Source organism: Plectropomus leopardus, chromosome 2 (assembly GCF_026936395.1).
Source record: "Plectropomus leopardus strain MGB_pleo_1.0 chromosome 2, ASM2693639v1, whole genome shotgun sequence".
Lineage (NCBI taxonomy): Eukaryota > Metazoa > Chordata > Actinopteri > Perciformes > Serranidae > Plectropomus > Plectropomus leopardus.
The window spans coordinates 3,445,391-3,589,569 of record NC_142177.1 but is presented as its reverse complement, the minus strand read 5'-3'; the positions used below and the strand labels follow the sequence as shown (position 1 = coordinate 3,589,569).

General features: G+C 40.1%; 2 protein-coding genes across 2 annotated transcripts; both read left to right on the top strand.

Moving 5' to 3' along the window:
* The first annotated feature begins 41,123 nt into the window (after window positions 1-41,123).
* cntn2 (contactin 2) lies at window positions 41,124-125,937 on the top strand. The gene is made up of 23 exons (XM_042498568.2): window positions 41,124-41,461; window positions 73,219-73,356; window positions 81,178-81,319; window positions 81,951-82,126; window positions 82,339-82,434; window positions 83,491-83,703; window positions 84,307-84,409; window positions 84,607-84,788; window positions 85,546-85,682; window positions 93,001-93,130; window positions 93,476-93,626; window positions 98,988-99,115; window positions 101,323-101,498; window positions 105,530-105,650; window positions 106,854-107,012; window positions 107,217-107,366; window positions 107,729-107,799; window positions 108,989-109,223; window positions 110,156-110,271; window positions 111,432-111,618; window positions 114,983-115,095; window positions 117,373-117,541; window positions 120,473-125,937. Exons 2-23 carry the CDS (start codon window positions 73,296-73,298, stop codon window positions 120,577-120,579), a joined length of 3,123 nt encoding a protein of 1,040 aa, XP_042354502.1. The 5' UTR covers window positions 41,124-41,461; window positions 73,219-73,295; the 3' UTR covers window positions 120,580-125,937.
* Window positions 125,938-127,743: 1,806 nt separating this feature from the next.
* chia.1 (chitinase, acidic.1) lies at window positions 127,744-137,521 on the top strand. Its single transcript, XM_042497235.2, has 12 exons — window positions 127,744-127,871; window positions 128,227-128,287; window positions 130,184-130,213; window positions 130,313-130,517; window positions 132,213-132,269; window positions 132,397-132,562; window positions 132,710-132,834; window positions 133,528-133,651; window positions 134,313-134,495; window positions 135,667-135,783; window positions 136,767-136,893; window positions 137,089-137,521. Exons 2-12 carry the CDS (start codon window positions 128,269-128,271, stop codon window positions 137,295-137,297), a joined length of 1,362 nt encoding a protein of 453 aa, XP_042353169.2. The 5' UTR covers window positions 127,744-127,871; window positions 128,227-128,268; the 3' UTR covers window positions 137,298-137,521.
* Window positions 137,522-144,179: the final 6,658 nt, after the last annotated feature.

The window sequence follows — 144,179 nt, the reverse complement described above, 5'->3', positions numbered from 1 at the left end:
CCCTAACTTAATTCCACTATGTTTCTCCCCCTTACACACAAAATGGACATCTGGACTCTCTTTTTTAAAACCTCCTGAATTCACCTGTCTTCTTCTCCCCTCAATAACTGCAGCTAAGCTTCGCAATACCTGATTATGTTGCCATATATACCGGCCCTGGGATAAACTAATTTTGCAGCTTGACAAAATATGTCTTAAGGTTGCAGTACCTGAACACAATGGGCACAATGGGTCACCATTTACCCAGAGCTTCAAGTTCAAATTACATCACCATTGTAAATGCTAATTCACCCTGCCATAATACCTATCTCTAGCCTCTGCCAGCCTGTTGTGAAATCTGCCATACTCATACACAGTCTAATGTCCTGAAAATATGCTTTCACTAAGTTGACAACAATTCCCGGCACCCTAAGATACTCAAAAGCACTCCAAAAAAGGCTATGTGGCACTGAACCAAATGCGTTAGCTGGATCTAAAAATACTACATGCAGGTCTCTTTTCTCCCTCTTATCTGCCTGAATCTGGTGTCAGATCATGTTAGTATGATCTAAGCACCCTGCAAAACTTGGTATCCCTGCCTTCTGGAAAAATATCAGGTGGAAGACCTACACTCCTATTCTCCTATAAATCTGAATAGATCTTTCTCAAATATTCTTCAACCTCTAGCCTTGTTGCCTTAAGTTGCCCCAATTTTTCCTGATTACACAAACCTTTTCCAAATTTAAAGGGGTCCCTAAAAAAAGCTGTGTTTTCATATTCTTTCTCCGTCCTCTTTTTCCCAAGCTGCTCTGCCCTTCTAATTGCTGCTAGCCTGCCTCTCAACTCCTCTTGCAAAACACTGATTCCCTCCCTCTCTTCTCCTGTAGCCCTTTTCCACTGTTTTCTTAACTGTCTCCTTTCCCTTACTAATTTCTCTATTTCTCTTTGCTGTCTAGACTTGCCTACCTGTACTCTCATTCCCTTCTTTCTATCATGCACCCCCAAACCTCTCTGCACCATATGAGTAAATCACATCCCCAGAAGATATGGGGACCTTTATGACATTTCTAGTGGGGGAGAAGGCTACAGAAATGCTCTCAAGACATGATAGTCACAAAATGGCATCAGGTTGTAACACTGCTGGTATCGATGTATTGTATGGAGTGCAAGAGTGCCTATAGGGTGGGCAGGAGGAGCGGTGGATTGGTCTAACAAATCCTGGACTTTCATGCAGGAGTCTGGTTTTCACTTCCTGTCTTAATGTGATGTTTTTTCTCTACACCTGACCATGTGCCTTCTTTGCCCAACCCAACCACCCATTCCTTTGTTGCCTTATCCTAATCATCAGTGCAGTTTGTTAACGTTCTGATATTGGTTGCTATGTGCTTTTGTTGCCTAAACTTAACCACCTGCAGCATTACCCCCACCATGGGCTTGCATTGACCAATCAAAGTAGTGGTATCCTAGAATATCAACAGCAGGCACAGAAGGATATGTAGAGGCAAAAGTCCACTGGCAAAGCAGCGATATGAGAACGTGTTGGCTCTGCACAGCATTACTTATTTCTGCTTTGAGTATTTCAAGTAGAGGATGGTCTGCTCTATAAGAAGAAAAAAAATGGAACATAAAATTAAAAGCTTAAGCAATGTTTAGGTAGAAGGTCATTTTTATTTCTATGCCAACTACAAGAAACAAGATGGAACTCGAGGCAGAACCTCATGGTGCACATTTCGACTTCCTATGAGCTGACCTACCAACCAACACTGCAATTTTTAGGACCCACAAGAAAGTTGAAAGAAAGAGTTGTTACCCAGAAATTTTTCACAAACACAGACATCAATAACTTTGTTAAGCCCTGAAGGTCTGCATACAGAGTGGACCTACCATCTGATGTCTCCATCAGTCTTGTCTTGCTGTCCTGGGAGCAGCTCTGTGGCAGCGCACAATGTTGATGGATGAAAGTCGGTAAAAAGTAGATGCTGTGCCGTGCTGCAAAAAAACAGCAGTGTGATGACAACATAAAACATGTTTACGTTTCCAATACGGCTTTATCGTGATTTATGGATCCTCCTGTACAAACAAGCACTGTCTGTGCTTCTTTGAGGACTTTAGTTTGAAAACTCAGTAATTGGGTTTTGAAAAACAGACATCTTTCTCCTCCTCCACCTCCTCCTCCTCAGTGTGCTGGGCTGTCCATCTGTGCCTCATTTTTCCCCCTGACATCATCCCTTGTCATTTTTTAATCTGTGAAATGTTTCTATTAATCTCACAGCAGAACATTTATCTGTGTTTCATTTGCATCAGTCAGTTAGCTTGTGTCATGCATTTGTTTCAAAGTCCACTACATCTCTGTCCATCCTGGTCCGATGAGACACTCCATCAAATGTTAGGGAACTTGATTAGCAGGACTCAAGCTCTGTAGTGGTTATGAATGCATCTGCCCACCTTTCAGCCATCAATCTGTGTTATTTGTCATGTGTTGTTCATTATTCACAGGGAGAATAATAAAACGTCTTACAGCACAGCATGTAATGGCATTAATGTTCATTTGTCATTTGGTATGCTATTTAAAGGTGGTGCAGTGGCAGCCCGAGCAGGGCTTGAAAGGCACTAAGCCACCACAGGCACAATCTGTCAGGACTAAATTATTCAAGTTGGTTAAGATGTCTGGTCACAGACAGGGCAGAGAGGTGAGACAGGCCAGGCAAAAAAACCAAGTGTGTGCTGCTGATTTATACTTGCTTGAAAGGAAAACATGGATCTTATTTTCCCATGGTTTGTTTCTAAGTGACTCATGGGAACAACAAAGTTTGGAATTGGTCAGTATGGGTGAGAGGGCTGCTGCTGGCAGACGCTAAATGGGCTGCAATGTAGGTCTAATTGTTCAAGTAATAGCAAACCTTTGGGGCCAACCTAAATATTACACGCACTTGTATCGCTCTGCGTACAAAATGTACATTTCAAAATCAAGCTTTTAAAAAAAACAAAAACATTAATATTATTTTCTACTTTTACTGAGTTAATTTTTTTAACCAATATCCTAATCGTCCATATCATGTACACCCCTTAAATGTCAGGCTTTTGTCATGATGCCACTGTGTCTTTAGATGAATGCAAAAAATTTTTTTTTTTTCAATATACTACATGCAAAGTAGATTTTTTAACCATTTCAGCCTGAGATATGTCAATGATTTGCAGCAACACTGATGTGACAGTGCACCTAGTGGAAATAGCATGTATTTTTTCTAGAATCCAAATATAGTAAAAATGACGTCATCAGATGGAAAACCATAAAAATGACAAATTCCAAGGCAAAGGCCCAGAATGACACACAGAAATAATACAATGCATGTTTTTAAGCTTTGATGGATGTGGGATCAAACATTGCAATTTGAATGGGTTTCAGTGGAGCGTTGTTTTTTGCACTTAACAGTATAAATGTAACATTTTTTTTACACAGTGTATTTTAGACTATTTGTAGGAGCTGAGCAGGAAATTTCAAGATTAAACAAAAATACACAATCTTGCCAAAATTTATGCCATATGCCAAAAAAAAAAAAAAAAAAATTAAGAATGAAAAGTGCATAAAATGTGCCAAACAGTCCCTAAGGGTTAGGGTTATAGTGCTTGTTTTTGCCACTGACAGGCTCAGATTTTTAGAAGTATCTGACAGCATTATGAAAAGGACCCTGCAAAGAAATACTGTAAAACCCTTTCTGTGCCTTTTTGCTTTGACCCATTCTGTTTGTTATTGTGTCTAATCAATTGCACTCAAGAAAAATTCTGAAGTCTAGCAAGTTGTTACAGAAGGTCAATAACTAAGGGTACTTTCACACGTAGCCTTTTCTGTTTGGTTAAAACGCGCTCAAGTTCATTCGCGTGGTTAATACGGTTTGTTTGGGCTGGTGTGAAGCCTTTCAGTTGAACTCTGGTGTGGACCAAATAACTGCACCAAGACCGCCTGAAAAGGTGGGTCTTGGTCTGCTACCAAATAGACACTAAGTAGTTTGTTTGTGGTGTGAAAGAATTAGTTGCTTGCCAACAGGTGTTTACAGTCCTGACTTCTCCGTCCATCACTGTCTCTGTGTCTTTCAGCTGCCTGTTCGACCCATAGATCATAAAAAAGATGGATGACATGACATCTCCATCATCCCCTGGTGTCCGTCCCCAGTATATTTTCTAAGGCCCACCCCACCATGTTAGTGAATGGACATGAATGGACTCAAAGTTCACGCCAAATAAATGTTTTCTAAAGATGGTTTCTGTCTCTGAAAGTATTTCTCACCACCCTGATGTTTGTTAGAGTGTTTGTTTTTATGGTATGTTCACTTTTAATGAGTTATTAAATTACACAAAAAGGGGCTTTTCTGTCATGATTGACAGCTGTGACAGGCAATCCGTGCGCATACATTCAATAGAGCTGATCACGACTGGTCGGATGGGTGTTTGGGCAGGAACTACCCCACTGTGGATATTGTTACTGTGCGTATGCAGGGCTCCCAATGACATCACCCTCGCAAGATGGCAACGCTTGTATCCAGGATATTTTAACCTAACTTCAGCATAGGTAAGTGGGGGCATGTCGTCCATCTTTATATACAGTCTATGGTTCCACTAGTAGAGACCGGAGACTGAGCTCTGGTGGTGCGTGCTGTGCACTACATGCAGTAAATTTAATAAAAAGGGCAGCCCCTGTATTTTTCACAGTTTTGAAAATCATACCCTCAGGATTACTCAATACTCTGGTATACCATAATACCATGATAGTGCTCAAGCCTAACCATCATTTGTATATCAAATATCCCTTTGATATCTACTATGCAGTAATGTTATCATTCTTCTGCAACCTGCATTAAAACAAAAAAGAGCAGCATTTTTTAGAGCTGTAAGTGATGAAAAAGAGATAGAGTAACTTATGTCCCAGGTATTCTCTTTATATAAGAAGAACCTCATGGACACATTATTTGCACATTATTAACCCACTTGTTATGGATCAGACTGAAATGAGAGAGGACTGTATATACTCTCAATTCCTTCACGATTTCGTACTGTGTTAATTCATGGTCTATTTTGTATTCTTGTGTTGAATCATTGTTTCACTAATACATTTTATATCTTCATACATTCAGTTTAATTCGGTTTTATTTGTATGGCAGTCACTGTTGTATCTGCTGCTTTGCTGCAGCAGCATTTCCTACTGTGTGATGGATTAAAGTTTAATTTGCTCCAAACTGAAGCCAACCAAAGTGTAAATTAGTAGACAGAAGCAGACGAAGATGGAAGGATGAAAAAGGAAACGGAAAGAGAGAGAAGACAGAGGCATCAGTCAGACACAGAGGAAGACTGAGACATGATCTGGTTAAACATTCTGCCTCACTCCTGCAGTAAAGCTGTACTCAGTCGAACTCAGTTTAACTGGCAGTGCTGCTGCAATTGTGATTGTAATGTCAGTAGCATTCATTAGCATCTGTAATTCTGATCCCCAGCGAGTCTGCACAGTTGTTATAAGCCTGGAAAGTAATAATAGAAAAAAAACACACACAAAATGTCTTGAGCTAATTGCCTACTTCTTTTCAGCTATTAGGAGAAGCAGCCCCGTTAAAGGGATGTCTGGGTAATATAATGAAGATGTTATATTTCTGCAGGCAAACTCAGTATCATAACACATAGATGAGTCAACCAAAGTAGCCTGAATTGGTGCAGGAGACTGTAAAATGCAGTTGGTAACTTTTATGAAAATAATTTTGGCATATTTTCTGAAATTGTCACTATATTCTGTAACAGGTACATGAGACAGATCAAGTCAAAAAATCAAGTCATGGCATATGCCTGATTCAGACTGGGTCAGAAACAACCAATCAGAGTTGATGAGCAGCTAAACACAGCCGTCAATCACTCCATGGTACTGCTGTTAAACTGTCAAAGTAGGTAGCACCGATCAAATACTAACCAAAAATCTGTGGCTGCATTGCATATTTCTCTTCTCAGAAACATATTTTAGTGTACTGATAAGCTGTAAAATGAGAAAATTGTGAAGTGAAGTAATGTGTTGTGCACAGCTCTACAGTAAAATAAGATTTTACACTTTTTAAAATCCCCTGTCAAAATTTACAGTGTTTTAATGCAGTTTTGAAAAAAGGTACATAACTGTTAGAATTTGGCTGTATTTTACAGCAATTCATCACAGCGTACTGGTGGATGAATCTTGAATTTCAACTCACTTGATAACTACAGTGAGTGATCAAACTGAAAATTAAATGATTTTTCTACCCCTCACTACCCCTGTCAACTTTGTATTTCTTTATTTGAGTTTATTCTATTCATCTTTTTCTCAAAATGAAACCAACAAGAGTTAGAAAGAGATGTATTATTCCTTGGCAATGTCCAGAGGAAGGGAGATAATAGGCTTACTTTAATGTTTGGAAAACATGTCACATCTACATTAGATTTAAAGTCTGTAGTCAGACAGCCTGTCTCATTTTCGTCAAATATCACCACTTTTGCAGTGATTTCAGCATAAGATGCCAAAGCCAATTACTGTCTTCAGCGGCTGTATGATACACTCCCGGGTGGCATCAGCTGAGGAACAAACCTGACAGAACCACTGACAGTGTTATGATTCTCCACTGGATGACTGGATGATCCCTGCAATGGCAGAATGATATGCCAACGGGTGGCATCAGTTGAGAACGTGGCCAGACGGAACCTTTCATGTCTGCATGATACGCTGCTGGATAGTGTCAGGTTGACGATTACTAACGATGTACGATAAGGAGCACAATGGCTCCTATAGGGCGGGCGGGAGAGGCAGTAGATGGGTTTGAAAAAACCCAGATTTTCACCCGGGATGTCAGTGTTTGTGTCCTGTGCCAGCTGTTCTCTGTCGTAAAATACAGCCGCTTTGACAGTGCTTTCAGCATAACATCCCAAAGTCAAAAGCCACCTCTAACGTCTGCACAATACACCCCTGCACGGCATCAGCTGAGAATGCAGCCGGACAGGACCGGCTAGTGTTAATATACACCACCAGACGGCCGGACAGAAGGGCGGCGTCACTTGGCAGTGTGGCTGGACAAAACAGTCAGTGCTGTCTTTTGTTTTTTTAACTTATTCAGTATCAAGATGATACATTGATCACATACAATCAAACATTCCTTGACAACTGAGCTCATTAATCCTTTCCAGGAACAAGTACAAGTTGTGTGGAAGGAAAAGACATTATTTGAAGAACCGTACAGGGGAAGACAGAAGAGAGGGAGGGAGAGAGAGACAGAAAGAAAAAGAAAAAAAGGGAACATGGCATATGTATTTCTCTGTTCAGTCCTATTCAATTGCAACTGTGCAGTCATTTTTCCATTAAGTACACCAGTGTCAGTCTCTCATTTCAGTGTTCCACAGTGGGTGGTGGATTCTGCAACCAGGACACAGTTATAATATTCCTCGCTACTAATAGTAGTACTCTTAGAATATACAAGTCAGTGCTTTCAAGGCATGGTATGCCACAGGACGGCGCTAGGTTGAAATGCTGCCAATAACGACATAAGATAAGGGGCACAAGGGTGCCAAGAGGGCAGGTGTGAGGGCCTAACAAACCCTGGACTTTCATTTTGGAGTCCAGTGTTTTCTTCTCATCTGAATGTGATGTTTTTTATTTACACTTTACCATGTGCCTCCTTCCTCTAATCCAAACCATCTGTGCCTTTTGAAGGTAATCCTAAGCATGTGCTTTTGCACTCAGCTGTTTGTGGTGCACACATGGGTTGATGAAGATGTAGTTGAGGTAAGCCAGGTGGAAATGTGAGTTACCTCACTAAATGTAAAGCACTTCATCTCTCTGTCACCGCGAGTTCTGCACTTAACCTCTCCAACCGTGATGAGGCCCTGGTGAGACACTGTGCGTCATGAGCCGTCTTAACACTTTATTTTCGGCAGCAGGTTCCAGCTCTCTCTCATCCATCATCTTCAGCTCATCCTCTCCTCATCCATCTCTCTTTCTGCACCTCTCCCTCTGTCGCTGTCCCCACATGGCCTATCATGTTGTCCTCACATTGAAAAACATCGAGATGGATACTAAGGTCTTTCTTCTGTTGTGGCAGCGTCATCCTTCCCATTGTCCATCTGTTGTCTCTCTTTCACCCTTTATCCATGTCCCCCTCCCTCTGTCTGCTTCCTCTACATTTACATTTTCAGTCCCTAACACACTGCTGATGCATCAGACGTGCTCATTAACATACACACAGCTGAGTGAGACTGATGATTCTCTCCCAGTCTGTAACAGTCCAGATGCAGCTGGCAAACCCTTTTTTATATAATTAAAAGTTTTATTACATAACAAGAAAATCAGAAATAGAATGAAACAACAAATGTAAACAAACAAACAAACAGGCAAGGCAAGGCAGACTAACAGGTATGAACAGACATCGATAAAAAGTGCAGCTTTTTTAGGCATAAAAAAGTGTGTGCCTGGCATTGGTGCAACATGCCATTTACAAGTGCACTAAACCGCAACATTTGTGTTTCTACATGTTCAAGTTGTTCTCTCCAGACATATACCTGCTGAAACTGTCCCATTGTTCCTTACTCCTTTCAAACATAAGCTATCCAAAAATTAGAAAGAAATTTTAAAAAAATGTACGAGAAAATTACCTAAAAAACTGGTTAAAAAAAAAAAAAGATTAAATTAAAAAGCAAAAAAATGTTTTTAAAAAATCAACAAATCTTACAAAAACATTCATAAATGATATAATTATGTTACATAATTGTAAATATGTAATTATGATAATTGTAAATATTTTTTTCTTTTCTTCTTCTTCTTGCTTTTTAAAAAAGTAATTTTCTAAACTACTTCCTTGCAATATGTGGAATATATCTCATCAAGTTGATCATTGTCTTTTCCCCCATGTTTCTGAAAGAAATTACACAAATGTGCAAAGGGTTCAAAGGTTTAAATACTTGTGAAAGGTGTCCGAAAGCAGCACAAGAAAAATGATGCTCCAGTTTCAATGGGTAAAACCGGTAAAAACACAGATTAAAACAGTTTGACGCTACAAATCCATGTTTTTGTGATGCTGCTTGTTGCAGAGGAGGTACTAACTACAGCGGCTGATGCAGAAGCCCGAATGTCCATAACTAAAACCAGTGTTTGATTTGTCCATTCTGGGCCACTGTAGAAATACGGCGATGCAACATGGCGAAGTCAATAAACAAGGACCTGCTCCCTATGTAGATATAACTCTATATTCTAAGGTAACGAAAACACAACAATTCTTATTTTCAGCTGATTTTACACTAAAGAAAACAAACTGATTATACTGGGGCTTTTTTTCTTTTGCCTGTCATTTTTCCAGTTCAGTCTTCCCAGCAACTTTTCACAAGCAATAGTTTCCAGTTTGAGGCTCCTTCCAACACCTTCACAGATTATTCGGGCCATTTTTCCCCTTAGAAATCTGAGCGAATTGGCTTGATTTCTTACAAAAACAGGGATGACAGTGAGCAACATCGGAAAAAATTACTCAAAAAATTGCAAAAAGAACTTACAGAATAAGAAAAATAAGAAAAATACAAGAAATAAAACTAAAACTTAGCAAATACATAAATAAATAAAAGAACAAGAACAAACAAATGGGGAAATAATCTGAAAAAAACATGCTTAAAATAATAACTGTAAAATATTTTGAAATATACAATTAAGATGATTACAGATATAGTTTCCTATAGTTTCCTACTATGTTTTCCAAAAAGAAGGGTTTGAAAGATTCTGAATGCAGCACAAGAAAACCACAAAATTAATTAAATGCAACTAAATTTAAAGTAAACTTAATGATTAGTTGTAAAGAAAACGGAAGTTAATACTAACAGTTATATTTAATTACAAATTTCAAGGCAATTGGTTTCCAAGATTTCCAAGATCAGCTAGATTTTACACCGTAGATATTGTGAGAGGCTAACTCTGTCAAAGCTCAGAAGCCTTAAAAAATGAATATCTGAGTGTTATCAGGCCATTACATAGATGTTATCAGATTTTTGAATCAAATCAACAGAGTTTACAGTATCAGTTATAGATAATTGATTATAATGCCGCTATGAAAACGTTTTTTATGATCTCAGTGGCACAGTGCAGTCTGAACTTGTCTGGCTCTCTAGCAACATGACAAACATGAAAAACCGAAATCATTACCACCGGAAATGCGTGTATGCAGCCAAAAGGCTCTGAGACAAAAATCAATGTGTGACAGCATCCCACTGCAGAAGGAAATGGAGATAATATGTTGCTGCTGTCATCGTGGTGTGACGCCTCACGCTGCATTATACCCCTCCCTCATCCCTCTGGCTGTCTCTCGGGAGTTCCTCAGTGACTCTTTAATGAGGTGCATGTATACACAGCAGCCAGATGCCAGCGGAGAGCCATTAGCTCATATCACAGAGAGTGACCCCCCCTGAACACACCCACACATCACCCAGCTCCATTCCCGATCCCCGCTGTCTGAGTGTGTGGGTCCAAAAAAAAGGTTGCCATACTGAAGTCGCCATGAACAATGAAAAGTTTTATTTTATTCATTTAACCACAGAAAGCCCTTCAGTTACTGCAGGATCTTGTAAATCATCATAACACCTGCAGGAAAAGCTGTCTCATCTTTCACGGGCTGTTTTAAGAGTTAACATCACTATGACTGTTTTATTTCCTCACCTTGGCAAAGAATTTAGAAATTAGAATCTATGTTCATATCAAACGCAGCAAAAACATATAAAATCGATAGCCTAAAACAAACAGGTTGGAGTCAGCGAGACATTAAGTGGCCTCAGTGGACCTTCAGGGACCCTGCAGGCAATTCCTGGGGTCTGATAAATAAGTAAATAAATGATAAATAATTAAGTTTTATTATGCTTTAATTCAGAAGAAATGATCCCAGCTGGAGCGTAATGTAGGCAGTGAGGTTCAGTCTCATCGCTCCAGAGACCATGACGATATTTCTACACAATACAGTTTAACTTTTCAGATGAAACAAGTATCCGGTATGGAAAATATAAAAGTATGAGTATCCTCTGTATAAAATTTGTCAATATCCATACTTGTGATGAAGGGAATTCTTCATTCAGGTAACCATGTTCAATCACTTTGTAATCAAAAATGATGTAAAGCTCATTCCTGAGGCTGTCAGTTTTTTAATGAATAAAACACAGAAACTTCTAATCAACAAATATCAAGCTCAGGTTCAAACTAACTGAATACACTTCACTCATTTCCAATGTAAACTTCACTCACCTCAGCTTTAAATTGTGATTGCGAGTACAGATACACAGTTTTTAGTTGGTTGAACCAGCCTGTTTTTGTTACAGAAATGTAAAATAGCGCCACTTTGTCAGTGTAAGTATGAGATGCCAACAGGCACCTCTCACATGCACATAAAACACTGCTGGATGGTATCAGGAGAGAAAACTGCTGGACAAAACTGGTCATGGTGTCATTATACACGGACATTACCATCTGCGGCAGCATGATACGCGGACAGAGTGCATCACTTGAGAACACGGACGGAACCTGTCATGTGCACATGAAAGGAGGGTGTCGGGTTTAAATGCTGCCAGTAAAAACTTTACATGGGGAGCACGAGGGCGAAGGTGGAGGTAGATGGGTCCCACAAAACCCTGGACTTTCATGTGGGACTCAGCTACTCACTCCCCATATGAATGTGATGTTTTTTTCTACACCCTACTAGTGCCTCTTTGCCTAAACCTAACCAACCATTTATGCCTTTGTGGGGTTTTTTGGCGTGAGCATTGGAGACATTGGCCTTCCATCCAATATAATGGACCTAGATTGTACTTGGCTTGTGGTGCTCAATTATTTAAAAAACTCAACAGCAATGTCTCATTCAAGAAATCATGACCCAGTTACTCAAGATAATCCACAGACCTTGGTGTGAGCAATTTCATCTATCCATCTATCAGAAGTAAGAGCACAGGACTGCTCAAACACATTCTCATCCCACCTCATCACCCATCCACCTCCCCACCTGCCCGCCCTGTAAGCGCACTTGCACGCCTTTTATTATCTTGTTACCTTCAGCATTATTACCTGACAGTGTTTTTCAAATGTACTTTTTGGTGCTTTGAGCACCACAAGCCGAGTGTCATTTAGTTCCATTATTTTGGAGAGAAGGCAAACATCTCTATGGCTGATATCTCCAACACTCAGCAACTCATGCCGAACAAACAAGGGCACAAATGACTGGGGGGTTTTCAATTTTTTATTTTTTATTTTAAATTAAAAAATAAAATAAAAATAACAACAGAGATATATATTTGAGGCCACAGACAGGGTGAGGAATGGTCTGGCTTTTAAAAAGTCAAATTACTCCCCTCTGTTCACCTTAACCCCCTTTCCTCCCCCTCGCCACCCTCCAGTCCCTCCTCTCCCGCTGTCTCCTCCATCTCTGTGTGGAGCTCCTCGGTGCCGCATGGCTAGCAGAGCCTCACTGAGCAGACACCCAGCCCAAACACTGGGTCCCAGCTGGGAATTCCACTGTGTACTGGCTGTCTAGCTGGGACAGGATGGAGAGCAGGCTCAGCAGGGGGTGGAGGTTAAAACAAGCACATCTTTTATTAATTGGAGGGAGCCTTTAAGTGATCTTTATTAATCATTCACATCGTGCGTTCATTATAGCCGCTGTCACGTTAGGTTTGTTTGAATGCCAGGGGAGGGCTGAGGGGGGCACGTTAATTAACGTTCATGACTCTGACCATCAGATGCTTTGTGTGGACTTCACTTTCATATACTATATCTATCATCCCAAAAACTTACAAAACCTGTTTTATGTTTGGGGCAAATGTCACACACTTCTTACTATTTGGATAATCTTTATTATTCTTGCTCACACATGGTGGAGCAGACATAACATTCACACTGAGTACCCCTTTCTAGTCAGGTTTCCAGTAAGCCTCAAATTGCGCAAATTGAAATTGCAAATAAAAAATATGCCTCATGGAAACATGTCAATTTTGACAAAACTTCCATCTATCGCAAAAGTTTTTACACTCGCATGAGGTGGTATTCCAGGTGATACAAAAAGCCATAATTATTTAACAAAACTGCAATTGAAACCATTTTCTGGCTTTTCTAGGTCACATGCACAAGAGGTGTTATTGCATCGCAAAACTCTTCAAAAGTTGAGCCGATCATCTGGAAGTTCTGAATTAACAATTCCTTTGTGAAATCGTGGATTATCAGCTCCCAGAAATCCCTCATACGAATGAAATATAAGGCACTTGCCTTTCCATTATCGCTCCATAACACGCCTACATCACCTTGGATTGGAAATAATGACGGCTAGTGCGGTGGCTGCAATAGAAACAAAGCTGCTGATGTTTTGAACATCCATCACCATGCTTCTTGGAATGTTATCACCAGAGGAGAAGTCACAGAACATCACTCAATGAAAACACAATGATCTCACAATTGTGTTTTATCAACATTTCAAAAATATCGCTTAAGTTTAGTCTTGTAATGGAGACCCATCTATTTACAGCTTTGATATATGCAGAAAACCATAAAAACTATAAGTGCACTCGTGCTCCTTATATTTTGTTGTTACCGGCAGGGTTATTATCTAAGGCCTTAGTGTTTCATGCACATGTGACCAGTTCTATCTGGTCAAGTTTCAAAATGACGTCGCCGGCACGTTACATGTGGATGCACCTGGTGCCTTCCAGCCATCTCCCAGCATACAATAACAATGCCACTGGCTCTCATCTGACACTATCCAGCCACATTGTGATTGGACGTGGAAGGTCACTTTTGGCGTCACACTTGTATGCCGAAAGCACTGACAGAGTGGCATTTTTTGACAAATTCAGAGTGAGAACGGTCTGAGCTGCCACTTGTTTTCACACGCCTGAGGAGGACTTCAAGTTCAAATAAGTAGGCATCATTTATTAAAGGCTTTTTAACTTTTACAAAACAGTGTGCCTGTGAATATTATGGTTTTGACTTATTGACAAAAGAAATTAACATCTCCCTTCTTTTTGGTCATTTTCCAAAGATCATCTGTTTTTGGAACCTGAAGCCTTTTTCTTTTTTTATAAACCTTTAAGATATGGTTTTCATCTGCTAGATCTGCTTTGTATTAATCAGTTCCTCACAGGCTGTGTTTATTCAGTGTTCCTCCAGCAGTGGAAGCATTTTGCTGCATTATAGATCCAAACTTTGTATTCCCACTCAGAACAGCCTTCATTTATTTTTCCCTTTGACCAGAATAAATATTTGACATTTCATTCACTCTGTGGGGGGCTGATGCTGCAAAGACAAATGAAATCCAAACAAATGTAACTGCACAACTTTGACTGACACACACACACACACGCACACACACGCACACACACACACACACACACACACACACACACACACACACACACCAAATGCAGGTGTATACACACAGTGAATAAGTCTTAACACTAACAGTATTTTACCCCTTAGTAACTAAATGTTGGCTGGCAGGCCTGAGCTAAATTTGATTTATTCCTATTCCAAAATACAAATCGATGGCTTTTAGTTTATGAAGCAAGTATGAATGAAGGCGGAAACGAGCTACATCATTGGTTACTTCATTGTGATGTAAGTAAAAGAGGGAACCTTGTTGGTCAGTGTCCCCGGGGAGGAATCCTTTGCAGGGGTCAAGAGGCTAACAGGATTAGCTGCTAGTTAGGAGCTGTCATTCTGCAAATGAGTGGATGGATTGAGACACACCTGACAGCAGGCAGCTGATTGATTATGGCACTATGTATTGGTTTGCCTCTTTAATTCCCAGTGAAGATGATTAATATTGACTCCTTAAATCTTTCATGATGACTTGAAAAGAAAACAGATATACATGCTGCATCTCATCCCCGGTGAGGAAAGGGTTAACAGAATTTTTAAATAACTGAAATACCCAACATGGGCAAGATTATGTCTGTTAGAGGTTCTGAATGTTGGTATCGGTTATTTTTTGATTAATTGCCCCAAAAATATTGCTCTCATTTTTACATTTTATTACAATTTGGCCACGGGTCCGGATAGGACGAAATTTTGGTCTGAATCCAAACTGCGGTCCGTCAGTTGGTGATGCCTGTCCTATTGGATCAATAAGGCTGGAGGGAATGTTAAACTCTGGCCACTTTTTACTTGAATCCAAAGGATGGAACCAGTGTTCTCTGATGCTGCATTCCAGATGACCCCGATGTCGAGATATCCCAACCTCCTACTAGAAAAAGTACAATGGAACTCTCCTTAAAGTCAGAGTTTCTACTTGTGAACTCGTTGCAAATCCATGTACCCCAACTTCAGCAGCCTGATGTTACACAGCAATGGCAGCAACCATGGAGGCCAGGGAGACTCATTGTAAATAATAAGAAATCAACTGAATGGCAACACGATTTATATTTGCATGTATTTAATTACATCTTCTATCATATAGTAAAGCCTATTCTGCATGTAAATTTATGTCAAATTATATCACCAATGTTATTAGTTAGCTGGTTACAGTAAACAATCTCTGAACCTGATCTTCTGCATCATCATACAGGTCTGTGCTGCAAACCTATCATTCACAAGGTGAGAGGGATGTATGATGACATATAGAGTCAAGCCTCAGCAGCCCTCTCTCTTCAGGTGGAAACAGTCTTTCAGTCGGTGCATCCAGAAATGTGGGAGGTGTTCTGTTTTTTTGGCCGATAGCTGGTTTGGGCAGAGGACACTATCACTAGACTAGTTGGGTGAAGAAGAATACTGTTCTGTGCCTTGACTTTGTTGTAGGCTTTTATTATTGTACTTTCTTGATAACCTCTCTCTGTGAAACGCCTATGCATGTCTTGTGCTTTTGATACAAAGTCTTCTTCACTACTACAGTTCCTTTTCAGGCACAGGAATTCCCCATGGGGGATGTTTTTTATTATTCTCTTTGGTTGGTGGCTCCTTGCATGCAGGATGGTGTTTCTGTCTGTGGGCTTGCAAAAGATGGATGTAGCAACTTTAAGATGTCAAGAAAGTGAATCTGTGTCTTGCTGTGTTCCATAGTGAACTTCAAGATGGGTGTATGCTGTTGATGTAGTTCTTAAAAGCAAAAAGATCCTCTTCATTTCCTGTCTGCCCTTTTTGTTCTGCATTTGGGTCCTCGTCTGAACACATACCTGACAGACGTGGCGCACCCCAAAATTTTATTTATGTGGTCAAAGTTGGCTCCATCCTTTCTAAAGTGAGGAGAAACAGGTAGGCAGTGCTAGCTCAGATGAGCTCTGATATCATCTTGTGTGTTGCTTTCTCTAGTGATAGTGTCTTCTGCCCAAACCAGCTATCAGCCAAAAAAACAGAACACCTCCCACATTTCTGGATGCACTGACTGAAAGACTGTTTCCACCTGAAGAGAGAGGGCTGCTGAGGCTTGAATCTGTATGTGATCATACATCCCTCTCACCTTGTGAATGATTTAAACCACCATCTTCCTGTGCTCAGTATCATCCTGATGAAGCTATAAGCGAAACACGTTGCTCCATTAAAATCTTTATCCTCTTTTCTAAGTCCTGTCCTGAGTGCAGTATGTAGCCACAACATATGTGGTTTTTTCTTTACACGTTCATAATAGTTAGTATTCCAAGGATTCGAGCTGAACAGCTATCATATAATGCTCTCTATCAGAGGCACCTCCAACTAACAACTAGGTATAGATATAGGGAATGTAGACACCGAAAAAAACAACTGTAGAGAATTTTAAAGTACACACATATTTAAAAAAAAAACAGCTGGATGTCAAAATCCTCATTTAGATCCTTAGGGGCTAAGGTGCCCAATGTATGCATCCAAAACAGTTCTCGTTTTAGAAGCTTAGAGTTGATGTCCCACCCTCTTGTGGGTGTTTTATGGTTTCTATCCCAATATATCTGAGTGTGGATGTGTTATGTTAAAGAAATGTATAGCAACTGGGCTCAATGTAACATTGTTTCTGATAGTGCTACAATGCTCAGCAATACTAGTCTTATAGATCTTGTGGTCTTTCCAACATATGCCAATCTGCATGGGCATTTAAGCATATATATCACATTTGTAGTGGAACAGGAGATGACACCTTTAATGTTATATTATTTTCTAGTATGTGGATGGTTAAAAGAGCCAGTCTTGTACGTAAGGTGACATTCTTGGCAGTGACCACAGGGATAGTTGCCAGAGGGGATTGAACTCAGAAAGTGTGTAGGTGAAGGAGGAGGAGGGTCTGCCCTCACCAGCATATTGCGAAGGTTGGGGGGGGTCTCTCACCACGTGAGGTTGGGTTTTAAAGCAGTTTTTGTTTTTGAGGGTTGGATCGGTTTCAATAATATGCCAGTGTTTCTTGATAGCTGTCTCAATGTCACTGGCCACCGGTGAATACTGGATGGCACATATAGTCCTCTACTCTGTTTCTTTTGGTCTTGTCATGGCAAGGCATTCAGATTGTGACAAGCCGGAGAAACGCGCAGTTGCATTTTTGAACCAAGACTCTTTGTAAGCCCTTTTTCTGAAACAGTTCTCCAAATCTATGGACAGGATATGGAAGACCTCATTGGAGCTGCAAATCCGTCTGACCCGATTGAACTGGGCAGCCACAGGTTTGATTCCAGCCTTGAAGCTTTTCTGCATGTCACACTCTCTCTCTTTCTCGCTCTCTCTCTCTCTCCCCCCTTTTCAGGCTTGTAGAGTGGAGAAAAAAGTGTTTGCATTGAAGTTTTGGTGAAAAAAAAGGCTTTTTTCGAATAACCTGATATAAATAAAAATATAAAGGAGTATAAGAATTTTTTTATGATAAATGGGAGTTTTTTCAAAACGTATGTGTTTCCATCAAGTGTTTATTATATTCGCAATTTCAATTTGCGCAATTTGAAGGTTGATGGAAAGCCACTTAATGACAAGATGAAGCAATTCTTATCAGATTGTCTTGATAAGGAATAGAATGACAGCAAAAAACTGCATGGGACTAGTATTGAGTGGGCATGTCTGTAAAGAGGAGCATCATGGGAACCCACAGAACCCATTTTCATTATCTTTCATTATCTTTAGGTCAGAGGCCAAGGGACCTCTGTTAAATGGCCATGCTGTTTTTCCCATCACCAAAATTTAGCCTAACATTGGAGCGTTAATCCGCCCCCTTACTGAGAAACTAGTAATAACCTATGGTTGATACCACAGGAATTTCTTAGGTCTTCTAGATCCATATGATACCAGTTTTATCACTGTAACACTGACATTTATGTCACCATGTAAAGAAACAACTCCAGAGATACTGTATTTGTTTGATACCCCCATCTTAGATTTCAAAGTCAAGTAAGAAACTCTGAGTCTTGATAGTTTTTGCACTTGTGTTTTTCTCAAAAGTGTAAAAACTATCAAGAGACCGAGTTCTGATTTAAATTTGAGCTCTGTTTCTCCAACAGCTGCTCCACAGGGAGCTATACAGTCAAACAGGATCTGTTGATGACAATGACATATTCATTACCGGCTGTCATTGCTTCTTTAAGCTGTTCAGAGTTCAAAGAAATGTCTTCCTTTAAAGAGAAAAGAATGATCCGGTGCCACTCAGCCTCCAGTGTAAGTCTTTCCCTTTCATCACACCTCAGACCTCCCATCATAGATGACTTCTCCCCCCACTCTCTCCTCCCTTTTTCATTTCTCCAGACGATGTGTTCCCTCGGCTTTGTCTCCCTTTCATCCCCAAGAGCTCAGGATGTGGAGCTCTGAGACTTCAGCTCATTTGGGAGCAGATATATTGTACTCCATGCAGTGTGAAGTCAAGTCAGTCAGTGTGGATGAAGTTGGAGTGTGGGTGTGCATTAAAGAGTTTCACTGTTCAACTGTTTCCCAACGCAGCATCGGTAGCTGGGGTGCTGTTTCACTGCAATGTGTAGATTTAACCCCAAAACTGACTTCTTCTCCAAGTTGAAAGTTCTGTGACAGCATTTAGAGCCTCAACAGAGATCATTGTCAATGCAGTGTGATCTGACACACACATGCAGCAAACACATGCATAAATCCATGTGTTTTGCATTTAACCTAAAGCCTCCCACAGACTGGGAGATTTTTGCAAGTTTAGTGCAGCTACACTGTGTGATATGGATTGAATAAACTTGGGTAAGACATCCATCTACGCCACTGTAGTGGTGAGAGCAGCTGTAAATAAACAAATGGAGCCCTCACTGTAATGGCATTTATGTGCAGTAAAAAAAATTCTGAGGAAGAGGATGAGGAGGAGAATGTGGACGCAGTTGTGGCTGAGGAAAAGAAGCCAACTTGGCAACGAGTTTTGCAAGGAGAGCTCAAAGTATTTGCATCTATTAGCATTTAGCATTTACTAGCAGAGTCGTGCTGATCAGTGCATCATTTCATGCTGCATTTCTATCGGTTAGTTAGGAGACGTAGGTCGTAAGAGTTTTATCCCAATTTGTCTCTGATGACAACAGTCATCCTTAAACCTCTGCCACTGTGTGATGTAGGGCCACCTTTTTATAGCCACGACCAAAGATATCGCCACGATTTGTCACGATGGTTATCTTTTGTCAGCCCAAAATCCAAAGTGTATACCGGGCTTAAAACACTAAACCTAAAGTGTATGGACATCTCAACTGTATTGTTAAACGTGTCATTTGAACGCCATGGGCAACAAAGAACTGGTTTGACATTTTAAGGAAAGAGACTTTGATCAGTAATAATGACAACTACAGGGATCTTTTCAATCTAACCAAGTGGTTTTTGTGCCCAAATCAAACCAAACATTGACCATAGCATTGTGACATCATTAAACAAATTCATTTTTCAACCTGTTTTGCCCTACTACCGGTTGTCGTTTAATCTCAGCCCATTCTCATTCCAGAGTCATCAAATACTGCCTCTCTGTCAGTGATTTTGGCATCAGACACTAACGCCAAACGACACCTTTTCAGGCAGTATGACACATGCCTGGGCAGTGTTAGAGTGTAAGGCAGGCAGACAGAACCTTTCTCAGTTTTATGATACTTCACTGGTCGGCCGAACAGTACCTGGCACGGCAGTATAACGTGGACTGGCGGTGGCAGCTGATAACAGCTGGGCGGAACCTGTCGCAGCCATATGATATGCTGCTGGACAGTGTCAGGTTGAAACACTATTGGTAACAACATAATATAAGGAGCTACAGGATGTACATAAGGCAGGCAGAGGGAGTGGAGGAAGGGTCCAACACAGGGAGCCTACTGTTTGCTTCCCGTATGAATGTACAGCCAAACCATGATGTTTTTTCTAAACCTAATCATATGTTTTGTTGACATCCCGGCATTAGTTGTGGCATCCAGGAATCAACAGTAGGCACAGAAGGATGCTTGAGCATAAAGAGTCGACATGGAAGTCCAGTGAGTGTCGATTAGTGACAACTTGGGATGCAAACTTGTTATTAATGTGCATACATCACGCCCATCCTTCACTCAACCAAAGTTTTTGTTTTTTTTTTTGTTCATTGTATTAATTGTGTAATCTTCGTAAGAAGTGTATGATTATAACCCTGCTCAATTCAAGCCCAATAGCAGGAAAATGTACTAAAACTCAAGGGGCAATATTTTGAAACTGGATTGAAACTAATTTTGAATTCTTTATAAATGCTTACTATTATATACAACCTTAAAATACTAAGTTGTAAGGCTTTTGTGAATTTGGGTTTTAAGAGATGTTTTTTTTTTTTTGTTTGTTTGTTTGTTTTTTTTAGGTATTTGGTGAATGCTCGTTAAAGTAGAATACAAAGTGGAGGAGTCAGAACGGGAATGGCACAACTGGTTTTCAGCCTGGGCAGTAAACAGACTCTGAGGCTCAAATGAATTCTCAGCAAGGGGCTAATAAAGTAAGCCTAAAAATGGTGTATTGTGTGATTCCTGTGTGTTTTTGTTAACAGCAGTGTTGTGGACTGGTTGGGAATGAATTGGTTCAGACTGATGGACTGGTTTTAAAGCTGTCAAGACATGATGTGATAAAAGCATGAATGGCTTTTTCTGAAGCCTTAGTTTTCAGCCCAATAGATTGAGTAACTATACGCACTCCATCCATTTCAGTGTGTGACATCAGAAGATGTGGCCACTCTGACTGATCAATGCCTCAGCCCCTCATCCTCTATCTATCCATATAATGGGGTTTAATGGGGCTGTTCCCCTGAGAGCGCTCCAATATGAGATGTGATGGGGTGGGGGGCGATCCAGGATGGAGGGGTGTCCGCCATGTGTTAGTTTTGTGACTCTAATAATTTAATCAGCGTATTGGACAGACAGGGCCACACTGCTGTATTAATCAGAGTAAGGTTACACTGCAGACCATCTGTACAGGGACTGACAACAACTGAAGTCCACATCTCTGTCACTGCAGACAGGAAATCAATGTGCACTTTAGTCAATGGACAGACAGCCTGTCTTATGTCTCACATTAGAACATCACCACAAAACTGAAGTGGCACTGCTCATCTTAAAGTCCTAAGTTTTATTAAACGCTGTTTTAGAGTCATAACCGGTTGCATATATCATCAGAAAGGTTCATACCATATAAGGGCTATAATAACAGTATGACCTTGATCTAACTACTGACAATACAATTATTAAAAAACATAGTAATTAATTTTCAAAAACACACTTAGAAATATGAAAAAAAAACAATCAAACACCTGGGACTGAACACAATGACTCAATGCACCTCATTTGATGAAGTTCTGCGCTCTACTCAGCATATTTTCTAGTTTTCTATTTATTAACATTATTTCCTGATGTTTTAGGTTTTTGCCTTGGTATTGCTTCAGTATCTGTATCGAGATATTTAGGAAGATGTGGTACAAAAGTTATAATTTTGGTATCCTGACAACACTACATGCTAGCTTTGTGTATGTGCTACTATACTTCTCTGTTGCCATTTAATGTCAGGTCAGCCTGTTCTCATCTGAAGTTGTCAAATTCTACCACTTTGTCAGTAATTTTGGTATCAGAAACCCAAGGCCACCTTTTGCAGGATGATATGCTGCTGGGTGGCGTCAGTATATGAACAGTATGCTTGACAGAACCTTATGCAATGTTATGATAACCCACTGGTCAGCTGGACAGCACATGTTGCGGCTGTATGATGCGCCACTAAACGGTATAAGGTTGAAACGCTGCTGCTAATGATGCAATATAAGGAGCACAAAGGTCCCTATGGGGTAGGTTGGATTGGTGGTGGATGGGTCCAACAAACCCCAGACTTTCACCCGGACAGCCCTGTGTTCACTTCCCGTATGAATGTAGAGGCAAACCATGATGTTTTTCCTAAACCTTTCCACATGCCTTTGTTGCCTAATCCTTAACAAGTTGTGAAATACTGCCACTTTGTCAGTGATATTGGCATAATATACTGCCACCAACAGCCATCTTTTGTGACAGTATAATATGCCACCAGTTGGTGTCAGTTTTTAACAGCACCTGGAGCAGCAGTATGATACACTGCTGACAAAATCAGGATGAAACACTGCCAGTAATGACACAGTAATGACTTTAGGGCAGGCAAGAGGGGTAATAGATGGGTCCAACAAAACCAAGACTTTGACGCAGGAGCCCGCTTTTCACTTTCTGTATGAATTTAGAGCCAATCCATGCTGTTTTTCTAAACCTAGCTACATGCTTTTGGTGTGGATCCCCACAGCGTAATCTGTAGATGTGGAAGTCCATTGAAAAAGCGGTGATATGTAATGACTTGGAAACAGAACGTTGGTCTAACTCAGTGGTCGGCAACATACGGCCTGCGTACTAACATTGGAATAATATCTGGCCCACCAGATTATTTTGATAATCTGATTTGTTTTTTTGTTGTTTTTTTTTTTTACATCAGACTGACAGTAAATAGGCTGTAATGTTCAAATAGAGAATCTACCCCCGTCTGAAGAATGCTGATTATACTTTTATCAATGACAGACACAGTGGGCTGCACTGTAGTAGACAGCGCCTGGTGCTGAAACAGCAACATGCGATGTGTGGTATAAAAAAGGATAGCAGCAGTTCATTCAAATGTTATTTACTTATGCGACTGTGGGGCACAGTGTGTGAACAGGAACAAAGGAAATTTAGTTTAATTTTATGAAAAACACTGTTTTACCAAAAACAGCACACAAAAAAACCCTGAATCTGTAAATTACACAGTGATGCAAATATCTGACGAATAGCCCATCACTGTTAAAATACAAACTACATAGATTACCCTGAGTAATGCAATGATAAAAGCTCAGTGCGCAGCATTCAACAGCGTGTCTATGCGGCAAGTAGCGCACATGGCAGAAAGGGGCACCTGTTTCACGGAGGCAATGATACCATCCATTGACTTGCTGTCTAACATTATATTCTTTGCACGTAGCGACAGCTGCACTGCAGATAAGACACACCGGCTTTGCATTCACGAGCCAGGTAGGACGAACACACACTTGTCTCTCCATTCTTCAATGAATGCCCTATTTTCCCTGTCACCTTTCCTCTGTAGACTTTTTGATTGTGACATTTTCTCTTGCTAGCTAGCAGGTTAAATGTCTAGCTAACCTCACTCTGCACACAACGTAATATCATACCTTCAGCGCGCAAACAATTAAAACGTACCTGAGGAGTGGGATCACTGATACTAAAAAATAATTCTGAGAGTAAAACTATATCAATAATTATTAGTTAGGCTCCACTACATGGTCAGTCCAAGTGGTGATGTTTTGTGTGTAAAGAAATAGAAAGTCATTTTCTACATTAAAATGATAGGCTGCTACATATTTATTACTCACAATGTGAAAAGGGGAAATAAAACCAAGCTCATTAAGAGCATTTCATGACTCAATTACACACACACACACACACACACACATATATATATATATATATATATGATTTAATTTCATAATGGGCCTATCCATATCCTCAGTTATTTCTTGAGTTATTTTTATCCATTCTCTGCATATCCCACACATGCGTGTCTTATAAGGCTGTCTGTCGCAAATTTCAGTTGCTTTTTTTGTTTGTTTTTTTTATCAATCAATTTCTTAAATTAGACTGTGATTATGGTCTGACCTGCCATCTAATTGCTTAGAAAAAAATTGGCCCCAACTTACTTGCCAACCCCTGGTTTAGCTGATCTCCCTTGTTTGTTCATGTTTTTTTAGGTATTGGTTTTTCAATTATCAGACAGGACAGATTGGAAATAGATTATCTAAAATACCACAGAAATGTGAGGAGTTCACATATAGAGAAACAACTCAACAAAAACAACAGATACTGTATGCATCATGCAGTATACATGTCGATTAAAACAGGGTTGCTTTACATGCTAATTATTGACACCACACTTAACCTATACCTGTAGCATACAATTGGGAGGGTTATTATGATCTCCCCTTATTGAGGGATATTAAGTCATGAGGATGCAATGAGGATGGTGCACATGGGGAGGAATGCATGCTTCTCTTTAGGACTGGAGGAATTGAATCACCTAAAAACTCATTCACATTTATAAAGAAATTCAAAGGTTCATTTGTTAACTTGAAGTGGAAACATTCAGAATTAAAGCGCAGAGGAGGCTTCTTTCAGTTTCCTCCACTTGATAATTTATATCTGCCTACACTGTAAGGGGAAACATAAAGGAGGATGTTAAACGAAGGGATGATGAGTGGTTATATAGAAACCAGTGAAAAGAATGTCCTGGCCTTGTGCACTTATAAGTAAAGCACTTCAATCTGAAATATTAAGAGTTCAGGAGTTCATAAAAGTGACAGCGAGCTGTTGACCTGTTTATTGAGTCCTACAGCCTCTCTGTTAGTCACAGCATCATCATATCTGTAGAGCTGGGGTTCAAATCCATGCTAATGTGTGAAAAGATGTACATATGCAATGTCAGATCAGATCATTTGCATTTTCACTTCATTAAAGAGTTCATTCTTTGGCTACCACAGACACAAGCAGTCAGAACTGACTCCAGCAGTTTCTCTGATGCTTTGTTGAATTTGCTGATCACTGCAGAAGCCGTCTCTGGGACGAAGTAATACAGAAACATTTGCTCCAGCAGTAAGACACAGAAACAATATCCTCATTCTTGGAGAATTATACATCCATAAACCCAAATATATGAATGTGAAACCATGCTTTAATATATTTCACCTGGAGTTTGTTTCTTATGCCAAAGCCCTTAAAGTTATGAAAATAAGTAATGCACTGAAATTTGTTAACATTATAAACACAAACGAAACCAAAAAAGCCCCTTTTTTTATCTTTAACTTTTGTATATTATCTTTGTAAAGTAGATTACAGTCCTATGCTTTGCACTTTTTGTAAGCACCTGATCCTTTGTACTATTGTTAAACTAGTAATTGTTAAAAATAATTATTAAAAAAAAAAGAGGAAGACACAGAAACAAAACCAAAACAAAATAAGGCGATAAGAATTGTCCCTACCAATATTTGAGCCAACTCGTTCTCATTATGTACAGTTTTTTTGCACGAAATACCTCATATTGATTTAGTAAGAGGCAGTGCATTTTTATCTTTCCATGTGGGCTGAACACATACTATGTCTGTTCAGAAGTGCTTTCAGTTAGTTTTGGTATTCCATGTCGGATGAAGAGCAGCACACAGTCGCCTCCCTCATCTCATCCAGAGAGAGTCCCAAGCAGGGATCTGTGTCTGTCAGACTGTCTGAAGAGTAAAATACCAAATCAGCACAGCAGTAATGGATCCTGATGCACAGCAGAATATAGGGAAGGTAGATGATTTTTTTCTTGACATCTCATGACTTAATTCTCATTAAATTATGAGCTTATCCTGATAATGTCCCTACTAAGAAAAAAGTAATAGAATTTCTTTTAATTTTTGCATTTATTAATGCTTGGAGCTATAATAATAACGAAATCTATGTTTATTTTTTAATAGACCCCACAGGTTTTTAAATTAAGGGCTCTACCAAATGCTTGACATGCCGCTCATAGTAATATGTACAACAAAAAGAAAAAATCAAAATTACAAATCATTTACTGTTATAATCTTCTGTGTATCATCCATTCATTGAATTATTAAATTCTATCTGGCAAAGAAAAAGAAAAATTAAAAAAAAGAGAGAATTTCATTTATTTTTCTGTCTAAACCAAATATTTAAACATTGTTTTCACATCATCTGCTTGAAAAGAATAAAATCATATAGATAAGGAAACAAAACAAAAATAACAAGACAAATTTACGTTGGTCTTTATTTTTATTTATTTATTTTCTTATTTTCTGCCGAGTCATTCTGCTGTGGCTCTACGCCTCAGAGTGTAACATTGCTTAATTGAAGCTGATATTTTTATATTTTGATTTGTCACCTATAGCTGTAATTTTGTGTTTTTTCTTGACTAAGAAAGACATTTCTATTATAAATTAGTGCATCAAACTTAACCAAATTGCAAGAAATTAAGTATTTAATGTTGACATTTCTCTAATGTTGACATGAAACTTTCGCCTGTGAAACAGCTACTACCCAGTATTCTATTTTACCATTCAAATCTGGTTTACCATTTTTACTGACATATCAACTGTTTTGGTTTCTTGTGGTTTGTTATTCCAGTTACTGTGTATTCAGTGAAGTCCATACAGAACTCCCGTCTCGTTATCATACAAAGGATGGCAACTAAAGAGGCCGGACAAGCAAGATTAGTCTGACTTTTTAAGGCAATCCACCAACAGGCACAAACATTTTGGACATCCTGATGCCTCGCTCCAAAAACAGCCTCCACTAGAGGCACACTGATCAATCAGCTGCCTTCAAAAACAAACTTTACTTAACCAAATTATAAAGCAATGCCAAAGATGTACTTGGGGGAATGAAGGGCAGACACTAAGAGGGAAAGTGGATTACATGGTCCTCTGGCCAAAAGTAAATTCTGAATTGGCAGAAAATCTCTTTACTGTCAGGACTGGAGGTGAGACACAAAGGCTCAGGAACCATATCGAAAGTGAAAAAGGGGATCAAATAAATTTTTGCACATGAGATTGCAAAAAAGCATGTGGCCAGTGTTACATGAGTGATGATCCTCCTCAGCTTGATGTGCTACACACTCTTACCTCATTTCTAATTTTCTGTTGCTGTTATAATGTTTTCAGTGTTTTTCTCCTTGATTTTCTAATGCAGAAAAAACTGTGAAACTGTTACAGTGATAAAGAACTTAACACACACAGGTGGCTTAACATGAAATAAAGCAGCTCAGCCAGTTCTTAAAGTTACTTCAAGAAAAGAAAATCGCATAACTGGCCGCACACTTTGTCAGCACATGGCACAACATAAAAGCCATGGCATTATATAACCAGTACGCAGGATAAATGTTGATGCCAAACAAAGTGTTCCAGTCTCTCTATTAGAAGCTGGTGACCAATGCAGGTTAAAAAAAAGCTTTCTGCCTTTCATATTCATTTTTTCCATTCACAAACCCCCAAAACATGTTTTTTAGTCAACATAATGAGGAAGCATTTCTCACAATGTGTCTGCAAAAGTACTGAAAGTTCACACAAAGTTCACACTGAATACAGTGTATCTGAAAAATATTCACTGACAACCTACTTTATTTGTTTTTGGCAAAATATTGGCATGTACATTTAAGCAAAAAACATAAGTACATTTAGTTTCATACACATCCTTTCAGGATTAATCTAGTATATGAGCAGACTTTGTCATCAGGAGGGGATGGTGGATAGCGTGACACCCAAACACCTGCCTGGCTGCAGACCGTTCAGGACTAACAAATAACAACATGTTGCTGCTTTGCGTTGGACTTCCACATCTAAATATTATGCATTGGGTATCCTTCTGCCGGGACGTCAATAAATGCACATTCTGCACAAAACCATCATATTCAGACAGCAAGTACACACTGGACTCTGCATGAAATTTTGGTGTTTGTTGGATCCATCCACCGCCCCTCCAGCCCGTCCTATAGACACCCTTGCACTCCGTATATTACATCGTCGCCAGGAGCATTTCAACCTTACGTCAGTCTGTGGTGTATCATGCTTAAGCAGCAGGTTCCATCAGGCAGTCTGCAAGCGTATATTAACACCGCAACCAGTTCTGTCTGGCTGCGTTCTCATCTGATGGTGTCCGGCGATGTGGAAAAGTGTCTTTTTGACGTCGGGACTGTACACTGAAAGCACTGTTAAAGCTGTGTTATTTGATAACATCGGAATGCTTTAATTCCCTAAAATAGCTGCTCAGTGTACATAGTGCATTTGGATGGGACTATTTTTGGCTGCACAATCTAAATTTGATGCTCTAGAAAGAATTAAATTCATGGTGGGACTGAGTCAAAACATAATACAGTGTGTGTGTGTTGATGTGTGCATGTTAATGAATGAACATGTCTATTGCTATGATTTTAATAATTTCTAATAACTTAATGGCACAGAAGCAGAAGATATATCAGACCTCGGTACACACAAAGCTTTTTCGGCGTTTGTGTGAGGCATCCAGGAAAAGGAGCCAGACGATGAGGCACACAGGAACAGTTTAATGAGTTTAATCCTTAAGTGTTGATTAACTTACGGGCAGAGGCGGCAGATCCAAACAGAAGTAGCTGAGACTCCACAGGTAAACAGGGTCAGGTCAAGTTTGTTGATCAGCACAAACAACATTCAGAAGCCTCCTCTCAGCGACTCACAGTCTCACAGAGGTGACCCTCTCGTTCTCAGAGGTCAATAACATAATAAATTCACCTTCTGTTTGTTTTTACTTTGATGGAAGGAGAGGAAGAAGTGGGCCTTTGGAAAGAGATGAAACTTTTACTTAATGTACCTAATATTTGAAGTAAATCAGTTTTTGCAGCTTTGCTATAAAAAGATATACCCAGAAATGTTTGTTATTGTAACGTCACTGTGATTACAGATTGCACCCAGCTGAGTAAATTTTTTCCATTCGTCACACACCACATTGTCAACATGATACGCCGGCAGACAGCCAGAAGGCAGTTTTTGTGGTGGTATGATATGTCACTGGGCAGTGTCAGTTTAAAATTGCCCAGTAACACAGTAATAAGGAGCCTGAAAGTCCCTATAGTTCAGGTAGTGAGGGCAGTGGTGACTGGGTCCAACAAAACCCTGACTTACACCCGGGAGCCCGGTGTTCCCTTCCTGTATGAATGTTGAGCCAAATCATGTTTTTATCTATCTAACTATGTTACAAAAAAGTTATTATTCTGATTATTATCATGATTGATAATAATAATAATAATAATAATAATAATAATAATAATAACAACAACTTTTCAACACCTCCATATATAGTGTTTTCACTATTTTAATAGAATTTCCTGTGATTTATTTATTTATTTATTTGGTTTACATGTCTACATCTTCATGACCTTACTGATAACAAAAGGGATGTTTGAATGACTCAAATTAAGATCCTCTCTTATCCTGTTGGAGTTTGATTAAAATTATTCACCAGCAGATTCTTTCATATCTCTCTTTTACACTTCATTTACACACAACAAATGGTTTACAAAAATAAAACACTTTTGAATACAGAAAGATAACCCTTTCCAATACAAATAATAGTGAATCAAATGAAAAAAAAAAAAGACTAAATGAAAATAGATGCTCAGGAAAATGGCTGACACCTTCAAGCACCTCAAATGGGTGGGTGGGGTTAACAGGACCGGAGGACACAACTCGTCTAAATGCTAATTGTCTTCAGACAATCAGAAGAGAGTAAGAATATCAGTGTGATAAATATGAAAATATCTTATAATGGCCCACTGCAGCATTACTAAAAAAACTAAAAGAAAACTACAGACACTTGTACACGCTGTATTTGCCCATTGTTCAGTGCAGAGAGGGATTCTGAGAATACACACTGCCATATGAGTGACACACTTATTGTTGACCACACACACACACACACACACACACACACACACACACACACACACACACTGCAGCACACACTCTGCTGTTTCCACTGGCCATTTTGAACCCATTTTCACTTTCATCTTCAAGGCTCGGTGTGATCTTCTGCCTCTCTTTCTACCCCGCTGTGAAAATAACATGTTGTTGTGGTTTTTTCAATCTCCAAAGAAGCCCAACAAGGCTTTGCAGCTGACCATTCAAAGATGGGAAGAGAAAAATGGCACTGGCAGCAAACAAAGCTCCCCGCTAGCAAAATCTAACTGGAGCACAAAAAAGCTTTGTAAAACAAACAGGTGGAAACTGTTCTTTCTTTTGCTTCCCACTGTTATCCATCACTCTCAGACAAACTTAAAAATATCACTTCTTGTAAAAGTGTGGGACAAAAAACAAACACAGACAGTGTTTCGATTTCCTCCTAAAAGCAGAGGACTTTATGACCCCAGAACTGGACATGTGGGCAGAATGAGTGAAGAGCAAACATCACTGAAGACTGATCTTTGAAGAAGACTGGACTCTGAGACAAAGTTTACCATAACATAATTATTTAAGTGGATAGCAAGACGTTGTGAGAAATTTAGCCTGGCTCAGTGTATTGGAACCACTTGTAAGAGCTCATCAAACTGTCACATGTGGAATCGAGAGTAGGTACAGTGTGAGGCAGATTTAAAGAGTTTGCAAACCCAGAAAATAAATGGATTACTGTCTGATCTGAGCAGATTTATTGACAATAACAAAACACCTCTATCCATCCATCCATTCATTTTCTTTTGCTCATTCACTTATCCTTCCATTATCCATCCATTCACCCATCCATCTATCCATCCGTGTTCTTCCCCTTATTCAGGGATGGGTTGTTGTGGCAGCAGACTAAGCAAGGCAGACTAATACTAACCCAGGATTTCCACCGCTTGCATGTGCGTTGTGGTACGGCTCTGCTGCGGTTTTGCTCAGTGCTCCTTCATCCAGCAATTCCCACCAATTACGATTTGAGTGCGGTGCGGCGCAGCTCCGCTGGAGCTGGAGTGGCGAGACTGAGGAGTTCCTGCTGTTATCACAGAATCACGTGCATTACATCAGTACAGAAGAAGAAGTAATAACTCCATTCACCCCAAGCCCCCAAGAAGGAAGAGTTGATGCAAAATTTAGATAGTGTCCAAAAGTGGAATTGCACCGTTTGAATCGGTCACGTGATGCACAGAGGCCCAGAAAGTCTTTTCCCCGTATGCTAACATGAGGAAAGAGACGTCTGTAAATCACTAAATAATTTTTTGTGAGCATCAAAACCCCCGCAAAACGTCTTCTATCCCTGTCTGTAAATCATTCGGTTCAATAACATTTGGAAAGTCTTTGAAAAGAGACGAAAGATTTCCTTTTCTAGACTGCCATTAAAGCTAGCCGAGGCACTAATCCGGAAAATGGTCACTACGCTGGCGGGAGAACTGCTCGACCGCACTCAGGTGCGCTCGGCAGTGTTGGGCTGCCATTAACTATTAAGCATGCTCTATGGGCCAGTAGATCTGGGTATTTTACACATTTCTAAACCCAGAAAAAGATATTTATCTTCTTTCATAGGAATAAACGAGGCCCCGCCCTCATGGCTGTATCCAGATTTCACTATAATACATCCATGATTCACTCCCATAACTCCCGAATAAGTTATTCCACGCCATGTGGTGTCATAAAAAATTAGGTGGTTTTCCTCCTCCATAATTAGCTTCACTTCGTCCGTGTTGTCGGTAGTGACCTCTGACCTGTTAATACAGGCCTGGATCCGCTCATTGTGACGTTTTGTTGATGTAGTTAAGAAAAATATAATCATACATAAACACAGAGTTTTTTTACTCTGAAAATTAACAGGATGTTTTAATGTTGTGTCACTGTCTGTGTGCCCGGGCATCCGGCAAAAATAGAAGCCTTGTGAATCTGATCAGCGAGCGTCCGGACTGCCGGAGCTGAGATGGAGTGGGTCCATAATGCAGTGGAGCCAGTGGAAGTAAACACATTGACTAGAGTGTAATCTATTTACTCCGTCTGCCGTGACGGATCGGAAGCGGGCCGCACACAGATCTGGTGGAAATTAGGGGTAATGAAACTCTTTTTGCCGCTTGTATCTGCAAACTCTTTCTTTCGGTCACCACCCAGAGCTCATGACCGTAGGTGGTGGCTGGAATGCAGATCCACTGGTTGATCTAAAACTTTGCCTTCTGGCAACTTTAATTAACATGTCAAGTTGTTGTAACAAAGACATCTCAGACAATTTCAATTATACATTAAAACTGATATACGTAATTGAATGACACTCACTGACAACTGTCATTCATAAGGACTTCTTCATATCTCCCACAGGTGCAATGTACAATGTCAGTCATATACACACCCCTTCAAATAAATTGTTACTAGAATTTGCCTACTGCAGTCAGACTAACCGGGCATGTGGCTCTGCTGCAGTTTTTGTGTCCAGGTGAGGAGAAACTATGGCAGCAAGAGAGAGAGGCTGTACTGAGTGCTAGGAAGCAAGACTGTGGTCAAGAGTTATGGGTCAATCACAACTGCGACAAAAGTGAGAAAACTGAATTAATCCATCAGTTCTTTTGTGTTTTAAACATGTTCTCCTTACGGCATCAGATATTTTGCAGGTCAGTTTCAAAGAAAATAACTGTTTCTAATCTGACAGGTGAAAGGGAAAGTGTTGAGTTACAACATGTTTTTAACAGGTTAACACTGCATGCTACCAGAGAGTTGTTTCCTGTTACACCTGCAGGAAATCTGCATCATTAATGCCTCTTATAATGCAGCACGTCTGTGAATCAGCGGTCTGACAGTTGGTTAGGATGTTAATGAAGTGCTGAAAGCTTTTCTAGAGAGAAAATGTGTTCATAAAGATGTGGCTGCCATATGCCTGTTTCTGTTGTTCACAACATGCTGAGACAGCAGAGAGATCAGACAGCTGGATAGAGGCTGAGGGGGGAAACAGGATTATTTTAATAAATCTAAGTGATTTGGGATATTTGCACCACTTGTTTGTCTACATGCTGTTTCAAAAGCCCAGAAAAGTCCTTAAAGCACCACACTCTCCATAAACAGAATTATATCAGTCAGGGTTTTGGAAGTATGTGATTCATGTTCATCCTCTGTGCAGACATTTAACCTTTGACCAAACACTGATCTGATGCGTCCCCGATGGAGCTTTGATTCTCTACCCGTACCTGATTGGGCCCAACCAGGTTCAGGCCGGGCCAGCTTTAATTTCTCACTGTTCCTTCAATCGGGTCGGGTTCTTGCCAAATTAACATTTATTTATTTATTTATCTTTAATGAAACTGTTGTGAACTGTCTCATGCTTAAATGGCACTTTTGCAGGACTTTAATGAACTGAATCAAGAGGGAAAGAGAGACAAAGAGGGTGCAGAGAGAGGGAAAGAGACGGAACATGTGGAGAACCAGGGGAGAGGGAAAGAGGGCAGGTGAGAGAGGGATGGAAAACGAGAGACAGAGAAAGGGGGCTGCAAGGTGACTTGGTTGGCAGTTTCTGCTTCTCCCATCCAAGCAGTGGAAGAGATGTAAATAACATGCAGCAGAGAGAGGTGATCAACATCTACACGCTGCATCACCATCGCTGTGTGTACTAGACGCACTGAGGGGTGCAGCCTGCTATGCAGAACTTGTCATAAACAAGATGACAGACAAATTGAAGGAAGAGTAGAAGGGGAGGTGGTCCAAGGAAACACTTCAGCCCTTAGCTTGTAATACATGTTCTAACTTTAAATATTAAATCTATTTATTTTAGAATATATACAATGTAATACACTTTAGGCCTATTTTACAGTTAAAATTTGATAAAAACTTGAATCCAAAACTGCTGCCGTGGGACATGCTCGGTTCAGGCTTGAACAGAAAGTGTGCAGATCTGGACTTCTGACATGAACACTACAAAACTGTACAGGAAGTGAATTTATATATCACTCTCCTGTTAACATTTTATCAAGGCTTAAAGTTACGCATAATTAAGAGTGGGGCTGCTCTGAGTAACAAGCTGTCAATAGTGTCTTTAGCTTCTCTGTCGGATCCACTGCTCACTCCTCCAAAGTTTCACCCTCTTATGGTTGCCTCTGTCTCCAAAAAATGCTGAGAACACTAAAAATAAACTGTTTTATAGTGTTAACTTAAATAAGTTGGTGTTCGGGCTGCCCTAAACTGTTGAATGACAAGACAAGACATGTTGAATCATTACAAAATTACCCCAACTTGATTTCTCAAATTCAATCAGCTTAGAATTTTAAGGCAGCACAGACAATAAGTTTTTAAAGTAAAAACAAATAGTTTAACAGTGAAGGCGACGACCAAAACTAAAAAGTAAAATAACATTTTGAAAAAGGTGCCAGAAAACTTTACAACTCTAGCCACAATTTTGAAGACAAAATCCCCCAAAGACTCTTCTGCCAAACAATACAATGATTAATTTGACCTTTTTTCGAGTAGCAGGTAACCTCATATTGTATTTGATTCCAGCATGTCTGTATGGATTATATGAATATGATCATAAAAAAAAATCCAAAACATTTCAAAGTTTTGCTTTTTGAACTTTTCTGGTAGAGGTTTATATTTAGGATGATGCAATAACTTTGATGAAGAAAACTTTTTGGCCAGTCTTCACTGAATTAAGGAATGAAACTCAGTCAGACCCAAATTATTCTTCCTTGCATGCATTGTTTATTACAATCAACACAAATCTGATATCTGAGAAGATCTTGATAAAGCACACATGCAAGAGCACAGTCATCTCTGCCTTCTCCCAGCTTTACATGGAGGTCTTTTATTATCAGGAGGAGTAAACTGCTTGTGTAGAACCAACAGCCCTGACCAGTTATTCATCCCTGCTAATCACGGAGAACCTGAACATCTTCAAGGTCTTCCACTGCTGTTTACAGCTCGGGACAGAACTGGGGCCAAATCTGGGCTGAAACATTGGTATTCAATGAACCCTGTTTTTTTCTGCCTTCAGACATCCAGTACAAGGACTGATAGCCCACCGGGGTGACAGTGCTGGCCCCGGGTTAAAAGAGCCTCTCAGGTTTCTCAGCAGGCTTTTAGCCATCATTAACATCAGCAGTATTGATCGTGTTGGTCTTAGCAACAGATGGACACAGCCTTAGGGGAGAGCAGAGTCTGGCCTGTCTGTCAGCTGCCACCTTTGAGTAGGATGTACTGTAAAACATGAACAATGGTGGACTGGGCTGATCAATACAAGGTGCCAATGATGGGATGAGTTTCACCCTTGGATGTGAGACTAACCTATGCAAGGAGACATTTCTGAGTGGGCAAAAAGTGAAGCGACAGGGTGGCTATGGCTCAAAGGTAGAGCGGGTCGTCCTCTAATCAGAAGGTCAGCGGTTTGATCCCCAGCTCCTCCAGTCAACGTGATGGAATAACCCCTGAGAAAGTTACTGAACCCCAAATTGCTTCAGATCAGATTGTAAGTGCATACGAATGGTTACTGAGTAGCAGGAGGCACCTTGTACAGTAGCTTCAGCCAGCAGTGTGCAAATGTGTGTATGAATGGTTGAATGTGACATGTAGTGAGAAAGAGCTTGAAGCAGTCAGAGGACGAGAAAAGCACAATGCAAGTGTAATCTATTAACACTTTGACATGTAGCAGTAAAAACTTAGATAACAATACAAAATTATAATAGTTCATTTTTATATTGCTTATATTATTTATTATTTATATTGCTATTATATTACTTTTTTTTGCTTATTATCAGGTAATTTTTTGTAACTTTTTACCAATTTTTTACTTTTTGGGCAATTTCTTGTTCCTCACCTTCTGCCCATGTTTTGACAGAAATCAAGCCAAATTCCTCAGGTATCAAAGGGTTAAAGTAGGCACTCAAATAATAGTATGATGTATAATTTACTATCTGATTAGCTTGTTTAGCATTTTATTTGACAAAGCAACCAGTGGAGAGTTCAGGAGAAATCTGACAACAGCTTCATTTATCCCCAGCTGATTCATCCATGGTGCTACCAACAGAACACAATGAGCAAAACAAAAAAATTGGGACAGGATTTCCCGATTTAAATATGGGGAAACATTCAAGAAAGGAAATAAAATTTCCATTAAGTACATTTTAATGTTCAATTGTAAGTAAATGGACTTGAGTTCTCTGGTGGGACAGATGTCAGAGTCCTTGCTTTGCTCCATGGTTGTACATGCAACTGGACTAAAGGACACATACAGAGAATTACATTTCTGTTACTGTTCTGTCAGACAAGGAAATCAGCGTCTTTAAACTTTTTTCTATCCCAAACACATTATCCGTTTGTAACAGTGATATTTCATTAAGTGACATTCAATTCATTTACTCTTGCTGCACATCACTCTGTATAAACCTCATCTGATAAATATGATAACACACACACACACACACACACACACACACACACGCGTCTGTCTGGGGAAGATGACATGTGACAGTTTGTGGATGGGTTGTGTGTATGCAGAGCCTAAATGAAAATGAATAGGCCGGCAGGGAGCACAGAGGGCAGACAGTGGAGTGGCGTTTGGGTGAGGGGGGGATGACAGGGTGTGTGAGTGAGTCTGTCTGGGATAATCAAATACCCAGAGGAGGAGTGGGACTCCTTTCTTGCATTTATTTACAAAATTTGACTAATAACTTTATTTTATTTTGAGGAGGTAGTGGACAGTGTGAATAACATCTGTAAAAAGCCACAATGAATCAGCTACCATGTTTGCTTTAGAATATGTTCACATACTGCTCTGCCCAATATATATATGCAGGAAACATATTTTTTTCCTTGTTTAACCCCACATCTTCTCGGCCACCAATGGAGCCAGTTAATAAATCAAGCTTTTTGTTAGATTTTGCTCTTGATTGGACCTTTAAGACTGGCGCATTCAGGTATGTATAAAAAGAGCTTATTGTAGTCAAGAAAAAAAAAGGAGCAGTCAGTGGAGACAGGGAGCTGGCTGACTCGTAGAATAATCCCCTGCAAAGGCACACAGGAATACCTGAACACAGAAAAAATCACTGAGGGAACACTGAAGGTACAGACAGCACTACAGAACTATATGGAATGATGTGACAGAGTAATGGAGTTAAGAGCAGGCTTATAGGGACAGGTTGTTGAGCTGAGTGGAGACAGGTGTGCCTCGTCTGCTGCTGCCGCAGGAGGAGGCAGCCACACCCCCTGCCACACACACCTCCTGCCACACACACACCCTGCAGGAGGAAGAGAACACAGAGGGGCGGGAGAGAGAGAACACATATTAAAACATACACAAGAATCATTGCACATACTTTTAGCATATCCAGTTGGACGAACAGCAAAAACAACTTTTCCTCTGACGAACTCCACAAGTGCATCTTGTTCTTGTCCCACTTACAGACTGTTTTACATGCATTTCATTCTTCTTTTTTGATATTTTTGTCTTTGTTCATGCATATGGCATCATTTTTGGCAAGATTGTGTATTTAATCTAAGAATTTCCAGCTCAGCTGTGAAATCGTGGACTATCACCTCCCAAAATTCCCTCATACATGGCCGCCCCGACGTACAGTCCAGTGTTTGCTTCCTGCTTGAATCTGATAAAGTTTTTTCCAAAACCTTATTATGTACCGTTTTCCCCTAATCCTAACCATCAGTGCCAGCATGTGCATTTGTTGATGTCCCAGAACTGGTTGCCATGTGCTTTTGTTTCCTAAGCATAACCACGTGTAACGTAATACCACCATGTGCTTGTGGCAGCATCCTGGAATGTCAACAGTGGATGCAGAGGATACCTAGAGCGTAACATGTCGACACAGAAGTCCACTGGAAAGCGGCAACATGTGATGACATAGGATGAGAGCATTTGGGAGAAGTGCTCTGAAATCCTACTCTGATGGAGGCCAGTCAAACACATCATGACATCATGGTTTCAGATTCTCAAGGTGTTTTGGAAGCTGAGACGTGAACAGTCAGTAAATCTAAGAGTGAAGAGGCTCAGAGGGGATTGGTTTGGAGAAAAAAAAAAAGAAAAAGTGCACTCACATCAAATGCGAGTGTAAAAGGAGAAGAGAAGTTCCTGAAACATGGCCAAAGAAATTAATTTGAAACCCTTTCATGGCAACCACTCAGGGTACGTGATGTAATCTTGTACCTCATTTAATTCAATTGCCTGTCACTTGACAAAAAGCTGGCATGGACAGAGACCATTTGGAGACACCACTGTGACTCTGAGAAGCTGATTGTGTCAGGAGACTCAGAGGAACACTGTGGCTTCTCATGTGCTTTACAGTCCCACTCTGCATACACCTACCTGCCCATGATGTATGTGCACGGGGGAGGCTAAATTACTTGTATACTTTTATAGTATTAAATTTTAAGAAATTTGTTAACTGCTGTCCATGTAGAGCAACCTAGATTAAAAATATTATATATATATATATATATATATATATATATATATATATATATATAAATATATATAAATATATATATATAAAATAAAATAATATATAAAAATGTAAAAAAAAAAAACTGGAAAAAGCTATCAAACACTTAGTATTAAAATGCCACCCATCTTCTTTGTAGCTTCCATGTTGTTCCCACTTTACGACCTCAAAGTACATGAACACAACGAAGTCGGAAGATTGACTTCCCAACTTGCAATCTATGACCTTCTGACATCACATGAATGCAGTATAGTATGTCCAAACAAACACAAAATTGCTTCCTTTGCGCCAGAGCGTTTTATCCAAGGCCTCTGTCAATACACGATGTGACTTGGACAGCTAGTTACAGCTACACCACTTGGACAAACCACATGGTACCAACACGATACGAGTCACGAAAGGGCAAAAACAGTCACCATCTGGCTACGTCTCCACCATAGGAAATTCAAGATGTCACAACAAAACTGTCTGTAACTCGCATAATTCTGAACTGATTTTAATGAAATTTGGTTTGTCATAAACGTATAAAATTGATCATGATACTGGTTACTTGTTGGAATTAGAATTAGTTATGGGGGCGGATCTAATCAGCTCTATGTATACAGAGTTTAACAATAAATAATAATAAAATAATCGTCTGATAACAATCTTATTTAGGGTTATCTTGTCAGTGTATTACTAATAATAATTACAATGTATGTATGTATTTATGTATTTATTTATTATGTTAAAATAAAGTCAATTCAAACACCTAACCAGTATTCAGATTTAAACAGTCACACATCCTAACAGACTATAGTTCTAAAAATAAGAGTAAGCCAATTTTTCCCCAGGTGAATGTAGCCAGGTGTTTGTAGGCTCGGTTCTGTTTCCATAAAAATTACTAAAACAATTTCAGGTTCCAATGACATAATACAAAGTCTGTGTGTGCTGATGAAGGACTTGCATGTGCAAGTCACATCCACGGTTGAAATTCGGATGGTGACAATACAGTTTTGATTGTGGGTCCTGGGTCTGATAAGCGTCGCTGGTGCGGAAGTGCCTCAAACCTGCATTCTTCCAATTGGCCAGCAGGAGGCAATTCCATTGGCTGCAAAAAGATGTCAAAGAAAAGCACCCTAAATCCTAGGTTACCTGATTTATTACACACACACACACACTCTGAACTGCTAAGTTTCAGTGCTTCAGTTGGAGGAAGTAACATGCATGCTTATTATTTTACGAGCAGAACAAGAACGTGATTTATTGCCGATTAATTAAACACATGTCAGTCTACCTTGAGGCAGTGTGACTGGACTAATTACCAATAGCCAGGACCCGATCCTGCTGCCTGTGCATGCTGTCTGCTGCTGTGTGCTGTCATGAGGTGACCCTGTCCGTCTAATTGGTGGCATTTTGCATGCTGCCTGTTCTGCTTTAATGACCCTCAGGGTGAATTATGAAATAACAGAAACAGATCAGTGCTCACTGCTCACTCAAAAATACACACAGTAAAACACATTCCACTGCCATGACACACTGACACAAACTTCTTTTACAGTATTTTCCTTCCTGCCAAGGATCTTGCTTATTGAAGCTCAAGATGCAAACTTAAGTCGCACACTTTAAAATCTGTGAATTTTACTTTCTCCTCTGTAAAGCGTCTTTGAGCATTGTGAAAAGCACTCTATAAATAAAATGAATCATTATTATTCATTATCATTTACTTAAAACTTTAACTATTTAGATCTTTTTAAATCTTTAAAAAGTATAGTATATAGTATATATAGTATATAAAGTATATAGAACTTCATCTTAATTTTATTTTTTAAAATCACAGGCAATCAAATGTTAAATGTTAAATGTAAAGTGATGTTGCTCCAGCTTTCAAAATGTTAATTACTTTATAATCGCTTTTATTAAGTAATTTCTTTTTCTTTTTCTCACTTTAATTTGGGGTGTTAATTTTATTTTGTTATTTTGTGTTTTATAGTATATATGCAAGATAAATAGCAAAATTAAACAAACAAACAAAAAAAGAAATTAAAATTAAAAACGAGTCTTCAGCTCAGTGTATAAATTTTATAAGAGGAAGTCCATGTAGGTGTGATATCAGCCCAGTATCTGCATGTGAGGTTTAATTAGCGGGGTCTGTTTCGCCTAGCTGCTCCCCGGGGAGCAGGGGTGAGGAGCGGGGCAGGGAGCAGCACCTGCCCCCTCTGTGCTTCACTTCCAGGCAGCCGAGCGCCCACAACAAAGGGCGAGCAAACTGACGCCGCTCCATCTCTCAGAGGAGGAACGCACAGGGAGGAAAGCGCGTCAAGCTAAGTGAGGGATGCCACAACATTACCGGAAGTTCTCAAATTTTTCCTTCAAAGTAAAAACTTTTAGTTTGACGCTGTGTGCAAGATGACGTATTCTACAACCATCTTCGATTTATTATGTCTTACTATAACTTATATAGCTAGTTAACTCTGGAAGAAGTTATATATAAATATGAGAACAAAACTGTTTGATGGGTTGATTATGTTTAAAAAAATATACACAGCAGGTATGGGAAAAGGTGTTATCAGTGGTGTGATAGTTCTGCTGTAAGGTTGAGGAGAAAAAAATGGGAAATCCTTGGAAAATATTTGACTTGTTTTTTCAAGTTTTCTCTCTTGCTCTTACAGACCTTAAAAAAAACTCAAATCGGGCAGACTTTTGACTTTTATTTTGTCACATAAAAACAGGAAGTACTTTGCTCTGTTTTCGCGGGCTTGACACACTTCAAAGGCGACCAGAAGGTGATCGAAAGAAAGCGGGGATGCGGAAGAGAGGAAGACATTAGAGAGAGGGAGAGAGAGAGACGCTGGTGAGTGCTTGAGTGCGGCTCTACTAATATTTCCTAGCGGAGAAGAGGAGAAGACTGAACAGTCAACCAGAGAGGGGAGGACAGAGGAAGAGAAAGAGAAGGAGAAGAGCGGACGGTAACAAAGCTGCGTGAGACGCGCTCGCTTCTAGCATCCGAATCACGGCGCTGCTTTCACCGACGTAGCGGGCAGTATCACCCCGCCTCCTGCGCATCATCCGCGGCTCCGCATCGCAGCAGCCCGGGGAGAAGATTATCCGCATTTTAGCGAGGTAAACAACAATACACCTCTCAACAAAACACCTTTACCTCGTTTACCTCGCCTAAGGTGTTTCATTTAATCCATCATTTCGCACAATTATCGCTGAAAAACAAAGGCAGGTGCGGGGTTTTCGTATTATAAAAGCTGGTGTCGGCTGTTAGTCCAGCAGCCCCACAGCGTGAATGGGTATCCCGCTTATTAGTGTTTTTGACGCAATCGCAGTTTGGGCAGACCGGAGGAGGTATAGATTATGATTAAAAACGTGTTTTTTTTTATGGAAGGTGAACGTTACGCCAAACTTATTATTTATATTAAATTTGGCAATTTAACGTATTCGGCATGACATGAGTTTGGACCTTTGGTGTACGTTAGTCGGTCTTTGTCGGTTTCAAATTTGAATTTAGTTTAACTTAAACCAGAAACGCCTTTAACAGCTTTGTGTGTGTGTGTGTGTGTGTGTGTGTGTGTGTGTGTGTGTGTGTGCGCGTGTGTGTGGTGAATGAGCAAACATTTAACTGCTGAAGCTCCAACACACCAAATCCACGCCATGCTGTATTCCACATGTGTACTCTGAAAGTCAAATCAGATTCTCATATTTATACACCATAAAATCTGACAAGTTGATCCTATTTTAATATAATTTAGGAAACCGATGGCCTTGGAAAAGGAAGATACAGATATAGAGCTCAGTAAATTTGGTTAAGGGAAGTTGCTAAAACTCAGGGAGACTGATTTAATCAAACTTTCATTTTTAAGATGCAACAACTTCACAAATTTAATTAAATATAACCAAATGTTGAGTGAAATTAACAATTAGATATATAGTAAATATAAATTGTTATGTTTTGTTCAAGTCAGTCTATTTCCTAGAATTTTTCTAAAGTGAATTTAGCTGGTCAGATTTCACAGTGTACCAGTTTGGTATGATATCCATGCAAGAGGCATGTTTGTGTTTTTAGGATCCATATAAATGCTGGGAGCATGTCAGGAGACTGTGTTTTAGTGAGTCTGTAAAATGAGGCTTTCTTATATTTCCCTTCTCTTTATACATTTTTTTGGAGTGGCTGGATTGTCTTGCTGTGTATCTTGAAGAGTTTGTAGAGTCCGTCGGTGGCTCAGAATTATTATTAGGGCTTGTGTGTGCTGAGGCTAATTTATTTGGGATTGAAGCAATTTGAGCAGAGCTTGCCAAAAAGTGTGTTACCAGCCAAATGCTGGTAAAATATACAAGTGGCTGATGGATGTGTTTCACTCCAGCCACAAAAAAAAAAAAAAAATCAAAAAAATCAAACAAAAAGGTAATCTATTAAATGGTTGGAAGATTTTCAAGTCCACCAGCCAAAGTGGCACATCCTGGACAAGAGGACCACAGCAAATTACTAGGGGAGACTGGATCTGTGGAAATTGTTGTTTTTTTATGTTTATTTTTAGTTAAATATGATAAGAATATGACTTGAAAATTAGCTGTGGGGAGATTATTAGAATATGATAAAAAAAAAACAATGTCCAGAAAATTATGTATTTCAATTATATTTAAAATTGTAGAAAAAAATGTAAATAAAAAAATATATATATCACTTTCGAAAGGTAATTTTCTTATTTTTCTTTATTTTTCACTTATTTTGCTGTTTTTTAAAAATATTTTGAATTTTTAGTTTTTCTTGCAAATTTTCAGCTAATTTCTTTATTTGTTCAAGCTAATCATTTCCCATGTTTATGAAGAAAATCAAGCGAATTTGCTCAGGTTTCAAGGAGTTAAACTTGTCAACAAAGTCAACCCTGAACGGCTGCAACATGTTAAAGATACATTAAATTTCATTAATTAACTTTTGCTTTTTGTGTCAATAAGGTGAAAAAATATATTATTGAGCATAACATTGTAATGGTGTTTATTATACAATGATGTTCTAATCTCATTTATTTATTTTAGGGATTATAACAATCAATCAATGATTGATTACTCAGATGTTAAGAATTTAATTGAACATTTGAAATTTAATCAATCAATTGATAGGCTATGCAATGCTGTTAAAGTATATGCAATATGCTGCAGTGAGCTTTGATTGAGGAAAAACAGATTTGGTATTGTTTGGAGTAAGCAAGATTTTATGATGTTTGTTTTTTGTTGTTTTTTTTCTAATAACAAGCGCTTACAATATTCAATCCTAATATATTTAGTACATTTGATAAAATAACAGTTATTGAGTTTCTAGTAACAGGAGGAAGATTTTGTGACTTAGAATAGTTAACATATTTGTGATGAGACTGTAAAGAAAATCTAGCCCACCAAATCAGTGACGAGTGTAATCACAAGGCTTACATAGCTAGTGCTATCATAATAAATGTTATTCATATGAACCTGTAGGGCTAATTGGGGTCATAAATAAGTTTTAAATATCGTCTGGAGCTCTGACAAGTGAAGGGGTTTGAGTTAAAGGTTTGAATCATCACGTCTTGTTCAGTAATTACATAATGTGCTGGCTTTGATGCTGTGCTGATGAAGGTATAGTGCACTGTATTAATATATACTTACACATTTTTCTCTCTAATTGTATAAGCACTGTACTATGCAATTTAGATGCAGGCTTTAATATCCCCAAATTCTGCTCTTTTGAGTAGTGTAGTTTGGTTCACTTTATGATACATTTGTGTTTCTATTCTTGCATTTGGTGTTTGATCAATGGCAGGAAATGCATTTACACACTTAAATTCTCTGAAATCAGAGAGAATTGGCTTGATTTATTTCAAAAGCATGAGAAGACGGTCATGGGTAATCAAAGAAAAAAGGATCCAAAACAAAACAAGAGCTGACCTGAAAAACAAAAAGCTTACAAAAATAAGAATTCTGCAACACTAAATACCATTTTCCCTTAGCTTTTTCTTTTCTTTTGTCTTCAGGCAGTTACCAAGTTACCAAGTTGATAATTGCCTTTCTCCTCATGTTTTTGAAAGAAATCACCAATTTGTTTGGGATTCAAAGGTTTGAATACTTACTAAAAGGTGTCTGAAAGCAGCAGAAGAGAAGTGTTATCGCTAAAGGTTTCAAAGCAAGCACATTGTTGTCATTAACTTGTGTCATGGATGTCTTTAATGTTGAAACTGTTAAAGGCTGTTGTAGAGAAATGATTAGACTCAAAGGAAATGAGCTGAGAGTTGTTTTTATGTAATTTTTACAGTTTTTAATTCTACAACCTCTATTACCTCCAATAAACCACTTACTCTTGAGTCAGTTATATTCACATTTTCTATGTACAGTGCATGCAGCTAATCTGAATAGAATGAGTCACAGTTTAAATTTCAGTGGACAGACAAGTGAGACATCGCGTACTAATTTTGCCGTGGCTGACTTGTCAGAGACGTGTCAGATCTTAGGAAACCAAAAGACATGTCGAGATGTTCTCTACATCTCGACATGTCTTTTGTTGTGCTGGTCATACCATAGAAGGAATAATGCCTTGTGCTACATAATGAATAACACAGAGGATAAGGAACTTAAAAAAATCACAATTAAAGTATTTTTCATATTTACCATTCAGCCCTAAATAAAAAAGAAAAAAATACACCATTTAACAACTCAAACTGTGATGAGAAGTCATTAAATATTATATCATTTCTTGTTTTTGCCCACAGGAATAAAAATATTTCTCACTGTGTTGGAGGGAAATGACCCCAACAGCTTTCTGTGCACATAAAAAACTTTAATTGCATTCAAATAGTGAAACAAAATGTAGTCTGATGTCAGATTGGTGCTCATATAGGCATCTCTCCATGTGTAATGAACTGGTTGGAGACCAGTGGGGATGAATAACAGCATAGAGAGCAGAGAAGTCCATCCAACACGTTCTCATTCCAACTCTTTTTTTACCTTCTTTGTCTTTCCTTTGTGCTTACACTGCTAACGGCAGTAACAGTGTCACCGTTTTTCCTCACCTAACAGTGACAAGTCAGCAACGCTAAACAGGGTTTTTACGGCTCATAATTGAGCAACACGTTCTCGTCCCAGCTTGTTACATGGTGTCACTCTGTCAGTGACCATATGCTTCTGACGTTTCAGGTATCCCTCTCAGCTGTTTACCCTCTGGGATGCTGTTACCGTGGTGTCAACAAATGCACATGGTGGAATGATGCTGCATAGTCCTTATGTTTACGAAACAGCACATGGCAACCAACGAAGACTGTCACGCTGGTTAGGATTAGGCAACAACGTCACAGTTAAAAAAGGAGCCGGGGCTGAGAAAAAAAAATGCCAAGTGGACACAGGTCCTTAACATCCCTTTCTGTGGACGGATTAGTGGTTGAATCATATGATGGCTTTATCAAAAATCGGTGGAAAGTATATTTAGATAATTATCAATACTGTTTTATTTCCCAGTCCTAATGCATATACAGAAACTGAACTCTGCTCATAATCATGTCTATGCGCTGATCAGTGTATAACTTTGAGCTTAGGAAAGGTAATACAAGCACCATTCAGAGTTCTCTTGAGATGATGCCATACTTGATCTTGAGACAACAGCTTGTTCTTAAGACTTACTAAGATAGTCAGGTAATGGCCTCGAGATTACAGGCTTAAAAAAGAAATATGAGCAACCAGAGTGGCTCCAAGCCTCAGTCAGAGAGCTATCTGCTGCATCAGTCTGTAATTCCCTCAGTCCCTCGTCCTTACATCTATATCGTCTGCTCCACGTCTCCATATCAAGGCTGCTATCGATCCCTCAGCTGAACGGCCCAGACTCCATCTGTGCTTCATATGATGTGCTCGAGCTGGAGAGGAACAGTAAAGCCTTGACTCAGACACAAGATTCATGTCAGTGTGCCTGGCTCGCTCAACAGCTCTTTGTGCTCTAATAAGGAGTGAGAGCAGAGGGGTCAATCCTCCATCTCACACAGATCTGAGCCACAGCAGCCTGTCAGGACCGCTGAACCTCTGGACGGCTGCAAAGTGTCAGATAGATGTGGAGATACAGAGCCAGCAGGAAGGAAGGTTCTTTGTTGTGCTCAGAGAAATCACCCTAATAGCTAACGAGCACATCTGCAAGGGAATCGGCCACACATTCCTCAGTCTAATTCCATGCTTTTTTTGCATTTGACATTTATGCTTTTACAGCACACAGTTGGCATTCATAAAGTCTGGCCAAAGAACAAGACACAACAACAGCTTTTGGCTGGGTAGCAGCCACTATGTTGCTTGATGTCGAGGCCAAATATAGCTTCCTGTGGACCGTTCAGAACTTGACATAAACAATCTGCATGGGCCCTTTTGTATTTCTTTACGAATAATTTGCAGTATGTGAATGACATCAGCTGACAGGAAATAAACATAGAGTTAAGCTCTTGCTCGGCAATGCAAGTTTTTGGTTAACACAAGCTGAAAAGACTTTCTTGCTTTTTTCTAGAACATAAATTACATCAGTTTACCCCACTGTGAATTTTGAAGCTTTTATGTTTTAACAATGGTAGTTGCTAACAAGTGGCTAAATAAGACTTCAGACTGACATCAAGCCGAAACGGCAACAAACACGGCTTTACAGCCTTGTAGTGACGGCGATGCAACTTTAGTGCCATTTGTTTGTAATTTAACATTAGCTTTTTACTTCTGGCAATTGTATTTAGGCTTCCAAAATCCTAAAAATGGTGTTTATTTGTGAAGATTATCTTGCTGAACAAAATGTTTAAGTATCATAAAAGTTTGTTTGCCACAGAGCTTATTTTCTGCAATGATCCAAAATCCAATGAAAAAAACCTTTTTAGATGAGGGAACCCTCAGAAAAAAATCATCCCTGGGGCACATACTACCTGTACTTCCTGTTCCTGACTTATACTTTCTTTATTAGCATGCAAACATGCTAAACTTGAGATAACACCTTTGTTAAACAATCAAATCAGACCCTTCAAGAGGCAGAGATATAGGTTTGTCCATTGATAGTTCACACCAGTTGTGTGTAATGCTGTTAATTGTGTTGGTGCTTTGAGACCTGAATAAATATGCTTCCTTAATAATACATGCTTATATTTGACCGAAGTAATGCTGGGTTGTCCGCTGGTCAAAATACACCCTTTAAATAACCTTCTTAAAGCCCCGACAGTCAGTTTGTCAATGTGCTGTGTGGATTTAGAAAGTGAACATTATAATCAGATCCTCGTCTTTGTCTGCTCAGCTTTTGGATTTGATGAATATTTGATTTGCTGATTGCTTGAAAGCTTTATCTCCTGCTTCTCTCTGTCTGTTCACACACAAGCACGCATGCATGCACGCACCCACCCACCCCATGCACGCATACACGCACGCACACTTTCTTGTCTACATCTTTTATACATACATATATTTCCCTCCTGCCGGGTATGTTTACTGCCTGTTTGAATTCTTAACATTTACAATGTGAAGCTGCAGACCGGGCATCAGCCAAAAACAACAGCTTGCTGGATTACAGAGCCCCAAAACGCTCATTAGACAAAACTGAATGTGGTGTCATTCCTCATCCTAGTTTTTTCCTCTTTTCATATTTTCCCCCACACACATACAAACAAAGAACACTGACACACTGGAATAAATTCACAGACACAACCTCGCACACAGATGTGAGGATAAGGTCACAGAAATGTTTCTTCAACAGAACATAGAAGCAAAAAGGGATACTTTGCTAGTCTTTAACCAGCTTTGTATCAGAACAATGTTGGCGCTATGTGTGGATGAACTGTGGTAAACTTCCCTCCATGCCACCCTCCCTGCACCTAGATATCAAGTTCTGGTCTTTGCATTGTATCATATGAGCCCATATCGTTCTTATATCGTATCACCAACATTGTAACATGCATTGTATCATTGTTAAAACATATCGTTACATCCCTGCTAGATATCTCTCCTCCCCTCATGGCAAAACTCTTATTTTACGTCATTCGGCAGAATTTTGCTGGCTCTTGGGCTGTTGCTGTTGCACGAGATTGTTTGTGTACCCGCCACATGGTCCAGTCCACATAACGTCACCCATGTAAAGTATTTGTGTTGCTCTACTGCAAAGATGGCCTAGTTTTAAGTGAGGACCGCCGTTATATCGGTGAAATAATGACCCTTTAAACAAACGTTACAGCCTGTTCAAAAACATGCCCACATCTTTTTAAGATTTCTTTATCCTACAGGTACAAAATACACGCCAGTGACTGGAATTTAGTGGCTTGAATTCTTTTCTTTTCTTTTTTCTAGATTAGTTTTGGGCTTTTTGCCCGTAGCAAAGGGCTGAGGTTTGAATCAAACCTGCGACTGCTGCAGTGAGGGCATAGCCTCTATACATGGGGCATCCGCTCTACCAACTGAGCCACTGAATGCCCCTAGTGGCTTAAATTCTTGACCAAAATGAAAGTTGCAAACACACAAAAAAGCGATTGTTACTGATTGTAGTTTACTTGTTTGTCAGAATAGAAGAAGCTCTGAGGATTATTTGACACCTCCCCAGTCATACAGTAAGGGTGATAGGCCTGCTGTTTTACTTGTATTCATTTGGGACCAATTTAGGCTAAATGTAGAACTCCTGGCCACATACACTTGGCACTAGACTTTAAATGCACAAATCGATGTTGTCCAGTCGTGGGTCATTCCTCTGTAATCTGCTGCCATCATCACCTGATGGCAGCACAGTGAGGGAAGGAAACCAGCATACTGTTTATCACAGACTTTGTCAGTGTAAATTTTAGGGGTGTGTATCTACAAGTGAGTGGGGATGCAGTATGCATATATATATATATATATTTATATATACTCACACAAATGTTTGCATACTTAATATTTTTAAAATTTTAGAATAGTATATAAACACTGTTATGCAGATGTGTGTGTGTGTTTCTGAGTGTCTGCGATGACTTGCTGGAAGGCCCTTGGTGTCTGGGAAGTGTCGAGGCTGTAGATAGAAGTCTTCCAACATCCTGAGTCCAAATTAAAACTCAGTGAAGCGCTGTGCAGGAGAACATGCTGCAGACTGCTAATAGCAGGACAGTAGCAGGCAGCAATCACACTGATAATGTTAGGTAAGCTACCATTGCACAGCTGTCCCGCTGAGAATACAGGGCCAGACTTACAAGTGTGGTGCTGTTAATACAAGTGTACCCTCCTGCTTACCATAGATACCTGGAGGTGAAAGATTGTGTGTGTTTGTGTGTGTGAGAGAAATACACTGTTCAGCTGTTCTTTGCATTGAGTTTACATGTAGTTGACATGTAGGCCTAATATGCTAATATACCTGTAAGCTTCAGTCTTTGCATTCACTGCCAAAAGTTAACCCACTACTGCTGCAATTATTTTTGTTAATTCATAAATATTAGCCTTTACCAACCACAGAGAGGCTCACATGAAAGACAAGCCTAAGACTTCCTCCTCAGACGATAAAAAGGCATAATCAGTGTAAAAAGTGTTGAGTTTAAGTGACTTTGCAAGGTTAAAGTGTAAAAAGTGGCTAAGAATGTTGCAATCTTTTTGTAATATTTTTTAATGTTGTATTCATAAATCCTCCCAATTCTAAATGGACATTTAAGAAGTGTTGAAAATATAGCTCAGTGTGATAACAAAGTGATGGGTTCATCCTTGTGCCTTAACTTAAAAAAAGGCTGCTTTCAGCATCTACTTCATTTTTTTATTTGTATGCTGTGTTCCTGTAATATTCATTCTAAAGAAGCATTATGTATTAAGGTTTAAGCTAAACATACAGTGTAAACAGAGTGATTCAGTGACTAGAATGAGAGCAGTTAAGCGGTACAACCAGTGTGTTTACTGCAGCCATGCCCATTTATTTGAATACTGGTGTTTTATTTGCAATTTTCATTTACAACTTCTGATTTTATATGCTGGCTTGTTAACTGTTCTATGGAGATCCAGAGTTTTCCCAGACAATAAATTAAGAAATTATTATAAAGCAGTCACATGCATGGCAAATGGACCTGCACTTGAATAGTGCTTTTTAAATTGGTTGACCACTCAAAGGGCTTTTACATTATGAGTCACATTGACCCATTCAGTCACAGATGGAACAGCAAACAGGAGCAATTTGGGGCTCAGTATCTTGCTCAAGGAGACTTTGGCATGTTTACTGGAGAAGCCTTTCTCCCACTCTTCCTCTGAGCCACAGCTTTTATTTCACTGTGGCATTTTCCCATAGACTGTATAAAATGGACATAGCTTTTCAAAATAGACTTAGGTTTTCACAGGAAATGTCCGCTTTCTGCTTCTTAGATGCACAGTCTTTTTCAAAATAAACTTACAATGTCGGTAAAACACCTTGTATATTTTATTCATATTTATTTCCTCGTGCAACACAAGCATGTGGTAAGGTTTAGAAAAAAAGTGGTTTGGTCATGGTTTGGCTACATTCATACTGAAAGTGAACAGCGCCCTGAAAGTGTGGGATTTGTTGGACCTGCCCTCCCTATAGGGAATTTACAGCTCCTAAAATCATGTCATTTTGAAAGTGACGCTGTCTGGCAGCATATCATATTTCTGTGAAAGGTGCCGTCCGGATGCGTTATATACTGATGCCACATGGCAGCATATCATACCACCACGAAAGGTGCCTTTTTGTTGTCTGGTGCCAAGATCACTGACCAAACAGTGGTATTTGATGACTTGGGAATGAGGAAAGGCTATGTAGCATTGAGTATGACAAAAGAAGACTTTCCAGGAGTTTTAATTACTTTCACTTCTGTGGAAACAAACTTTTCTCCAAATGACCGGATAAGACACAGAGGTATGGAGAAGACTTTGTCCTCACATACTGTAGTCAGTTAAGCACCAAGGCTGGTTCCTTCTCCCTTTGCAAGGTGACAGTGGAAAAAGTAGCACTGCAAGTTGTTTTTTTTTAATATTTAACAAGTTAAATAAAATCCTCTCAGTAAATCCTCTCAGTTCTAAATGGACATTTGAGAAGTGTTGAAAATATAGCTCAGTGTGATAATGAAGTGGTGTGTTCATCCTCGTGCCTTAACCGAAAATGACTTTTTTTTTTACTTGGTGATGCTATGTTCCTCTAATATTCATCATAATAAAGCAGTAAGTATTAAGGTTTAAGCTGAACGTGAAGTGGAAGGGGGATGTAAACATGTTTACAATAACCTCATGGGGCTGAGAAAGCTGGATAGGGTAGGAGGGATATTTCTGACATATCAGTGGTGTAAATGTAAACACGTAATCCTCTTTCCTTCACCACTTTGCTAAAACCTCATTCTGAGAAAAGGTATTTGCCTTCAACGCTCCACTTTCTGTCACTTGTGGAGTGATGATGACACTTAACTGTATCTTCCTCTCCACTGGAAGAGCTCTGTAGAAATGTGACAGGCTTGGTATTTGCAAATGTGTGAATTTCAGATATTCACAAAAAGTTCCTGAAGCTAAAAATGACCTAAGATGAATCTTTATGAGCTAACTTTGAGAAGTTTTGGTTTTCAAGAAAACTCACAAAACATTTTATCACTAGGCGGGATTTCATTACAGATTTGTGCAAAACCTAAGCGATATTTTTGAATTGTGGATAAAACATAATTGTGAGATGACTGTGTTTCCACTGAGTGATGTTCTGGGACTTCTCCTCTGGTGATAACATCCCAAGAAGCATGGTGATGGATGTTCAAAACATTAGCAGCTTTATTTCTGTTGCAGCCACCACACTAGCCCTCATTATTTCCAATCCAAGGCCATGTAGGCGTGTTATGGAGCGATAATGAAAAGGCAAGCCCCTTATACGTGGGAGCGGCCACATATGAGGGATTTCTGAGAGGTGATAGTCCACGATTTCACAGAGGAATTGTGGATTCAAAACTTCCAGATGGTCTGCTCAAGAGTTATGTGATGCAATAACACCTCTTGTAGGTCCTGCTGCATCATGCCCGAGGGAGCCAGATCTGCAAGCACATAGCCATAGCATCATGCAACCTATAAAAGTCAAAAAAGTGTTTCCATTGCTGTTTTACGAAATATGGCTTTTTCAAATCGCCTGAAATACCACCTCATGCGAGCGTTAAAACTTAAAACTTTGTGATAAATTGGAGTTATTTTGAAAGTGACTGTTTCCATTAAGCATTCACAGTTACACAGGTATTCACAATTTCAATTTGGGCAATAAACTGGCCGACTGATATCAACATATCACTGATAAGCTAAAATTGGCTAATAATACTGGCCAGGCTGACGCATCAGCTCAGTTATAGATTTCAAGTTTAACACAAGTTGGTAGAGTTGAAGATAAAGGTGAATATAAGGAATCATTGTCTTTTTAACAATGAGTCTCATTTCACATTTTCTGCTAGAATGGCAAAAATGTGTATTGATCACAGAAATATACCGTAAACTCAAGGTTATCAAGTGTTTACTGAAATCAAATCAGTTTTTTGTGCACAGAATCCTCACACATATAGACTGGTCGTGTGTCTCAGTTTACCTCAGGGTAAGGGTAATATGAGCACAGGTATGGAACAAATTCAGTCCTAGGAGGATAAAATAACTTAAACATCCACTTTTTGTTATCCTTTCAGTCCTTTCTCTAAAGTCAGAGCAGCATGTCAGCACAGATAGTCTGTCTCTACGGTCTGAACTCTTCCGAGAATCACAATGTGATGCTTCATCATGTAGAGAAAATGTGTTTCAAGCAGCTGTGCTGCTCGGCTCAGTGCTATCAACTCAGAGTCATTATGACAGCCCAATATATGACATGTTTGTAGTTTGCAGAAATGTGCAATGCTTGCCTAAGACACCACATGTGCTAGAACTGCCACTGATGGTTGACTTACCAATGGCTGATGTAATGTTAGCTGCTTTCATTTTTAAGACAGTCTGTGGTTCCAGCACAAACACACACACACACACACACACACACACACACACACACACACACACACACACAAATAGAAATGACTAAAAAAGCAGCTTCTTCTGTTAAAGGTAGAATAGGAACATGTGACCTTGTTAAGTGGTAAATGTGCAAGTAAACACCCTGGAGATGCAGGATAAGTACCACAACATGGACCCAGCCTGTGTTAGTCTCATATTTGATGAGGACTGAAATGTGTCCACTTACAGCTACACGCAGTAAATTTACATAATGGACCTGCATTAGCTATTGTTTGCCACAAACATCTCTTTCTAAATGTGATCACGTTATTCATTTTGTCCATGGTTTTCTACAAACAAGGCATGGCTCATGTGTCTTACTGGTGAGTCATGACTTAAAATGTGATCTGTGACTTAATAATATAGCTGCAGTGTAGATTCTGAGCATTTTCTTTTTGTGTAGTCACACACACAGAATGACTGTCTCACTGAGCACCAATATTGTGTGACCTGAAATCTTTAATAACTCCACTTTATGTAAATATAGCCGCCTACACCCCGGGAAGTGGGCATGGAGCCATTCCACACAGGCACTGAGCTCCATCCAAGCAAACACGCCCAACGAGTGTGTGCAAATTGTCAGTGACCACCTCTGCAGTTAAAACACTGGACAGAAAACACCCTCTGAAGTCTTTGGCTCTCTACACTTTACACATCGTGGCTCCTGTCGCTAACTGTAAACAGTCAAAATCTGCCAGCTGGGTTTTAAATTGCCTGCACAACAAGTGGTAGTTTTTACAGAGTCATACCTGCGTTAACAGCTGGGATAGTGCCCCCAAAACCATTTTAAGGCAACAGCATCATTCTTTCTGAACCATAACAAAGTGTTTTTTGTGCCAGAACCTAACCACACATTAACCCACCACATTCTCATCCCAACTTCTCATCCACAACGTCAACTATCGCTGCTTGGTCAGTGCCGCTCTCGTCAACATCTGAAGTGCTAGGTATCCTCCTGCATTTGTTGTTAACGATCCAAGAAGGCGTGCTACTTTAAGCCTGTTTATTGCATCGAATCCTTTCAAACTGCACTGACGTTTTAACAGGAAATATACAGTTTTATCTTGTGAGATGCGTAGTCTTTTTCACAATGAATTATTCATCTGAAAAACATTTTTCATTTAAGTTTATTTCCTTGCCCGTGGTTATGGTTAGAGAAGAGACATCATGGTTTGGCTCCACATTTATACAGGAAGTGAACAGCAGGCTTCCGAGTGAAAGTCCAGGGAGTTTGTTGGACTCATCCACCGCCCCTTCCACCCGCTTCATAGGGAACTTCCAGCTCCTAATATTAGACTGTTACCGACAGCGTTTCCAACTGACTGAAGTAGTAGTATGAGAAGTAGCTGATTAACCATAGCGTAGTTGGTGGTAAAATGAAGCAAAGAGCGCAAACTAGTCCACTGTGCTCAGCTAAAAGTAATACATTTTTGATGAGATTAGCTCTCCAGGCTAATATGTGCCTGATACATCAGAGTAACTCCAGCTCTGTCTCTGTCTGCTTCTCACTCTGTCTTGTCTCTTCATGTGTGCAGCGTTACAGATGAGTGGGGATAGACAGACCAATTTTACCAGAGCTGGTTCTCCGCAGGGACTCTGGTGGTGCCAATGCCTCCCTCTAGAGGTCACGGTGTCTGGGTCGGGGTCCCGGGAGAGCCTGGGTGCCTCCAAGTGGAGAGGCTGAGTGAGGGAACTTATCTATTTTAATGCTGCCTAGTTCCCTGCTCTGTGACACAGGGGTGCAGAGATAAGCAGGATCAGTATTCACAGTAGCTGAGGAAAAAACAATTTGGGGCTGTGAACAAAACCTTATGTCTTTATAATGCCCAGTATCAGTGGGATTAATGTAGCCACAGATCCTAAACGATCTGTTTGTGAAACTCCTCAAAAAGCATTAAGATGCCAGTTTCAGATGAATGACAGTGATCTGGGAAGTGAGCTAAAAAAGCTCAACAAAGCATTAATTAAGCAAAATATGGGATTATATTATTTATATATTGTTATAATCCTCCTTCTTGGCTGTGGCTAAAATAAACATTATTCTTCGTTGTTAAAGGATAGGTCCCCATTTTTTTCTAGTCTTCTAAAACAATACTGACATTTCCATCTGTTACGTTGTAAAGATTATTGGGTGCTGTAGTTGTTCCTTCGTCCCTCACGGTCTTTCTAAGAAATCCCTTTCTGATGCAACTTTGTATAAGTGATGGGGGACAAAATACATAGCCATCATTCAGTACAAAAATGCACTAAATTTGATCTGAAGCTAAAACAATCAACCAGACCTCCAAATTTACAGTTCTTTCAGTTTGAATTTGTGTTTCCTCAGATAGTGTTTCCTTGCTGAGCTGTGACAGAGGGATAGAAACACAAAAAGATATTTTTGTACTACAGAGACTGCAACTTCAAAATACTCCCCTGATACGTTTTCCAAAGTCTCCTATGCCCGTCCGGTGCACGAGCTTCACCAGTTTGATGTTATGTAAACCAGTAAAACCGTTGTTTGTCGTCGTTTAACGTGGCAGCTACATAGTAACATACAATTGTAAAATTTTCGGACCTTATCAGTCCTAAAAACTTCATATTCAGTCAGGACCTTACAAATGAAGAATGGCTTATACCTTGCCAAAATCCTGAAGGACAGCTTTCCAAGGTTAAAAAAGCTGGAAATAATTGCATTTATTCATATGTCTAAAAGTAGGACCAAATGTGTGTCACTCAGAGAATTTTAGGTCACTTTTCGGACTGATTTCCTTCACGGAGTCATTTCATAAATAAAGGCCCAGAGGGAGAGAACAAACACGGCGGTCTCGTAAGAACATCAAGCTGTCTATCCATGGCCCTGAGTGCACCGCTGACCTTATTCCACCCAGCAGCCTCCTCTGACCTGAGGTCAGCTCTAAGTCAGGCCTGTCAGCCGGCAGGACAGGAAGTCAGAGGAGACAGTGATGGCTACTGAGAGACAGCACTTATGTCTGAGGTCGCAAATCACACATCCGGTGTTTAGAGGCCATGGCACTTCACATCCGCTAACACACACACACACACGCACACACACACACACACACACACACACACACACACACACACACACACACACACACACACACACACACACACACACACACACACACACACACACACACACACACACACACACACACACACACACACACACACTGAGGCAGTGCAGTTTGTCCTTCAGCCAGGAGAAAAGTAGAACAACAAGGCAGTGAAGCAGAGAGGAGAAAGTGGAGTAGGGTGTGTGCTTGTTAATGTGCACTGCATTCCTGTGTGTTTGCTGTGTGTGTGTTTGGTTTTATGCATGTTTGTTATTATTGTGTGTATGGAACTCAACCAGCGAAAGCTGGCATTGTGCGCTTGGTCAAGATAAGGGGTGGTAACAATCGACATCTGACAAATCTGTCTGTAAGAATTTGATCAAACATGAAATTGAATCGATCAATCGATAGGCTATGCAATGCTGTCAGAGTATATGCACTATGTTGCTGTGAGCTTTGATTGAGAAAAAGACGGTTTTTTTTTCGAATGATTAATCGATCAATCATTAAATCGATTGCTAATTTTACCAATAATTGATTTAGGAAAGAGCTTAAAATTTCCAACCCTAGTAAAGACACAACCTGCAAACCGAATCAGGTCAAGTCCAGGGCTGCAGTTTACTGTAATGTCTTATATTGGAATAATCTGAATGATCTCTATTAATCCATTCATTGCTTTTTCTGTAAAAAAAATAGATCCCAGAGGCCTATTAGGCCAACACCCTTTAAATGTAACTAACCGTTTAATTTTAAAAAAAGAAAAAAAAGATGTGAAATACAAGAGACCTTTCCTTTTAGTCCTGGTGCTCCACTGTCGCAGTGAGCTTTAATGCTGCTTTCCAGAGTGATAACTATTAGGGGTGGTGCTGTTGTTTTGTGATGTAACTTTAACTTAACTTCACAAACTTAAAAGTATCACAACCACTGTCAAGCAGTCGGTGGCACATTAAGCTCTCTCTCACCTGACACTTAAGCTCAGTGGTGCACGGTGTCTTTCTCTCACCTGATGCGCTGAAAATGCTGGGGACATCTCTCCCTCACCGCAGTGCACGGTCTCTTCCCTCCCGATGATAATGCGTGATTTTGCAGATCTGTGTACACTGATTGTTTTTATTCTGTTACTATATGAAGATTTTTTTTTAAAACACAAAGGAAAGACACAAAGGAAAGGCTGATCTTGTCTAAATGTGACTTATGCTACAGACAAGTCTTCATCAACTAGGTGTGCCTCATTATATGAGTCTTTAATATGCTGAAGCAGAGAGGACAAAGAACCTGTTTTTTTTTCAGAAATTGTGAACCTAATTTTGCACTCATGTCCTGTCAAGTGACTGATTTGAGTGTGTTCTGTGAGTGCTGCTACACTGGTACAGCAGTCAGCCCAGTCACAGTGCCATTCTCGTATGTGTATGTGTTGTAAGTGCTGATTGCACTTCAGTAAATGGTGCTCTGTTTTACAGGGCCAGAGGTGGCCAAAGGGACTCAAAGACCCACTATTGTTCCTTAATGATCAGTCACGCTCACACAGATAATAGATGTGTTTCTCTGTGTCCTGATGAAGTCAGCCGCAGCGTGCATGAAGTCATCCCGCTCTCAGGCGCCACACTCCCCTTGTTAGTGGATGGGAAACTAATAGCTGCTTCAGGGTGCAGCAGACAGCCTGGAGATTTGTATCTCTCCCTCCTGGTCGGCTGGCTGGGCACTAGCTAAGACCTGCTTATTATGCACTGTCTTCTCCAGCTGTATCTAGGGACTTAGTGAACAGTTTAGCATGTCTTGATATGATTGCTCATTTTTATCCCCCATCCTTGAATTTTGCAGTAATTGCGTTTTTCCCTGCATGTGGCCAGTCAATTAATGCCTAACTTGCATGAAGTGGTGGCAGGCACATGGTGCACGCTGAGGTGTAGGAGTTACCCCGGAGTGCTAATTAGGCGCTTGATATGCTGGGTGGGCTAAATTTATAGTGTTCACATTTCATGGTACCTTTTTGTTGGTGGATCAGAGCGACAAGATTGGCTTCTTTTTAATTAGTTAAATTCCCAGTGCAGCTTTAAAGGCTTCAGTTATTCATTATTTTTAATTGTTAACATTTGCTTGTGTTTTAGTGGTTTGTGATCACAATCAATTAATTATAGCATCATGTTTAAATGATTAAGACTCAGAGTATGGGAGGTTAAAACATTGTCCCGAGAGTTTCTCATGGCTGTTTCTTCCATATTTGCATGGAATATTATTTTATGGTTCCACTCTGGTGATAGCTGTGGCCAGAGGCAATATGTTGTCAGGTTGTTCGTCTGCCCCATTCTTATGAACATGGTAGTTTAAGAATGCCTTGAGGGGATTTCTTCAAATTTTGTACAAACATCCAATTGGACTCAAGAACTGCTGCTATTCTTGTTAACACAAAATCTCATGAATACCTTGAGAGAATTTTTATCAAATTTGGCGCAGATGTTCACTTAGACTCAGACGAGCTGATGAAATTTTGGTGGTCAAACGTCAACTGGCAAAATAAAACTTAATAATAAAACTTGTTTTGAGTAACTTCTTTGTAGTGTGTTTTGAAGAGGGAAAAATTTGGTGTGAAAAAATCACCCAGGCCTAGTTGCTCCCTACAGTTTTTGTAATTGAGACAAGCACAAGCTCTTTAATAGTGTTTGGAGATGAGATAGTTGGCAGGGTTTGGACTTCTCTTGCAGAAACTCTTGTTTTTTCTTCACACAGCTTTTTATGTCAATTTTTGTTGACTGAAGGAAGTTTCGGGTCCGGAGATGAATCAGTCAACCAACACCCTTAATTTCCATGCCAGATAAATTATCATTTGGGACATCAGCACATAGAAAGGAAAGAACTTTTCGTTTTCGTTCATTTCTTTTCTGATTATCTTTAGACTGAAATCATATGTTGATTTTCTAACTTGCTGTAAGCTTGAGCCTAGAGGCTTTACCGTAAGTGGAGGTCCGTGGAGTATTCTGCAGTCACTGAAAATAAGATAAACTCATCAACTAACACATTAAATCCTCCTGTTTGATAAATGGCAGAATGATAGAACCACTCCACGGCAGTGTCAGAGATGTATCTACAGAGGGCATGGTTAATAGTGCTAAAGGCCAGACTGAGGTCAAGCAGCACTATACGGATACACAGCACTCTCTTGACTCAGCATCCATTAATAATACATTAGTATAACCCAGAGAAGGATGGCTTGGTGCCATACAACAGCACAAACCAGACTGAGAGATCACAGTCAGGTCATTTCAAATGGATTGAAATGCAAAAGAGCGTATGTGAAAACAAGCAAGGAGGCAGGTTACAACAACAGCAAGAAGAGAGAGGTTAGCTGATAACCATTTATAGTATTTTAAAAAAAGGCACAAAAAAAGGCACAAAGTAAAGCAGACAGTGCAACTTTAAATCTAGAGTTTGCTCATTGGATAGTTGGTAGATGGAGAACATCAGTATGCTACTGAGTTCTCAACCACCGACGCTGTGTGTGGTTATATAGTGTAGGGGAGGGGTCATGAGAAGGATGTAGGGTTAGAGCCAATGGACTATTTCATCATCCATCGAAGATGAAATTGTAATTTAAAAGCCCTTAAGCTCCCTTGTGTGTTTATCCACATGCGGTTTTGTGATGGCATACACTGTAGGGCTAAAAAGTAACATTTCTGATCTATATGTCATAGGCTTGGGTAGTATCTAATATTTCATGTCTAGATACCCTCCTGAAATTTTTCAAGGGTATATGGTACATGACGGGAAAGTGTGCCATGTTCACCCCCACCCCACCCCCACCCCCATTTGCTTACTTTCAGATCAATAAATGTGCATTAGGAACTCACAAAATATTTAAATAAAGTAATTATATTAGTATTCTCATTTTCCTCATTAAACAGAGAAATATAACTGTTCACCTTTTGAATTCAACTTCCTTGCAGTCACAGAAGACTGACTGCCTCGCTAACTCATCATAAAACACATTTCATCACCAAAACTGTCTTGGTTCCTCTTGCTAGTAATGTAGGTAAGTAAGTCCACCGTTCAACAGTCACCAACTCCACGTTGGTCTAAATAAATCCTTAACTCACCAAGTTAGGTGTAAAAGAATTGCTGTTATTCCCCACAGTCTCTCCTTTGCCACCTGGCTGAAATCAATGAAAAAAAAAACAAAGGGAATCTCTTTGCTTTGTCCAGACACTAATGCTGTGCTGTTGCCAAAGCTTAAGAATGCAATTACTGTCCTTTTAACAGAATTACAGCAGAGGTGTAGACAGCTAGTTTCTGAAAACCCATGGAAGGCACTTTTTGTGAAGGTCATGTTCAGAACAAACAGATGCACACCTATGTACATAAATAAAGATTTGAAGGAGATCTGAAGTGAAATACATACACACACTTACAAGTCTTACAAGGACTCCAAACCATTGAACAGTCTTGACATTTTGATTCATAACATAAGCAAAGACGTATTTTGAGATGGAGAGTTTAAATATTCTCACAAAGACCTCAAGGTTGGGTCGCAGTTAAACTCACAGACATTTAGTCTGAAAGCAAAAGAACCCTTCTAGTCAAACTTTTCAAATGTCAAGTGTTTCTTTTCTGCTTTTCAAAAGTGCAGCTTCACACAACAGTGCTTTACAGGAGAGATGAAACTCTGCTGTCTGATTTCTTTGAACACACATGTAACCCTCCACGGGCCCCTCGGTGCACGTTTAAGGTCAGACTGGCACTGATGAACAGAGCTGAGCATCTTGCTGACCATCTGCATGGAATGAGACATGGAGGGACTGCCTTGAGCTCCACTGGCTGCTCAGCTATTTCATGCATGGCTGCCAGACAAAGGCGAGCAGGGCAGCTGGTCCACCGTGTAGCCATACCAGTGTTTCCAGTTTCCAATACTGGTAGACGCTGGGGATGGCGGGCAAAATAATAGACCATCAAGAAATAATCTTCCATTGGGACTAAATAAATCAGAATAAGCACTGCAGTTTGGCAAGTTTAAGTTTAGGTACTACTCTCTGTTTAAACTTTGTCTGAAAATAATTTTCATACAGTATTTTACTCAGGCAATAAAAAAAGGCTGTCTCAAAAACAGACAACAGAGAAAACAAAAGATTAGAATAACAAATCTCTCTGAGGCCACATTGAGATGAGAAAAGCCCCTCTAAAAACAGACAAGACTGTCCTTTGCATTTTAAAAAAACCCTGCATTCTTACGATAACATTGTGAGAACCATCCTCATGTACGCTGTAGTGTGCATGCCAGGTCAGTATTTGGCGGTGTTACTCTGTAATGACACACCACAGAGGAACACCACGTGCATGCACATAAAGGCGTGCTTCTACAGAGCGATGAGTGTAAACAAAAAGATGATGGCGAACGCACGCACGAGCGCGGACAGTGTTAATAAACTCAGTAGAGTCAGCAGCACAAACACAGCTTGGTAGTCTGCCATTGTTGTTATTGTTGTCCTCCGACTTGTGCATGGCTGTTTATCTGAAGTGCGACCATGACGTCACTGTGCTCACAGGATCTGTGCATTGCCAAATTACACGTTGACAGAAGGGGTGGCGTTTTTAAAAAGATTACACTCTGGAAACCCAGTTTTCTGCCATTGTCGTGTGAATGAAAGGCCAAACCACAACAAAATGTTTCATGCAAGAACTGTTGACGTGTGAACAGCCCCTAAGGTACATTTGATGCAGTCAGTCACCAGGTTGCTCAACCTAATTGCCAGAATAACATTGACATTGGACGTTAAAGCAAACCGTGGATATGTTACTTTTGCACATTTTTGTGTAGGGGATTCACTGAAACTTTATTTTTCAACACCACTGTGGTTAATTTGTGGTTAATTTTAGTACAAAAACCAGTTAGTTATGGTTAGAAAAGGGGCGCATCTGTATTTGTTGTGGTGTGACAGTTGAAAAACAGACCTCCAGGATTTCAAAATACCCTGGTATACTGTTATGCTGTGATACTGTTGCATGGAGAAATGGTAAAAGAAGCAGCAGCCACAGTGAGTAGTGAACAGGTTTTACTGCGTTGCTTCTGTTTTAAAATCTCTTGCAAAGTGCCAAACCATACCTCATCATATCTCTAATCATGTCTTACACATGACACAGCACAATTGTCCTTTTTCCAAAGTTTTCCTCATCAACTTGATGTTTATTGTTTTGCAGAAGTTTAGAAGCAAATCACATTTGCATCGCCCGTGTACAGTGATGGGAGAAACAGAATGGCCACATTTTCTCTTAGAGGCATCATATCACAATAACAGAGGTGATAACACAATAAAACACACAGCACGCAGCAAAGCAACCCTGATGCACATTTTATACATTTATCTGTGAAATTGTGGTTTGTCGTCCACATTGTGGTCTCAGGCTCAGCTAACTGAGCGTGCTAATGATGCCGCCAACACAGTGGGGTGGAAGGAGACAGAGCGCATCTGTGTGCATGCGTGTTTGTGTGTCAACATTCCAGTTACAGCAACAATCTGATCTTACTAATAACGTCGTATCAAAGCACGAGCTGCTTCTCGCTTTCAGCAGCGTGATCATCACTGAATCAGCAGGGAAGGTGCTCTGCCTCTGTGTGTGAATATAGGCTGATGCATATTTTATCAAGGATGACTTGTTCGGTGCTCTTATTCTTTTTGATCATGTTTTCTTATATATGCTTGTTATTAAATGGCAGTTTTCAGTACATTTTGTTCAATTAGATATTTCTTTAAATAGATTAGTATTAATTTTCTATAACTGATACATTTCACAATTTTGCCTTTGATTGAACAGGAGGGAAAAAATCATTTGTAAACACAACTCCACTTTTGATTACACCACTGGTTACAGTTGGCCTGACTCTGACTTCTTTCACAATAATAATAAAACTGTAGTCCTTTTACACAAAGATTGTGCTATAGGGCTGCTACAAAGTTTCTTTACGCCATCTTTGCATTTTTACATGAGAGCAAATGATAGCGGCATCATGTACTCCAGTGTGTGTGATATTAGACAGCATGGAAGCAAAGGGATGAGTAATGGTCGTGGCATTCAACACAACGGCATTGACCTATAGTGTGACATGTAACATACACATGGACAGCCCTTTCTAAATAATAACAATGGCATAACATGACAGTAGGTGCTCACCATTAACCCTTTAATTGCACAAATTGAAATTGCAAATATAAATCATGCCTAATGGGAAACACATATTTGTCCAAACTACAATGGAAACACTTTTTTGGCTTTTCTAGGTCACATGATGCTATGGCTATGTGCTTGTCAGTAGGAGCTGGCTCCCTCATGATGCAGCAGGAGCTACAAGAGCTGTTATTGCATATACATCTTCACTCTTCAACTCTTCAAAAGTTGAGCAAATCATCTGGAAGTTTTGAATCCTTTGTGCTCTTGAATCCTCTTCTGTGAAATCGTGGACTATCACCTCCCAGAAATCCCTCATACGTGGCTGCTCCCACGTATAAGGGGTTTTAATAATGACGGCTAGTGTGGTGGCTGCAATAGAAATAAAGCTACAGATGTTTTGAACATCCATCGCCATGCTTTTTGGAATGTTATCGCCAGAGGAGAATATTTGCAGCTGTGTTTTATTTACATAACAAACTTATATTATTATATAAGTTTTGTGCAAATCTGTAATGGAAACCCACCTAATAACAGTCATCTACCATCCCTTTCATGGGGCAGCTGATCTCATCCTCTTTTTGCTGGATAAGAAGTTTCATCTCCAACAAATAATTTTCTAAATCTACTAATTTAATCTAATTTCTTGCAATTTGTGGAACATTTCTTACCAAGCTGTTCATTGCCTCTATTCCTGTGTTTTTAAAAGATATCGCACCAATTTACTTAGAGTTCAAAGTTTTTAAATACTTTTGAACGGCGTCTGAAGTCAGCACAAGAAAAGTGATGTCGCTGCAGCTTTCAAACAGTTAAAGCTGGAATACTGAACTTTTGTCTCCCCCCTCTGGTAGTGAGAGTAATTACATGCTTATGACCTATGCCTGCGGGTGACCTTAACACATCTCCCTGACCTCCCTGAGTGCTCACTTCAAGTCTTTTTGTCTTTATAGTCCCCCTGCATCCAGTTTCATCTGTTTATGTCCCCTAAAATGTCTGACCCTGACCATGTTAACATGTATCTGCGCAGAGTTTGGCATTATATGTTTCCACATTCAGTGACTGAAGAGGGCGATACAAGTGTGCACTTTCCTCTGATAATCAACTAGACCTCATGAAATGGATTTTGTGCATCACTAATACAAATGACATTTGCTGTCTAATATAACTGCCCTGACTGGTTTTAATGTAAAATGCCATATGTCTGCTGGCTCACTCGACCAACTTCAAAAATTGTTGTTCCTATGAGTCACATAGACACAGGGACATAGGGAAACTGGGTCCAGGTTAATAATAAAAATAAAACAAAGTTATGCTTTAATGTTAACCTTCAACTCTGTTCACACATCTGTCCACCGCCCAGTCTTTACATGTCTTCAACTTCTGTTTAAATGATATTGTGCTTCCTTAATGTGTGTGTTTGTGTGTGTGTGGTCCTTGGGGGAGCGTGTGCTTCATCAGCAGATGTCTACACAGCCCTGAGAGCCCCGAGGCATTGGGCGGTCATACTCCTTTGTGGAGCATGAAGGTGAGCGAGAGAGAGAGAGGTGCACTTTGGTGAAGGACAGATAAAGAGTGTGTGTCCCACAGTTTAATTGTTAATGTCAGGAGTCATTTTGACCTTTTCTGCTGCTGTCTTCAAGTGCCCTTCAACAGCCTCAACTTCAGAGGAAAATAGAGAGATGAGGACAGACTGCAGCTACTTCAGATAAAAAAGCGTATACCTCTCAAGGCTTTGAAGCAATACACCATGTGTATGGGTTACACTACACAAATATAATTGCTATACGTTGCAGTATTTTAGGAGAACATACTCATTCTGTGTAGTTAAACTGATTTTTTTTGTTTTTATAAGTTTGGTTTTATATTTTCATTAGTTTAGGATGTTTCGGTTTCATGATACAGTTATATAGAGAGAAAAGTGAAAGCTAGTGCTCTGGCAAACTGACACATGGCCGTTCAGTGCATTTACAAATGAACGATCCAGAAGCAAGTTCATCACAGGTTATTTTAGTGTCTTTTATCCATTAGTTATGTTCAGTCCACCCAATCTTTAGACAGAACTCTCATTTCCTACATGAAAGTCACCCATCCACGATCCTGATCTAAACACCATTACCTCCCACCTCACTATATGATGATCATTTATATAAATTATGTTTGGTGCTCAAACGCAGTTTAAGTGGATGGACTGTGCTCACCAGATGTTGAGTTTGTGGTGCTGTCATTCATATTATCTACCCAGAGAATTCACCAGTGTTTATATTGTTGCTGTATACATTCCCCCAGATGCAAAATCAAAAAATTCACCGCAGCAACAACAGCAGCAACATCACCAAACAGCTAGATGGAATCTTCATAGAAGGTGGTGATTTACTCAAACAGACCTCACATTTGTTTTACCTAAATTCCACCAGCATGTCCATATCAACACCAGAGGAAGAAATATCCTGGCCCATGTGTATACAAATATTTCTTACAGCTACAAAGCCACCCCATGCCCTCACTTTGGCCTATCAGATCATATTTCTCTGCTCCTTCTGCCAACATATTGTCAGTTGATAAAAAGAGTCAAACCAACAGTTAAAACTTCAAATGTGCTGATGACGTGGTGATTACAAAAGCAAGCCTGGATGAATGGAGAGGTGAAGGCTCTTCTCAGAGCTGAAAGGACTGCCTTTCAGTCAGGGGACAAGGAGGCATACATCATCGCCAGAGCACGACTGAGCGCTGGCATCAAGGAGGCTAAGAGGAGACACCAGCAGAGACTGGAGAGAGACCTCAACAGCAACAGCACTAAAGATATGCGGCAGGCGATTCAAAATGTCGCAGGCTACAGAAGCAGAAGCGACCCCGTCATATGTGAGGCCATGCTGCGGGATGAGCTGAACACATTTTACGCCCGCTTTGACCTCCTTAATAAGGACTCAGCTGTTAAGTCTACTCTGCCTCCAGAGGACCGGCCACTCTCAGTGACCACAGCAGATGTGAGAAAACTCCTGCTGAGAGTGAATATAAACAAGTCCACCGGCCCAGATAACATTCCTGGAACTAAATGCTTGTGCTGATCAGCTAGTTAATGTTATATCTGACATTTTTAACATCTCACTCTCATAAGAGACTGTTCCCTCCTGCCTCAAGATAGCCATCCTCGTTCCTGTACCTAAAAAGTCTTAATGACGACCGCCCTGTGGCTCTTACCCCCATCCTGATGAAGTGCTTTGAGAAACTGGTTCTCCATCACATCAAAGACAACATCCCTGCCAGCCTAGACCCTCACCAGTATGCTTTCAGAACCAACAGATTCACAGAGGATGCCATATCTACTGCTCTTCACTCAGTCTTCACTCACCTGGAGAACAGCTACATCAGGATGCTGTTTGATGACTTCAGCTTAGCATTTAACACAATCTCTCCCATGGAACTGATTGGAAAACTTCACACTCTTGGCTTCCATACAACGCTCTGCAACTGGATACTGGACTTCCTCACATGCAGACCCCAGAGAGTTCGGATTGGCAGTCACATCTCCTCTAAATTAGTGCTCAACACTGGAGTCCCCCAGGCCTGTGTGCTCAGCCCCCTCCTGTTCACTACACTCATGATTGCACTCCCAGACATCAGGAGAACTCTATCATGAAGTATGCAGACAACACCACCATCACTTGTTGTATTACAAACAATGATGAGAGTTAATACTGGGAGGAAATCAACAATCTTGCAGAGTGGTACACAGAGAACAACCTACTGCTCAATGTCAGTAAAACCAAGGAGCTAATTGTTGATTTTAAAAAGAAGGAGGCAAAGACACACACCCCTATCTATATCAGTGGAGCTGAGGTGGAGCAGGTGAACAGCTATAGGTTCCTTGGATCTACTATCAGTGAGAAGCTATCTTGGTCATCGCACATCACCACCCAGGTTAAAAAAGCACAGAAAATACTCTACGTTCTACGGAAACTTATGAAGGCTAAATTCCAGAGCAAGATCCTGGTTAATTTCTAGGAGGAGGAGCAATAGAAAGCACACTGACTGGAAACATCACAAACTGGCATGGTTTGTGCACGGCTCAGATCAGGAAGGCTCTACAGCGGGTGATTAAAACTGCCTAGAACATCACTGGTTCCCATCTACAGAGCATCAGTGACCTCGGTGAAGTGAGGTGAGGCTCAAAAGATACTGAAAGACAGCAGCCACCCCAGCCCAGTCTGTTCACCCTGCTGCCATCTGGAAAAAGATACACAAGTATCTGCTGGAGAACCACCAGACTACAGAGCAGCTTCTTTCCCCAGGCTTTGAAACTCCTCAACTCGACGCCAAAAGATGTAGCAGCAGGATTTAGGATAAACTTCAATTTTATTTCTTCTTGAACCACGTTTAGGAAAAATGACAATAAGGTTACCTTGTACCTTGTATCTAGTGCTACATTGGCGCTGAATACAGAATATGGTACTGCAGAATCATTTAATATGAATGTAACTATAGGAACACTGTACTGAATGAGGTTTTTTAAGCTGGTCCTATATTTCATTCTTATTACATTGGAAAACATTTTGGGTAGGCTTGGGCTTCTCGGTCATGAAGACTCACAAGGCTTAATTGCCTCGCTAACTCATCAAACACATAACAGAAACAAAATAAAACTCACCCAAACCGTCTTGCTAGTAATCTAGTCAGTAAGTCCACTGTTCCAACAAACGCCAGTGCCTATTTGGTTAGTCATCACAAAACATGGTTTGCCTCTGAGGGCTTTACAGCATATGAAATCCTTCTGCCCTTAGACCCTCATATTATCTAAGGAAAAACTCCTGAAAAAGAACCACTGTAACGGGGGAAGGAAAAAAAAAAGGAAGAAACCTCAGGAAGAGCGGCAGAGGATGATGAGGGATCCCTCTTCCAGGATGGACAGACGTGCAATAGATGTCGTAAATAACAACTGAAATACAATCATGACAAAATGGAAACAGAAAGAGAGAGGGGAAGAGAGGGGAAGACGGGGGAGAGAGGGGGAGAGATGCACAGCAATAATGGAAACAGACGCATGTCATATTACAATAATGATAGGTGTAAAATTACTAAATGCACTCTATGATAATATTGTGGGTGTTGATAAGAGTCCCATGTGTATAAAATAAATCCGTAATTTACCAAGTTAGATGTAAAAAAACATGCCGATATTCCTCACGGGCTCTCTCTGCCTGCTGGCTGCCGGCTGTTCACAGTCCTGTAACCTCTCCCTCCACCTTGAGTTGTCGAGATGTCTTCAGCTCAACTGCCTGTTTCGCCATAGGGGAAGCCATGTTGGCTAAACAACATGCAAAGAAGCAGAAATTGCCTAGAAAAAAAGTGATTACCTGAAGTCTAGCCTGGAAGGAGTTTTTACTTAAAGTTCATTGAATGACTCGAAATTGCATAGACAGAGTGACTTTTTCAAAAATACTCATGTACATGTGAACTTGGTTTCAGTCAGTGACTTCTAAACTGGCCTAATGACAGAAAAATACAACTGTATCTTTTTCCACACTCAGGTTTGCCTTACGTGACACTTTCATTAGCAAGCAGTGAGGCAGGATCTAAATGAAGGCCTGGGGGCAGCTTTCTCCAAAAGCGAGAGCTGCTCATTGTCTTTTAGTTATGCCAGACTGTGTTTTAGCCTCCTATTACACACAGACAGAGAAAACAGCCGATGTGAGCACCGGGAGGACAGCAGATCAGACTGAGTCTGAGCCAGGCTTAAACTGACCCCACAGGGATGTTCAGAGCCTAAAGAAATGATGGCTTCAAGAGGAAAATGGGTCTGTTTTTGATTCATCTTCAAGGTTATGGTGCAGAAAAACTGACCTTGAGGTGAACTGTTTCCCTTTAACAAAGAAAGAATTTTGCTATTACCTCATAAACAGTACACTTTCAGTTTGTCCCACCATGAAGTGTTTTCTTACTTTAATTCTGTGTACTCTTCCCTATGTCTTGACATAAAGATCAGCCAAAATAAGTTAGTTATAGCTGTAACTGTAAAGATTTTTCAGCTGAGAACCTGATCACAAGTTAACACAAGTTGTTAATAAAAATCTGATGCAATTTTAGCAAAGAAAGACAACAAAACTTACACAGTTCCATTGAGAACCCCTTTCGGATAGAAATGGGGAGTTTGAGTTGCCTTTTTTCAAGTTATGATGTTCAAGTTATTGCTTTTCCCTATACTGTGTGAACCAAATTATAACTTGTAGAAAACCTGAAATTTTAGACAACATCCCTGACCAAACCATAAAATACTTGTCTTATTGTCTAATCATGTCTTATTTATGTTTCTTTCTAACTGTCAAAATTCCTGCTATATCTAGTATCAGCTACATATGTAAAAATATGTCGACGACAACAGCAAGCTTATTTTTCTATTAATTGCATGTGTTGCCCTTTGTATCATTCTGTGTCCCCTCTATAAAGTTCAGAGGTTTTTGCGGGTCCATGGATGCAGCACAGGCAGAGCTCTCTGTGTGTTCTGTTTTTCCTCAGCAGCAGCTTGTCACTCTGGGACATTTAATAATTCATCTGTCAATCCTTTCAGAGCTGATCAGATCAGATCAATGGATCAGATGACCAGCTGCTGCCCAGAAGCCCTTAGAAACACATTTCTATGTCAGAAACATGTGAAAATGGATTGATATGATGGAATACCTGGTTTTATGTAGTTAACGTTGATCATTTGTATGTAATGAGCACATTTTTACTTTAGATGTCATTTGCTGCGAAAAAAAGTGGATACGGATCAGTTGAGGGGTCATGCACTGCAAAAAGTAGATTTTGAGGTTCTAGTGAAAGCTGTGCTATTTGCCCAAAAGTCCCAAGAAACACATTTCTATGCCAGAAACGTGAAAATGGATTCATGGTTTTTATGTAGTTATTTTTGTTAACTTGTCTATGATGGGGAGATTATCACTTTAGATGTCATTTGATGCAAAACTTGGATTTGGATCAGTGAAGGTGTCATACACTGAGTAACTTTTCAGTTTGAGCTGTCCTTTCTGCCCAATAGCCCTTAGAAAAACATTTCCATGGAAAAGAAGTGAAAATGGATGAGTATGATGGAAAAGGTGGTTTTATGTAGTTTGATAACTTCTCTTTGATGAGCAGATTTTCACTTTAGATTTCATTTGCTGCAAAAGGGGATTTGGATCAGTTTAGGTGTCATTTGCTGCAAAAAGTAGATTTTTAGTGCCTTCTGAGTTAAAGCTGTGCTATTTGCCCAGAAGTCCCTAGAAACTAATTTCTATGCCATAACTTCACTGATATCATGGAAACTATGGTTTTATGTAGTTAACTTTGCAAATTGCATATTTCACCAGCATTTGGCTGGTGATTGGTGCTAATTTCCAATCCTAAGCATGATTGATGGTTGCATGTATGTATATATATCTGAAAACTGTCTCAGGAATTTTTTCCAGTGGTGTACGGTCTAGTTCAGTAGGCACATAGTGTGAGCCAAAGGGATGTAATGTTTTGTTCATGTAAATATTTCTCCCCAACATCACTGGCAGCTCATGTTACTACATGTATGTAACATCCTCCAACAGATTGAGCATGCAGACCTGCAGTAGGGGTGTGTCACACTTTTACTTAGCAAAATATAAAATGTGCTCTCAGCCTGTGATGAGTACTGAGCTAAATCTACTTTGCTCTACTCTGGGGTCATTTAGAGTTACGTGATACACTGCTTTCTCCTGTCTATTTCACTGCCTGTCTCTGTAATCCATCCATCACACCCACTTTCCCTCTTCCTGCACTCTTTCTCTTCTCAGATTTTCCCGCTCCTATTTTTGATTCCCGTTTCTCTTTCATCCGCTTTCTGTTTTATTCTGCTTTGCCGTACCCATCCCTTCACTCAGAGCCGTTTGTGTGTGAGTTCAGACTGACGGTGATGTGTGTCTTGTGATGCATGGAGAATTGCAGTCCTTTTGTATATTGAGTGAATCAAAGCCTGTAAAAACAGAGTTGTCTCTTGGGGAGGACAATCAGGTTTGGCTGGGCAGAAAAGGCACACAGAACATGTTGAGGTGTGAGCCCCTCAAAGGTCTTTTGGAAGGAAAAAAAATCAACCACAGATTTACTTAGTTTTTCAGAATAATGTGCCCTTGAAAATTCCCTGTGTCCTCAATTCCTTATCTGAATTGCTCACTGGAAAATCACCACACTCAATATTCACAACACCCAGTAAGTCATAGAAGCACCGCAGTGTTGCACAGAGCCATGATACAACATGGCACACATGTAAACATGTTTGAACAGGCTGTTAAATCCATTTTTCCTGTTAAAAAACATTTACAAGTGAAACTGGTTTATTTTCTTTGAATAAGCAGAGTGGATTGTTTGGTATTGGACTGTTAACAAAAAAGAGGCGAAGTACACTGGAGGCTTTGTCAAAATCCATTAAGAGCTGCAGTGCATATAAGGTCAAGGACAAAATATAAGGTTTTAGTCTCCAAATGCATTTAGCTTATTACTGAGACACATTAGCATGTGTATTCTTTAAAAAAAATTATAAAAAGAGGATGCAACTGGACCATGTACTGTATATCGATAGTTTAGAGCAAGCAGCAACCTCTAAGGCTGAAAATGAAGCCAATGAAACAGTGCCAAAATCTGCAGTTCCTCTAAAGGCCACTTGAGGCTGCCTCCAAAACTGTGTCAATCTTCATACACCCATACAAAATGTTAAATAATAAAAACAAAATAGAAATATGAAGTTCGATCCAAAAGCGACCTGGCAGCAGTAACAACATGTCATCAAATACAGACATACAGACAGGTTTAGGCAACAGCATTACTTGGTTAGGCATGGAAAAATTGTCATGTTTTGGTTTAAAAATAAATATGTCACGAGTAACATATCTACATTACATGCCTTCATACAGCTTGGGGCTGGACCCAAATATTCAATACAGCTTCAAATACAGCTGACTGAAGCTCTGATTATTTGCTGTTGATCAATGCTGAAGCTTTGAAGGCCAGACAATGGTGTTCAGGACAGCCCATTGTACGGCTACATTACTGATGTAAGTTATGAAACATTACGTCAAAACAACAACAACATTGACTTTTGGTCAGCTAATGTGTGTCGCCACTCAGGTTAACATTTATGATATATGTGTAATACTTATTTTAATGTTGATGTTATGTTTAGTTACGTTGAAACGGGAGCTTTACTAACCTCTGAAAATTCCTCGTAAAGACGTGGCGTCAGACATATTCAGGATTAGTGAGGGGAGGGGCTGTGAGTGTGTAGTCATGTTGTGAGTGTGTAGTCATGTTGTGAGTGTGTAGTCATGTGTCAGTGAGAAGACACTGATGGTATTGTCACTGTTGAAAATAAGTATTACATCCAATATTAATTTTCAGTATCAATCAGCATCTGAGTATTGATGGATTTTTTTACAATCTGAACTTGGAGTGTACAGATACCAGTACCAGAACTGAAACTGGGAATAGTCAATATGTTGATATGCTGATAAAATGTTAATTTTCACATTTACTTCTAAAGAAGACCAAGGGATTTTAGTGATGGATGGGAAGTCAACTTTAAATACATTTCCACTTACACTGAATTCATTTAACAATCTGTGCTTAATGAATTCAGTTCCTCCATAGAGCTCTAGGAGTGATCATGTAAGTAATCTTATTTTTTTTTTATTTCCTGCACAGGCCCAGGCTGAGTGCCTCTTCTTCCTGTGAGATAACCTGAACAGGTTTTGATCCTGTTATAATCCATCTGGATCCCGATGATGGAGCACTTGCTTTGTCTGCTGGTCCTCAGTTCAGCAGCCCTGAAGGAGGCTGCTGGTAAGTTCCACTCAAACACTCACAAACATCAATCAACTTTATTTATAAAGCACCTTAAAGAGCAACAATCGCTGAAACAAATTGCTGTACATCAGGGCAAATAAAATCTAAACACATAACACATAAAACAAGCACGCATGCAAACACGTCCATGTGGGTTTTCAGACTGATTAAAAACTTGTGATGGCGTTATTGCTTACATATGCACTAAGGTAAGTTTTAGCCCATGAAGGAGTTCAGGTTGAGGGCAGTTTAGGATTGGAGCCTGGCTTTAAGATTTAGTTTGAGAGTGAAAGTAAGACCGTTTGCAGCTGTCCATCTCTGTGCTAAACTGTGTTATAATAACACATTGTGTGTTATCTAATGAACATCTTTGGGGAAATTTATTTAAAGTTGGCATACACGTTCATTTGGACTCAAGGATAAGCTGATTAGATTTTGGTGGTCAAAGGTCAGGGTCACCATGACCTTGTCTGTTTTAATCTTGTGAACGTGATATCTCAAGAACAATTTGAGGTTTGTTTTTTGTTTTTTTGTTGTTTTTTTTTCAAATTTGGCACAATTGTTCAAGTTGACCCAAGGATAAACTGATTAGATTTTGGCGGTCAAAGGTCAGGGTCACCGTGACCTCGGATTCGTTTCATTGTTGTGTAATTCTAGTTTCAAATTGCAAAGCAAAATAACCTGGTTCTTTGAAACCAAGGTCATTGTAGAAGTATGATACCTCAACACACAGAAGCAAGGCTAACACCTACGCTAATGGAACACAGTGGGATAATGCAGCCCAGCTGCTAGATGAAAATGTTTGCATTTTGCAAACTAAGACAATGTCACATTTCTACGCTTCATACCTATCATATCACTGTTTCTAAAGTGACATAGCATATGAGCGGACTTCGTCACCGAAAGGTGAAGGGGACAGTATATGGAGTATCAGCAGGCCTGACACCTGCCAAGCTGTAAAGCACTGTCCAAAACCAGCAGACAAAAAAACCACTGCTCGTCCTACCCGTTATCACTCTGAACTCGTAAAATAGCACCGCATTGGCAGTGCTTTTGGCATGAGCTTGCAACGCCAAAAGTCACCTTTTGGGTCCGCATGAAACACTGCTGGACACCTCAAACAAGAATGCTGCCAGACAGAACCGGTCACAGTGTTCTGACTAAGGCTGGGGCGACGCGTCGATGTAATACGTTGATTCACATAACGTGCGGCGTCGCACCGTTTCACACAGCGCACCTCATGAGAGAGTTGTTTTTGTTTTGGCACTCATGTTATCAAGTTAGAGCGTGCACACTGCCCGCCTGAGCAGCGCTCGTCAGGTGCGTCTGAGCTGCGTGTCAGCTGCAGCACATCTAGAGAAACGGTGGCTCGCCGTTTTTTTATGTGTGACGCTCGCGTTTGTCAGCAGGAATAAACTGCTGACAAACTGAATGATTATATTGACTCTATACCACTTTATACTGCAGTTTAAAGTCTCTCTCTCTCACAGAGAGGAGGAAATACAAACACCTCAACTTCCTTGCTTCCCTTTCAAAACAAAAGCTATCTGACTGTATCTCTGTGGGCAGAACGCCATCAGTTGCTGATACAATTTTATGCATTTTATCTTGAAACATGTACAGGATGGGGCTGTCAGCTGTGCAGGAGCTTGTATAACTTCATAAATGAGTGGAATATGTGCTTTTATAAAAAACAGCACATCAGCAGACAGCGGTATGCCTTAAGGCCCAGTTAAGGCTGGACTATTCTGATGCAGAGAGAATGAACTAGTTATAATTATTTATGTTAGAGAAAAGTTAGTGTTATTCAAATTACATTAATTTTAATGCAAGATGTTTTGTTGGACTGCTAGATATGAGGTTTATTACTGTAACAAAGAGTAACTATTTTGTAAAGTGACTTGAATTTTTTAAATTGTTTTATCTATTTTGGTGTTTGATTGCTAAATGTAGATTGCACTATATTCCTTTTACTTGAGTGGAACAAGCTCTTGCATTAATTTTATTTTGGAGAGACTTTATATCAGACTGTAAAACACAGATTACCAGTTAGGGCTGAGCTGTTTTTGGTGGAGAATAATGCCCTGCAGTGTATAACAAGTTTTAAAATGTGATTTTTCGGTAAATTGGTTGTTATATTAATCGAGTAATAAAAAAATAATAGTTAGATCAATTAAAAAACATTGATAGATTAATCGATTAATCAAAAAAATAATCGATAGATTAATCAGTAAAAAAAAATAAAATTATTAGGTGCAGCCCTAGTTCTGACACGCTGGTGGATGGCCTGTCATGTCTGCGTAATACATGCAAAGCATCACTTGAGAAAGCTGCTTCACGAAATCTGTTATGTGTGTATGAGATGCAGCAGGACGGTGTCAGGTTGACATAATGCCAGTAAAGACGAAATATAAGGAGAGTTAAGGTGCCAATTGGGCAGGCGGGAAGGGCGATGGATGGAGCGATGTTTACGTCCCGTCTGAATATGATGTTTTATCTCTACATCTTACCATGTGCTTCCCTTCCCTAATCCTAAACATCTGCGCCAACATGTGAGTTTGTTGACGTCCTGTTGTTGGTTTCCATGTGCTGTTGTGCAGCACAATGGAACCATTTGTTGACGTCACAGTGGGGACATCCCAGAACGTAAACAGCAGACGCAGGATACCTAAAGCATATTGTGTAGATGTGGAAGTCCACTGCAAAGTGGTAGCATGTGACAACATGTGATGAAAACGTGTTGGTACATGTAATACAATCATGTCAATGCTCTGAAGTGACATCGTTAATGAGCTGACTTTGTGGAGGGGATGGTGGGTGTCGTGGAGTGGTGTAGCGTTGTGTGGCGTGGCGTGGTGTGGCATGGCGTGGCGTGGTGTGGCAGAAGGCCAAACACCTGACAAATTGCAGATTACTGTCCAAGACCAACAAACACGAAAAAACTTGTCACTGTCACTTTTTACGCAGCTGTCCAATCACTGTGACATCTTACATGTACAATTGCTCAACATCATCAGCAAAGGTGAAATATGTTAAAATATTATAATAGTATTGTAGGCAGTTATATTACTATTCTTATTGTTTATTGGATTTATTGCTATTATATACTATATTCTCTTCGCCCTCTGGATGTGTATCCAGGGCATTGCTGTAAAAGAGCTTAATGCTCAGTCAATTTCCCCTGAATAAACAATGGTTGAATTATTTTTTTGTGTTTTACACTGCCTTCTGAGGTGGTCTGATATCATGGTTATTTGTACCTCACTAGTCTTCCCCATTTTTCTCACATTAGTGAAGACAGCAACAATAGCCAAGAATAAACAATGTGCCAGACAGAGTGCATTTTAAAAAATCTCCCACACCGAAGTACGAGGCTCAGCCTGACGCACTAATACATCATGACTGAGGGGTTCACCATCTGTAGTGAAAAACTAAATCGAGAAAATGACCCCGCGCCAAGGGTCAGTTGAGTGAAGCTGAACTACGCAGTGGAAATGTGGCAAAATATTAACAAAATATTGTCTGTCTACAGTTGAGTGGCACAGATGGTGTTTGCACACTCAGCTGTCAACCTGCCCGTTCAGAGACACGGAAGCTAAAAGAGAATTTCTGATTCATTCCCAAAGATCCTTTTTTTATTCTTTCTTTGAATAAATTAAGAATCTGAACAAAATCAAAAAACATAACACTTTTAACAACTTTGACCACAAAACAGAATTAGAATTGGTAATAGCTTAGAGACCAAGTTAAAAATACTCTCCCTCATTTTGCCTCAGCACCAAACAGTGCCCTCAAACATCCTCTGAGCTCACTGTTATTTTCAATGTCAGCACAGTTCACAGAACTATTGGAAAGTATTATTGGTTTGCAAATGTCTTTAAAGAATAGTTAAAACAGTTAACTCAAGTGTGTTTGTGTGTGAGAGAGAGAGATTGAAATATGTGGGTGCGGCTCATTTTGGGGTCTGATTAAAATTTCATGATTGTTGTTTTAGACAGCGGGAGGAGGGGATTCATTCTCTCCACTGAGCTTTAGCCTTGAATGAATGCAGCCATGTGATGAATGATGCAGGTAAATGGTGTTCTGATGCTGGAATGAAGGAGCTTTGAGGTGAAATGTGCAGTCGCACATGCTCAGTTCCTCTGAACACACTGGACACTGCAGAAAAAATATCATTCATTATCATCAGTGGTGATGTGAAAGTCTGTGCAAACCGTTACATATTTCCACAACATGAATTGATAGTTTGATGCAGCTAAATAAACGTTAAAATCAGTTTTTCATAATGCAGCTGTCACTGAGTTCATGTGTCTAAAAAAAAGGTAGCTCGCAAGGATGTGAGTCACAGTTGTATCCATAGACTGTATATAACGATGGAAAACACACTCCCACTTACCCCCGCTATGCTGAAGTGAGGTCAAAATATCCGGGATATGAGCGTTGCCATCTTGTGAGGCTGATGTCATTGAGAGCCCTGCATCTGCACAGTAGCAATATCTGCCGTGAGGGAGTTCACACCAAAACACCTGTCCAACCGATCACAAGCAGCTCCATTGAATGTGAGCGCATGGATTGGCTGTCATGGCTGTCAATCATGGCAAAAAAACCCCTTTTTGTGTAATTTAATGTCTCATTAAAACCGAACTTATCATAAAATCAGGGTGATGAGAACTACCCTCACTGACAGAAACTGTCTTTGGGAAACATTTATTTGGTGTGTACTTTGAGTTTTTAGTGCAGCCTATGACCCATTCACCAACATGGAGGGGCTGGCTTTATGACCTATACAGCAGTCAGACACCCCCTGGTGTCTGACTGCTAAGATACATATTTTAACATGGGTGTGTGTGCACTTACGGAGATTTACAGTGCCTGAGGAAAACTATGCTCTGTACACACATTTGTTTTTATTTTTTTTCCTTTTTAAAAAGCTAGGCGAAATATTTTAGGGATATGGTTTTTTTTCAGATTTGGGCCTCCTTTTAAAATCAATACACATTATACTTACAGTACACAGGTTTCCATTACAGATTTGTGTGAATACGTTATTTTTCATGATGTTGATAAAACACAATTGCAAGATGACTGTGTTTCCACTGAGTGATGTTCTGCGACTTCTCCTTTGGTAATAACAAGAAGCATGGTGATGGATGTTCAAAACATTATTATAGCAATGTTATTTCTATCGCAGCCACCGCACTAGCCATCATTAATTCCAATCCAAGGCCACGTAGGTGTGTTATGGAGCGATAATGAAAGGCGAGTCCCTTATACGTGGGAGCAGCCATGTATGAGGGATTTCAGGGAGCTGATAGTCCATGATTTTTCACAGAGGAATTGTGGATTCGGTAATTCCGGATGTTCCGCTCAACTTTGAAGAGTTATGTGATGCACTAACACCTCTTGTAGCTCCTGCTATGTGAGGGAGCCAGTTCATACTGACAAGCACATAGCCATAGCATCATGTGACCCAGAAAAGCCAAAAAAGTGTTTCCATTGCAGTTTGGCACGATATGGCTTTTTCATATAACCTGAAATAACACCTCATGTCAATATAAACAATAGATAGTTTTTTCAAAATTTGAGGATTAATGGAAACCCACCGTCTGTACAGGTTGAGTCTCTACAAGTGTGTCGTTTACCTCCTGTCCTCTCTAAGCACATCCTCAAGTTGTGCTCCTGTTTGTCAAGTATTGAAAAGACCAAACCAAAAAGCCTCTTCTGTCTGAAAGAAGACATGTTATAGGAGTGAAATAGCCCAAAATCTCCAAATTGACAGATGTTGTCGCCGGATATGATGGAGCTAATTGAACTTTTTATATGCTGCAATGTATATAATTACTTAATCGCCACCGGCATTAGACACACACAGAGCTATTTTATTAAACTTTCATATAACAGTAGCTGGATGGATGGATGGATGGATGGATGGATAGTTCACTGTAGTTAAGAGGAGATTTCAAAATAGGGAAATATATATTGTGTATTGCTATACAGCTAATAAATATTGTGATATTATTTTACAGCTGTATCACCAAGCCCTGCTGTGAAGTAACTAGTAACTATATCCGTAGTGAAGTAGAAGTATTAAGCAGTATAAAATGGAAATCGCCAAGTATCTCTCAGTTGTACCATAGTTTAGCGCTGGAGTCACTGCACTTTCCGGCAGTGTTGGTGTTATTGATGCTGTGAAATCTTTATACAATCACATCAGATATTTAAATTTAACAAGTTGTTGGAAGCTAATTTTCTTTTGCCAAAACGTGTTTAAAACCTTCTGTTACATGTGGATGTTAGACAGATAAATTGAGGGAATTGTTAGAGGACTTTTAGAGTGTAATGAGAAAAAACCCTAGTGATTAGGAACCTAGCTGGACTGACACAGCCCACAATGCTCTGGGTCACAATAGTGTAGACAGCTCAGAACAGTGTGTGAGGAGGACAGATTTACTCTCACCCCTCCCTCCTGTCCTCCACCCTCTCAAAGAAATACAACTCAGGTGTAAAATCCCCTGTTACCTGGCCTTGGACAGTGCCAGAGGTATTTTGGAGATGCCACTGAAATGTATCATTCTGTCCCCTGCAATGTGACTCAGCTGTTATACTTTTCACCTTCAGTTTGAAATGAAATTCCGTAAATCCTGCTTGTAACCCGAAACACACGAGACCAACGACATAAATCTGCAGTGACGTCTCAAAGCAGTAGGTATTTCAAGAATATATCCATCCCTACAATAATTTAAATATTTCTCATTATTTTAGACAATGCAATCACTCTGCTTCTCCAGCTTAATATAAACATGGAAGCTTACATTCTGTGTTATGCATTATACATGTGTTGCAGTGTTCATGCTGAGCTCCAGCACTGAGTAATGATGAAGCTCCTCACGGTGTCAGTGGGCAGTTGTACTCCTGCAGACAATGTGTATAATGCATCTGGCTTCAATTAGAGACTGCAGACTGAATACACCCAGGAAAATGGCTTCCAGTAGACCTGCACCTAAATCCAGTTATCAAGCCAGACTATACAATATGTATATATGCACAGGCTTTGTAGCTACACTGGTCCAAAGAATTAATGGCCACACTTCGTACTGATGTTTTCTGAAAATGTATTCCCTCTCCTTCTTTGTTTCCTCACGCCTTGATTCCATCGGCAACATATTGATGACATTTTGTCTGCGACGCTGTTTTGCTCCATCCGCCATGCGGCTTGATATACCACCGGGAGCGTCCGTGAGCATTTCAGAAGCAGAGCGTCCTGCCAGTTGATACTGTAGACTTTATGGGATTGTGCCTATTTTGTCATTTTTCCTTGATTTTTGTAATTCTACCATGGCTGAGAAAGCTACATATATAAATGCTTTCCTTTTCTGTCTGTTTAAACTATTTTTATTGATATTTTTACCCACTTTTGGTGCTGTAGCCTTCAGTCCAGCCAGGAACCAAGTAGATCAAAGAATTTTGCCTGTGTTTCTGTCAAAAAACATATTAATCCTAATAATTATACAGATCAGTATAAAAATAAATCCAGTTATTGGTGTAATAGATTAAAGATTTTTGGCTGTGTTTTAGTTTAAAACATGTTCATATTCAGCAAGCCTGCTCACTCATAATCAGGAGTGGATAGCAGACTGTGCGAGAAATAAATTACAGACCTAAGCATGCAAAAGTATTATCTTTCTGACTGAATTTTCCTTTTAGAGCTTTATGTAAGTTATTACAGTATGAATACACTGTGGAATTTCTCCAGGACACAACTGTAGGTGTCACAATTGGAAACTTTCTGGCACTAATTTTAAAAAATACTGTTACCAGGTGGAGACGTGTGTGTGTCGGGTCACGACAGCGGGCCAGTGTTTGAAGAACAGCCGAGCAGTTTGATCTACCCAGAGGGCCTGAGTGAAGGCAAGGTGACCCTCAGCTGTCAGGCCAGAGCCAGTCCAGCTGCATCCTACAGGTGGGTAGCACACACACACACGCACGCGCGCACGCATACACACTGTATCACTGTAAAATGAAACTAATTGTTTTAACTTAAAAAGCTACTTTCCAGGCAGATTTTTAAGTTGACTGAATTTAAGTAGACAAGTTGAGGTAACTTTGTAATGATTAGACTTGACTTCGCAGCGCCGACACTAGCCTTTTCAATTAAAACTTATTTATTTATTTTTTACAGTGTGTGACTAACTGACAAAGCCACAGTGACATCACCCATTGGTCTGTGGGCTTCTGTTTTGAAGCCTTGTGTTTGTTATTTTGGCCATCACCCTCTTAGATTTTTGGAGAAAGAAATTACTATATTTGGACATGGTGCTGCGTTTTGTTGCAAGTCAGAAGTCAATAATTCCATGTTGGTTTTTCCAACTTCCGATCTAAATGCATTCCAGTGCATCTGCTCGGGAAAACATGGTTGCCGGCAGATCACTTACGTTTCTTTGGCTAGCCTTGAACATCAGACGCATGTACTAAAGAGCGATTATGCATGGAAACGAACTCTTGGGACTAGGCTTATATTTGAATTGTTATGGTGTGTTTATTATCTCCTGTTGCTGTGTTCTTCACACTTTGTCCTGCTCTTTGTCTTGCAGGTGGCTTGTGAATGGCACAGAGGTCCCGCTGGGTTTGGACCCGCGTTACAGCCTGGTGGCCGGCAGCCTGGTGATAAGCAGCCCTGAGTCTGTTCGAGACACAGGCTCCTATCAGTGTCTGGCGATCAACCGCTGTGGCACCATCATCAGTCGAGCAGCTAACCTCAAATTTGGCTGTGAGTGACAGCAGCAGACCGTTTGACCTTTGTGTGTTTTGTCTGAGCAGGTCACTGCGGCGACTCAGATTTACTTTGCACTAACTCTCCACAAATGCACTTTGGGTACTATCAGCTGTGTAGTACTGCTGCCTCTGTTAAGGTCTGTTTGTGACAGTGATCTTTATTTTCCGTTACTTTCTTTTTTTTTATACCTTTGTGTGTTTCTCCAGACCTCCATGACTTCCCTCCAGACAGCAGGAGTCCTCAGACAGCATATGAAGGTGTAGGAACCTTCCTGGCCTGCCAGCCCCCTGCACATTACCCAGGTAAGAATATTTAGTTAGTATTTAGTATTTAAACCCTTTGAATTCTGGGGCAACATCCCTTTCCTTGTGCTGCATTCAGACACCTTTTTTCAAGTATTTAAAATTTTGAACGTGGAGCAAATTGCAATAGCAATTTCTTTCAGAAACATGGGAAAAAAGGTAATGCACAACTTGGTAAGAAATGTTCCATAAATTACAAAAAAATAGTTTTTATCAAATATCAACATATATATATCAAAAGCTCATATATTTTAAAAACCTGGTGAAAAATGTCTCAGGAAATTAAAAAAAACTAGGGGGAAACTATATTTATGGTTTTACAGAATTATTATCATTTTCAGCACTTTTTCCAGGTCATTTCATTGTTTTGTTTTTGCTCTCTAATTGTTTCTTTTTTTTAAAAAAATAAATAATTCTAACATCAGTTTTAACAACTAATCGTCTTTGTTCATTGCCTTCTTGTCCTGTTTAGAAAATTATTTTTTTAAAAAGATAGGGAAAAACAGCCCAGGGAAAAAAGAATAATGTGCATGTACTTGTTCAAAGTACTGTCTTATTAAATTATTTGTTTGCTTGCTTGTTTGTTTGTTGTTTTTGTTTAACCAGTGTCAGCTTATTTTATTGTACGTTTTTTTTCTCTTGCTAATTTTAGGGGCATTTCTTCTTTCATTCCTCATCGCCTACTCATGTTTTTGAAAAACAGGCCCAATTGCTCAAAGAGTTTCAAAGGGTTAAACGACCTAGAGGATGAGGGAAACAGTCAAATACCATTTAAAACAGTGTGATGTCTGCTGAAACGATTCCTTTCCTGAAAGAAAACCTTCAGCAGCCTGCAGCTGACAGGTGGGATGAGGGTCAAGAGGCGGTTCAAAGGTCACAGTGATTGAAATGAGCAGAATTATACACCTCTTGTGGGACAACATAAAACTAAATGTCTCACTGAAATGCAAATGACTGTCTCCATATCTGAGCACAGGGTGACAATAAGTACAGTCCCAGTACGTTCCAAACATTTTTACTAATGAATGTGATTTGCACCATCTGTTTCCCCTCCAGCTCTGTCCTACCGCTGGTTAATCAATGAATTTCCCAACTTCATCAAGAAGGACGACGGCCGCTGGTTCGTGTCGCAGGTCACAGGGAACTTGTACGTGGCCAAAGCGGAGCCAAACGACACAGCAAACTACTTCTGCTTCACCACCATCAACATGGACATCAGCACCAAGAGCACCTTCAGCAAAGCCAACCAGCTGACTGTGCTGCCTGATGGTAGGACCCTGCAGCTGTTAGCATGTAGCTTCACCACAGAGCTCTGCACCGTGTTAACTCACTAATGACTAATCTGAACGCAGCCGTATCGGAAGAGATTAGATTGGTGTTAATATTATAATCTGTCTGAAGGGGGTAATTGAACTTTGTAGCAACCCACTGGTTATTAATAAAGCCTGAATATGAGTTCAAATCTTTTAAATGCTGACTCCAATATTACACATCGGGTTGGATTTTCAAAACTTGCTAATTTTGGGATATGTTTTTCTTTTATTTATTGTCTCCTTCTTATGTTCTTGTAAGAAATCAAGCCCATTTGCTCATGTTTTGAACATCCATCGCCATGCTTCTTGGAACGTTATCTCTAGAGGAGAAGTCACAGTACTTAAAGAAACTGCAATCATCTGGCAAATATGTTTTATTGGTTTTATTAGTGTGTTTTATTGGAAAATATCTTAAGTTTTGTGCAGATCTGTTATGGAAACCCGCCTGATCAGTTTTCTGGATATTTTAAAGTAAAATCAAGTTGTTAAATTTACAGTGTATTAGATTAGATAAGCGCTGCACAATCTCAGTGGGATTTACTTTTGTATTTTATTGCAGCCAATCACAGGAAGTCAGCTCCGAGCATCAAAGTGCGCTTCCCAGCAGAGACCTACGCCCTCGCAGGACACACCGCTCAGTTGGAGTGCTTCGCCTACGGAAAGTAAGTTTCCAACTCTGTAATCACACATCACCTGTAAGCTGTTCTGGCTTCAGAGGCTGTGCCCTGTCCAGCTTTACACTTGTTTAAATGTTTTTACTTCTTACCTGCATTCCTTCTTCTTCCTCTCACCTTCTTCATTTTGCTTCATCCCCACTTGCATCAACTCACGCTTCTCCCTCTGTTTTCCTCTCATGAAGTCCAGTCCCAAAGCTGCGCTGGAGGAGGGTGGACGGTTTGATGCCATCCAAAGCGGGCTCCAGTGCTGAGGGTCCCACCCTCATCCTGCCAGAACTCTCCTTTGATGACGAGGGCGTTTACGAGTGTGAAGCCTACAACTCAGAGGGCAGCGACACGTACCAGGGACGCATCAACGTGCAGGGTACACAAAGGATACTATGTCAACATCTGTTTGGATTGCAGCAAAGCACATTCTGTATGGCTTTAAATTGCTGATGTTTGGTATTCCCTCTCAGATACCTTGTTAACATGTCGACCTTCTAAACATTTCTGTCAGAGCCAGAGCAAATTGTTAAAAACTGTTAATAACTCAATATTTAAAATTATTTTACAGAATTCTTATCATTTTGAGCAGTTTTAAGAAGGTCATTTTTTATTTATAATTCATCACTTTTCCGTATTTTAATTTGTTTGTTTATCTTGGATAATTTTCCTGTACATTGTCCTAATTTCTTGCAAATTGCAAGAAGTTAGAAAAAGAAAAATACCTGAAAATTAGTCATGCCATACCTACCATAAGAGGTAGAGAGAGAAAAAGAGAGAGACAAAAATATGAGATCATAATTAAAAATGAGAAAAATATCCTGAAAACTAAATTATGATTGTGAATATAACTATTATTACATATTACATCTATCTATCTATCTATCTATCTATCTATCTATCTATCTATCTATCTGTCTGTCTATCTATACATCTATCTATCTATCTATCTATCTATCTATCTGTCTGTCTATCTATACATCTATCTATCTATCTATCTATCTATCTATCTATCTATCTGTCTGTCTATTCATCTGTTTCTTTATTTTCAAGTTTTTTTTTCTTTTTCAGCTAAGTAATCTGTAATTCATCCTCTGCTGTTCTCTGTTTGATTTCTTTCTCCTCTAAACCTTCAGCTCAGCCGGAGTGGCTGCAGGTGATGAGTGACTCAGAGGTGGAGATCAGTTCGGAGCTTCAGTGGAGCTGTATTGCTGCTGGTAAACCACGGACCTCCGTACGCTGGCTACGCAACGCTCAGCCACTTAGCACGCAGGTAACACACACGACCTTACGTCCTTCTCAAAGGGTTAGGTATTTGGTATTATTGAAAACTGATATTTTTGCCCCGTTTAAAATTAAAAATAATTCTCCATCCACAATACAACACATAAACAACTCAAGACTCTCTTTGTAAAGTGTTAACAGACCTTTTTCAAAACACCCGCTGCAGATCTCATTGAAACGAGGTGTGTATGAACCCAGATGCAGTACGCCAACACTTTGTGTTAGTTGGTAATAACTTTTATTACAACCAACAATATTAAAGTTCTGCTCATGAATAAACAGTTCGTTCTTCGGGTGAATTACCCAATCAATGTCTCTGGGAATCCTTCGAGGTGAAGACACGAAACTGGAACCAACCGTGGCTGGAGAGCAGGAAACCCCGTAGCTCGAGGAGCCGACAACACGTGTGGAAACGTTGTCGGGGATAACGCTGGATCGTGGTCGGGGACAGGCAGAGGATCCTTAGCCGAGGAAACAGTCAGAGAATTCAACGGTACCGTCGAGGAGCAGGCTGAAGGATCGTCGTGGTCGAGCGGGGGGGTCTTTGCCAGTGAAGCCGTCAGATTCGCAGAACACCGAAGCGAAGCACGTGGTCAGGGACAGAAGGCAGGTAGGTACACCGGGTGGCAGGCACGGAGGGTTGGTCGGGAACAGGCTGAGTCGGCAACAGGTAGTCTGGCAAAGGAACGCTGGAAAGTCATGCATGGCAGAGGAACAATCTGGCAGTGAGTGAACGTGTTGGAGTGTCTTAAATACTGGACTGATTGGTGATGAGCTGCAGCTGTGGGAGAGAGCAGGCTGCAGCAGTGGGCGTGGCTGGCAGGTAGAGCAGGTCAGAGTGAGGTGAATGGAAAAATACTGGCAGTGAAGGGGAGGAGGAGAATGCAGGAACCATGACAGAACCCCCCCCCCAAGGGACGGCCCATGACGTCCCAAACCCAAAGTCACAGAAGCCGGGTGGGCGGAGGGGGCCCGGAAGGAGGGTCAGAACTCCTCGGACCCGGCAGAAGCCACCTCGACGTCGTCGTCGTAGTCGTCGTCGTCGTCATCAGAAGGAGGACCCCTCTCCGGCGGCGGCTCGGAACCCCTGGAGCAGGACCCCAACCCAGAAGGTCCAGGGACAGGAGACGGAGAACGGGCAGGAGCGGACGACCCACGACCAGGAGCAGCACGGGACGGCTCATCCGGATGAAGACGATGGAATTCCTCGATGAGCTGGTGGTCCAAGACCTGACGAGCCGGAACCCAGGACCGCTCCTCCGGACCATACCCCTCCCAGTCAACAAGGTACTGGAGACCCCTGCCGCGACGCCTGGATCGAAGGAGCCGACGCACCGTGTAAGCTGGAGCCCCCTCGATGATCCGAGGAGGAGGAGGCGGCTGAGAGGCAGGCTGCAGAGGGCACTCCCGGACCGGCTTGATCTTGGAGACATGGAATGTGGGGTGTATTCTCATGGCACGAGGCAACTTCAGACAGACCGCCACAGGGTTGATGACCTTCTCAACGGGGAACGGACCGATGAACTTAGGAGCCAGCTTTCGGGAGTCCACCCTCAGCGGAAGACCTCTGGTAGCCAACCAAACCCGTTGACCCACCCGGTAGGGAGGGGCCTGGGAACGGCGCCGATTAGCCGCCGAGGTGTAGCGACCTGCGGTCCGTAGCAGCGTGGCTCTGGCCCGGGTCCAGGTCTGGCGGCAGCGACGGATGAAATCTTCCACCGAGGGGTAGGCTGTCTCCCTTTCTTGAGCGGGAAACAGAGGAGGCTGGTAACCATAGGCACACTGGAAGGGAGAGAGCCCAGTGGCGGAACTCTGGAGGGTGTTATGGGCGAACTCCACCCACAGGAGCTGCGATGACCAGGAAGCAGGGTGAGCAGATGTCATGCAGCGCAGCGCCGTCTCCATCTCTTGGTTCATCCGCTCTGTCTGACCATTGGATTGGGGGTGATACCCGGAGGACAGACTGGTGGACGCCCCCAGAAGACGGCAGAACTCCCTCCAGAACGCTGAGGTGAACTGGGGACCCCGGTCGGAGACCACATCAGAAGGGATGCCATGCAACCTGATGACATGTTGCAGTAGCAACCCCGCTGTCTCCTTGGCTGAAGGGAGCTTTGGTAGGGGCACAAAATGTGCCATCTTGCTGAACCGGTCTACCACTGTCAGGATTGTGGTGTTGCCTCCCGACAGTGGCAGACCGGTGACGAAGTCCAGGGCGATGTGGGACCATGGGCGATGAGGAACAGGAAGTGGGTGCAGATGACCAGCAGGAGCTTGGCGAGGGGTTTTGCACTGATTGCAAACAGGACAGGAATTAACAAAGTCTTTGGTGTTGTCGGCCAATGTGGGCCACCAGAACCGTCTTTGCAGGAGCTCCCTGGTACGAGTGATTCCAGGGTGACAGGTAAGACGGGAAGAGTGGCCCCACTGTAGCACCTCTGATCTGAACCCCTCTGGGACGAACAGGCGGTTCTGAGGACAGGAGCTGGGACCAGGCTGCTGTTCCAAGGCTGACAGGATGCGTTCTTCGATCTCCCAGGTGAGGGATGCCAGGAGTCGGGAGGCAGGAAGAATGCTGTCAGGGAGAGGCGAGTCCTCCTCCTCCTCCAGGAACTGGCGGGACAGGGCGTCGGGTTTGACGTTACGGGAACCCGGCCGGTAGGAGAGGGTGAAAGAGAATCGAGCAAAAAAGAGAGCCCAACGAGCCTGGCGAGAGTTGAGTCTCTTAGCAGTGCGGATGTACTCCAGATTCTTATGATCAGTCCATACGAGAAATGGTACCCTGGCACCCTCCAGCCAGTGTCGCCATTCCTCCAGCGCCAACTTGACCGCCAGGAGCTCACGGTTGCCGATGTCGTAGTTTCGCTCTGGTGGCGACAGTCGTCGGGAGAAGAAGGCGCAGGGATGCAGCTTGCCATCTTCGGCCGAGCGTTGGGAGAGGACTGCTCCCACCCCCACATCCGAGGCGTCGACCTCCACCACGAACTGCCCATCAGGATCGGGGATGAGGAGAATGGGAGCAGAGCTGAAGCCCCCCTTGAGGTGTTCGAAGGCGTCATCAGCTTCATAAGACCAGCGGAACCGAACCTTGGAAGAGGTAAGCGCCGTGAGGGGGGCTGCCACCGTGCTGTACCCCCGGATGAATCTCCTATAGAAATTGGCGAACCCGAGGAATCGTTGCAGCTGCTTACGGGAATCGGGTACAGGCCATGAGGCAACGGCGGAGACCTTAGCAGGATCCATTTCCATGCTATTGTGACCAATGATGTAGCCCAGGAAAGACACAGAGGAAGCATGAAAGTCACATTTCTCCGCCTTAACAAACAGGGAGTTCTGGAGAAGCAGCTGCAACACAGTCTGTACATGGTGAACGTGTTCCTGTTTGGTCCGGGAGAAAATCAGAATATCATCCAAATACACGAACACAAACTTATTAAGGTGTTCTCTGAGCACGTCGTTGATCAGGGATTGAAAAACGGCTGGAGCATTGGTGAGCCCGAACGGCATCACCAAATACTCATAGTGTCCTGTGGGTGTATTGAAGGCCGTCTTCCACTCGTCCCCCTCACGGATGCGGACCAGGTGGTAAGCGTTTCGAAGATCGAGCTTGGTGAAGATCGTCGCCCCTTGTAAGAGTTCAAAGGCCGTAGCTATGAGAGGGAGGGGGTAGCGATTCCTCACCGTGATCTCATTCAACCCCCTATAGTCTATGCAGGGCCGTAGAGAACCGTCCTTCTTCCCCACAAAGAAGAAACCGGCTCCGGCAGGAGATGAGGACGGCCGGATGATTCCGCTAGCCAGAGAGTCTCTGATGTAGGTGTCCATGGCCTCTCTCTCTGGTGCGGAGAGTGAGTAGAGCCGACCCTTAGGAGGAGCCGCTCCGGGAAGCAGATCGATGGCACAGTCATAAGAGCGGTGGGGCGGTAGAGAGGTGGCCCTGGCCTTGTTGAACACCTCCCCATAATCGTGGTACTCTGTGGGCACCCCCGAGAGATCCAGGGTGGTGCAAGAGCGGGTGATCCCCCTTGAAGGCTCTTGCCACTGAAGACAGGTCCGTTGACAGGAAGAACTCCATGCCACAATCGAGCCGGTGGACCAGTCTGTGTGGGGATTGTGCCGACGGAGCCAGGGGTATCCGAGGATCAGAGGCAATTCTGGGGACCTTAGGACATGGAATTGAATGGTCTCACGGTGTTCACCAGACAGGCGCATGGAGACAGGAGTAGTCTGATGAGTCACGGTTCCCAGGAGGTAACCATCCAGAGCGTTGGCTGGAACAGGACGTGGTAGGGAGACCAGGGTTAATCCCAGCTGACGAGCCAGTTCCTCGTCGATCAGATTCACGTCGGCACCAGAGTCAATGAACGTGGCGAGGGTGTGAGACTTATCATCAACCAGGAGTTGCACATGGAACAAGGGGCGGAGACTGGGGGCAGAGTTCTGGGAACGGCTCAGCAGGATGCCCCTCTCTACTGCTGAGCCTGACCTTTTACTGGGCAACTGGAGACGAAATGTCCAGCCTGTCCACAGTACAGGCAGAGTCTCCCCCGACGCCGTCTCTCACGCTCCTCAACAGATAATCTGGTTCGGCTCACCTGCATAGGCTCCGTCCCTCCCAGTCTCGGGTCAGCTGGAAGCGTTACAGGTGGTGGCGGAACCCGCTGGTGACCAGGAAACCGGTGGGAACCTCCCTCCAGGCGCTGCTCCTTTCTCCTCGCCTGAATCCGCCTGTCCAGTCTCGTGGTCACTTCGATGAGACCATCGAGAGAATGAGGAAGTTCAAAGGAGACCAGTTCATCCTTGATGTACGGTGCGAGCCCATTGAGGAAGGCGTCGCACTGGGCGGCCGAATTCCAGTTGCTCTGTCGAGCCTGAGTTCTGAAATCAATAGTGAAGTCGGCGACCGTCCGACTTCCCTGACGCTGGTTCAGTAAGCCCCCGGCGTCAGGACCCAAAGACACGGGACCAAAAACAGGATGGAGCAGTTTGTCAAAAACGGATTGCAGCCCTCTGGATCTCCAGCGTAGCGTTCGGGTGCGGAGCTGGGAGGTGGCGCCGGGTTGGGAACCGTCTGAACAGGAACCGAACCAGGAATGGCGTGCTGGGTCAACGTGGTGGCCATCTGTTGAACCTGGTTCGCCAGCAGGGTTAAAGCTCGCTCCAACGCCGAGGCAGAATGACGAGCCTCAGCCGCGTTGGAGGAAAGCTGAGCCTCGTGTTGCTGGAGCATTCCCTCAACACGGGCTAGACGGGACTGCAGAGTGTTTGAGTCTGCTGGGTCCATTGTTGGCCAGATTGTACTGAAACGAGGTGTGTATGAACCCAGATGCAGTACGCCAACACTTTGTGTTAGTTGGTAATAACTTTTATTACAACCAACAATATTAAAGTTGTGCTCACGAATAAACAGTTCGTTCTTCGGGTGAATTACCCAATCAATGTCTCTGGGAATCCTTCGAGGTGAAGACACGAAACTGGAACCAACCGTGGCTGGAGAGCAGGAAACCCCGTAGCTCGAGGAGCCGACAACACGTGTGGAAACGTTGTCGGGGATAACGCTGGATCGTGGTCGGGGACAGGCAGAGGATCCGTAGCCGAGGAAACAGTCCGAGAATTCAACGGTACCGTCGAGGAGCAGGCTGAAGGATCGTCGTGGTCGAGCGGGGGGGTCTTTGCCAGTGAAGCCGTCAGATTCGCAGAACACCGAAGCGAAGCACGTGGTCAGGGACAGAAGGCAGGTAGGTACACCGGGTGGCAGGCACGGAGGGTTGGTCGGGAACAGGCTGAGTCGGCAACAGGTAGTCTGGCAAAGGAACGCTGGAAAGTCATGCATGGCAGAGGAACAATCTTGGAGTGTCTTAAATACTGGACTGATTGGTGATGAGCTGCAGCTGTGGGAGAGAGCAGGCTGCAGCAGTGGGCGTGGCTGGCAGGTAGAGCAGGTCAGAGTGAGGTGAATGGAAAAATACTGGCAGTGAAGGGGAGGAGGAGAATGCAGGAACCATGACACTCATCACAGCTGATTTCCCTTTGATACAGGGACGGAGGAGCTCACTCAAAAATACCAGAGATGCTCTCAATGTGAAATTTTTTATTTTGACAATTTCAACAATCTCCTACTCTCAAAATTGTCCCACCATGTGGTGGATCTGATCCAAAACTGTCCTTTCTGGTGGACTTTAAACAATGCTGAGGTGGACTAGATAACACAGCAGAGTGCAGCAGACATCTCTATTCGTCTGTTAAGTGATGTTGCAGTACTAACTTTAAGTGCAAAGTAGTCATGAGACCACGCGAGACCATTGTTGATAACATAAACACATTGTATGCATGATCTTAGCAGCCAGTAAACATTATCTCCAGCAGGTAGCCAACAATTCAATTTTATACATCTCAAGAACTTCTAATAAAATGAACTGCACTGGCAACCAAACTGAGCCTCTAATTGTGACAGGCCTTTATTTGTCAAAATGTGTCGCCACACCAGACTAGTAAAAGAGACTGGGCTTCTAATTGGGACTAGACTTTTATTTGAAGTTTTACAGTACATGTAGACTAGAATTTTTCTGGGTTCACCTCGTCATGTCACTCTGAATAGTTGCCTGTGTTCTTAAGCCAGTGTAAATCACCCAATACAGAGGTCGTCATTATTAGTCTCATGTGAATCTACCTTAGATTGACCTTACTTACCTCACTAATAAGAAATTATTTCATAAATGACAAAATTCATTACAAAATAAAAAAATGGGTGATAAACTTATTCAAAAAAGTCAGTGAATAGATTCAAATAAGCAACAAGAACTTGCATCTTACATGTTTGAAAAGGAGCAGAAGTACAAACGTATTATTACATATTTCATTACATATTTCCCACCCTTGCTCAGCTAATCAGTTCATTAATTTGTGAACTTCATCTCTAACATATATACATTAAACATAATATGTGTTCATACATATGCACCTGCATATGTATATTGTATATTGAAGTACACAATATACAGTGTATAAACAGTAATTAAAGTTGTATGTACAATGCGGATGTCTTACTATGTCATGGACAGACATGACTTTCATCAAAGTCTTGAAGTCCTGATTCTTATACTGTAAATTAATGTTTGTTTGTCCTTTACTGGATGAAGTAGATTTTATTGTGAGTTTATAATTCCCAAACAGAACAACACGTATATGCACAATATTGTATGCTCAGTTTACCAGCTCACATTCTTCTCACTTTGTTTCACTCTCTTCCTTTTCTCTCTCTTTTTCTTCCTCCCTCATGACCTTTCCCTCTGCCCCCCCCCCCTCAGGACCGGGTGGAGGTGAATGGGGCTCGTCTTAAGATCAGTAACCTGGCCCTGGAGGATTCTGGGATGTACCAGTGTGTGGCTGAGAACAAACACGGCACCATCTACTCAACTGCTGAGCTCAGAGTCCAAGGTACAAGTCCACTGACGAGTAACATTTCTCAGTGAAAGCATCATATCATAGCTAATATAACTATTAAACAGTCAGACCTAGATCAGTAAAGAAAACAAATATTTAATATAATAATATAATATATAATATTTATATATGTATTTATAGAAATTTAAGTTTAATAAAGTTCCATACTGTACCTGTCTCTGGCACTGAGTTAATAGCACTCTGACTGTATTAAACTATGACTCCATTTCCAGTAATCTGACTTCCTCCATCCTCTCCTCTGCATCTCCTCCCTCCACCTGCTTGTTTTCTCCTCTCTGTGCTGTTATTCGGACTCCCTCCTTCCTCCCGTGCTTCCAGTTCAGGCTCCAGACTTCAGGTTGAATCCGGTGCGGAGGCTGATCCCAGCAGCCAGAGGGGGGCAGGTGATGATTGAGTGTCGCCCTCGAGCGGCCCCGAAGCCCAGCCTGTTCTGGAGCCGAGGGACCGAGCTGCTCACCAACAGCAGCAGGTAAGACTGACTAACTCTCATTTACACACAAACTACAACAATGCCACATCAATCCAAACTATCCTTTCTCAATCAAACTTTCTCAGCCAAGCTGCTGATCCTGTACATTGACTTCAAGTGTCTCTGAATCACTTATACTAAAAGTATTTATTTACATTCTATAGATTGTACTACTCCATGCATGTTGATGGCACCACTTCTTGAAATACAGATGAAGTTATAGCAACAACAACCTGCAGTTTAGGTGGGAACTTGAATACATGAAAATTCAGTATTCTTTATTGAGTTATTTAATGAATTCACTATTCATTTTTGCCCACACAAGGACACAGATTCTCTGCTGCTGAATATACGGGTGATTAACCCTTTAAAACCCAGGCAAACAGGCTTGATTTCTTTCAAAAACATGGGAGGAAGGAACTTTAGAGGGAATTAGTCAGCAAGAAATTAGGGAAACACACTGGAAAATTGCCTAAAAATCAGCAAAACACACAAACAAACTGGGAAGTAAAAAAAATATCGATGAAATATTAATAATAAATAAATAACTTGAAAAATGCATAAAAATGATTATAATTCAGTTGAATAATTTTGAATATCAAATTAATTCAAATAAAATTCAAAATATAGTTATCTGGGCATTTTTCACAAGCTTTTTAAAATAATTTTCTAAATCTACTTATTTCTCACAGTTTGCAGGACATTGCCACAGGATATCAAACCAATTAGTTCAGGGTGCAAAGGTTAAAATACTTGAGAAAGGTGTCTGAATGCAGCAAAGCAAGACAGCTTTATTTGTATACCACATTTCGTACAACAGGGCAACTGAAAGTGCTTTTCAGAGCAATGAAATATGAAAACATAATACAAGATACATATGTACAATAAAAGAGCAAAGAGATAAAGGTAAAAATAATTACTAAATGATTAAAAAATATATAAAATAAAAATCACCATTCAAAATTGTGCAGACAAAAGATGCAATGATAGAAAGATTATTTAGAATGTTTTAAAAATCAAGTTTAAAAATAAGTTGGTAGTCAGCAGGTGGAGTAGGCAGTGTGAAAAAGGAATGTTTTTAGCTTTGCCTTGAAAGTGATCAGAGTCTGGGCTTGTCGAACCTCATCTGGGAGGTCATTCCAGGTTTGTTCTGCATAACAAAATGCTGCTGTGCCATGTTTAGTTCTGACTCTTGGATGCTCAGTAGGCCGGCCCCTGATGTTCTGAGGGTCCTTGAGGATTCATATGTCACAAGCATGTCAGAGATATATTTTGGCGCTGAGCCACAAATTGATTTGTAGACAAGCAGCAAGTATCAGTTCCCTGAGTGACAGGTAGCCAGTGTAAGGATTTTAGGACTGGAGTAATGTGGTCGTATTTCCTAGTTTTTGTCAGGACTCTTGCAGCAGCATTCTGAATAAGCTGTAGTTGCCGAACAGCTTGCTTTGAAAGGCCTACAAACAGACTGTTGCAGTAATCTAACCTACTGGAAATAAAGCCATGGGTGAGCCATTCAAGGTCTTGCTGTGACATTATTTCTCTGACTCTGGCAATGGTTTTTAAATGATAGTAGGGAGGTGAAGTTACTGATTTAATGTGACTGTGGAACTTTAAATCAGAGTCCAGTATAACCCCAAGGTTTTTTGCTTGACTCTGAGATATGAGAGAGAGAGGGATTCAAGGTGAAAGCTGACACTATTGTCTTTCTTTCTGTGGCACAAGAAAATTGATCCAGGTTTCAAAGGGTTAGACTGAATTACACATTCCTGTATGTGACCTATATATATCATTTGCTCATACTCTAACTGTAGACACACATTTTCTTGATGGTGAGGTCATGGTCATAGTTTCACCTTGCTCCAAGCAATATCACACCTGTCTGCTCTTGCAGCTTCAAATCATAAAAGAGGAGAGGAATAATGTCATCATCTGCAGTGTGAACGTAGTTTCTGAGTAACTGAGAGATGCAGCTCATTAAAAACAACCCTAAACTCATATCAACTAAAGAAAGTTAAAAAAAAAAATAAAATTCCAAGGCGCCTAATTGGAGGTGAGATCAAAAGCGACTTCCTCCTGCTCTGTGTGTATGTATTGAAGGAATTATTACTGTTGATTTCATCAGATGCTGTCACAGCTGCATGAAAAGTGTGTAAGCACCTGAGCGTTGGTGTGTGTCATATTGATTCAGAGGAAAAACATCAAAGTTTAGACTAAACACACCATGAAGAGCATAGAATGTATAATATGAGAGTTATTCATCGCAAAGGATTTTCATTCCCTTGTCTGCGTCATGTCGATAGACCTGTCACTTGATTTTTGTCTGTGTGCTCAGTGGTGAGCCAACTCTCTGCCCAGGGTCAGCTGTTTGACATTGTTTTCAAGAGTTTAAGTTAAAGAGTTAAACTTTATTTGGACCTTATTTTGTCATGTTTTTATTGTCCAAGTGACCTATGGTAACAGCATTTTTTTTAAATTTACCAGCAGCTTTATGTCCTCTAATAGTTTTTGATTTTGCCACTGACAGGCTCATCAACTCAAAGAAAGAAATAAAACAAGTAGAGAGCTTTTCTAAACTTATTTTATGAATACTACAAAATTTTAGACAGCTAGAAAACAAAGAGTTGGGAAGTAGGGATGGATTGAAAAATACAAAAGTTACATTTTAGGTCATCAAATAAGGGAAAGGGAAGCAACATAAATCATTGTAAATGACCAAACGTAATGTTTTTGGAAAACATAAGTTGAGTATTGACAAAGAAAATTTGGATTATCATGCCAAACAAAAATGTGAGGCAAAACTACAAAGGAAATGGCTTATAAGTGCAGTTTAACTCAAAGAAATAAATAAAACTTAAAGAGAGCTCTTCAAGACAAGAGCTACTAAACTTATCTGAAGAATAATACAAATTGTTAGACACTTAGGAAAGAGAAACTTGGGAAACATCTGGGTTGAAAAATACTGAAGTTATATTTTAAGTTGTCAAAGTAATGATTATAATATAGCTTTTTTTTGCAAAATTGCCTATGAATGGAAGCGCACTTAGTTACCCATTTAGTCTGTGTGATTGACAGCGTCTGATGGAGCAGAACACCATGCCATCCCTCTTCAGTCCAAACACATCAGTCATTCAGTGCTAAAGCAGCAGAGTGGGTGGGTACTGTCAGTCATTTACAGCTAAAAACAACCTGGCTAACATGTAGCTGTTGACACGTATGTCAGTCTGTAGCATGTAATACTTATCTCCACATTTTAAAGTTCTTAGAGAACATGAGAGATGCCTTCTAGATAGCAGTCTAATTCAACTCCGGATAGTTTTTATTGTTCACCCAGGAATGACAGGACACTGTGTTGAGCTAATCTGAGTCTCGCAGTCTGTCCTATCTGCTGATGATGTACTCACCAAAGGCGCCGCTGAGATGTGAGGACACAGCTTTACAACAAAATCCAACAGAACAGCTAAAATACACAGACAATTAGATCTGGCCAAAATATCACAGCCAGTGATTTGGCAGTGAAGCTGAAAGTGACACACAGAGCTGAAGTCTAATTGAACTGCACTGTGTGAAACGTTCAGTTGGATTTGATGACTGAAGTCCCTTTCACACATTCACTGCAACCCTGGACTCAATACCTGGAGGAGCTGTATGCGAGAACTCAAATATCTCTATCAGTTAGTTCGGACATTAAAGGGACTTAACCCCTCAAAGCTATGTGATGTCAGACTGAGCAGATGTGAATAAAGCAGGTAATTGTCCAAAGAAATCACACCAAGCAAGTGGGAATATTGATAAGGTTTCTATCACCAGATTAATGTAAAGAACCAAGAATGTAAACATTTGAAGGTGAAGCATGGATGTTTAAAAAGAACTGGATACTAAAAAGAACTGGATATGGCCCTGTTCATTCCTATGAAAGTTGTTCAGTGACACGTGAAGCCAGATAAGTTCAACTGCCACATAAAAATTACCAACATGTTCTCATGTCATCACACATTGCCGGTCTGTCAGTGGACTTCTGCGTCTACATATTACGCTCTAGGTATCCTTCTGCGTCTGCTTTTGACGTTGCAGGATGCTTCTAAAAAAAGGGCCAAAAGCACATGGTTGGATTATGCTACAAAAGCACATTGTAACCAACACCGTTGCAACCAAAAGCACGTGTTTAGGATTAGGCAACAAAGGCATGGAGGGTAAGGGTTAGGCAAGAAGGGCCCATGGTAAGGTGTAGAAAAAAACAAAATATGCAGACGGGAAGCGAAAACCGCAAAAACTCTTGCATAAAAGTCCAGGGTTTGTTGGATCCATCCCCCACCCCTCTCGCCTGCCCTATAGGGACATTCATGCTCCTTTATTACGTTGTTACCGGCAGTGTTTCAACCTTACACCATCGAGCGACAGCGACAGGTTCCATCCAGGACAAGTTATCAAGTGACACTGACTGTCTATGTATCATGCAGGTGCTGTAAAATAACACTGCAAAAAGATCTGTCTGGCTGCGTCCTCAGTTGACACCATCCAGTGGTATATCATGCAGATGCGAAAGGTGGCTTTTGGAATCAGGATCCAAAGGCACTAAAAAAACAAAAAGGCGGTTTCTGACCACAGATTTATTTTCCCTTTTCATGTGAGGGAAAAAAAATATATATCCAACAAATTCATAAAGAAGAATCATACCTAAAACATGTAGGGAGAGGAATATTTGAATGTCTGACTCCTCTAAAATTCCTAAAGAGTTGGTCTAAAAATCACACTTACACTGTGTCTATGTCCTGATCACTCACGTGGTTGCATTGTGCGCTCTTACAAAGCTGTGACTACTGACTTCACCACATCTCCAGATCTAATCAGTTGTTGGAGAGTAACATGATGGGAATCACTGTTGTTACAGCATAACTAAGACCTAAGCTGTAGACAAGCGTGATTTTCCTCTCAGGATTTGTTAAAGCTAAACTGATGAGCTGTGCAGCAGCAGTGTGAAGGTTAGAGCAGTGGCCTAATGGCTGACTGCAGCAGAGCAGCGTGAAATATATGAGAGTGAAACTAAGTAGAATTCACCTTCCCAAGTGGGGAGTTGCTGCTATACCACATGATGTGAGAGCTGGTATACAGGTGGTGGACACAATCACAGAAACACCTATACAATACCACACAATACCATACATAAGAACTTCATCTAACTACATCTTTGTGATGCCTGTAATGTCCCTTTTCTGTGATTAAATTTGATAAATAGTTTGTGATGCCATATTGTATTACATAGTAATATTTTGTCCATCCTCATGTATTCACTGAGTTGGCAGAAGTACAATAGTCAGCCAACTGTGTGTGTTATTTACGCCATGTGTGCTCATGTCTTCTCAGAGTCACAGTAACTCCAGAGGGCATCTTATGGATCCACAACATCAGTAGGGCAGATGAAGGGAAATACACCTGCTTTGCTGAAAACTACCTGGGCAAAGCCAACAGCACCGGACACCTCTCTGTCAGAGGTACACACACACATACACACACACACAGGTTACACACACTGAGGCAAAACACGATACGATAAGATATATTTTATTGTCTCCATAGGGGTAATTTGTCTTGGACTCAGTGCTGCACAGATAATGTTCACACTCACAACAAAAACAAAACAACCCCTGTCAGTAGCCTTGTGATCTGAAAACTAGAACAAAGCAACATACTACAGTTTGAAGAGTTCGCTGTGGCTTTTTTGACTTTGAGAACAGTTGAATTTTCTGGCTTTAAAAGGAGACCAGTGGAAAACCAATGTATCTTCAGTAGTGTAAGGGTGACATCATAAGGGGGGTTTCAGTTGCAGATTTGCTCAAACTTTAGCAATTTTTTTTCAAAATGTAGATATGTTTCTATTGAGTGATGTTATGTGACCTCCTCTCTCGTGATAACATTCCAAGAAGCATGGCGATGGATGTTCAAAACATTATCAGGTTTATTTCTATTGCAGCCTATGCACTAGCCATCATTATTTCCAATTAAAGACGACGTAGGCGTATCATGTGAGCAATAATGGAAAGGCAATGAGAATGGGAGGTGAAAGTTCATGATTTCACAGAGAAATTGTGGATTCAAAACTTCAGGATGATCCGCTCTACTTTTGAAGAGTTATGTGATGCAGAAACCCCGCTTGTGGCGCCTGCTGCATCATGCCCGAGGGAACCAGTTCCTACTGACAAGCACATAGCCATCGCATCATGTGACCTAAAAAAGCCAAAAAAGTGTTTCCATTGCAGTTTTGCAAATTATGGATTTTTTGAATTCCCTAAAAACCACCTCATAAAAGCGTAAAAACTATTTTGCGATAAATGGGAGTTTTCTCAAACTTCATGCATTTCCATTAGGGCCTATTTTATATTCGCAGTTTCATGGAAACCTGCCCACAGATGCTTTGTCAATTTTTCATTTGTCTTTGTTTGTTTTGCAGTGAAAAGCCTGAATGTCCTTCTACATTTTACCCTAAATTGAAGTCCACATAATAAAAAGATTTAGAATTATTATTTTAATTATTGATTTAAATTAGCCCATTGCCAGCAAACAGAGCCCCATACTATGCATTTATAACATAAAACTTTGGGGTACTCAACATTTGTTTAAAGGAATAGTCCACCCCAAAAATGAAAAATACATATTTTTCCTCTTACTTGTAGTGCTATTTATCAAACTAGTTGCCAAGTGTTGCAGATGTCTGCCTTCTCTCAACTGTAAAAGAAGTGGATGGTACTCAAAAAAGATACATTCAAAAACTACACAACAATGTCTCAATCTAGAAATCATGACACAGTTATAATAATCCAAAGTCCTTTTTGTGAGCAGTTTTATGTAAGAACTATTATCTGTCTACCGGAATACACCCACCAACCATACCACCATGCAGGAGGAAGTGTGCATCTATTGCTAACTCACCTAGCAACACTGAGCTAGCTAACTTTACAGCTCAGCTGAGGATGCCATTAATGTTTACATGTTGTATGTCAAAAGCATAAGCCTCTTGTCCATGAGTCGATGCACGCTTCCTTCTGAGCAGTGATTACTTAATGTAGCAATCTGTTGTGCATCATCTGCTGTCTGCTTTGACCTTAAAAAAACATCATTTTGGTTTTGCCAGGGTTTATTACAAGCCTCAATTCACAAACATTGCTCTTAACCAAATTAAAGGCAGATTGCAGCTCCATACCAACAGCACTCGCTAAAGGTAAGTTAGAACTGTACAAAATAGTTTCATCCACATAAAAATGAAATTTTGTATCGCCAATATTGCAGGACAAATTCTTAATATAAATATTAAATAAAATAAGACCCAATATAGACCCTTGCAGGACACCATTTTGTACATAAAAAAAAGCTCAAAAACACACCACCAGCTTGAACACAACACTGCGTTCTACCATTCAAGTACTTTTCAAACCACTGAACTGTTTTGGAAGACAACCAGCCACTGCAAAAAAAGAGTGGTTAACTGTGTCAAAAGCTTTCTAAAGGTCTAAAAATATTGCCTAGCAGCACAGTATTCTTTTGTGTCCATTGCATTTGTAATGTCACTGAAAACATTAATTGTTGCACTGACTTTGCTGTGTTTCTTTCTTTTTGTACTTCAACACGAGTGGTTCTCATGGAGAAAATTCACACCCCCGCCACTTGTCGGAATCTAAGTTATTTTTATGTCCAAACCACGCAGATGCCACTAAGATTACACTCGCTCCTTCCAATGCTGACATCAACCAAGGCGAGAATGTGACGCTACAGTGTCACGCCTCCCACGACCCCACCATGGACCTGACCTTCACCTGGGCCCTCAACGGAGTCCCGCTGGACCTGGAGGACTCTATGGGTCCTTACCACCGGGTGGAAGGGGTGAGCCATATAATGAATGATACTGTGTGTGTGTGTGTGTGTGTGTGTGTGTGTGTGTGTGTGTGTGTGTGTGTGTGTCTTAAACGATGCAGTGTTTATTGAAATATCTGGGTGGGTGATTTAGTGGTTTTCTGAGGCAGTTTAGTGGAAAAAGAGACATCATTGATGTTGGAGGCTGTGATGCACTCTGATTAGTTTCATTCAGGCTTCAAAACATCGAACAACCAGTAAGACCATTAGCAGAATTCACCTGAGCTCGGAGGCTGTTAGTGTCAGTAACTGTTATGATAAAAAACTTGCTGCTACTGTGATCAAAGGTTTTCTACCTGTCTTTCGTGAAGAGGATAAACTGTGTTTTTCTGTGATTTTTTTGTTTCCACTGGCCTTTTACTCTTTCCTGCAGAGTCTGAAAACTTGAGCTGTGTTTGTTCTGAAGTCATCGTAGCTCCTCTGATTGCAAAATTTTGTTCAGACCAGTACAAAGATCACCATGATTGATAGTTATTTCAAAGGTAACTGATTGAATTTCCACTCATAACATGGTGACAGTAAGATATAAAGTTGAAGTTACTCTTTATTTTTCTTTTTGTCAACAAATCCCATGAAAAGACTACAATGTCTTATCTCAGTGCTTTCTGTTTAAATACTTTTTGAAAAGGATGTGTTACAAACCCAGCAATGGGGAAAAGGGAAGTAACACACACACAATCGTTGGAGGGGATTGTGAATTAAGGTGTATTTATTTAGAAAAGGACATGTGGATATTAAGTGCAAAACAGATAAGGGCCACCAGGTGCTGTCAAAACAATGAAATAAATATAACAAAAAGAGGACTCCTTAAAGCAAAACTGGAGCTGACTATCTAAAGCTAAAGATTACAGTGACAAATAACTCAAATATCTCTAAAACAAAACCTAACTAACTACTCTAGTGACACACAGAAAGACAAATGACCAGCACCCCAGAAATTAGTGAAACTAAACACAAACAAAACCTATGGTGAGTGCAGTACAAAATCAGTATTTTAGTCTTACCCTGGCCCAAATTTGGGACATGCACAGGAATCAAGTTCTTTTACAATTTACACAATTCACAAGCAACAATATAGCAATGAGGAGGTACGGGTGGTGTCTGCCGCCATCAGTAGAGCACGCCGGAGTTTTATAACCGCTGTCCCTCCTCGATTGAGCCCCGCACCGACCAGCTGCATCAATCAGCAGCCACCAGGAGGGGATTAGAACTCACGGCTCAGGGCTGAAACAGATACACTTAAATGTATAACAACAATAGCATTTTCAAGTCAAAATTCACTGCCCCCCCAACCCCCAGATGCAAGTATGGTGTTGAAAGTGAAGTGAAATGGTAAACTAAATAAGCATATTAAAAATGGATAATTCAAGTAAAATAAACGCATAAGACAAAGTATTGGGGGTGGTTGTTTCCTTTCAGGTATCGCTCAACTCAGTCAACAAACCCATTAATAACCACTCTGTAAACTGATCACTCCTGTCACTGTGTGTGTGACAGGCGTAGCAGCAGGATCACAAACACTGACATCGCATTATCTTCTGCCAAAAAGAGAAAAGAAAAAAGAATGCCTAAATTGAAAACTTAATACCTAACCTATAAACGAAAACTCGATTTCACAAATATTTGGGTCCGGCCTTAGAATGACCTCATACTGCTAGTATCTGAATGAGGGGGGTTAGAGTGATTTCCATAGCAGGAGAATTCAGCACACTCCTATGTGCCGAACACAGCTTTGTAGCCTCGTAGTGGTGGTGACGCAACCATAGCATAGTTCCTATATAGTGTAACAGTTGCTTTTGACTTCTGGCGATAGCATTTATGATTCCAAAATCTTAAAAGTGGTGTTCATTTATGAACAAATAAACAAAACATGTAAGAACCATTAACATTTGTTTACCACAGGGTAAAGGAGGAGGTTATTCTCCTCATTATCCAAAATCCATTAGAAAAATCCCATAAGCTTTGTGGTGATGAAACCAGGGTGATGTTAGCTTCTGGGCTGGCCAACAGAAAAATGGCATCCCTGGGGCTCTCTATAATGGCACACCTTAGATTGAATAAGATTGAGCAGAGTGCAGTGGATGATGAGTTGACTGCATCCAAAGCCTCTCTCTTTGGAATTTATCTTAAAGGATAATCTGTAGTTCACTCTCTCAACCTGCTTTGATCCTCTGTATGATGGATTCATTTACTGGAAGCTCAAGTTTGTAGAGGCAGGAGATATGACCCTACGCTACAGTGTCAGCCCTGAGTATACGCTCTGTGCCAGTGGCAGGTGGAATTTGACGGGATAAAATTGTGTGAGTTCTTGCAAAGTCACATAGTTGGAAGTAAGAAGTCAAAATTATCTTACTGGAATGACTGCTTTTTGACGTACCATTAAACTTTTAATAGCAGGCATTATATTTGGGAAAGGCTTCTTTATGGGACGGGATATTATGTCCTGTTACACAAAACTGTTGCTCAGCAAAGATGGTAAATACAATCAAATTGTTTATTTAAACCTCTTTCTTGCATCTGTTTTGTTTACATCTCTTTTGCTGGTATCACTTCTTCTTTGGTGCTCATGGTTTCAGTAAAATGAACTGTAGAGAATCTTAGCAAGCTAACCATGTGTATAGCATGTCCATATTGACAAAAGTTGAAACTTTTATATTTGTATGCATGATCTGAGCAGCTAACTTAAGTTAGCTCCAGTAGATAGCTTAAGAACTTCTATAAAAATGAACTGCATGGTAACCAAACCTCTAATTGAGACAGGCCTTTATTTGTCCAAATGTGTTGCCACATCAGACTAGTAAAAGGGACTGGGCTTCTAATTGGGACTAGGCTTATGTTTGAAATTTTACCTAACTTTGGACACATGCACACACATTAACACACACACTCACAATACTTCATAGTAGACACATTTCATTGTTGGTTTAGGGTTTTTCTAGGATTTACTATGAGTTGTTAAAGATATGTTTTCTTGTTTACTGAACAGCTTTACCTCTCCCTCCAGTGGATGACCTGCTCTACCTCTGAGCCACAACTGCCTACGAATAAAATGCAGCGTGGACTACTGTGTTAGTGGCTGCCATCATCATGGCTGGTCTGACTTGTTAGTTGATATATTTTTATGGTTTCACCTGCATTTATATATTGGTGATCTAGTGTTACCAAAGTTCTTGAAAAATTCTTAAAAGGCGTTATATTCGTTAATCTAAAATTAAGGCCTTAATTGGCATTAAAATGTCTTAAATGAATCTTTCAAATGCTTAGGCATTGGATGTAGGATTGTTATGAATCTTTTTTTCTGACATTGCATTGCAAAAGTTCAGAATAAGGGGTTACTTTAAAAAAAAAATAATTTACCAAATGCCTCTTGCATTGTTGTCACCAAAGAGTCAAGTTTCATGTTACAATAAATTTTGAAAAATAAAACAGAAACCCCCAAACCTTAAGTAATTGATGTTTATACACTATTGGCTACTAAAATTTGTTCTTAAATTGCAGTTCAACTGGCATTAAAAGAGTCTTTTGAAAGTCTTAAATCCCACTGGCCTTGAGGTGTAGGAGCCCTGATTACTCTGATGCCAAAGTTTGGAGAGACATAACCAACACAGACACAGGTTTTCCAGTTTTAAACAGTGAGACAGAATGGACCACGCCACTGTGAGCAAGACATTTTCCAACTATAATGAGTTCATTTCAGGACGGCGAGTTGAACATTTCATAGTACCTGAGCAGCGGGCCTGGCAGAAATAAGCTCCTAAATGAGATTAACTATCCAATTCATGTTCCTGCGCCTTCATGTCTAAATGTTTAATGAATGTTGATGAAATAAGATGCTGCTGCTGAAAATGAGCTGCTGTAATCTCCTCAGCTGGTCATGGTCAGCACACTAATGTTCCTCGGCAGCATGCAGCTCTCAGCCCTGCTGTCTGCTCAACTCCTCATTAACATGATGTTTAATGATATGCGTTATCCTCCCTCTTGCTCTGTCTGTGGCCTTCCAGAAGGAAAACATTGGTGACCTGTTGATTGTGAACGCTCATCTGAGTCAAGCAGGGATGTACTCATGCACAGCTCAGACTGTGGTGGACAGCGCCTTCGCTTCAGCTAAACTAGTGGTGCGAGGTAAGAAGCATCAGAGCTGTCTGCTCATGTCATTTGCTCAAGAGCAACTTTCATGTCATACTTTACAAAAAGATGACAAGAAAACCTGTAAAGCCTGGTATACACTGTGCGATTTTTGTCCCAGAAGAACCATCGTGGCAGAAACATGGTGATATCTTGGGTCGTGGCTATAAAACGGTGGTCCTACGTTGCACAATGAGAGAGGTGCAAGGATGGCCATCGTCAAGGTCGTGCGATCAAGTCTGGGATAAAATTCTAAAAGTGTCAGAAATTTTGGATGACCATCTTACTGTGTGACTGCTGTTACGACCTACATCTACTAACAACCAATAGAAATGCAGCATGAAATGATGCACTGATCTGCGCAAGACCGCTAAATTCTAGTAGATGCTAATACTTACTTTGAGCGCTTGTTTCAAATTTGGCATGCCAAGATGTCCTCTTTTGCGCAATCACGACCTCGTCCACATTCTCCTCCTCTTCATCAGACTTTTTCTTGACACACATAAATGTCGCTAAAGCGATTTGCTTATTTACATTTTCTTACCACTACAGTTCTGCAACTTTTCCTCTGGTGATAACATTCCAAGAAGCATAGTGATGGATGTTCCAAACATTAGCAGCTTTATTTCTATTGCAGCCACCACACTAGCCGTCATTATTTCCAATCCAAGGCCACGTAGGCGTGTGGAATATAGAAAGGCAAGCTCCTTACACGTGGGAGCGGCCATGTATGAGTGATTTCTGGGAGGTGATAGTCCATGATTTCACAGAAGAATTGTGGATTCAAAACTTCCGGATGATCCACTCAACTTTTGAAGAGTTATGTGATGCAATAAGACCTCTCGTAGCGACTCTATGACTCTTTGTTTTGCATCATGTGAAGTATAAAAGCCAAAAAAGTGTTTCCATTTCCAGTTTGTGAAGTATGGCTTCACAAAATGTGAGTGGAAAAACTTGAGATAAATGGGATTTTTTTTTTTAAATTGATGTGTTTCCATGAGGCATATTTTATATTCGCAATTTCAATTTGTGCAATTTGATGGTCAATGGAAACCCGCCTGCTGTCTCTCCTGCAGTCAGTCTTTGCTCACTGTGAGTCACATGGAAGTAGCCATCACACTCCTGATATTTTGGTAAAGAGATAAACACTGACATGTGTGTCCTCTCATTTATTCAGTCAAATGTTTCTGTTGTGTCCAGGGCCCCCGGGACCTCCTGGAGGTTTACTGGTTAAGAACGTGGCTGAGACGTCAGTGGAGCTCAGGTGGAGTCGTGGCTACGATAACCATAGTCCTATCGGCAAATACATCATCATGGGCCGATCACTGCTCTCAGCGGAGTGGAAGAAGATGAGGACAGGTGTGTGTGTGATCAATATAAAACTGATCAACTTCCATCATGTCAGTCGTTTTACAGTACTAAGACCAAATATTTACCCAACACAAAATTTATGTGTTTATGAATTTGCCATAATGTTTGAGAAAAATAAACACAGGTTGCATTTGATGCCTCACATGTCTTTCCATGCCAATAAACACACGTCTCCTCACTGCTGCACATCAGACCCAGTGAACATAGAAGGGAACGCTGAGTCAGCTCGTGTGATGGGACTGATGCCCTGGATGGATTATGAATTCCAGGTGATTGCCAGCAACATCCTGGGCAGCGGAGAGCCCAGCATGCCCTCACACACCATCCGCACACAGCAAGCAGGTGAGCGGCTGCAGCTCGCATCCAGCACTCCTTCATAACCAACAGCAGATCACTGGCAGTCAGTTTACATTCAAGCAGTTTCACCAGATTTTTCTGAGCTTACAGCAAATAAAGGTATCAACCAATCACGTCACTCCTTTTCACCAGGATCATAAAACAGCAATGCAGAGGCTCCACAGTTTTAATTAAGAAGACAAACTTTATTACTCCTTTTGAACCAACCAAATCCACTCCTTCTGTCAGACCTTTCACAATAATAGACATATACACTGTATAAGTGTTAAACAGAGGGAACTGAGATTCACTCAGAGCATTTTGTTCTGTCATGTATATCATCATGTGTTTGTATATTTGGGTCTCAGCTCCCACAGTGGCCCCCAGTGGTCTCGGAGGAGGAGGAGGAGACCGCAATGAGCTCATTGTTACCTGGACGGTGAGTGGACGACTTTGTGTGTGTGTGTGTGTGTGTGCGCTCTATGTGTACATAGTATACTGCAGAGGCAAGTTTTTTAACTTAAGTCCCAAGTCAAGTCTCAAGTCCTAAACTGTGAGTTTCAAGTCCTGAACAAGTCATAATGCACTCTTCATCAACTGTTATGCCATTTAACAACAAATTAATATCATATATTACTTTTACAAAAATCAGGATTAATTTGTACATGTGTTTGTTGATCCCAATTAACTTAACCCTTAAGGCACGCTTTGATATTACACACACTTGTATCGCTCAGTGCACAAAATACACTTTTTAAAATATTATACATTAACATTATTTCCTGCTTTCATTAACCAGCATCAGTCCTAATCATAAATATCATATACTCATAATTTGTTCAGAATTTCACTTCTTTAATTGTGTCTCATGTTTTTAGATAGAAAAAAAACAAAAACAAAAAAATGAATTATTGTACTATGCAAGGCTTATTTTTTTTCTTATCACAGCTTGGGATATATCTATGATTAGCAGCAACATTGATTGTGAAATATTGTGAAAATAGTTAAAATGAAGAAATTTCAAGGCAAAAGCCCAGGAAGACATCCAGAAATGATACAATGCATGTTTTTATGCTTTGATGGCTATGGGATCAAAAATGTCAGTTTGAATGGGTTTCAGTGGTGCATTTTTTGACCTTAAGAGTCTGAGTGTATTAATTTGGTTTCCACAGTGTGTTTTAGACTTATTGTAGGAGCTGATCTGGAAATTCACAGATTTAATAAAAATACACAAACTTGCCAAAAATGTATGCCATATGCATGAACACAACCAAAATTATCAAAAAATGAAGAATGAAAAAAAAAATTACTTATTTTAGTTATTTTATATTTTATACATTTATATTTTATTCCAAATATTTATTAATTTTTAACTTACTGATTTATATGCATATCATTGTTCCTCCAATAGAAAATATTATTAAAAAGCAAAAAAGAAGTGCGGAAAGGGAGCTCTTGCTTGCTGATGTTGCAGTAGGACATCTCACACACACACACACACACACACACACACACACACACACACACACACACACACACACACACACACACACACTGGAAAGTTGTGTCAGATATCCGATAGAACATTGTTAGAAATTCATTTCTGAATTTTCTGCTGATCCTTCTAGCCCATGGCCAGAGAATATCAGAACGGCGATGGCTTTGGGTACATCCTGGCATTCCGGAAGAAAGACACAGAATCTTGGATGGTGGTGCGTGTCCCTCATGTGGAGTCATCCCGATATGTTTACTACAATGACAGCCTGACGCCGTACAGTCCCTTCGAGGTGAAGATCAAAGCTTATAACCGCAGAGGAGAAGGTCCCTTCAGTCAGATCGCTGTGGTCTACTCTGCAGAGGAAGGTGAGGAGAGGAAGGTTTTTGGGGGGCTTTTTTGCCGTTTCAGCAAAAAGTTCAGTAGTATGCATCCTTAGTAATAAGTGGTATGGAAGTGTGGACCAGTGGTGTAAGGTAGTAGCGACGGGCCCCAGTGTGCATTATTATGAGTGCCCCCTGTGCAAGCTATCATGCACATATGATTTCATCGCATTGGACGTCAACATGCATATTAGCAAGCAATCATCATTGCATATCTGTATGCCAAAAATACCATAGTATATAAGAAATTATTCGTTTAATTCCATTGTGTGTTTTTATAGTGTATGTAGAGAAAGTATCATATTTTGTTACAGATTTTTACGGACTGTTTTACCAAAAAAAAGCAAACCATGGCAGAGATGTGTTTGCCTGTCATGATAACAAATTTCGATGGACAATATATTTTCCCAGAAAATATTGTGATAAACAATATTATTGTCAAGACCCTTTAATGCAACTGATGTAATGATAATATAGCATAATAATGCAAATACATTCTTTCAAGAGAACCTTTAATTCTCAAGAATATTAAACATTGGAGTTGAAATGTTAAAAGAAATCTTTAAATGTCTTGATTAAATTAAAACGTAACTAAGATAAACCACACACAACCAGTGGAAGAAGGCTGGCTGTAAGTAAACTATGCAAAATTGGTAATAAAAGGTGTATAACAGACATACAGTACACAGTCTCTGACTGCAGTACTCAGTGTCACCACTAGAGTGCAGCCACAGTCTATAGTAGATGAACCACAGTCTGCTCACCTCTGAATTTCACTGGTAGTATAATGAACATGACTGTCACTTTGTACCTCAGTTCTCAAAATATAAAAAAAAAGTGTATATCATAGAGTGTAATGCTTATATGACACCCCCTCCACCTCCCCATTCCCCCAACCTCTCACCTCCTCCTCACAGAGCCAACAGTGGGACCATCAAACATCAACGCCACGGCACTGACCGCCTTCGAGATCCAGGTTTCATGGGAGCCAGTCCAGCAGCTCAGCGCCAACGGCGTCCTCCGAGGATATGAGGTGATGAGAAATGTTTGTCCAACTCAGCAGGTCGGGACTGGCTGTCAAGAAAAAGTGACAGAAGGGGCTGAAACAACCTGCTGAAGTCATGTAACGATCCATTTGGTTAGATAATACAGAGAAAGGTGGTGATTAGAGAGTGCTACAGGGATGATGATTTTGGGGTGCTTATGTGGGCGTATAAAAATGGTTTCAGATTCAATTTTCCTCTTAAATTATAACCCCCCTACTCTGTCCAAGAGCATACCTTCATCGATATGTGCCAGTTATGGTTTATTACAGTGTAAGGTTCTTTTTAGGGTACACTGTTCAACTGCCTGACTGGCAAAAATCTTCTCACACACCAGTGATATTAGTAACAGGTGCAAACAGCTGCCTGCTAACTATATTCACATGTAGTGGTACTGTCCAAACTTAACTGATTTTGAAGAAGTTTTGTCATTTTGTATAAAAGAGGTCAAATTGACATCGTAATATTCTGCAAAAACACTTTTTTGGCCATACTCAATGTCATAACTCAGGAACAGAAGTGCAGACATTTGGTCAGATGCTAAACACTAATCTGGAAACTGTGCTGATGGTAGAGATCTAATTCAGATGTGTGTTTCCCTGTGACTGTCAGCTTGACCTGTCTCATTATTTATCACAACATCTACAGCTGCAGTGAAAAAACAATCTCTAACTTTGGTCTCAGTCACAAGTTGGTACCGCTATATGGGTCCACTTTATTTCCTCACAGTCCTCTGACCTGCTGTTACAGCTCTAATCATTTTATCAGCTGCGCGCCGTCGCTCAGTCCTGCTCACTTCATCAACGTTGGTTGTTTTTATGCTCCAGATCATAACAAATGAATCATTTTATTATTACAGAGATGACTCATGTCAGCATGCTCAACACACTTATTGCTTTATGTATAGATAATCAGTTTCATTTTTCCTTATTGATGAGGATGGCTGACCTCATTAAACAGCCACTAGAAGCACAGACACAAAGAATGTAAACAGAGAACATACTGATATATTAAGTGCATCTGCTGCACAGAATCTAAAGCAGAGTGTTTTATTTTAAAACCTTACTCAATAAAGTTGCACTACAAGGTCATGATGCAGCATGTTGGGTCAGGTTTGTAAATATCTTTATTTTCTATCGTGTGTCTTTAGATCAGGTACTGGCGGCAGCATGAGCGGGAAGCGGCAGCAGACAGAGTGCGGACAGCTGGACTGGAAACAACAGCCAGAGTGTCTGGACTGAGACCCAGCACACGATACCACGTCGCTGTGCTGGCATACAATAGCGCTGGCACCGGGCCGCCCTCGCCACGCACCACCATCACCACCAGGAAACCACGTATGGACATAGCACACACACATGCAAACACAGTCACATATATAATCTACTTAGTAAGCAAAAACTAGGTACAGCAGATGCACAAATACATACATATATATACGTGTGTGTGTGTGCGCGCGCACGCATCTGCCCTATAGTGGCCATTTTAACATACCATAGTTCCTAGGCCACTTACTCTGCAAGGTGTGTAGGTTTTGATGTTCCAGCTCCATTTTTTAGAATCCAAGTACTCATGTGAGACAGAAATAAACTGTACCAAGGTTTAATTTGGAACACATGGTCCTCCCACAATCACATTTGGTCTAGTCTACTACCGCCCTGATGTCCTATTCCTATCTCACATAAACAGTAAAACACGTTCCTTCACAATAATACACAAAAACTTTAAGAGATCCACACCTACCAGATTTCTCATCATCTTCTTGCATGGCGTCATCTTATCCTCATTTATCCTTCGCACTAAACTGCTGTGCAGCACCATAGCTGTGGTACATAACTTAGCACATAACATTCTAACAGAAATGTTATCATAAAAATACAAATATAAACATGTCTACTACTATACACCATTCAAATAATACATAAACTGTTGTAAATCTATACATGTAATAGATCAACATAAAAAAAAATGTCCAAATGTAAAATATGTGATTAAGTGGCTCTTACATTCCCCTTGCTTAAAACAAAAAAAAAATTTCATTTGCTTTTCTTTCAATAAAAAGTCAGCCTACTAATCAGTATCTGTTAGGGAAGAGATGTAACATTTTTTCCATGGCTCAGACTAATTGAATTTACTAAAGAAAAAACTCTCAAAGCCCTGGAAAGACACAACATCTTTACTCAGCTCTAAAAACCAAACAGCTTTGAAGAACAAACTGAAATAACCAGTCCACAACACAATTCTCCTCAGAGGATTAAAACACTGACGATCGCTCTGCAACATTTACTCTTCTTTTTGCAGTTTGGTCATTTTCTAACATCCACAGATAGAATTACACCAATGCACCCAGATGCACACACACAGGAGTCATATCCTCAGGCACGTCCTGTCTATGAGATCCTATGACTGAATACATGCAGGTGAGATGACCCGTGCAGTGTGTTCTCCACCTCCCCTCCTGGCAGAGATGGATTCTCCCTCTCAGCAGCAGCAGACTCTGGCTCCTCTCAGCGCTCAGGGAGGAGAGGAGCCACTTAGAGCTTCCTCAGCCTGTAGCTGTAAACCGACTCAGCTGGAGGATTAGACATGATTCTGTTTCAGAACAGCATCCACTCCTCTGCCTGGAGACATGTCAGCGTGGACACACACACGCACACACACATATCCCTGTCAAAACAGAATCAACATATCCCTGTACTAAATCACTGTTACATGTGTGTCTTTATGTATTATAAACGCTATTACATAATACATCCATTCATCGTCGTGTGCTCGAAGACACTTCTTCTTCTTCTTCTTCACACACAGACACACACACACACACACTGTCATCCCATTCTTGTAAATGCAGTATCTATCTATGTATGTATGTATAACGCCTTAAAGGGAATTTCTTCAAAAATTGACAAAAATGTCCATTTAAGGCTTGTTTATACCCCCTTTATATAAGAATTTTATTTTATTTTAATTTATTTAACCAGGAATAGTCCCACTGAGATTCAGTCTCTTTTTTTAAGGGAGTCCTGTCTGAGAGCAGCATGAAGAATTTCCCATGAAAGAACAAGTAGATGAAAAACACAACTGCAAAAGTTCAAACAAAAAGCATAAAATTTCACAGACAAGCAACAAGTAACAAACTTAAAACAAACGGCCAGTTAGCAGCGTTCAGAGACGAGACACATGCATTCAGTGTTCAAAAGGTCTTTAGTCCCTTTTTCATGAAAATATATAGGTGTTTCAAATGTTGTCAACATCACTGTCCTTGTACCTCTATGCTACGTATCCTTATGTTGGCATATATACAGTTAATAGATGATATTAAAGGGTGGAATCAAGGGGCGTGTGGTGGCTGAGTGGATAAAGCAGGCACACTATGAATGAAGTGTCCTTGCCACAGCGGCCTTGGTTTCAACTAAGGGCCGCTTGTGGCCCTTTGTTGCATGTCGTCCCCTCTCTCTCCCATAACTCAAGAATCCATGTGCTAATTACGACAAAATTTCCTACATATGTCTAATTGGATAAAATGATGAAGCACTGACATTTCAGATCCAAAAGCTCAAAAGTCGACTTCATTGTGACATCATAATGTTCTGCATAAAACACTTCTAGGTCTGTATTAAATATCATCATTCAGGAACAGAAAGCTAGACATTTGGTCTGATAATGAATCGAGGAGTCTGATCTACAAACTGTGCTGATTGTAGAGATCTTCTGTGCTGTCGGGGGAAGATGTGTGTGAAGCATCCATGTTTTCTCAGACATGGATGAAAACTGTAACTACAACTTGACTAATGCAGGGAGGCATACGACCGCCAGGCAGTTTTTCTAGTCAGCATTTGCAAGTAGTAGAGAAGAAGTAGTTGTTTGTTTGTTTGTTTATTAAGATGGCTTCTCTGTGTTAAACAGTAGCTACTTTTCCTGGGCTCTCCATTATTTTGATTCACAATATTTCATTTACTACATTACATAAATACACATCCATAATTTTCATTATCACAGTAGACACTTTACAACATTAACACAACATACAACAATCAACACAAACTCAAAGACCATCTATGACATACAGGAGCTCTACAGAATGTGCTTGGGCAATACTATTTCACTTTGGTCATGCCAATAAAGTCTCCCTGAATTGAAATGATTTATCTCTTCAATAGTTGAGAATTCAAAGTACCTGGAAACTTATTCACTAAATCAAAAAAAAGAATTGTGAAAACATACTGTGTTACTTGGTAATGAATTCCATGTCACCATTGCTGGATAATGCATGGTTATGAATTGTAGTTCTACAGGGAGGCAACAGAGGCTCTCTGATGACTGCTGAGGAGAGTAATAATGTCTGTCCGTTAAAAAAAAAGGAAAAAAAGGCAATTGACTATAAAGAATAGAAGAAGAGATTTGAATCTTAAAGTGGTATTCAAGTGATTTAGCACTGCACTTCCAAAACATGGGTGATTTGCGAGTGACGAATAACTAGAAGAATTTTCAAAAGTAGCAGAGATGGTAGGATATCCTCATTTATAGTTCCCAAAGTTCCCAACACCAAAGTCAGACAACATTAATAGGAAAAACTGTGTCTATGTTTTTTCCTTCTTTCTTTCTTCTTTCTTTTCACCGTTTATTTTCATCTCACACAAACAGATTTTTTCCCCTCCTGCTATCAATTTAAATTTCTTACATGTCTGTGTTTCCTTCCAGCTCCTAATCGTCGTCCGGGCAACGTGTCATGGAAGACCGATGGCTCATGGGTAACGGTGAGGTGGGATCATGTGAAGGCCATGCACAACGAGTCTGCCGTGCTGGGCTACAAAGTGAGTGCTGTCGGACTAAAAGTGTGTGTTTGTGTGTATGTGATGTGGCACGTTAGAGACTCAGGGAGCAGTTAACAAAAGTTTGGCCCTAGGCAGTGACACCTGAGCTCAAATCCGGCTGTGGTGACAGGAATACATACTTGAGAGATAGCAGTGAGCAGTGGGACTCGAGACTTGTGTGCCAGATAATCCAGGTCTCACAGTTTCACCTGCTAAATTATTAGAACAATAAATCAACTACTGTATGTCAGTGCTGTGCAAGATAAAGTGTAAAAAAAACTACAGGAAGAAGGACACTGTTCAGATGCTGTGTTCATGGGCGGATTGTGCACTGATATGCAAAGGGCTCCACCACATGTTTTTGTGGGGCCTCACACTTTTGGCCCCTGGCTCTGTGCCCAGTTGGCCCTTTTAATGGTCCATCCTTGGCTGTGTAGCTTAATTATCCCACTCACTCAGAGATTTGAAAGACTTGTATTTTGACTTGTTATGTCCTTGTGGTGACTTGTGACTTGACAACTTATAAAACACCTGTGCTATGTTATGTCAGAACACATGAACACCTAAAACAAGTGTAAGAGCAGAACCATTAACCCTTTTAAAACAGACCTCTGGTTGTTGCATGATCTTTATGCAGTAGAAAGTTGAGGCCTTTGTCTTTTCTGTCATCACATCATGACCTTATGTTACCTCACGTTATGTCTCCTGCTAGTATGATGTTTTTCTGTAATTGTGCTGGTATTCCCTGTAATGGTTGCAGGAGATCACTGTTTGCATATTCAGGTACATATACATATATCGATTTAAAATAAAAACCATAGTAGCTAGAGCGTCCATTCTTTTCACAACAGAAAGCTAAGACTCTTGTCTTTTATGTAATCACTTATTTACGTTATGTTATCTTACCTCACATGTCATGCAAATGTAGTATTTCACCATAATTAGGACAGAATTTCCCTTCTGCAGGAGATCATTGTTTGCATAGTCCTGTATGTATTGATACAAAAAAAAATATCATAAAAGCGAGAACATTTATTCTTTTTGCTGTAGAAAATTAAGACTTCTGTTTTCCGTTTCATCATGTTGTACACTCATCATGATATCATTGCACTGCGTTCGTTCCCTGCACTGGGCACAATGGTGCCAGAAGAATTAATGTGAATCCAGCATGTCTGCTTTCTGCTCAATAACATGAGCATATCTCAAAAACTACATAAAGAACAGAGTTCAGATATTTGTTATTGATATGTGTGTATCTATGTACACACATATTTATGTACGTGTGTATACATATATATTACTGACTTCCCTTTTGTTAATTTAAATTATTAATATTACCACAAATGTTAATAATAACTCAAATACTTTTTAGCCTAAATTATCTCCACAAAGCGACTTCCCTACAATAATCATTCAAATGTTGTCCATGCAGAACTACAGTTTATCTCCCTACTTTGATTTTCTATATGTAATTATCCTTTACCCACCCTTATCCCCCCTGTTTGTATGATATCCCTGTGTCTTTGTGTATTTGTTATTGCAAACAGATCTTAAATAACAATAATAATAATAATAATAATAATAATAATAATAATAATAATAATAAATGAGAAAAAGAAATAATTACTTATGGACTGTCAAGAAATATTTTGTTTAAAAATCATTTTGATCAAAATGTTTTGTTTTTTTCCTTGTTAAGTCTGAAGAAAAGAGATTGGCGTACATAGCCTTTTAACTTAGGCTGTGCAGATTTTTAGGATATGAACCACTTGAAGATACCCCAAGAAATGCAAATAAGCAATAAGCAAAAATACCAATGTAGGCACTGACAAAGCATTTCTGTTGCAGAACAGGAGATATATGATTAAAGATCTTGTGTGTTTTCTGAGGGCTGGATGGAGCCAGATATCACATGGCAGTCACAGGAAGAGGCTAAATAAAAATGTTCCTTGTGTAGGTTGGCGTGGGCTGATGTTTTGCTTTGGAAATTTCAGATAATCACTACATGTGAGATACAAGAAGCAATAAAAAGGCTCTATAACAAAATCAAAGGTCGTGTTTATAAGTACCCACTCATGCACGACAAAAACATCCCCATCAAAAGATAAGCACTGTTAACAATGATCCTTTGATTTCAACACAGTGACGCTGCGGTACACAAACAACTAAAACCACCAAACACTTCCTCCAGCAGCAGGTTGTTTTCTTTTTCATGTAAAAATGACTCTAATGTAATGTTGAAGTGTGACATGCTGTGTGTGTGTGTCTGTGTGTCAGGTTCTGTACAAACATGAGGGCCAAACAGCGCTGAAGGTTCTGGACAAGTCCAAGACATCAGTGAGCCTGCCACTGCCAAAAGACAACGGCTACGTGGTGTTGGAGATCCGGTCCTGGGGCGAGGGCGGGGATGGGCCAGCACACGAGATTATTGTGTCGCGGGACTCAGGTGAGAAACTAAGAAACACACACTGAAGCTTTCCCTAAGGGACAGTGATGGTTTAAAGGCTATCCAACCAAGAACGGTAACTAGAACTATAAATCGGGCATCCGCACAGAGCAATAAGGTTCTGTAAACAGCCCGCATCAGCTAGTCACAATCATGTCCTCATCCCTGTTCATACTAACAACAAACACTCAGCCATGTTTTACAGGGTGAGCTGCATTACATCCAAGATGTCTCTCTTGATAGTGTCTTTATAAACACCATGTTTTTTATGAACCTCAACGATGAGTCACTCAAACATATCATCTACAGTGATGAACATGAGGCCCAGTAAATTTGGATAGGTTTTGATTGGTTGCCATCTGTTCTACTGTTCTCTAAAAGTGATCCCGTCTATATTGGCCCCTGTTGTTGTTATTGGTAACTTCTGATGCGCAGCATGGCTGTAAACAACAGCCAGGTATTCTGTTTGGAGTTAAATGGTAATTAAATGTAAATGTCAAATATTCAGTGGTGTTGTACTCATGTATATATATACATATATACTGGCCAAAATTCCTGTCTTTAAGAGGCGTACTGTGCTTAGTTTTAAAGCTACAGTGATGATACTATGATACTATTTAAAACTAGCAGACCTCAGAAATCTGTTGTTGCTCTCTGTGCCATGCTAGCTTCTCAAGAATGAGTCTTAATAACGCTCCAAAGTTACACTAAATTTTGGCAATGGAATAATGGAATGGCCATTTAACAGGGGTCTCGGACCTCTGACCTTTAGAGATCTGAATGAAAATGGGATCTATGTATATCCACAAGTCTACCCTTTACAGACATGCCCACTTTATGCTAGTCCCTTGCAGTTTTTTTGCTTTCATTTGATTCCTAATCAAGATAATCTGTTAAGAATTGCTTGCCTTGCTTCATAACTGTTTCCAAAAATGTGCATATTTCTAGCTATTGTCATACTTACAGTGCTTGTAGTTTTAGGTGTGGAGGGCCCAGAGAAATCAGCAAAGTAAAACAGTCACTGATTACAATTCAGCCAGTTATAAATATTTATTTATAGTACAGTATTATAAAATGGCATGACATGTAATAAGTCTTTTGATTATTGATTTAAGGCGGTGCTTTTAAGTAAGACTGAAGCCTATTTTCTCCAAGGCCGTGTTATCTCAGTGATAGGAACATTAGCAAATGTGTTACGCTGATCATAAACATGTCAGCAGTATCTGAAACCAATATGGGACAGGGAGAGTTTTATATGGTCAGACATTTAATGTCCTTTGGTTATAAAGGAAAATTCAAAAGTTTTCAAGTGACTTTCAACACAAGCAGCTGTACAAGAACCTAAACAGTGAAACTTAATCAAACAGTCCAAAAGTGGCAAAATTCTGACTGAAATGTGGAACTGCCCAACCAAACATTTTATTTAAGACTGGTTCTACAGATAAATGTCAGCAGGTACCAAACATGTTGACGTTGACGTTCAATTTTGATTCAGGGGCTGACGAAGCTGCCATCCCTCTCGTTTGCTTTTGGCCGGAAACAATAAACATGTAAATAATCGTAAATCATTAAAACTGGTTCACTCTGTCTGGAAAAAATCTTTTCATTTTAACTCAGACCAGGATCTTTTTCATAAAACTTCAGGGCTGTCTGACTTAAAGACAAACTTCTCCCAACATCCTCAAAACCTGGATTAACAAGATCTTTTAACAGAAGAATAAAATTCAATAATAACTGTTGAGATCATAGAGAAAACAGTTGTCTTTTACAAGTCACTCTTCCCCCACATATACAACATGTTAACGTTATTACCATAAGCCTATAGCATTTTACATTGCATAGATTAGCTAAGCAGCTAGCAGACTTTTCCTCTATTGATAACTTAGTCAGTTTACATTTATTTTTAATACTTTCTCTTAGTGACTGCTGGTTTAAGTCACTGTGCCTCCCAACTGAACAGTATGAACAAATTTCATCCTGTGCACACGTTTTTTCAGCCGAACATTGTTGAAACTGAACAGCTAATGTTGCTGCAAGAAGTTAGCAGAGTCAGATGCCCGGCACATACATCGTGTTTCCTCAGTACAGCTTTTGTTTACATATAACATGTGCTTTGTCTGTTAACTCGTATTTGTCCGAAAACAAAATATTTCCAAACTGCTGATTTTTTTCCCGTTAAATAGCATTATCCTTGTCGTTTGTCTCCTGGCTGCATGCCATCATCTGCCTGATGCTGTGTGACGGTGACACAAAATTTCAAAATAAAAGCGCATCTCAAAGAGGATGATATGGATCAGTGTTGTGCATCAATGGTACATGATCACTACACATTAAATTGATACACAGATGCAGATCGATGAATCGTTACACTCCTAGTATTTCGCCCCCTGAGCAAATTGGTTTGATTTCTTTGGAAAACATGGGGGAAACGGCAATCAGCGTCTTTGCAAAACATGTTCTGCAAGTTGCAAGAAACAAGTAGATTAACTTTTTTAAAAAGCTATAATACTTAATTTCATGATTATATGTTTACAGAATTATATAATTTTTAAACATTTTTTTAGGTAATTTTCTTGTTTTTGTTTCTTTTTGTTTTTCTTTCTTTCTTTCTTTCTTTCTTTGACTCATTTTCAGCCAATTTTCTTGTAACTTAACACTTATTTCTCACTAATTTTTGGGTCATTTCTTGTCAGGTTGCTCATTGCCTTCTTCCCATGTTTTTCAAAGGAATCCAGCCAATTTGCTTAGCTTATAAAGGGTTAATAGCCAATCCTAGTTGGCTGTATGAACTGGGACAAATCTGAACACAAAAGCGTTCTGAAGAACTGAATAAGACGCAGACTATCAGGGCTGGAAATATTTATGTTATGTTCATACACTCCACATCTTGCTAAATGAAGTTGTCACATACTGTCTTCATCTCCCACACAGGCACTGGTATGATGGTGCAGAATGAGGCCTCCTCCACTCTCTGCTGTCCTCTCCACCTCCTCTCTGGCTGGGTTTTCCTCTCTCTCGTGTTGTTGTCAGGCCTGTGATCTCAGCCAACCGGCGGACTGTTTGCCTTCAACGGCTTGAAACTAAAGCTGTCCTGTGTCTCAGCCTGTGTTTTGGGTCACGGTGGGTTCTGGGAAGGTTGTAGCACTGCAGGGATTTGACAGGTGAGGGAGGACGGGGAGGTTTGAGTTTTCATTTTTTTTAATAACAAAAACAAAGAGGGTCTTTTTTAATAGAAATTCTGACTGGGTTGGAAGGGTTTCAGGATTTGGGAGACCGCAGCAGCCCTGTGTGGGTGTATATTTGTGTAATGGTGTCAGTGAAACCATGCCTTATGGGGACCATCACATCCGCGGCTGACGCGTCTCATACACGTGTCCTCCAAAGTGTAGCTGGCGAGACACAGACTTCAAGTGTAAATTATTCATAGAATCAATGATGTGTATAACTTGTGTACATACAGAGCAGTTGTACATGTGACGGCTGTCACTCTGAGAGCAAAGTCTCTGAGCATTGCTTGCCTCTCATACATTTTTCTCTGCTCGTAATGTTCTGTCATAATCATCTGGTTACTGTTCTTCACATTTTGAGAAACTTTGAGTTTTATAATACAGCTGTCTAATATTGTAAAAACCCTTTGACACTGAGAGAAGTCACTAGATTGTCCCAGAGAACAATGATTTGTACTTTAAGGTTTTAGAATTAAAAATGGATGGATATAGACATGTACTATAGCCACTAATACCCCTTTTTCACCCAAAGTTGTGTGTGTACAGTTTTTTAAACATGAATGACCTGCTAAAAATAGGCGATAGACTCACTGCCAGCAGAGTAGAGCTGTGTACATGGCTATGCAACAGATGAGTGTGCCTTTCTGTGTGTATTCATCTTTTGGATGTATCTTTGCTATCATGATGGACATATGGATGTATGAGGGCGGTGATGGTTACAACATTTGAAATGACTATTTATTTGAGTAGATTAAGGGAGTGGGCCATAGTCTGTATTTAAAGACGGGCAACATGACAGTTTCCCTCAAAGTGTAGCTTCTCAGTGTGGATCGCCCTCTGCTCTCTGGCTGCAGTATAGATTATAAACCCTGCTCCCTCCATCTTATGAATGGACATAGGCCAAACTAAAAACTCAAAGTACACGCCAAATAATTTTTTATGTAGAATGGTTTCGGTCACAGAAAGTAGTTCTCATCACCCTGATGTTTGTTCAAGTGTTTGTTTTTATGATAAGTTTGGTTTGTGCTCCGAATGATGTAACCAGAGCAAGATGGCAGCGGCCGTATAGAGGATTTTTTAGCCTCACTTAAGCAGAGAGGGAGTAAGTCGGGGTGCATCGTCCGTCTTTTTATACAGTCTATGGAGTGGGCACATGGCATTCGTTTAGGATATGACATTGCCCTGTTTCCTGCAGCTCCCTTGTAAAGCAGCATCATATTCATCCATTACATTTGCTGCAAAACACTCTACCTTGAGTACTTCTTATGTCTTTACAGTGTGTCCATAGAACGCCCCAGAGATGATGTTTTTGTGTAGGCCGATGCAGAAGTTAGCTTCAACCTGGTACCTCAGTGGCAAACAAACACTTATGATCCTTACATTTTTTGTGTAGTAGGATAATCTTCACGATGAACACCACTTTCAGGATTTTGGAAACCTCTATGGTGTTGCCAGAGGTTATAGAAGCTATAATTAGGCTACTAACAAACTACACTATGGTTGCAAAACTTAACATTGCCATCACAAAGAGGCTGAAAAGCCATGTTAGGGTGGTTTGGCGTGATGACGTTCTTTAGTCTCATTTGTTAGCAAACAGGATTTAAGACATGAAACTGTCAAAGTTTGTGAGTGGGGTATTTTAGCAAAAATACATCTTAAAAGAAAAGTCTGTTTCATTTTAACCTCTTCCTACAGATTAGGCTCTGAAGGATATTTTCAAAATGTATACAGCCAAAATTTTCCAGCTTCATAGATTTCTGGGTTCAGAGATTTATCATGTGGATTCAGATCCAAGACTGCTGTAAAGATGCATCGGCAGTTTCTTTTCTTAGTTAGCCATTCCAAATGTTAATGACACAATGTCCAGGTTTCTCTGCAATCACACATGTACCCCACTGAATTTGACATGACTTGTTGCTCTCAGAGTGAACACAGAGTCACTCATCGAAGCACTGAAGAACTTTTTATTTTTGATTTTCAGCTCCTGCTCATGTCTGTATGCTTCTTTGTGTTTTTGTCCAGGCTGTAATTATAGCAAGACGCAGAAATATGTCACCAGTCCAAATGAATGTTTACATTTTCTATTTTGTACGTCTCATTTAGGGGGGAAGTGAAAATCGGATGGATGGAGGGAGTATTTAATTCTTTGTTTACATTTGTTGTGCCTGCATTGTTTGAATAATTCAATGTAAAAATGCTTCTGTTTTAGTGTTTCTTGGGTTTATTGCAGTGTTTTTCTGCTGGTCGGTTGATAGGAAATACCCGGGGCAGCTGCTTTGGTTCAAACAGTTGGTCACCGATGTTATCAGAGAGTACAGTTAACGGTGTCATATATCTGTCAGCATCTATCAGCTCTGATGTAACATGTCTGGTTCACTGCATTTTACAGGAAGGATGTGACCTCCAGCATTTTGTCTGTTACTCATCATCCTGTCCAGGTCAGGTCTGGTCAAAGATAGACATCAAGTGCTTACAGTTTCTCTTTTGTTGTTGCCTTAACTTTTTCATTTGATTTGCCAAAACTGTCCATGTGGTTTGCTGTTGAGAGTTTAACACTCAAAAGGTCAAAGGGTGACATGCTTTGGGTTTAGATTGTCGTCACTAATAACTGGAATACATGGTTTGGGTTTAACTTATTACCTTATGTTTTATGAAACCATTTTTGCTTTCAATTACCTCAACTTATCTTGAATGTTAACAAAAGCATGTAGGATAATTCTTAACCCTGGAAACAGTCGTTTCAGACAGATCTCATAGTTTTTTTCAGTGCATTTCGTTTGTTACAACTCCATCCACTGAGGAAAACCATGAGGCTGAAAGCTCTGGAAGAAGTAAGTGTTTCAGGTCAACTACTTCTTAAACTAGTCCAAAGCCAAAGTGTCGGGAGCTGGTGAATCACAGAAAAAACTCCAGGTTTTCTTCTTAAAGCATCTGTATGTGACATTCAGAGCAAACCTCCATTTGCTGTGTAAAGATATAGTTTATTATTGGCGCTGAGAGTAGAGAATGAAGTCACACTCCCCCTGTTTGTGTTTTAAACCAAGCTTCCAGCAGGTTCTTATCCCAATTCATCACAAGTTGCCGCTTTGCTCTGGACGTCTGCGTCTACATATTACACTCTAGGTATCCTTCTGCATTTGCTATTTATGATCAAGGATGCCGCTACCGTGATGTCTACACAAGCACATGGTAGAATTACGCTGCACGTCATTATGTTTATACAGCAAATGTACATGGCAGCCAATGCTGGGATGTCAGCAAAAGCACGTGGTGGCATGGATGGTTAGAATTAGGGGAGGGAGGCGCATGGTAGGGTGTAGGAAAAAAAAACATAAAATTCATACGCAAAGCAAACTCCTGACTCCTTCATGAAAGTCTGGGATTTGTTTGAGTCATCCAACATCCCTGCTGCCCGCCTGCCCTATAAGTGCCTTTGTGCTCTTTATGTTACATCGTTCCGGGGCAGCATTTCAACATGACGCCATTCCTCTAGGCCATCTGGCAGCTTGTAAGGCCCCGTTTAGATGAGGACGGCCCTACTACAATCAGAAAAGTCTTTCTATCTTCATGTGATAACACTGTGAAAACGATCCTCAGGTACATGGACCCGCAAAAACGCTGTAGTATGCATTCCAGGCCTGTAGTTGGCAGTGTAACTTTGTAATGAAACACCATAGAAGAACACCACAAGCATGCACATACAGCCATGAAGTCACTGTTCTGACAGGATCTTTGCATTTCGCAGTTTACACAGCGACAGAAGGGGATGTAGTTTTCAAAAGATTGCACTCTGGAACCTGGCTTCAAAAGTTTGCGTTTTCAAGCCCCTAAAACGCTGTTGTCATATGAACAAAAGGCAAACAAAAGGTTAACTTTTCATCAAGAACTGTTGCCATGTTAACGGCCCCAAAGAACACCGTGACCAGTTCTGTCCGGCTCATTTTTGGCTGATGCTGTCCAGGTGCATATAATGCCAACGTGAAAGGTGGTTTTTTGCATCGGAATCGTACATTTGCGCTGGTACTTGGAATGAGAATGGGCTGGAGCTTCTCTATCGGACTTAACTGTTAAATTGATATAGTGGCCAAAAGTGGAATAACAACTTCCAACAGTGCCAACACTGTTAGCTCTGTCAGCACTGTTGCTGTTGTTTAGTGCTGTTTATGGAGTTAACATTGCTGGCTGCTAGCTGTCAGCCCAGCGTCCTCCATTATGACAACTCTGTTCAGCCAACTTTATGCTCTGAATTTCACATAGAGCTCTTTTAAGGTTCAGATTCACCAGTTTGCTATTTTGGTCTGCATGGGTGTCTTTTTTTCTTCTTCTTCTTCTTCTTCTTTTTCTACACTGGTGCAAAAAGACTAGACAAATGTTTTAAAAATGCCAAAATCATTTTGTGAATAAGCTTGTGAGCTCAATCTGAAGGTTACCTGTCATCCCTTAACTCTGGACAGGAGATCCAAATGAACTGAGAAGCCTACACAAGTTAATGGTCTGGACAGACAGAACTTTTTTGTGTAACGTCAGTATTACATTGTATTTTCATGTGGTCAGATGTAAGACTACTTCATTGATGAGCTTTATTTTTTTAGGAAATTATAACATTGCTTCAAATCCTTATTGTTTTTTCTCTTTCCATATCATTTCATTTACATTAGTTTGGGTGCTGCAAAACCAATGTGTAAGGCAAACTACAAATGTCATTTTCTATGAGCACTAGAAAGCAAAATATCACAAATGTCAAGACATGTTCATTCTGAATTTTACTTTGTAGGCCTTTAGCTGTAAACAGTCATTGGTATTATTGCTTACATGATCTTCGATTTGTAAAAACTGAGGTTTTAATTCAGGTTAGAGCAATACACAAGTGCTCTGATATTTGGGGACAACAGGAGGCGGATTTCCAATACCCATTTGTGCAAAATGATATTTTCGAAATGTGGATGGAACAAAATTTTGAGATGACTGTTTCCATTGAGTGATGTTCTGCGACTTTTCCTCTGATAACATTCCAAGAAGCATGGTGATGGATGTTCAAAACATTAGCAGCTTTATTTCTATTGCAGCCACCACACTAGCCCTCATTATTTCCAATCCAAGTTGACGTAGGAGTGTTATGCAAGTGGTTATGAGGGATTTCTGGGAAGTGATAGAGCACGATTTCACAGAGGAATTTTGGAATTAAAACTTTTGAAGAGTTATGTGATGCAGTAACAGCTCTTGTAGCGTCTGCTGCATCATGCCCGAGGGAGCCAGTTCCTACTGACAAGCGCATAGCCATAGCATCATGTGACCTAAAAAAGCCAAAAAAGTGTTTCCATTACAGTTTTGTGAAATATGGCTTTTTTGACTTGCCGGAAATACCAACTCATGCAAGTGTAAAAACCTTTTTTTTGTAATAAATGCGAGTACTTTAGAAATTGATTATTGATTGATTATTAGCCCTTATGTTTGTAGTTTCAGTTTGTGGAGTCTGAGGGTTAATGGAAAACCGCCTCCTCTCAGCTCTGGTGTTGGTCTGCAGGGTCAACCTCTGGGCCCACAGTCATTTCAGTACTTTCAGAACCATTGAATGAAGTCCTGTTTTTCTAGTTTTTGTGTTTTTCTCTGTACAAAGTGTTTTCTCAATGCCTTTAGTATTCATTGAAGAGCCATAAAGTCATTTCACCATGTCTGGGTGTCCAGTCACTGAATGTTCTGGAGGACTGACCGGTCTCAGCGCTCACTGCAGCTGCTAACAGCGAGTCTGTGTTTCATGTGGCTTGGCTGACGCACTGGATGATGTTGCCTTTGGGCCTTTTTCAAAATTGTGATTGAATGGGAATGTGAGGGAAGGGTGGGAGGGGTGCTACCTGTAAATATCATTCAAAATAAACACCTTGGGATTGTATTTGAGTGATGTGTCTCTTTACTAAAATTAGTTATATTTTTTAACTTCTAATAATAAAGATCAAAGATACTCATGTTGACATATTGCCAACATTTGGATGTGGTAGGAAATGCCAGCTTTGGAGTTGGCCAAGTTTGGTTTGTTTTTTTGACAGAGCTAAATTTTTTTCCCTGCTCCCAGTCCTTCAGTCCTGTACGTAATCCTTTGAAACCTGAATCAACCTCAGTTTTTCTTGTGCATTCAGATGCCTCTCACAAGCATTTAAACCTTTGAAATGTGAGCAAATTGGTTAAATTTCTTATAAATAAAAAACAAAAACATGGGGAAAAAAGGGCAATCAGCAACTGCATTAAATTTTACCCAAATTGCAAAAAAAGTCAATGGTGATTTTAAAAAAAGACCTAAAAATAAGCATTTTAAAACAAGAGAGAGAATCACAAAAAATTCAATTCACTGGGGAAAAATATAGTTGAATATTTGTATGGCTGCAGATTAATATATATTATTTATTTGTTTTTTTAATTTAATATTTTGGGGATGTTCTAATTTCAGGTAATTTTTTAGTTTGTTTTGTTTGTTTGTTTGTTTGTTTGTTTGTTTGTTTGTTTTGTTTTTTAAGGAATCAAGACAATTTGCTCACATTTCAAAGGGTTAACCAGTTTTAACACATCCTGGACCACTTTCTGTACTGGATACGAAAAAATGACACTGATATGAATCAACTCATCAGACCATTTGTAGACTAGCTGACTGTTAATCAAAAATATTGGTGAGTTTCTTTAATCACCAGGGACACATGCACATCCTTATCCAACCATGGATCTGATCCAGCACTTGGGTTCATCAGAAATATGATTCCCAGCAGGAAGCTGCAGGCTCCATCTCAGCTTCCTGGTACATTTAGACAGTCTATCATCCATGGACCACCTTTGCTATTTCATTATAACTGATCATTATTTCACATTACTTATGATTGCAGATGTACACTGATTACACTTATCACTACAGTCTCTGTGATGTAACTGTATCTCATTTCCCGGCAAGTCTTACATGATTTGGTCTTACCTAGCAGTGGGGTTATTATGCAAGTCCCAGCACTCTGAGCCTTTATCAGCTGCACTTTGCTACCAGCTATTAGTCATTAATCAGTAAAATATAAATTTGACCCAACTCCACCGAGCACCAGACTCTGCTCCTGTTTCTCCGAAGAAAGGTAACAAGATCATCATCGATTTGCGTTGTGTACAGCTAGCATTTAGCCGCAAGTTGCATTGTGTACAAACCTAAAATATTATATTTGAAAAGGAGCAATAGTGGTTATATTGCAATTATTATTATCTGCATGTAGGCCTGCAGAAAATAATGTTTTTCATTACTGATTTATTGAAGGATTACGTTGAATATTTCAAATATTGTGAACATATAAAATCTTAGGGAATAGTGCCAAATTTCAATCAAACTCCATCTGACGGAAGAGATGTCCCTATGAGTTAAAATACCATTTCAGCAGTAGTATGATGTCAGGTTTTGTTTCTCATCCTGTCATGTGAATGTTTTTTGAACTTCAGAGGCTCCCCACTGCACCTCAACACTGATCTTCACAGAGCACAATGACGAGACTCCTCACAGGTAAGTATATTCACACATTCATTTTTTATATGTGATATACCCGTTACACAAAGACACTCACATACATATATGCCAAGATGCCAATAACTTTATATAGATATAGTACATTTTTAAGAGGAGAGTGGGGTCAGAAGCTGTTAGCTTAAACAAAGAAATCTTCTAATTTATTTATTTATTCACTATTATTTATCATTCACATGCATTCATTGCTGTGATTGATTTATTTATTCAGTGAGTCATTCACTCAGTTAAATATTTACCAACTGACTTGTAGCCTAATTGAAACCATTAAAAATAAGCATGAAATCATTATTTTATTCTATTTTATTTTAAATGGTATTGTTATTTAAAACCACTAGTATAACAATTGTGGACATTATTATGAAACATTAATTAACATTATTAATCTAATTTCATGTCTCACAAATGTCACATGTCCATCCATCGAAATAACTGTAGAATCTTGGTGGCGACACGGGAAAAACAACATTATTTGTTTTTATATTTGTAACAAAGCAATTTTATAAGAGAAAAAATGGTAAAAAAAAAAAATTGAGGTGATGAAAGTGCAAGTGATTTGAAAATGGTGTGGTCGAGATAGCAAGCAAAACTGAATTTAAATAGCACATTTCATTCAGGGAGGAAGAACACTATTCTGCCCAAAGTGTGTGGTACAAGTTTAGGGCACAAATCAAAGCCATCAATTGACCATAAAATATAAACCATAAAAGTCAAATCCAATAAAAAAATTATAAATAATTAAGATGAAGAATAAGCCAATAAAAGATACAAAGAGGTGGGTCAGAACTGATTAAAAATATTAATTAAATAAAGTAAAAGCTAAAATTACATCATTAAAAGAGAATAATGCGAATGAATTAATTTGAATTAAAGATCTAAACATAGAACAAGATATGATAATTAGACCAATAAAGCTGATAACACATGAGTAAAAAAGACCGAATAATGCATAAACCAATAAACTCGTAAAAACTCAGCGCTCACCCAAAAAAAAAGTAAAATACATGAAAATTGCCTAAAAATTAGAAAAATACATGAGTAAAAAAGTTCTTAATAATAATAATTAAATATCTGTAAAATATTTTTAAATATATAATTATGATAATTATAATTGTGTTTTTTGTACAATTTTTAGCCAGCTTTTTTTGTGTGTGTGTTGCAGTGCTTTTAATGGTTGTTTTTTGTGATCAAGTATCTTTTGGTTGTTCTCAGACAGTGGGAGGTATAAGATGAATTTGACATGGCAGTGTTGCCCCCCCACACAATACCCCATCCATGACCCCCCACCACCTACCCCAACCTTGGCAGTGTACACAGGACAAAGCAAATCAGACACAGCAAGGGCCTGAAAGCCCTAAATAAAAAATAATAATAACAATTTAAAAAGTAGATATAATAAAATAAAATCAATTTTAAGAAAAAGAGGAGTTAACCCAAACAAAGAGGAAGAAGTAGCAATAATAAAAATAAATAAAAATGGGATAAGAAAAAAAAAACACTCAATAAACTACCTACCCGTTCGCTAACCACCCATGATGAGCCACTACACTGAACAGACAGGAATTATTAGAGATGAGCTGATTTCCTCCATCATGTATAAGGATAATCATAGAAATAGCCACAGGAAAATATAAAATATATGTATATGGAAGAACAGGACAATGGGGATACATATAGTATATTATACATGCTCAAAAAGAGTGAGTGAGCTGACACAGATATTTATTCTATATCTATCTCATAGCTTTAATGGTTGCTGGTTGTTTTGCAAATCATGTGCCTGTTCATTCAGAGTTTTTCCTTCTTTGGACATGTGTATATTTATTCTATAATGCCAAAGTCTCACACCTCGCGTTTTCTCTGTTGTTTCTGCAGCTTTGGGCGTTCTGCTCGCTCTGCACATCGGTAAGCATTAGTGTCATAAGACTTCACATCACTACCATCAAAGTTTCACAACAATCACACTGAAAGTCTCATTGCTGCTTTCTGACTGCCGCCCCTCAGCCTCATCCAGTAAACTGGTGTGCCACATGACCAACTGGTCCCAGTACAGGCCTGGTGCAGCCAAATTCACCCCAGACAACATCGACCCCTTCCTGTGCACACACGTCATCTACACTCTGGCCACCATCAACAGCTTCAACCAGATCAGCCCCATCGAGTGGAACGATGAGCAGCAGTTCGTCAGACTCAACAACCTCAAGAACACGTGAGTTCATTTATCCCAAGAATCCATTTTCACGCCAAACCCCCGAGCTGCACGCCTGTCATGGATTTTACAGCAATGTTTAGACCAGAACCATTTGCTGCCTCGAATCCTGTTGAGACGTCAAGTTAAATCTGGCATGTGTTTTGTTTTTTGTTTTTTTTAAAGCATGGGCAGATGCTTAAATCCACTATATATGTCCACAAACAACAGTTAAAAAACAACTACAGTGCATCCCAGCAGGGAGAACCAACATTTCCAGGGTTAGAATCAGAATCACAGTTATCTATATTTAAATCATAAAGAAATAAACAGTGAAAATAAAAATAGATAATAAGTACATAAATAAGATAATAATAATGACAAAGAAAGTATACAACTATAAAAGAAAAACCTCATGTGACATCCTCTGCTTTATCATTTTCTCATCGTCAGTTAGGCCATCATGAGGCTGCGATAAACATTAACATTACATTATCCGCCATGGCTTTGTGTGTGTGTGTGTGTGTGCGTGTGTGTGTGTGTGCGTGTGTACGTGTGCCTGTTTTTATCCACATCTAATCTGACAAACGGAACAATCAGCCATATTTAGTGTGCATATGTGTGACTGTGTGCTAAAAGATCTTCTGTAGTTCTGGTGATTCACGTTCACGTTTGTTGAAAAACCTGTTTTACTGACTATTCGACATCGTCAGTTACTGCTGATTCCTCACCCTCTTAACCTGCCAGTGAGGCCGCAAGTTTTCCAGAAATCAGCTCGGCTAAAAATAGCAAGCCTTTCCGTCTGTTGCAGACCACATTCTGGCCTGCCTTGTGGCTCAAAAACTAACATCCAGAGAACAATTTGGTCTCATTTGGAACTTGGCCATCTGCAGATTAATTCAATACTTGATCTGATTTGATCCACTAAAGTTAGACTCAAATTAGATGAACACGATTTTTTTTTTGTTATCCTCACTCTTATCTTGACTTTAAGGGAACCAGGAGGGATAATTCAATCACATATAGATGCACTCTTGCTGCCGTTTGTTTTTGTATCATCCTCCTCATGCCGCCATACGCTTCAGAAATGAACTGTTCTGCCTGCTCATTTTGTAGACTTGTAGATTTTTTTGCTTTGGTTATTCTGAAAGCAGCGCAACTGCTGGAATAACAAGAACATGCAAAAACATGCGCTCTATTGGGTGCATTTTTCTAGTTTTGGTTGTGGTTTTTGTTTTAAGCAGAGTGTACAGATTTAGGGGCTGTTTACGGAAACAGTTCTTGCATGAAACGTTAAACTTTTGTTGTGATTTGGCCTTACATTCACGTTAACAGCATTTTTGGGGGCCTGACAACACAGATGCCGGGTTCCAGAGTGTAATCTTTTGAAAATGCAACCTCTTCTGATGTCGTGTTAACTGGCAATGCTCAGATCCTGTGAGAACAGTGACGTCACAGCCGCACTTGGTGGTCTTCTTCTGTGGTGTATCATTACAAAATTACACCACCAGCTGCTGGCCTGTCATGCATAATACAGTTTTAGGTTGTTTTTGTGGATCTTTGTACACAAGGATCGTTTTACAATGTTCAATCATATAAACGCAGATCTTTTTAAAAAATGCAAAGGAAAAAAGTAGGGCTGTCCTCATCTAAACATGGCCTAAGGGGACAGACATGATGACATTTCAAGTTTCATTTGTCTCTCTCTGCCTTTAGAAATCCTGCCTTGAAGACTCTACTGTCTGTCGGAGGGACAGTCAACGGAGTGAGCCCGTGAGTTCACAAATTTATGACTCCAGTCTTCTCAATCTCATTAACTGACATTGAGCTCAGAGGTCAAACACCTCGCTCTGCTGCTGTATCAACAGATAGACATTGTTTATTTCTATGCATCCAACAGATTCATTGCCATGGTTGCCAGGCCTGAGGGACGCGCTGCCTTCATCAGATCGGCCATCAGCTACCTGCGCACCCATAACTTTGATGGTTTGAACCTGGCCTGGGAGTATCCTGGACACAATGGCAGCCCAGTGGAGGACAAGGAGAGGTTCACTCTGCTGGTCATGGTTAGCATTGTCCTTATATCAGTGTTGTTTCCCACTTTTGACTCAAAGGACGTTGAAATATAACGTTATTGCGTATACAGTGTGGCTTCCCGGTCTGATACTGGCAGGTTCTATCACCTGCTGATCTTTCTGTCCGTGTGCCTGCAGGAGCTGGCAAAGGCCTTTGAGGATGACGCCAAGGACAACAGGAGGACTCAGCTGCTGCTCTCAGCCAACGTTGCCGCTTTCCTTCCCACAATCCAGAGAGCCTACGAGGTCAAACAGATTTCTCTGTAAGTTTGACTTTCTGGACTCAGTCTCTCTTTGCTCAGAAAGGTAATGGTTCTAAAGATGGTTCTTGAGACTACTACACATTGCCTGTGCCAAAGAGTAGTGCTTGATAAAGATAATGAAGTTGACTTTAGCCCCCTAGCCTAAAAACAAAGAAAACAAAAGAAAATTCCCACATGCAAAATTCACCTCTGCAATGCCTTTTGATTATTGTACCAAGATATTTCTCTCGGTGCAATTTAACACATACAGTAGGCCCATATATACAGGTGTTCTCATTACAGAGTCCTGAAATATCGCCACTTCACTCTCTGCAGACGCTTTCAGTTCCATTTGATTTTCATTAAATGTGCTTTAAATTATTTTAAAAAGACTGATAGTGGTTGTTAGCTCCAGCAAAGAGTCAAGCAGTGCAAACAAGCAATAGTACAATAAATAGCCTAGAACCTACTCAATACTCTGCTTATGTACCTTAACATGACAGAAGCACCATTACGCAGTACTCCAATGTGGGTTTTAGAGAGAAATTCCTGAATCAAATGTAGGCATCCAAAACTCCAAAGCTGCTGCTGTTCAGAGTCAGAGAGAATTTTTACCTTTACTGTTGAACCCTTTAGCTCAGATGTACTTTACACTGTGTCCCTCACTAATGATCAAAACTTGATCTAAAAAGAACATCTTTAAAAAATTAACAGGCACCTCGACTTCATCAACGTCATGACCTACGACTTCCACGGACACTGGGACTTAATCACTGGACACAACAGCCCACTGTACCAAAGCTCTGTGGACTCTGGCTCACAAATCCATCACAATATTGTAAGACGCACACAAAGACTGCAAACTACACACACTTTCTGACATTTCTAAGTTCAACTTCACTGTTAACCCTTACGGCCCGCTTTAATATTACACACGCTCGTATCACTCTGCACACAAAATATGCTTTTAAAATCAACTTTTTTAAAAAAAGGTTATACATTAACATTATTTTCTACTTTCATTGAGTAAATTTTTAAACCACCATCAGTCCTAATTACAAATATCAAATATTCATTAATTTTCATAATTGTAAGCCTTTAAATGCCAGATTTTTGTCCTGATGCCACCATGTTTTAAATGAGAAAAAAACACAAAATTATATTTATATTTAATGTATTACAGGCTAAGAAGATAACCATTTTTTGGTGATCACAGCCTGGGATACATCAGTGATTATCAGATTAGCAATTGATTATTCACAGTTGGATACAGTCGGCAAAACTGGCAAACCTTTTACAGAATATGGAGGCATCTGATTCACTGTTAATATCAATAATTCTGAGATGACTTGTACGCTGGAGTATGCTGGTGAAGATTCTCAGTCAGTGCTAAACTGTAGGCTTGCTTGTGTTTCTTAAAAACGTGTTACCTTGCATGCAAGAGGCCTCCTCAGTTCATTTTATGCTATAGTATGTATTTCTTTTCTCCTTTTTGTCAGAACTCCTCTATATCCTACTGGCTGACTCTGGAGGCACCAGCTGAGAAGCTGCTGCTGGGTTTCCCTACCTACGGACGAACCTTCCGCCTTACCAGTGCTGCTTCCGGCCTGGGAGCTCCAGCTAACGGTCCCGCAAGTGAAGGACCCTACACTCGCACTCCTGGCTTCTGGGCCCACTATGAGGTACTGCACATTCATAATGTTCAGGAGATTTCGTCCTCAAAGTCACTTTTATATACAGTACACCAAAAACAGCCTCTGGATTATCTCCTGGTCTGAAAAGTGAAGCAAATGCAGAAGTGCCTTAAACCTGCATTCCTTCTAATGTCGAGCAGGGGGCAGCTCCACTGATTGCAAAAAGAAAGTCAGATTATATTCAAGTCTATCAGAAAATGACCCTATTTCTTACTTGATTTATTACCCCAGGAAACATTTACCTAATGAGTTCATGGTCTCAGTGTCTTCTTTCAGGTCTTTCATACAGCATGATGTTCGATGCTTAAACGATGGTTGCATTTAGAGTAAAATAGGTGATAAAGCAGAGTATGCTTTGGGGCAGGCTAGCTGACAACCATTATGGTGGTATCTTGAGGTGCTCAGGCAGATCTGCCCCTCATCCTCCACAGCTCCACCCTCTCATCCAAATACGGTCGCCTCTGATGTTCAAAACCAAGATGGCGAAAATGCCAAACTCATGGCTTTATAACAATAAATCAATGGATGACGTCACAATGGCTATGTCCACTTCTTTTACATGGTCAGTATTGTTATTGATGTTAAAATGACAATGTTAAATCTCTCTGAGCCACTTCAGCCTCATCGCCACTCATTGGTTTTTCAAGAAAAGCCTTAATATCGAACATAACACAAATATTGACATCATCACCTCCTTACTCTTAAGATTATGAGGAACTGACACCACACCTGTTTTCTTTCTTTTTTTTTTGTTTGGTTTTTAGATACCTTAGCATAAAGTAAAGTTACTCCACCATGACAATATGACTCAACATCAGCATGTCTATTGTCTACATTTGATGAAGAAGAACATACACCTTTGAATCAATATGCTCATCCAAAATTCTACAATTAAAAATAAGGGTGGAATTTTCCTTTAAGTATTTATCAACCACTTCATTGCTACTCTGCTGGTAGGGCAACAGCTCTGGTCCCTGTTTACTTCCTGAATGGTACTGCATTAGCAAACAGTCCAATAGGAAATACACTTGGACCCATTTTTATGATGTCCAGTTTGAAACGGTCCGTACCAGTAAAGATGCTAAATTAACTTGCAACTCTCAAACCCTGTTATTTTTTTTTTTTTACTGATCTAACTCTGTCAATGTTCTGTCACCAGATCTGTGACTTCCTCGACAGTGCTGTCAGTAAATGGATCCCTGAACAGAGGGTTCCATATGCCACCTATGGAAGTTCCTGGCTCGGCTTTGATGATGAACGCAGCTATTCCTTTAAGGTAAGCCTGGAGCGCCATTATTACCTGCAGTTATGAAACTGTCAGTAGGCCAAATTCCAATCATGTTATCTGACAGCTCTTTGGCAAGTTAGATTTGAGACTTTTTAAGACTTGAAAGACCAATTTTACAATGACCGAAATAGAAGAGAAAAACATCAGTTATGGTGTGTTAGGGGAAATTTTGTGCAAACTTTGCCCAAAAATGTGTTTATCCCCGATCCTTATCACAAAATATTGATAAAGCCAATCAAAAATTCAAAATCAGCTGTCACTTGATACTAATTTAACATGTTGAACTGAAATCCCTCAGCGCTCCTTTCAATAGGATACACTCAGAAACAGTCATTGTGAGTGCTGGTGCGCACTCTTGCACAAACTGGACCTTTAGTAAATTTGGAGGAATGTACTGTTCAGTTTTCCAGAGCACCACACTCTGGGAGTGTCGGAGTGCCTCTTGACACTCTGTCTGGGGAGAAGGAGCAGCAAAGTGCCGAATGGAGTGAATGTGTGATGAATTTAACCAAATGTTAACCAAATTTATGAAGAAACAGAATGGTCGATGGCTTTACACAACAGCTCTCTCATTTTAGTGTAGAGCATCAAATGCTATTATCCTCAAAATGAACAGTTTTGAACTTGGTTTTCTAACAGTTGGGAACATTTACTTTCACTCAGATAATCAACTTTGATATAACATGTGCATTCTTATTATTTTAAGCCATATTTTCAGAGGATTTTCAGAGATTTTGAGTACTAATTTTTAAATGAATGAATTCAATGCCTTGTAAGACTTTTTAAGGATCTGCAGGAACCCTGAGAACAAATGTTCTTGTAATGTTCTTGTCAGCCATTATGATCTGAAGTGTTTGGTGAGGAGAATGAATGACAAACCCTCAGAAAAGAGGAGCTCTCCCACTTCTCCATTCTAGCTCTGTTTGATAGACCTGTAGCTGCTATATGTGACCAATGTGCTCATCCTGCAGGTCGAGTGGATGACTGGCATGAACTTGGGAGGTGCTCATGTGTGGACTTTGGATATGGATGACTTTGGTGGACACTTCTGCTCATCAGGCCCTTATCCTCTCGTAAACCACCTCAGGCTATCAATGGGTAAAAACTGTGGCTACGCTAACTAACAGAGCTAAATCCTTTCACTGTGATGTGATGCAATTGTTCCAACAATCCTATTCCACTCATATTTGGCTGTTTGATTGAAGTTAGGTTTGTGTTTCGGTTGCAATTTGTAGTCTTTTGATTAAAAAAAAAATTGGTTTAACCATTTTTTCTCCATGTCTGATTCTGCAGGCTTTCCCCCAAAGCCCACCACCACCCCAGCCCCCACCACCACCAGGGATCCTATTGCAGACTTCTGCCACGGCCGCCCTGATGGCCTGTATGAGAACCCTGCTGATAAGACCACCTACTTCCAGTGCTTCCAGGGAAACACCTACCTGCACCGCTGCCAGCCAGGCCTCATCTACTGGGACTCCTGCAAATGCTGCAACTGGCCCTGAGCCACAGACTGAACCCCAAACACACAGTGAGGCTGTGAATGTACGACATAAATATATCTTTTCTCAGAGTGTCATTTCGAACTGATTAACCTCATGATGCTGAGTGACGACAGGAACACAAAGTAAACCAGTGAGAAAAATGCTCTTTGCAGCCGGCTCACTGCTTTCTTCAACAAAATAAACACAACCATATCATGACATGACCTGATGAATGATACACCTGATTTACTTGTCCTTTTCATTTGTGTGTGTGTTTTATTTTTAAGAAAAGTGAAGTTTGTCTATATTTTATATTTTTGAAGTTTGAATTGCATGATTAAAACCCTGTCAGGCATGGATTATAAGGACTAAGGACTTATAAGGACCTTTCCTATTTTTTTTAAAAAAAATTCTCTTTAGGCATGGAAAGAAAAACCTAAATTTCACTTTGTTTCGAACATTTTTGTTTTCTGTGTTTCACGTGTCCACTGGGGTGGCCAGCATGCATTTGAATTTTTCAACTGAAGAAAAAAAGATGAATAAAATGATACTTTATGTGAAAACTATGCCCCCCACCATCTCCTCATTGAACTTTATATTTTTTTCAATGGATATTTTAAAAAAAAAAAAAAATTAAAAAAAAGTTAAAATATCAAAATCTATTTTTTGTAACAGTACTGAGATTTACATTCTAATAACATAAATCAATTGATTTACAATGAAAGACATTACTGCAGTTGAAATATTTTTAAGCCTGCCAATTTTGGTGAGTTTATGTCATACAGTTTTTGCTGCTCGAACACTTGAAGTGGAGAGAATAAGAGAGAAAGAAGAAGAATAAGGTGAGCAGAAGTAATAGGACTCCAGCAGCATGTGTTGCTGCTTGGTCCCCTAAACAAGGTCATTGTATAGCATGTTGAAAAAACTGGGAAAAAAAAGCATGCAAGTAAATCTTGCGATAAAAAAAATTAAAAAAAAATGTCATAGTATTGAATGGGAGAGCATATAAAGAGCATATAAAAAAAACTTAGTATCATGTGTCAAAAAAACTGATTAAAGAAAAGTCAGTGTCAAAAAATTGAAAACATGTAATTGTTTAGTCTGTGAAAAAAAACTGAAAAAACTTTTGGTGGCATTTGGTTAAAACTGAAATAAAATAGAAAATATTGTGAATACAATACAAATTACAGCAAGATACTGAATATCACGAAGGCTCACTGATTTGAATGCCATTTGAGACGTGATATCTAATCCAAAAAAATGTCTGTGTCAATTTTGGTTGTATTTGAATGAAGACTTGTGGAGATATGAGTGCTTATTGATTTTGCATATTCTTAAAAGTATTCAGTGACAGACTTTTGTATTGACAATAGATTGTAATGAGGCAAACTTCTGGCACAATTCAGTGGATGAGATGAGAAGATTACAGCTCTTTAGGACTTCCTAGGGATTTGTTATGATTTTTTGAAGTTTGGAATTGGATTTATTTGGATTTATTGTTGGAAGTCATACCCATTTTAAGCAATCATTTTTTAAATCAGCATCAATTTAATGCAACGACTAAAACAAGACTCTAGATGGTGCAAACTGAGTTTCATATAAATCGGGAAGGCTGATTATGAAATTTTTTCTCATTTGTGGAAGCCTCTAGTGGCAGAATATCCCAAGACTACTCAGCAGTGTTGCCAGATGGGCAGGCTTCCCTTCAGCTGGGTTGTTTTAGGTTGCAATGTGTGTCTAAACCAAAGAGGTATACCAACTGTACAAAAAAAGAGTGGTGCAACTTTGGAACAAGCCAGGGTCTGTTGTTGTTCATAAATAATGATTTCTTCACAAATTCAAACAAAATTAAAATCCTTCAAAAGAAAACTAGTCTTTGCAGCTTTTTTGTCCTTCACAAATTCAACTGAGGTGCAGTACTGTTTCACAGCAGTTTGTTTTAATTTGTGGATGTGGATAATCTAACTCCAAGAGTTATGAGGAGTTGGATTATATAATTGATATTAACAGATAGCCCGTTGAAATTAAAATATAATATAGCCTAGTTTGTACATTAACGCCAGTTTACATAGTCTTTCATATCTGTCCAAAATAGTTTTGAATATTCACAGTGAAAATCAAATGATTTATAATTTCCTTCTCTAAATTGCAAAAATCACAGGAATACTCTAAATTAAGTTTATATCTTTTCAACACCTTAACAGCATAGATTCTGTGCAAAATCTTGAAGATTTTTTTTTAAAATTAAAAGTTTTTATATTACACGCATATTTACACACCACAGCACACCTCAACACTCCACGACAACCAGAAAGTGCAGCGACAAAGAGAAAAAAAAAGGAAAATATTCAGCTTTGTACCTATATACATAGGAGTATCTGATTAAAGTACAAAGTTCAAGGTTTCCAAGATGTTCAGTGTTCTCACAGCTTTTTTGTCTTCAGTCCAATTTAGGATTGTAAATTGTGCTTTAATTCTAAAAGAATTCCAAAAGGATTTGGATTGAGGAGTTGAAGGTTCTTAGAGGATTTTTCTAAGATGACTATTAGTACATTTTTTGTGCGTTAAACACCCACCACCCACCATTAGATCTGATTTAAATTGTGGAATCTCCACATCAGGGCCGGCTCTACCCAATTTGGTGCCCTAGGCGCCCTAACCCTAACCCGCACCTCCGTACCCAGTAACGACACATCATGTGCTCACACATAATTTAGGAACATGTCACTGTTTATTTATTTGTAATGTTAATATATATATATATATATATATATATATTGCTAGATAGAAAACACTAAGTGAGGGCGCCAGTTGACATAGAAAATTATTATTTTATTATTATTTTCCCTCAAGGCCAAGGGGGACTGGCGGCGTCGCGGCGCCCCTCCAGCAGATGATGCCCTAGGTGACCGCCTATATCGCCTATGCCAAGAGCCGGCCCCGCTCCACATTACCCCCTCACATAAAGCCATCAACCCAGATGGTTTTGCATCAAACACAGTTGTGAATTCTTTTGAAGTGACTGGAATTCCAATTTTTTGTAAGAATTCTTTGTATGAACATGGAAGTCTGTTTTCATTTAATAGTTGTGTCACAGAGTGTAATTTTTAACCCAGTTGTCCATAAACAAAGTTTTGTTTTTATATCTCATATCTTTGATATTCCATATTAGACATCTGTGTGGAGAGAAATTATGTTTGTATATCATTAACCAGGACAATAAGGCTTGTTTCAGGAAATTTGACAGGAATCTTACTGACATTGAAATTACATTGCAACAAAATTTTAATACCACCTACCTTTTCAAAAATTAGCTCTGGGATTATAATCTAGGTATTTTTAATCTACCACAATCTAATGCATTTACACCCCCTTCACAGTATGAATTACACAATACGCTTACCTTTAAATAATGGGGGTTATTTTTCCATATGAAGTCAAAAAACATCCCGTCAATCTCTTTTGTGATGTTTGGTGGAACATCCAGTACCATTGATGGATAAACCAGCCTTGAGAGCCCTTCACTTTTGGACAATAATTTACAACCTTTAATTGATAAATCTCTTAATAAACATGAATCAAATTTCTTTTTAGTCTTTTAATTCAGGGGGTTGAAATTCTATTCCGTCCTCTCTTTTTGATCTTTGCATATTTTGATGCTTAAATATGTGACATCATCTCTCATAGGAATATGCAAATTTCATTTCAAGTTATTTGGTTTACATTTTCCAATATTTACTTCCAATATTTACTTTTACTTTTTTACCAGAAACTATAGAAAATATATCCAAATAATCAATAGCTTTTTTGACTTTATTTCATTTTGTAAGAAAATTGTGGTGTCATTTGCTAGTTGACAGCATGTTTTTTCTTTTCCAGTTAACTTTATACCCTTAATTTGATTCTTATTTATATGAAGGAACATTGTCTGCATGACCAGAAAAAAAAAGGAAAGGAGCAGCAGGATCTCCTTGTTTAATTCCCCTGCATATATTAAAGCTTTGCGTGGTACCATTTGAAAGTTTGACTGAACTGCTGCATCCTTTGTATAATGTTCGGATTGCACCTTTGAAATAACTGCTGAAACTAAAGAAGTCTAAACTATCAAAAGAAATTCGTGCTCTACTGTATTTTTGATGCCTCATCAATACATTTTACATGACTTTTTACTGATGAAAAGAATGATGCATTAGCAACATGATTTTTCTTACTATATAGTTCTTGAAAAAATGTTTTAATGAAACAGGAGATCTCATCTGCCTCCTTTGAAATCTTACCAATCAATATTGAAGACTATTTAAGGAGGACATTTCTGCATTTTTTCTTTCTAAGTTAAACAAGTATTTCGTGTTTTTTCTCCTTCCTCCATCCACCTCCTTCTGGATCGCACAAAAGCACCCCTTGCTTTGTATTCATATAAGTGGTCTAATTCCAGCTGTAACTCTGATACCTTATTTATATTTTGCTGACTCAAATATTGTTGTCCATATATTATAATAATGTCTGTTTTTGCTATTTCTTTTCCTCTTTGAATTGCCAGTCTTCTAATTTTATATTTAGAGAGGTAAAATTTCAGTGTTTTAGCATTATTCCAGTTATCTTTAATAATTAGTTTTGCAGTGTCTAAAAATAGTTTGTCCCCTAACAGAGCATTATTAATTTCTAGTAACTTGTATGTGGTCTCTTTCCCTGCATTGTACAGTCCAAACTTACTGTAATATATGTAAGTTTGTGATCTATGAGAATAGAGGGATCAATATAGACATTCATGATTTGATTTTCTAAAGCTTTTGATATTAGCCAAACATCTATCATTGACTGTCTAGACATATCTTTGGTACTCCATGTAAATTGAATTTTATCAGGATTTTTATGTCTTCACATATCAGCAGTTTATAGATTCAAACATAAATGATCAAACTCTATGTTCTTATACAGTATACAGTCTAGTAAAGGGTCTTTAACAGCATTCCAATCCCCACCTAAAATCAATTTTGCATCAGGAAATGATCTCAAGAAGATGGAGATGTCCTCCTCAAATTGTTGGACTAAAGCTTTGTCTTTTGAATTATTAATCTTTCCATAAATGTTTCCCAAAATGAAAAAGGTGTTCATTATTTCCACAACTAAAATTACCCATCTTCCTAACACATGGGATTTACTCTTCAAAATCTTACCTCTAAATTTTCACTCACAATCTTGTCCTGCACTTCGGCAAGAGTGAGTTCGGTTTTCCTTGTCGTAGGAGGCAGAACGACAAAACCACATTTTCCATTCTTTGATACAGATATACCAAGCATGGACTCAGCTCTCAGCTCACAGTCGGGAGTTTGAAGTCTGGCGTAGGACTGCATGTCTCCAGCACTGATTTCGATTTCCAAGCCGATAGGTATGTCCTTGTTTATGTAGCCAGAACAACTCTGCAGTTCACAGCTACATTGCGTTGTGTTCTGGTGCGCAATCAAACACTGGACACTGACATCCGGACGAACACAGGTTTATTCCTGTATAAATCCAGAGAAAGCAAAATGCTGTCAACATGGGCTCACAGGCTATCTTCATAACAACACGCCTCTCGCAATCAAGCTCAGAGCGGACTGACTTGGACTTAATAACAAAAAAATGCAAACAAAATGTACAATAAAAGAATAACGACGTTATTTTGTGTGTCTAATTACATCACATTCACTAACAATGCATAGCAGACTTATTCTTATATGGCACAAAGCTATAAACCATAACATAGGGTGATTACCATTCATTAACATAATAGGAAATGCATACTATATTCCAAAAATAAAATGCCAGTACCCATGATAGAGTTGCCACCCGTCCTGTTTTTCCCAGAATTGTTCTCTTTTTTCACCAGCTGTCCCAGGAAAATAAAAATCTCTCCCGGGACACAATTTGTCCAGTTTTTTTTGGGAAAATGAGAAAACCTCATTTGATTTCCCCCGTGCTTCTGTGGCTATCTAAAATTGTCTCTGTTGTCTTCCCGTCTATGCGTACGTCACGCGCGTGCGCCCTAGCGCTCAAAGCAGCTCAAGCAGGGAGGGAAACGAAAAGAGACAGCAAGCTGAACTGACTGATGTCCATGCTGAGTTCTTCTTTTCACCAACTTTTTGCGTCTCCATTTGAAATGGGAGGAGAGACGACTGATGAGGAAGGAGATGGAGCAAATACATGCAAGCCACCACAAAAAAAACGATTTACTAGTTACAATCCTGACTGGGGGACACTGTCGGAGTTTGAATGGGTACGGCCGAGCCAGGGAGACAATTTTTCCGCCACACAGAGCTTACCAGTGTGTACCATGAAGTGAAACACAGTTACTTATCAACAGATTGTGGCAATAAAGTAAGTGCGAAGATCTTTACTATTGCCACAAAAATGTCATGTGGAAGAACAAAAAGTGAGGCTTTAGTTCAAAATGTCCTACCTCCTTACAGCCATGAGCATTTAGCCACAGAACTGCAAGATGTCCTATGTCCGAATTTTATGTTCATTTGGTCAGTCTGAACTGGTAATAGTGGCCGAGCCCGCCGCCCCAAACATTTGGTCAGTGTCCCTTTTTTTTCACAAATTCAAGGTGGCAACTAACCTAACCCATGACTGTCATCAAGAAACACACTCACTTAATACAATACATCCAGACGAATAACACATTTGTTAAAGATGCTAGCAGGAACATAACTCATATAAACATACCTGTATAAATCCAGAGAAAGCAAACTGCTGTCAACATGGGCTCACAGGCTATCTTCATAACAACACGCCTAACATAAAAGAGAAACCATGTAAATGCATATCCCACGGGAAGATAACATGGCGATCGACAGCTCACACACACACACTCAGGAGACACGTGTTGAGATCTCTAGCTCACTATACAGGCAATATATA

What these genes read in the sequence shown, in the direction of transcription:
- chia.1 (XM_042497235.2), top strand. An exon ending in CACAAATCCATCACAATATT is followed by an intron (nt 133,652 to 134,312) that starts GTAAGACGCACA and finishes CCTTTTTGTCAG; the next exon opens with AACTCCTCTATATCCTACTG. An exon ending in AACGCAGCTATTCCTTTAAG is followed by an intron (nt 135,784 to 136,766) that starts GTAAGCCTGGAG and finishes CTCATCCTGCAG; the next exon opens with GTCGAGTGGATGACTGGCAT.
- cntn2 (XM_042498568.2), top strand. Translation starts at nt 73,296, where the DNA reads ATGATGGAGCACTTGCTTTGTCTGCTGGTCCTCAGTTCAGCAGCCCTG. An exon ending in AGCCCTGAAGGAGGCTGCTG is followed by an intron (nt 73,357 to 81,177) that starts GTAAGTTCCACT and finishes TACTGTTACCAG; the next exon opens with GTGGAGACGTGTGTGTGTCG. An exon ending in CTCAGCCACTTAGCACGCAG is followed by an intron (nt 85,683 to 93,000) that starts GTAACACACACG and finishes CCCCCCCCTCAG; the next exon opens with GACCGGGTGGAGGTGAATGG.